A 122,069-nucleotide genomic window follows, 5' to 3' on the forward strand; every position below is an offset into this window, starting at 1 on the left:
CCATCTTGGTCACAGGATCTCTCCCCAGTTGAGAAAGTATGGAGCATTGTGGCCAGGGATCTCCAACCAGCTCGGCATTTTGACGATCTGACGTCCCAATCGGAAAGAATCTGGCACGATGCCCTTCCAAAAACGCTATCAGTCAATGCAAAACCTCATAATTATCTGCATAAGGTCAGAGATGGATCAGTTTGTGAAGAGCTTTCTCTTGAGTAAATTATCCGATTTTTCTGCATTTGATTTCTAATGATCTGCACATATACATCTACCTATTTCCATCTTATTCTGACAATTCCTTCGTGATGCTCTCTCTCTCTCTCTCTCTCTCTCTCTCTCTCTCTCTCTCTCTCTCTCTCTCTCTCTTTTTAGTGTATATTAGAACGCATTTCTTGGAATACACGCAATATCCATCCTTACTTCAGCTGTTGAACTTAGGTTAGATGGATAATGGAAGGCTAGTTAAGAGTAAAAGAAATAAAATTAAGAAATCGAACACAAAAGTTTGTTCAAGACAAGAATAAAAGTTCTCACGACATTCAGTATTTCATAATTATATAACGATAATATGGCACTGAGCCACGAACAGTGATAAGATAACTTACAAAGAATCCACTTCCCTACTTCTCAAGGGAATAAAGCTACTGCGCAGCATTTTTTCGTTAAGTGGCTGTCGTCAGATCCATGAGTGCACCTGTCATCTAATATATCTCTTATTTATTATCACTAGGTACCTTTAAGACTCATTTCCCCACTAATGCAGCTATGTATACTGTTTTAATCACGCTCTTGTTAAAATCGTGTGTAGAAACTGAAGTAGAAGATATGGAAGATTTTTTTTCAGCGCAACATTCTTGCTGTATGAATAAGTGATGAAAAATACAAACATGTGTACAGTACATACGATGCTCCTGCTCCAGCACACATCGTAAATCACAAACACATTGCAACCAAACAGAATAGAACGTAGTCCGACCAAGTGAAGTGATTACCTGTTGATGAGGCAGTACTTTGTTCTTAATAAAATCAGATGGACGTATTCGAATTTACAGATATAACGAAACGTGGAATGCTAAAGCACCTATTCTGCAGATCATAAATGTTGTACAGAATAGTTAAACATTATATTTAATGTCCAGTCTGTGGCCGTCTAACTCGAGTAGTTCCTAAATGTGCCGTCGTACCTCCTCGTATTCCCTTTCATCGGGCTGGAAATGGCCCAGTGGAATGCTACACAGATGTATACAACAATAATATGAACTTGAGTTCTGTTTTTTTTTTTCTTTATTTGTACCAGTGATATAAATCGTTCATGCCTTACAGCGCGAAAAGCTGACTTTACACGTGGCTAACGTAGCTGTCGTCTAGCGGGCACGAAATTTCGATTCATGTCTGGTCTCCATATTGTCTGCACGTAAAAAGTGGAATACTTCATACTTACAGAAGCACTACGGATTTTCTATGTGGTTATATTTTGGATCACATTCTGTACTTCTGTGTTGCGACTGATTTGGACTACAACAAGCAAGTCCGAATTCTAAATTGTGTAATTTCGAAATCGATCATGCGAATTAAATACGATCAATAAAACAGAAGAATGGATTAACCAATAAAAGTACATTAATGAAATGTAACTAAAAGCCACAAAGAGTACAGCCATGAAGATGAATCAAACAAAAACACATGTCGTGTAATTTTGTCTGTCAGCTTTATGAGAGAGTACATTTCGGCTGATTAGAGAGAACGGAAATTATAAAACGAAAATATTACATTTTTAGAGCAAAAGCAGTACTTTTTAAATTATTACTTGATGTATTAAAACACGACCTATTTTACCATCTCATTCCTTCTGCTTACTAAGTTTCCCACACATTTCTTTCCTCTGCTAATTCTGCGGAAACCTCTTCATTCCTTATCTTATCAGTCAAACTAATTTTCAAATTTCTTCTGTAGCATCACATATCAAACGCGTTGATTCTCTTCTTTTCCGGTTTTTCCACAGTCCACGTTTCACTACCATACAATGTTGTGCTGCAAACATACATTTTCAGAAAATTCTTCTTCAAACTAATTCCTATGTTTGACACTAGCATACTTCTTTTCGCCAGGAATACCGCTACCTAAGACGGTCTGCTTTTTATACACTCCTTGCTTCGTCAGTCACGTGTTCAAAAAAATGGTTCAAATGGCTCTGAGCACTATGGGACATAACTGCTGAGGTCATCAGTCCCTTAGAACTTAGAATTACTTAAACCTAACTAACCTAAGGACATCACACACATCCTTGCCCGAGGCAGGATTCGAACCTGCGACCGTAGCGGTCGCGCGGTTCAAGAATGTAGCGCCTAGAACCGCTCGGCCAGGCACATGTTATTTTGTATCCAAAGTAGCAGAATTGCCTGCTTTGTGGTTCACAATTTTGACGTTATCATTAACCTTCTGCTACACTTCATCACTTTCATCACTCTTCGGTTTACTCTCTATTTGTAGTGTGTGCCCACTAGACTATTCATTCCATTCAGCAGGTCCTGCAGTTCTATTTCGCTTTCATTGATGATGGTTACATTATGAGCGAATCTCATCATAGATATTTTTTCACCCTGAATTTGAATCGCACTCCTGAACCTTTCTTTTGTTTCTGCCATCACGTCCTCAACGTGTAATTCAAACAGTGGGAATGAAAGACTACATTCCTGTCTTATGCGTTTTAAATCTGAGCATTTCGTTTTGAGCTTCCATTATTATTACTCCATCTTGGTTTCACTGTCTATTCATCATGGTTCTTTGTGCCTTTTCTCCAACGTCTTGCACAGCTTTACACTCTCGAAAGTCTATTTTAGGTCGACAAACCAAACGTGTTTTGATTTTCCTTAAGCCTCGCTTCCTTATCAACTGCAACGTCAGGACTGCCTCTCTGGCGCTTTTATCTTTCCTAAAACCAAACTGGTCGTCATCTAACAGATACACAGTTTTCTTTATCGTTCTTCTGTATATTATTCTATCAGCAATGTGATCCCCGAACTGTTAGACTCATTGTGTGATAGATCTCAGGATTGTGTAACCGCAGTAATTGACCATAGGTCTTACAAGCTCTGTTAAAATCTGGCTCTAACATTAGATCCCCTGTGTCTTCCAATTCGACACGCATATCTTCCATCATGTCGTACGATCGTCTCCACCCCATCCTCCGTGGAGGTCTTCGTTCTGTTCTTTAGAATTCCTGTTGCACTTTTAAAGTTGACGCGTTTGCCCTTAATTTTATCGGAAGCCGGTTTGACTTTTCTGTACGCTGAATCAGTCCTTCCGACGAGCAGTTCTTTTTCGAGTTCTTCTAATTTATCTGGTGTCATTCCTCCTTGGCGTCCCTGCACTTCTTATTTCTATTCTTTCATGCTGTTCTATGTTACATATACGTGACTCAATAACATCAAACATCTCAGTGCTGCCGTATCCAGCAGTGACAATTTTTCTACTCTATAACACTTTTAGTTCTTAACATATCTTCCTTGATTGTCGTTGTCCCTGAATAGATAAGAAGAGGTAGATATTTCTACAGGAAGAAAGCTAAATATAAAAACAGGGTATGTGGTGCAAGTCTTAAATATTAGTTACGTTATCACTCGGTGGTCAGAGCAAGTAAAACATCGATCATGAGTGACTTCTACAAAGAATTTGAGAGAAAATACAACTTAAATGGTGGATCTTTAAACTTATCGTGCTGCCTGCCTACTGCTGAGAAGGTTTCATTGTGATTCGTTACTAGGCAAGCTGTTAAATGCACCATCAGTTGTTTGGAAAATTCCGTCATAAGAGAGCATCTACAGCGTTTAGCACTTGATGCTTTCAGTGTCGACCCGGCAAGGTTGTAGACAGTGCAGTGCCTGAGGAAGTCTGGATTCCGCGTTCGATTCTCATCCTACGCAGATTTTTGTTCACCACATACACGGTGTCCGCGGCAGAAGTCCCTGATATCAAAACTAAAAATCTCAAGAACTAAGATCAATAGACGAGTATAACAAACGGTAAGTTTATTGCAAAAACTGTAAGAATTTTATACAGAAGTTTCGAAACAGTTTGAAAATTTACTAAGAGATGGCGCCGTAATCACAATACGTAATGCCTACACATAGTGCCCCGCAGCTCAGAGAGATTAGTTTCATCGTTGAAACGTGAAACGAGATTAATGTGCCGAAAGGTAAGGTTGCAAGTTCCATTGAACAACATGTTTTCCTGGTACTCTAACACCACAGGTTAGAATACACTCCTACGATAACAATGCGCAGTTTTCAAACACGATTTAATGTTTCAAATATTCCAGAAGGACGTGATGCGAAAATCATTCGCCAAATTACAACGGATAGGCAGCGTGGCTGATGATCTTGTCCTCAAAATATCGCCACGGTTTCTGGAGTTATTAAACAAAATCCGAGGAAATCCGTCAGATTAATTGCAGCACAAACTGCTTTGAAGCGTTCTAGCACGCAGAAAATACTGAGACAGAGCCTGCAAATGTTTCAGTTCAAAATCCAAAGCCATCAGGTCATGCCTGTACGACAGAGGGCTGACTCTGCGAACCAGATTCTCACAATGTTAGATAATGAGGGATTTGATATTGGCTGTATCTGGTTCACAGATGAAGCACGCTTCTAGGTGACTGTAGTCGTGAATAAACAAAACTGGAGATTTTTGGGTTCCGAAAATCCCCTTTTGTGCGAAACAAAACCACTGTATTCTCCTCAAGTTACTATTTGGGCCGCGGTATGTAGCAGAGGCAGTATTTTTCCTATTTTCATGCTGGTAACGATCACTAGTGAACGTTACTTTGCAACTTCGGAACGATTTGTCGCCACAACGCTGTTGTTGTAGGATCGACCAGGCACCTAATGGTTCATGCAAGATGGTGCCAGACCACATCGCACGGAACAGATGTCTCACTTTCTTGATGAATACTTCGGGAACACAGTCACTGCGTTGGACTATTGCAAATTTACTGGCGCAGAGATGGATTGGCCTCCATATTCGTCCGATCTGACTTCTTGCGACAACTTTTCGTGTAGCACTTTTAAGGACAAGGCGCATGGGAACCACCCCATCACGCAGAACGAGCTTGAATCAGCGATCTGTGTGGTATCTGATTGCATGTCCTTTGAGATGCTACACGATGTGATGACAAATTTCATTTTGCTCATTTGCGCCACCTCCACACGGCGAGTGGTAAACGTTTTGAAAGGATTGTGGCGTTATTGAAAAGACTACTTACAGAGGACAAGTTTAATTATGTACGCTGATACTGTACGATCTGCACAACTTAAAGCGACTCCTGTTAGTAATTTTTCCAACTATTTCGAAACTATTCTTACAGCTTTCACAATGAACATAGCGTTCGCTGCACTCGTATATCGACCTTACAGAGAGCACAGCGTTATGCGTCTTTTTAAATTTAAAACGTTCTTAAAACATTGACATACGCTGCTGGAAAAAAAATAGTACATCCTTTTAGAGTTTTCCAATTCACTCAAGATTTAGTGTTGCAACAGTCATATGGAATACGTGCGGATCAATAGCACAAGAGATTCTGAGATACCAAGTATCGACGCATGCTGAAACACCCTATTGCTTGCTTCACCAACACTTTGGCATCCAGTCGATCGAACAATGGCGAATACTGTCCTGGGATACGTTATTCCACGCCTGCTCGACCTGTTCACGTAATTCTGTTAGAGTAAATCACACGAGTCACTTGTCTTCTCATCACATTCAACACGTGATCGATTGCGAACATGTCTGGAAAACGTGCTGGCCAGGGAAGTTGCTGCACATCTGGCAGAGCACGCTGAGTTTCACGGGCAGTATGTGCGAGAACATTACCCTGTTGGAACAAAACATCACCTACCTGTTTCAAGAACGGGTCCGACAATATTCTGCTCGTGGCGACTACTGGTTAGCACCCCCTCCGGAAACACCAAATGTGAACTTCAGACGTAGCTTGTCGCACCCCAGACCATAGCCGGCCGCGGTGGCCATGCGGTTCTAGGCGCTTCAGTCCGGAACCGCGCTGCTGCTACGATCGCAGTTTCGAATCCGGCCTCGGGCATTGATGTGTGTGATGTCCTTAGGTTAGTTAGGTTTAAGTAGTTCTAAGTTCTAGGGGACTGATGACCTCAGATGTTAAGTCCCATAGTGCTCAGAGCCATTTTTGAACCATTTTTTAACCCAGACCATAAGGCCTTGGGTGCGGCCAGAGTACCTTGAACAAATGGACTCTACGGGACAGCGCTCACCAAGTGTATGTCTTACACACGAACGACCATCCCTTGCATGCAGGCAGAATCTGCTTTCATCGCTGAAAACCACGGCGCGCAGTCCGTTTTTCAAGTGATCCTCTGACGATACCAGTCGAGCTGTGGAATGAGTGGAAGACGGGCTAGAAGTGTGCATACCCGTTGCCCCACTACTAATAACCGTTTTGCAACAGTTCATATTGACACGCCTAGGCTCACAAGCCTTCTTATCTGTGCTCTGGTAGCTGAACGATCTGCCACTGCTGCCCTTACTACGATGCTGGCTGGTGTCTGTGCTGCGTGGACGTCCAGAATTCGTCTACGGGTGTGAGAATGTTTATGTGATACCAGCGTCGTTGGACAAGTTACGCAGCACATCAAACCTGTGTGGCATACGCCGAAAGGACCATCCCGCCCCTCGGAAGACCGCAATGTGACCCCTTTCAAACTTGCTCATTTGACTATAGGAAGCACGAGGCTTGTTTGCCTGCTTGCTTCACACATTTGCACCACACTGAGGATTCCGAGTGTGAGCATTCTCTATTGAAGGGCAGTCACAGACAGCGCTCTGGTAGCAATGACTCTACCTGCTGGACGACGCTGAAACCATTATCAGTACAGGGTCTAGAAAAATTTCACCTAACAGTCACAATAGAAGATTTTTTATTCGTCACACCACCGGTTTCGGGCTTGTGTCCATCCTCAGGTGTTTATACATTCATGTATATGTTTATATTGCTGGAGCTCACTGTATAAATACAGAAAAATTATTTGCTGTTGACTAAATAGATATAAGTGGAACAATTATAGGTGGCAAGGCAGCATTTGTCGAAAATATATCTGTACTTATATAAAGATGAAGCATCATTATTATAATTACGCTTTGGTGACAGTTTCTCCACTTAGTTGCACATTTTTTATCATTTTCACGTCCATATTTCAGTTTTATAAAGTTTAGCTGCATATTACAGTATTACGACGTGCACTCGTGGAATACACTGTGTTTATATACAAACATGTAGGCTATGGTCAAAGAACTTAGACGTAGGAGGTGTAAAGATGTTGCTCATACAGAAAAATGTATGTTGTGGTCAAAGCACTTCGCCAAAGGAAGTGCAAGGATGTTGCATATATAGAAACTTAAAGCTATTATAAGCTGAGAAGTTTTTTTTATTCACATTGTGAAATGTTTGAAAAACATTTTTGTCTGAGAACTTAGATCTAGGAAATACAATGATGTTATATACAGGGTGGTCCATTGATAGTGACCGGGCAAATATCTCACGAAATAAGCATCAAACGAAAAAACTACTAAGATCGAAACTCGTCTAGGTTGAAGAGGGAAACCAGATGGCGCTATGGTTGGCCCGATAGATGGCGCTGCCATAGGTCAAAAGGATATCAACTACGTTTTTTTTTAATAGGAACCCCCATTTTCATTACATATTCGTGTAGTACGTAAAGAAATATGAATTTTATAGTTGGGCCACTTTTTTCGCTTTGTGATAGATGGCGCTGTAATAGTCACAAACGTATAAGTACGTGATATCACGTAACATTCCGCCAGTGCGGACGGTATTTGCTTCGTCATACATTACCCGTGTTAAAATGAACCGTTTACCAATTACGGAAAAGTTCGATATCGTGTCGATGTATGGCTATAGTGATCAAAATGCACAACGGGCGTGTGCTAAGGTATGCTGCTCGGTATCCTGGACGACATCATCCAAATGTCCGGACCGTTCGCCTGATAGTTATGTTATTTATGGAAACAGGAAGTGTTCAGCCACATGTGAAACGTCAACCACGACCGGCAACAAATGATTATGCCCAAGTAGGTGTTTCAGCTGCTGTCGCGGCTAATCCGCACATCAGTAGCAGACAAATTGCGCGAGAATCGGGAATCTCAAAAACGTCGGTGTTGAGAATGGTCCAGCAACATCGATTTCACCCGTGCCATATTTCTATGCACCAGGAATTGCATGGCGACGACTTTTAACGTCGTGTGCAATTCTGCCACTGAGCTCAAGAGAAATTACGGGATGATGACCGATTTTTTTGCACACGTTCTATTTAGCGAGGAACCGCTATTCACTAACAGGGGTAACGTAAACCGGCATAATATGCACTACTGGGCAACGGAAAATCCACGATGACTGTGACAAGTGGAACATCAGCGACCTTGGCGGGTTAATGTATGGTGCGGCATTATGGGAGGAAGGATAATTGGCCCCCATTTTATCGTTGGCAATCTAAATGGTGCAATGTGTGCTGATTTCCTACGTAATTTTCTACCGATGTTACTACAAGATGTTTCACTGCATGACAGAATGGCGATGTACTTCCAACATGATGGATGTCCGGCACATAGCTCGCGTGCGGTTGAAGCGGTATTGAATAGCATATTTCATGACGGGTGGATTGGTCGTCGAAGCACCATACCATAGCCCGCACGTTCATCGGATCTGACGTCCCCGGATTTCTGTCTGTGGGGAAAGTTGAAGGATATTTGCTATCGTGATCCACTGACAACGCCTGACAACATGCGTCAGCGCATTGTCGATGCATGTGCGAACATTACGGAAGGCGAACTACTCGCTGTTGAGAGGAATGTCGTTACACGTACTGCCAAATGCATTGAGGTTGAGGGACATCATTTTGAGCATTTATTGTGTTAATGTGGTATATACAGGTAATCACGATGTAACAGCATCAGTTCTCAGAAATGATAAGTTCACGAAGGTACATGTATCACATAGGAACAACCGAAATAAAATGTTCAAACGTACCTACGTTCTGTATTTTAATTTAAAAAGGCTACCTGTGACAAGCTGTTCGTCTAAAATTTTGAGCCATATGTTTGTGACTATTACAGCGCCATTTATCACAAAGCGAAAAAAGTGGTCCAACTAAAACATTCATATTTCTTTACGTACTACACGAATGTGTAATAAAAAATGGGGGTTCCTATTTTTAAAAAAACGCAGGTGATATTCGTTTGGCCGGCCGCGGTGGCCATGCGGTTCTGGCGCTGCAGTCCGGAACCGCGAGGCTGCTACGGTCGCAGGTTCGAATCCTGCCTCGGGCATGGGTGTGTGTGATGTCCTTAGGTTAGTTAGGTTTAAGTAGTTCTAAGTTCTAGGGGACTTATGACCTAAGATGTTGAGTCCCATAGTGCTCAGAGCCATTTGAACCATTTGATATTCGTTTGACCTATGGCAGCGCCATCTAGCGGGCCAACCATAGCGCCATCTGGTTTCCCCCTTCAAGCTAGATAAGTTTCGTTCTTTGTAGTTTTTTCGTTTGACGCTTATTTCGTGAGATATTTGGCCCGGTCACGATCAATGGATCAATCTGTATACGAAATTACTAAAAGCTATTACAAATTAAAAAACGACAGAACTGTTTTGAGGCACACTGTTGTCCGAGAGCTTAGATCTAGGAAATACAATGATGTTATACACATGAAATTTTGAAAGCCATTAGAAATTACGAAAATGACAGTCAAAGCTTGTGTTTACAATACGACTTTTTCGAATTACGATAATGACACCTTAACCGCTGTGTGATTGCTACATTGGATTTGTTATTATATCAGAGGATAATGAGTTTTTATTTTTGAATATTTCCTGAAATTTGTGGAGATAAGATTGACGCTATGAATGTCGGAATATGAAATTCCCTAACGATTTCCGAAGTGATATGTCCGATACGCCTAGCTCCAACTATCACATCGCGTTTAAAGTCCGTTAATTGCCGTCGTGCCATCAGAATCGCGTCGGAAACCTTTTCGTATGGGGGCCACCTGAGTACAGATGACAGGTCCACCATTGTACTACGTTTTTATACCGTATGTTAGCGATACTACCGCCATCTGTACACGTGCATATCGTTATCCCATCACGTCTGTCACCTCAGTGCATTCCTAATACAGCTAATGTCATGAAATTCACACAGACAATTGTGAAATAAACCACTTAATGAAATCGAGTGGTCCGTCCAGATTCTGTACAATCACATGTATGCTGAAGAAATAGCTCTATTCTTATCAATCGTTTACAACCACTCGGTCGACGAATTATCGGTACCTATAGAATAGGAAGTTGCGCAGATCACTCCAAAACACAATGAAATGAAATATGAATAATATACTGAAAGACTCAAATCATTGTCATCAAATTGTGGTGAGATTCTGGAAAATACACTGATTGTCAACATTACAAAATACCCGAAGAAAGAGATCTATTGACACATAAGCAGCAGGAAATATCGTATTGTGAAACTCAACGGTTTTTTATTTGCGCCACGGAATGCTGTCGACAGGGGATTTCAGGTTGATTCCACATTTATAGATTTCCGGAGGATTTTTTCCACCGTTGCTCACAAAATGCATATAATCTCAAGTTGAGTGCCTATAGATTTTCTAAGTTGTGTGAATGGATTCGTGATTTACTGTCAAGACGCACAGTTTGCAGTAAACGGCTGGAAGACATCTAGTGAAACCGAAATGATATCTGTGGATCTCCAAGGAAGTGTTGTAGGCCGTCTGCATTCTCAAACTATTAGGGTTATACGGAAAGTAAGGAACTATCGATAGCGAAATGGAAACCATAGTGAAAATCCGATGAAGATTTGCACAGGTGTCTTGGGCAGTGTATCTAGTATGCCTGTCGATCGCGTTACGTCGTTCTTTTTAGTTCTGAGCACACGGGGAACACATAAAGATACCTAGAACAAGTACAAGGGCCTGGTGAGAAATTTCACCTAAAGCTATGCAGCCAACATTACATAACTGTAGTGTGCTTTCTTCTTCAAGACAAATCTCAGATGCATTCTGCAGGGGCAATGAAGATGCTCCTACATCGTTTTCAATTGGAAATGTTTGATTACCAACAATACAGCCCGTAGTTGTCTCCCTCTGAGTTTCATTTCTGCTCACATTCAAATGGCTCTAAGTACTATGGGACTGAACATCTGAGGTCATCAGTCCCCTACACTTAGAACTACTTAAACCAATCTAACCTAAGGACATCACACACATCCATGCCCGAGGCAGGATTCGAACCTGCGACCGTAGCAGCAGCGCGGTTCCGGACTGAAGCGCCTAGAACCGCTCTGCCACAGCGGCCGGCTCTGCTCACATGAACCGCTGGCTATGAAGACAACATTTTGGCACAGACAACGAGCTGTAGGCCAGCGTAGAGAATTGCCGGAACGCACTGGCGGCTGCCTTCTGTAACGAGGGTATTGTAAAATTGGTACAACGCTACGACAAACGTCTAACTCGGATAGGCGATTAAGGAGATAAGTAGCTGGAATTTGTGGCTAACTGTTGCAAATAAAACAGTTTTGATTTTCACTGTGGTTTCCATTTCGCGACCTATCGTCCCTTACTTTCCGAGTAGCCCTCGTATATAAATGGTTTATACAGGTAAGACAATGCGAGCAACCCTCTTAGACTGTTTGCAGATGATTCTGCCGTTTACCTTTTAGTAAAGCTATCAGAAGATCAAAACGAATTGTGAAATGATTTAGACAAGATATTAGCTTGAAGTGAAATGTGTTGATTTACCTTGATCAGTAAAAAGTGCGAGGTTATTCGTGTGAGTACTAAAATAATTACGTTAAATCTAAATTACGAGTTCAATCACGCATATCTAAACGTTGTCGATTAAACTAAATATCTAGGGATTACAATTATGAAGACCTTAATTTGGAGCCATGACGTAGAAAATGCTGTGGGAAAGGCGAACCAGAGACTGAATTTTATTGGAAGAACCCTTACAAGATGCAACGAATCTAGTAAAGAGACTGTGTACATTACGCTTGTCCGTCCTCTTCTGGAATACTGCTGCACGGTATGGGATCCTTATCAGATACGGTTGACGGAGAATATCGAAAACGTTCAAAGAAGGGCAACTCGTTCTGTATTATCCAGAAATGTGGAGAACGTACATATATGCAATATCCTTCTTTCCGTGAGTACTAGTCTTGCAACAGTTCTGTGGAGTTTAGAATGTAGCAGAAAGGTAGCTTAATGGTGGGAATAAGCTGTGAGGACGGATCGAGAGTCGTGCTTAGGTAGCCCAGACAGTAGAGCACTTAGCGCAGAAGACAAAGGTCTTATGTTGGAGTCCTCTTCCGACACACTGTTTCAATCTGCCAGCACGTTTCAAATCAGCGTACACCCCAGAGTGAAATCTCGTCCTGACGCCTCCTATCCATCTAATTTTCATGGCCAACTTAGTAAATGTGTCCGCATTTAGGTAGTTATGTAAGATTCAGACCAGCCCCGGCAGCTCAGGTCGCCACCATTCATTGTAAGGCGTTACTCCAACCACAGATAATATCCAGTTTACAGTGGAAGTAGGAAATGGGGACTGTCTTCTGTTTCTAGATATCTTAGTCGGAAAGTGAATGGGTCATTTAGAGATTCCGTTTACCACCTATGTTAGCAGGCGTCTAGCAGCCATCACCCCTCACAAGCTATGAGTATCTTTCGAACACTGATACACGGGGCACATGTGTGATAGGGACAGCCTTGCAAAGAAATAGGAATATCTGCAATCTGTCTTTAAAAATGATGGATATTCTCCACAGATGAAAACAGCATTAAAGACGAAGAAACATGACCACTCAGAAGATTGAGAGGAGAAGGAGCTGTTCAAGACCAAGGTCTTTCTCCCACATGTCGAAATTAGGCAGAGTCGTGGAGAAACATGTTAATCTAATCTTTCAGCCACTTATAAGACCTGCACTCTTGTCTGGAAGGTAAAAGACGATCTGGATTGTGGAACACTGGAGTCTACAGTATACCAAGCCAGTGTGACAAAGCCTGCATTGGTCGCACCACAAGCACAGAACACGAAAAGTGCGTTGATCACGATATCCTTTCGCAGCCGATTAAGTGGGCCATAGCCGAGATTTTTATCTCCAAAGCACAGTAAATGGATTATTCTGTTATGGAAATCTTGGCCCCAATGCGATATCTCTGGATTCAGTTATTAAGAAATTTGTGGGAACACATGTGGCAGGAAATCTTATCAATTGTGATGGCGGCTTTCAGCTGGATAAGGCTTGGAACCCGGTTATTTCTTTAATATCTTCAGGTAGTAAACATTTGATGCCTATTAACACGTCTATCGACAGTTAATGTCACCTGAATTTGAACTCCACAGTCAGCAGTCAGACAAAGGGCACGAATAGATTATCGCCATTTCGCAATCACCTGCACACCTCAGATAGACCACCATTCGAAGAAGATACTAAACTCGTCCGGGGGTGTTCATACAGCAGTAACCTATACGCAAGTGCCTTCACGCTGATATTTGGTGCAAAGTTAGCGGCGTGAGCCAGCATTTTCCAGTGTTAACAGTCACCTGAAGATGGCTGAATGGTTGTCAGTCGAAACGTCGTGGCAAAATGACAAGGTCATCCGGTTGCAATGCCGAAACTTATGGGCATACACAGATAGCTGATTAGTGAGAACGCACTGCATTCCGTTAACAAACTGTGTTAGTTCAAATGTTCAAATGGCTCTGAGCACTAATGGACTGAACATCTGTCATCAGTCCCCTAGAACTTAGAACTACTTAAACCTAACTAACCTAAGGACATCACACACATCCATGCCCGAGGCAGGATACGAACCTGCGACCGTAGCGGTCGCGCAGTTCTAGACTGAAGCGCCTAGAACCGCTCGGCCACACGGGCCGGCACTGTGTTAGTATTCAGCACACTCGGCTGTGGTGTGGAATGGCGGACCCAAGGGGATAACAACAACAGCATCTTTCACAGTTCAAACAAATACAACACAATAACACATTATTACATAAAACATGCAGAAAAATGTGATAAGACATTAAACCACTGCAGCTTAGTGAGTCGGTGAGGCGACAGTGACGAATTATTGCAAGAAAATCTTACTACAACCGTTTGAACTTCTCATAACTGGTAGAAGCTAATACTTGAAATTCAAAATTATTTTCAGCTGTTGAGTTAATTTAACAAGTGCGAAAGCAAAAGAAAATTCAGAATCTTTATAACTTTAGTTTAAATAAGTTGCTAGCTTTATCAGCAAATGAAAAGTTTAATTCTTAAAAAAAACAGCTGAATGTAGTGGCTTAGTAAAGATATTCATGATGAAAGTTAACAACATTAAATAACATACGACGGCAATAGAATGTTTAAAGAAATTGATTAGTTGGTCAATTCTGCGTATGAAACCACAGTGACGTTGCAGTCAGGTAGGACGCCGCCGCAACTTCCCTATTAACAACGGCCGGGTCCGCGCGGCAAGGCAAGTTAACAACCGGCCAGACCAGACAGAGCACAACCGAAATCTGCAGAAAAACTTAAGTTAGACCACAAAATTACAGGCCGATTATCACAAAGCATTATATCGTCGGAAGGAGGCCCGGACAGAGGTGTGGAGTTAAGATAACCAAGCTCAACAGACAAGTCCTAATCCTACAGAAGGCCTTTTAAGATTTGTCAGCAGCCACAAGAAAATTGACTTGAGTATTAACACAAAAAATTTATAACACGCCACACAGTGATGCTTAAATACGTAGCCAAAGTATTTCGTCACTTAGCATCAAAATTATAAGACCTGCCCCTAGTGGCCGTTGGGTAAGGATAAGCAGTAGACCCCTAGAAGTCCAACTTAACACCATGTTCATATTGAGGTCATAGTTTACTGACAACCATGAACCTATGATAACACAAGTGGCCAGAAATGTTAATCAATATGCTTACTTAAAGTTGCTTATACAATTAACAAGGAAAGATGTCTAAGTTTCAAGACTTTTAGATGTAATCCACAATAAGACGGTCATTACGATGTGTATCGCATTACCACAGTACCACAATAGTAACATAACAGTAATTTAAACTCATGAATTGACTCGATAACAGTAGAATTTAGAGTGGGCACTGACTTTGACCCATTCTGGTAGAACACTTTGCTCCCCAACACATAACTGCACACAGTTTAATGACCGCAAGACCATTATACAGAGTCAATGTTTTAATTCACTGAGGCGAGTTTCAGGCAGCACTTCCACAACAAGGCACCAACAGTTAACAGCGTAAACCAGAGTCTCATATCACTAACCAGGCATCTTTTTTTTCTGCAGCAGTAACTGGCCGCCCGCATTTGGCAGTGGATGGCCGCAAATCTACTTGTCCCTCATAAGCTTACTTCCCTAGACAGCTCGGCAGGCACCTTTGCGTTCCTTGTATACAACTCAGCTTAGCCGTCCGAAACACCCGCCAGCCCCAACAGGCTCGCGGCTTCTCCAGCTAACAGCACAGCATTCCGCGGCCACTTCCTCCACGCCGCGACGCCTTACAGCCCGGTGCCCAACCACCCCACTACCGAAGCGTCGCAGTCGCACCGCTCGGGCAAAGGTGCACACATAACGCCTCGACTGACTATCAAGAGATCGAAGCGACCTCACGGCTCAATTAGGAACTTGGCGGTCTACGAAATATTCATCACCAATATCTGATTATCAGAATGAGAGGTGGTAGCGTACCGTGTCCTGATATCCAATGTCTCAGTTCTCAAGGTCAGTTTACAACTCTCTCGCAGTGAGGACATGAGACGCATTTATAAAAATCCATCTGTCGTAATGAGAGAGAATAACTTCAGGACTACTCGTCATAATCACGTGTACGACACAATTAGTGTTTAAAGTCCCGTCGACGACGAGATCATTAGAGACAGCGCACGGACTTGGATTCGGGTAGGACAGGGAAATAAATTGCAATGCCCTTCTAAAGGAAGGCATTCCGGCATTAGCCTTAAGCGGAAAGCGTTAATATGGATGGATGATATGAAATTTGAACTGCTTATTGCCAAATAGGTGTCTAGTCCGCCCTGTTAAATCTTAACACATAACTCACAGGTCTTGCTGGTCATTCTCTGAAAAGTTCCAGTAGGACTTTAGGACCTTTCGACTAGAGCTGTGTGGGAAATGAGTATAATGATCTACTTAGAAGATTCTAACGTGTGGCAACTGATACTAAATATCTTAAGCAGACAAGATAAACAACTTCAGTACGGATTTTTTTATTTCATTTCTGGTGATAACATTACTCCAACAAATCTTCACAGATTGATAGCGCTGGTTATCCAGAGAAAGAAATTAGATTGTTTTTCGTTCTGGCGATAGAAGAGATTATGCGTTTTCCTTGTCGTATCTCACAGAAGCTGGGTTTCACTTACTAAACATAGACGTGCCGCAAGTGAAATTTTTTCAAATCCCTGCATATCCAATGAATTCGTTATCATACAGCAGTTCGTAGATATCGCAGGTACCTCAAGCATTTCTTTTCACCGCATCTGTAATCGTTTTAACACGGAAGTAAGTGCAGCTGGGTGCTTCGGTGTAAGTACAGTAGGTCTAATTTTTCATACTTTCCAAGAAACAGGTGGTGATCAGTTCCTTACAGTGATACACTTAATTTCTCTATACGTAGTTCTGGCCATTTCCCGTGGGTTGAGGAGGCTTAAAGCAAGGGAACCATAACCTCCTAACTGAAAGAATAAAACGCCAAGGCTTTAGGCACACACTTTTTTCTTGTTGTATATCACATGAAATGGGTTTCACTTACAAAACACAGACGGTCCTTACAAAAACCGTTGAGCAGTTATAACATTTCTGTAAAATTATGTAAATTCAGAAGCTTATACCGGCCAAAGAAACCAATTACTTGAGTTTCATGAACGTCGACTAACAATAAAAATTACTACATGAAATTCTTACCAGTTACGTAAGTAACGTAATTTTCCTGTTTACCGTTGTTTTCACTCAGATTGTCGACAATTCAGAAAATTTATTTGAATACTGCGCATTATGTTACGCAATAAAGAGAAATTTCTTTGATACACAGGCAGAGGAAAAAGATCGAGCAACCACTTCTCAAGTGTGCGTGTCCTTGAGCGGTATATGATATGCACATATTTTTTATCATTCAGTTATTGCCATATCAGCCTCGAACATCTTCAGCTGTTTAATCAGTTCGTAATGAGTTTAGTATAAAGTTCAGAACAGACTCTGAGTGGTCGGTGCTGTTTCCTTATTTGTGCGTCCACGTGTGGGGAGCAGAACTATACCTGTCTCGTTTACTTGACTTCTTGCACTGTCAGTGACGTAATAGCAGTATATTAGAAGTACGCCACGTAGCACCACGACCACTTTCATCGTAAACGGTAAAATTCGCAACCGTGTACTGTATACATATATTTTACCTTTGTGTTTTAGAATGTATCTGCGCCTACTTCTCAGCATTAAACATGTTGTTGTCATTTTGTCACTGTAGCCAGGAAATTAGTTTTAAAAGTACTGAACACGTTAAGAAATAAACTGTGACCGCATCTATCGACGGAGAACGGTGTTATGTGCTGACTGATGGAGGCTCGTAACAATAAAAAAAGGCACGATTTCTGATTTTCCCTTTCAGCTTCAGTACGTAGATAAAACTTCCAAATTCTATTTCTCTCACTTTACAATTAGTTGTCGATGATACTAAGCGTTATGAGAACGTTCTTTCCATTGTTTGAGCTAGAAAATAAATAAAGAAAACAAATATAATCCTTTGCAAAAGTGCAGGTCAGAGATAAAATACTAACCGATGTGTTCCTACGTGTATTCTTCCGTTTCAGGACCAGCTTCATTCCTAAACATCTGCCGAAATTTGTATTACCTGCAGAAAAGTGATCATGAAAGAGACTTGCAGCAGTAGAAGTGTTCAGTTCCTTTAAAAAATTTCGTGCTGCTACTTCTTTGAAATAACTATGGTTGCTTTAAATAATCAGCATAATTATATATGAAAATTTGTTATAAAAGAATCACGGAGTTCGAACTTATAATTATTTCTCATCGAAACCAATCTCTACAATAAAATCAATGTTTACATAAGGCATCCGACGGTATTTAAATTAGGACTAGCGCTCGATCAAAAACTAGCTTCAAATCTCTGTCTACTAATCGTTCAGTAGAAAGCGCTTTACGCTATCTGTAAGTTGTTAGCGTCATATGGAAACATTTCTGTAGTAATTTTAAAGCCTTTCAGTCCAGTCGAATATTCCACACAATATCTGCAGCATCACAAAAAGTATATAACGAAATGTCTAAAAGGTTCGTGAGCTACATTTCATTAGTACCTTATAAAAACAACCTAGTACGGAAAGACATATCAACACTTTATTTAAATATTAAGTAGGTAAATGATTTATCTCTCCACAAAGATAAAAAAGTGATAGTCTTGTAACGAACAGCTTTAAAACGTCAGTATCACTACTATTCACAGAGAAGCGCCTATCGCACTGCGTTGTATGCGGATCACTCCTTTCCTTTTGTCGTCAGAAATCTGTAGGCGTGGTCCTCTCACACCACTAAAAAAACTGAGACTTTTCTTATGGTTCTTAGAAATAAATTTAATGAAAATGATATTTCATTCGTTTTTAGAATTTCCTTTTTCCTGCACGTCCTATCTCCCTAGATTAATTTTCTAGTAACTTTCTTCTTTGTTGTTCTCTTTTATCACTGATATTACCACCTTTGTTGTGTGCCATCTTTTTTGTTAGTCAATCGTCTCACTACAACTGAAAGTTTTAATTGTCTCTCTTGTATTCTTTATCGTGACACTATGATTCCTGCACCGAGTTGTAAACACTGTTGGTAAATGAATCTACTGTGGATATCTTAGGGATATGACCAACAATGTGCTCTTCTCTTTCGCAGATTTTTCCACGTTGTATCCTGGATGCCTAAGGCTTTCGTTGGTCCAAATGTCTCATAAACAAATCCTGTGATGCCGATATGCTATTAAAGATTTATTTCACAGCCCTAGATCAATGCCAAAAACAAATATATTTTCTACGATAAACAAACCTTTCTGCGTCTATGATACCTATCACCTTTTCTATATTAGATCATCTGGTCACAAGTACTTCCTGCAAACTTGTAGTTTCTTGAATTCTTTGCAACACATTTCCCATAGACGTAGTAGTATCACGTGCTCTCATATGTAATTCCTCTTACCTTTAAAAGGAGTTTGGCAATTTAATATTCGAGACTAAAGAATAGCGGAGATCTTTGTCTTACTTAACTGTGCTTGTCTGTTGACCCCTTGACGAATAAGTAGACATTCACTTCAGGACAGCAATATCGCCTTTCTACCATCCAAGGCTGGTATGAATTTCAAAAAATGGCTCTGAGCACTATGGGACTTAACATCGGAGGTCATCAGTACCCTAGAACTTAGAACTACTTAAACCTAACTAACCTAAGGACATCACACAGATCCATGCCCGAGGCAGGATTCGAACCTGCGACCGTAGTGTATGAATTTCAGATTTCAGTAACTCGCCGCTGGCATACTTTCCTTTATTAAAAGCTACCGGTTTCGGTAGATTAATCTTCAATTTTCAGGTATTTGACAGTGGGCACTTGGCACATAGTAGATCGAGGTATGTAATCGCAGGTTTGTCAGTTGCCTGAAGATGCAAGATTAATCGTTCGCTAATTTTCATTAAACTCGAGTGTGTTAGAGGCGAAGTTTTATTAATGTCAGTGATAAATGGATCAATATCTTTTAAGTGTGAAAATGATTAGACGACCAGTGTAAACATAAATGCAATCCATTTTCCAGGATCGCCATGTTCAGGTACCTGTGCACCGCTGTGCTGGCAGGTTTGCTGATTGCTGGCACTGTCGCAGACACACCTGCTAACTGCCTCTACAGCGATATCCAAGGAAGCTGGACGTTTTATGAGGGCGAGAGAAATCTCGACAACACAGCGACCTGTGACACAGTCGGTATGTCCTACCACTATATAAATGTGTGTGTTTATGACTGTTCTCACTAATTACTCAACATTTACACTTCATACGCACCTAGGTAGTCTCCTTTGGGAGTACTAGCTGAAACGTGCATTATACACAAAATACAAATAGACCGTGAAGGATTGATCTATTTATTTTCCACCTCGTAATGTAAACAGTAGAGCAGTACACAGTAAAAACCGTACCAAATAATGAAAAAAGACTGAGGTGAACGCGAGAGGCGCAAAGGTCGGGAAGTTACTGAGTCCAATTGCAACTTTGTCAGTCGGATATATCATCGACACCATGAAGATACTTGTAGTTGCCACGTGACGTGGGAGTTCATGCATCGGTACCGCTGCGAGGACCGAGCTACACATCTTAAACCGTCTTTTACACTAGAGACTTTACTGTCTCAATCTGCAATACGTGGTAAGTGAATCTACTGCAGCGCCCCTCGTGTGTGATTCATATACTGCGAGACGCCTGTCAGGAGTGATCTCCTTGTTTACACATTGCGAGAGCTGTCGGCTGTGCTCTTGGACATTCAAATGGTGAACATGCGCTACGTGGCACTGTCCTTTCTTTTTTTTTTAAGCAAAAGATAGCTGAAACGTGAACGTAGAAACGAAATTAAGGAAACAGTAGTGATTACATAAGTTTATGCTTCCGCGAAAACAAAATTCTTCTGATTATGTGACCACATTGTCAATGTGTAAAATTCTCCAACGTTTTTGCCAGTACTGCAAATGGCCTTCCTCACTGTGTTTTTGTTAGCTGCTGAACAGTTTTGGTTCCTGTATAGTAGTGGAAAAGGCTGTTAGCGTAAATTTCCTGGGTATTAAGGATGAGAGGAAGGGATCTTAGACGTCCATTTCTGGAGACAATGGCTATGACATGAAGATGATAGATAAAATTATGGCGACAAAGGATGAAGGCAATAGGGAAGAGCAGAATGAAGCGAAACATTACCCTTCTACTATATATTTAAGAGGTCACTGAAAGTCTGGGCAAAATTCTCGTCCAAGCAGGTATCAAGCCGATTTTTCGAAGCGGTAACAGAATAAAAGATACGTTTGACCAAACGAAAGACAAGCTACATTCTGCTGGAGTTTACGAAATCGGGTGCGAATGTGGGTTAGTGTATGTACATGGGACGGGACGACCGAGCAGCACACCGCTATCTGAAAGTGAAAGATACATCTGACTAAGACAACATTCCAAGTCAGCGGTGGTAGAACACCAGGATGAGTGCGGTAAACTGATCTAATTTCGAGAAGACCGAGTACTGGCGAAACAGCGTGTTACCTTCAGGAGAAAGACTAATGAAGCGACAGGAAACGTCGGAGGACTTTACACACTGGCAATGCGGTCACATAATCAGAAGACTTTTGTTGTCTGTGACAAGAATTTTGTTGACTCTGACAATAGACGCAGAAGCCTAAACTTATGTTATCACTGGTGTTTTCTTAATTCTATTACTACATCTCAGCTTTCTTTCTTTAAAAAACGGACAGTGCCACATAGAGCATGTTCACCATTTGAATGGTACAGACCGCCGGCTGCCAGCAGTGACAGCGCTACGGAACGGCAGCTCGTGCGAAGCAATACACACCGAGGAGCGCGGGAGACCACAGCGGCCTCAGCCGGCACTAGGCAGCAAGTAAGCAGCGCTACGTCAATACTGTCGCCCTTTTCTCAGTCGCCTACTTCCACCAGTGACAAGCAATTAAGTAAACACCAACCAAGAACATCTGTTTCCACCAATCAAAAGAAATAATGCAAACATCAATAAAGGACAGCTAACACCCTTTACCTCATCCTCAACACCCAAGAACATCAAAATAACAGTCTCTTCAGCCAGTATATAAGAACCAAAACTTCTCTTTCTCAGCAGTTAGCAAAAACATCCTGAGGTAGGCCATTTGCAATAGTGGCTGAGACATCGGAGAATTTTGCACATTAACAATGAGGTCACATACACAGATAATATTTATTACTGATAAAATCAAAATTCCTATTGGATATTCTTTACAAAGGCCGTATGGTAAATTCTCCACACTACTGAGAACTGAAAGAATGGGAAAAGTGTCGTCCAACCATTTCGGAACATCAACATTCATTTATTCAAGAAAATATACTGGATGATACAGAACGACGTTTTAAAAATCAGGGAGAATCCAAAGGATGAAATGTGGAACATATTGCAATAACGAACGTATAGGTAGCATACCATACTTTGGAAGACTTTTATTGGCAAAACAATACAGTACAATCAAATACAATGAACGGAGTCTGTCAGTTCACCACTTTAAATATTCAGTGTGACAACCATGAGCTTCGTTATATAATGTACAAAGACGAACCATGTTTTGTGTGATACTCTGTAAGATTCCAGGCTCCCCTCTGATGGTATCAAACGCTGTAAAGGTGCGATCAGTAAGCTCAGGTATTGTTCCTGTTGATGTTGAATACGCAAGGGACTTAACATAATCCGAGCGGAAAGATTCGAGAGTGATGACATCAGGGGAGAGCGCTGGCCATTCCCTTCCAATAATTACTCTCTGCCTGAAGTTGTCTGTTAAGGCGTGTACACACTAGGCCAATGAAGGCCGACAAACGACAGAGACTGGATTCGGCCGAATGTTGGTCGCCAGTGCATTGGCGTTCGGCTTCTCATACGCACCAAACGAAGGGCTTGGGACCAAGGAATTCGACCGTGTGGAATTGCAGTTGGCTGTGATAACTTGCCGAGCCTGCTCTCATTTTGTTATTGCTATAAAGTAGATGTGTGGTCCAGTGAGGTGACCTCCATGAATTCCAGCCCAAATGTTTACTCAGAATCTCACCTGTAACTTCTAGTACGGGCAGTGCGTAGATTTTCAACAACTCGTAGCTGGCTATTGTAGGAGTTCAAAATACCCTCCACCCTCCCTTGTAGGAGTTGACAGACCAGTAACCAGCTCAGTGTCTGGAAAATAGGGGTTAGCTGCAAATTGACAAGGGAACCACTGTGAGAACCGTTGCCGTGGTTCAATACCAGGATGTCCCATAGTTTTTAAGTTGTTGATCATGGAATGAATGTAACTGCACACAGTACAAATCCCGCCAGACACTCACGTGATATCCTTGCAGTGCGTGAGCAGTTGCACTAGTGCTTGTTTTAGGACTGAAAACTACGTGTTCCGTAATGTCTTCTTCCAATTCAGATATTCCTGCCCTCCTCCTTGCACCTGGCTGGTGTATATCAGCTAACATATTTCCTCCTTCCCATAGTCGACAACCAACATTGGTGACTAATGGACCTCTACGTAGTCGTCTGTTTAGTTTCCTTCTTGCATGCAGCCGACGATCTACAGCGAGAGCAATTGAATATCAGGAAGTTTTCCAAATGTGTAATTACTCTCCGTGAAGCCGGAACTATCTTCAGCGTGGTAAGCAGAAAACTGTACACTCAATAATTTTGACTAGTTTTCTGTTTACATCACGGCACCAGTGGACGGCAGGGGCGACAAGCACCAAGCAAACAACTTCCTGCACACAGATCCAGTATACTGCTCAACCTATAGTTCAAACCACCCTTGTAGAAATAACAAAACGATTGGACACTACAGGGCACAGAGACACGTAAGCGGATAGCAACGTCTCACAGTATAAATCCCCTTGGTTTCACTCAGTTGTCCTCAAGAAGCATAACACAAGAATCTGCTATGTTAGCTCTTTTGTGGAAGTACGTCACTCAATTTCACAAATAAAACTATGCCTAAGATAAGCAGCGGGCGTAAACTTCTGTATGGAAATGATGTCTGTCCATATCACAACGTAAACACTTTTACTTGGATGTTAACATTCTCTCCATAGGACCAAGAAACGTACCACTACGAAGATGTCGTGCGCTACAGAATTGCCCCAGATACTCTTTGTAGTTTGACGGGCCAGTGGTAGCTACCGAAAGATGATGGTAATGATATTAATAACGCGACACTATCAAAATATCTACAAGGTTCGTACAATTAACTACCACCAAAGACGATCTCAGATTCAATGGAAAATACTATGCACTGTAGTATACGTTGAATAGAAAATCAAATACTCGACCTCACCACTCACAGCCACAAATTAAATCTTCCAGTGCGTAACTCTGTTACACGACAACACACCTCGCTAAGCAACGGCGTAACAGAAATGTTCAGCTCTTTTATTTTAAAAAAAATGCTAACTGTAATGCTCCATAATGCCGTATAAATATTGTTCCAATGCGAAACCGCAACCAAATTGGGTAGAACCAGCTAATTGCAGTGTGCTTGTCTGGATCAAATAATATTTACTTGTGTCGCACTTTCAGATGTATATTTACTCTCTTGTTTACTTGACGATATTAATCAGAGATAATTTCTGTATATCGCAACCGTGAAGGCATAAAAAGAAGGGAGTTGGTACTACAGACTTACGCTGTACGTTGTTTTGAAGCCAGAGTGGGCGGGGCCTGTTGCCATTTTACGTAGCCCAAAACATTAACAGACTACTGTTCACGAGTGCTTCTTGTTCATTATTTCTGTCGTGTGGGCGCAACAACTGTTTTAAATACTAAAAATTATAGAGCTTACATGAATAAAATAGCGTCAGGAAGGCAATTTAGAACGTTTTTCTGTTCCTGAATGTGTATTTCGGGTAATATGACACAGTCAGAGTGACGTCACCGCGGTGAACTATGGAGGTATGAACGTGGCGAAACTAATGTTGTGGGCTAGTTAAGATAGCGGACATCAGCTTCAAGTTTGTAACGTAATGCCAACTCATTTTTTTTTTTACCTCGATAGTCGCAACCATGCTACAACAATATACTTGCGTAACTTGAATTCCAACATATTAAGTCGTTTTAAAATTCTCACCCTCTCCACAATAATTAAATTATATTTCTTTCAAGAATTAATCATCTTTCCCTTTAAACAACGTTCCCGAGATCATTTCTCCCTCCCTCCCTCTAACTTAAGAAGTATGAAATAATTTCTTAATTTGGAGATCAACAAATCTGAACTAATATTCCTATTTCTTTGGGAACTATATATAAATATATATATTTTGCTTTTTGTAATGATGCAGACTTTTCTTTATCTAATCTTTGACAACCCTTTACCACTTTACAATATTTGCAAATTATTCTTTCGCTCTACAATTAAACTTTACTTTTAAAATATACTTTTACATTAAATGTGGGGCAAATGAGAGTTGGGGCACTATTTTTATTTTTAAAGCAGAAATTGTTCTGTCTTTATTCTCTGTTTTCTTTCATGTACAGATACAAGTCAGCATGGATTTTATGAGTGCTGACGAAGCACGCAAACCCATCCAAGGGGAAAAGTAAAAAGAAATTAAACAAACAGACTGGTCTCACTGTCATTCTCAAACTACTTGAACTTTAAAATAAAGAAAAACTAAACCCACTTCAGGTGTCGACTTTCTGCTGACCCATTACTATCGAAATTTATTAAAACACAGCACTCGCACGATAGGAGAGACAATTAGTGTGCCCTCAGTAACAATGGTTCTCTCTTTGTCATGTAAGGTTTTATTGGAAAAGCTATTAAATTCGAGACCACGCACGCAAATCTCCTACTAACTTAGACTGGTTCTCGCTATATCACAAACAACCACACAACGCCCATTCTCCTAATTACACAGGTAATCCAGTCATTGTATCTATATAGAGATTTACAAACCTAAACAAACATACATCGACGCTCACGCTAAAGTCGCAAAATAATCTCTAACAGAATATCGCAAAGTGACCATTACATTTGCTTTACCCTTCAAATCCACTAATATACCATCGCAGAGACACTATTTTCTTGGTACGTGCTTCCTCGACCCTCAAATTCAAATAAAGGCTTCACATGAAAACGTCATTTGCCTTCCACAAGAAAATGGAAAATCTACAAATCTAACTCAGATACGGATCGCGTACATGCGAGTGGCTTCCAAGCTACACTTCCTTCAGTAACTTTTGGCGCAAAATCACCAACCAAGAGAAACCAATCATATACTACAAAATACAGTAGCCATTGCACGAAATTCTACGTTTCCACACCAATCGATCACTTGACGCTTTTCGCCCCACAGGCTTTCAAATAAGCTGATAACAATCTCACAGAATTCTCCTAAACGACTGTAGCATTTGACTCACACTCCCGAGTTTAACCCTCGTTCGGACTGATTCTAGTCCAATTACCAACCAACAACAACAACTGAATTTCTTGTGGGACAAACAAAGAACCATTTGCGATGAGCAAACAAAGTACGCTAATTCTCCTTTTTAACTATAGATGGTTTTTCTTTGCGGCGGTCATTGAAGTCTTTGCAGTAGCCAGCTGCGTCGTAGATGTTATCTTTGCCGCAAGCCGCAACTCTGCAGTCGTTCGTGAGCAGTAAACTCGCTAACTTTGATCGGATTCTGCTGCTCAGATATTTTCAGGAGACAGTCTACAACATTTTACAAAAAACACATATAAGAACACTTTCCAAACAACTCTTTACACTCTCGTTTTCTTTCGTAACAGCGAGTTTTCATAATATGGTGAGGCAACACCTACTAGTAATGCCGATTTAACGCAAGACAAATTTTGGTGGATTACACCAGGTATACTACTATAGATGTGTTCACAGTGTTCCATCGGCAGCAATGACATAACGTCAATGGGTGGACGGGAGGTAATCAGTTAAAAGGAGGTTGAAACGCTTCCTGCCCTTCCAGCTATAGATTCCACTTTCCGAATTCCTATGATGCGTATAATCAGACTGCAACGACGAATGAATAAATGAATGGAACTTTGGATTGAGGATGGAGGCGTGCTGGGGTAGTCTGTTCAGTTGTGCAAATTAGGATGGTGTAGTGGTTAGCGCATCTGCATAGTAAGCAGGAGACCCACATTCGAATCCTGGCCTTGCCACAAATTCTCGTTCATTCGTCACTTCAGTGTGCGTATACGCATCAGATATGTTGGAGACTTGAGAAGGTCTCTGGAACCATGTTTCACTTGATCAAAGTTTCGAATTTCATACCCTATAATATCCCAAATTTTTAAAACGTCGTTCTGTAACAGCACGGTACACACATCAGAGAACAGAATCAGCAAACAGCGCCGACATAATTTTTCCTTTGTGTCTCGTTTTCTTTGTATCTGATGCGATCGATAACTATACTTCCAGGTTTAATAAATATGAATTTTCATTGCTGAACAATTTTCGTTAAAAATTCTTGTTTCTTCGTGTTTTTATATTCTTATTATTTCTTATTTCTTTGTCCACGTATCGTAAAACCCAAACAAATTTTTATTTCAGATACTTCCTTTCTCTTATGGGTGAACACTAGTAGAAAAAATTTCGAATCCTTGTGTAACCTTAGGAATGTACCGTACCATGTAAACAAAGCAAACAATAAAATTAAGATCAAAAAGGCAGAAAGGCAAAAATTACATTACTATATCACGACTGAGCACGAGAAGAATTGTGATGTTGACAGAGGATGCCATCATTTCCCGTTTCTGCATATGCACGGTATTGCATGCGCAGGATTATATGCTCAACTGATGGACGTACTCACTGATACAATCGTGACGTGGTTGGTGGCTGAGCTACACACATACACACACACACACACACACACACACACACACACACACACACACACACACACACACATGCCTACATACAAAAGTAATCGATTATAACCCAGAAACTCGTTCAGAACTGTTTTTACATATAACTAGGGGCGAAGCGTTCACAGAAACGTACCTTAGCGCTGAGGCATGGTGGACTAGACGATATTCCATAGATAACAGCTATGGTGATACAACCCTCTTGTGTAAAATGACATCGTGAATAGGCACATTTGGCGATGTGACGTATAAAAAGAAATTTATTACCGAAAGAATAATTGCTGCTGTTTATGATGTGTTGAGTCACGAAACGAATTTGTAAAAACGCAACCCAATTTATCGTTACGTGTGAGACCCCTTATTGCATAATGAATGTTATGATGGGGATGGATTTTCTGAATAAATATGGATGGGGCACAATATTGAAGTACAGGATTCTTGAATCATTTTATATAGATGGCAGAAAAAGGGTGAGATTTAAAAGACAATAAAAAAATAAAAAGATAGTGGCACATTTATAGACAGAATGAAGAACTGAGAGTGTAATTGTGATATAATTCATAAAGTATATCTATACACGTCACATTTTTGTAGCACTGTTATTAAAAGATTTCTTTACTTCTTTATTGTTATGTAAATGTCGTTATGTGTCTATATGAGCAGCTGGGATGAAAATAATAACTGAAGTCAACTGATTGAAGGTGAGAAGTAAAAGTTAACTGTTTAAGTCTGTGTAAATCAGAATGTGTACCTATAACTTATATTGTGAGTAGGTATAAGAATATTGGGGGATGTACATTGCATGGGAAGATATATGTGAAGACATATGTGAAATGAAACCTAACTTATGTGATAGTGTGCATATTGTCTTCTGAACGAGGACTGAGGAAAGTTATTGGTGTGTGTGAGGTAATGCACAGATTTAGTTTGCTAGAAATTTTATCTATTCTGAAATGAAAGTAACCTGAAGGTGTTTTTTGTTTATGTGAATCTGGCTCTTGGGGGTAGTATTATTATAAAAGTTAATAATAGAAATTGTGTCAATGAGTAAGGACTCGGAATTAGGTTTATATGTGTATAAGTGCAATAATGAAGCTAAGAAATATTCTAAAATACAGAAGAGACATTGAAAGCATGCAGATATCTGCATTAACACATTTATGTACTCCTTCCTTGTTGACTTAATTAGCCTCAGTTGATGGCAATGCACAGCAGACATGCGATAATCCAACGAAGGGTTCATATAGCCTGCTCACTGGGTGTCATCACATTTCGATGTATTTTATCAGATGACATGTCCTGTGATAGCTAAAGACCACTGCTGACTGCATACACATATATTTGTGGAAGATCTGAATTTAGAGATGGAGATATGGATTTGTTGCAAATATTGAACACTGTCACGCGCAGGTACACAGAAAAGGAACGAGAATTGCTGTTTCGGTAATCATGTCACCTGTTGGAGGAAGAGGTCTTTGTTTGTGGAACTGATGGTAACATTACTGACTACCACTTCTAGCGCTTTGTCGTTGTCCACCGGGTCCACAAACGCTGTTGAATGGAGTAATTATTGTCCTCAAAGCGATTTGATGCGTCTGTCGACGCTGTGAATGTCCTGTACTTGGTTACCGACTTGCAGCGACTTGGTATTCTACCCGATAAAGTGAATACATTGCCAGCTACGGAACTGTGCAGTTCTATGTCCACGTCCTGTTGCCTCGGTTGCTGTAGTCAGCACGTTGCAGTCAAAATCAGAAGTCGAATATGAAGGATCTGAGTCTCTAAGAACTGCTGAAAGGTTTACTCATCCACTGGGCGGAATGAAAGCAAGGACTGTATTCTGTTCCACCAGAGAATTGGCTCGAGCCAACTAGTAGAGAATGTTCCCATGCCCACTTCGGATACTGCTTGGTTTGAACAGGAGAGCGCTTTACTCCACATACTCCTGTTTGTAGTGGTATGCCCAAGCCGTAGCCACTGTGACCCAAGAAACGGATAAACCAGAAAATTACTGGGAGACTGCAGTTTAACGAACCATACAGCAAGTTAACGCCTTCCATACACACAAGCTCCTTCGATAACGGAACAATCACTGTCCTAAAGGGAAAGCGGACCCAAAACTACACTTCTTGACCAAATGCCTGGTAAAAAAGCTAAACACCAACAACACTGACGCAGTTGTGCGGCAGAGGACTGCAAGTGTGTAATCATTTATATAGCCATTAATAATGTCTGCGTGTACAAAGTTACATTGACATCCGACCATGTTTTCCAGTTTCTTCTCCTCTTTTGTCAGACAGTGTGTTTCTGTCGGTAGACACGGTCGTGTAAGCATCTAGGGCTACCAATCTAATCTACGGCGCGTGTGACATTGTCCGACGAGAGCGCCCGAGCGCCATCAGAAGACATGGGCTGCCTGTTGGTTGCCGTAAACAGAGCTTTTGTCAAACACCATGTACAAGTTTCCTCATTGAGATATAATTCTTATTTACTTGTTTCTTCAAGTGCTCTTTAAGTTGAAAATCTTTGTAATGTAAGACTTTTGTCGTGCTTGTACAGATCCTGTGAGGGAAGTGAAGGTCACGCTCTCGTACCCGGACGTCGTCACCGACCAGTACGGCAACGTGGGCACTTGGACGCTCATCTATAACCAGGGGTTCGACGTGACGGTCAACGGCAGGACGTACTTCGCCTTCTCTTATTACACGTCGGTAAGCAACAAATAAGCAAAGGGTTGCGGTTACAAGTGAGCATACAATAAAATACAGTGAAGAGCCAAAGAAACTGGTACATCTGCCTAACACCGGGTAGGGTCTCCGCGAGCACGCAGAAGTGCCGCAACATGACGTGGCATGGGATCGACTAATGTCTCAAAGAGTGCTGGAGGGAATTGACACCACGAATCCTGTATCCACTTGGTCCAAATGCATTTTCATCCAGATACCTTCTTTCTTGAAGTGCTAATAAATGTATGTTGCGTTGACTGAGAGTGTCCGTTAGGTGTTTTAGTTTTCCAACTTTCATAAGTGTGTTGATGTTCAGAGTCTCCAGTGGGTGTTTTTTCTTGGGTCTTATCTTTGAAGAAGTTCTAGGAAGCTCCGACTCTGCCTTAAATGATGTTCTAGGCTCTCCAGAATCCAAAGGCCTAGTTGCACCGCCATAAATAGCGATGGAAGATTGGTTACGTCCTGGAGTAGCTTTCCTTTTGAAATTTACCATCATGTCTTAGGTTAAAGTTTAGTTTGGGGACAGGTAGTTGAACCTTTCCATGATAAAATTTCAAGCATTTATCTACCACCCGGCACAGGTGAACCGAGGTTTTTTAACGAGGTGTTACACCTCCCCCTCCTCCTTTTTCACAGGTCTTGGGACCGGCTTTGGCGGAGTTTTATGTAGTATATGTATACTTGCATACCCTATATATTAAAGATGTGTAGTGTATCTCTGTACGAACATTAATCACAGTATCACGCAAAACTTTGAAGTAAACCGGCCAAGATCTCTAGTTTTCTGCTAAAAATCTTCCCCGTATATATATATATATATATAGGATGTTTCTCAAGTCACGTTGCACACTTCTATATATATATATATATATATATATATATATATAGGATGTTTCTCAAGTCACGTTGCACACTTCTAGATGTTGTAGAGGTGACTCAGTAGATCATCATATCCGGAAATGTCATCCAACGATGCTACATAACGTCAAAGTTATAGACGCCGGCGCTTGTAAATGTGTGTACATACAGGGTGATTCTGTGATGATGTCACAAACTTCTAGAATGATGGAGAAGGATAAAAGTATCCGTTTGACGTAAGGGTTCCTGTACAGGAAACGAACGAGTAGAAAGTTATAAGCGAAAACTTTTCTGATACCTCTTGACAGTGGAATAAATGTACTGTAGTAGCTAAGATCACAGAGTAGGCAACCTTCTTAGGTGGTCGTATGGACCAAAAACAGGAAAAAGTATAGTAAAGATGGACTCTAAAACGAATACCTTAAGAGCTATGTAGTGCTCATAGCTTGTCAGGTAAGCATTTTAAAACCTATGTTTACTGAACGTTTCTTTTTCTTCTTTCAGTCCATACTACCACCTTTAAAAGTTTCGTACACTGCAATCTTAGCAGCAACGGTACGAGTACATGTCTTCCACTGTCGAAAGTATCAGAACGATTTTCACTTATAACTTTCGATAGGTTGGTTTCCAGTACAGGGACACCTACCTCAAATTGATGCTTTCATCCATCATTTTAGAAAGTTTGTATCATCATAACGGAGTCGCCTTGTATGTACATATATTTACAAGTGCCGGCGCCTGTAAGATTGGCGCTCTGTAGCGCTTTGGATGACGTTTCCAATGTAAAACTTGATCTATTAAGATCCCACTACAACTTCTGGAAGCGTGTAGCATGAATTGTGAAATATCCTACATATACAGGGTGTTCCAGCTATCTTGTCCATCCAAAATATCTCTTGAACAATAAAAGCCATTGGAAAACGACTTTCACCGGTATCAATGTAGGGCTGGGGCCCATGAATGTACATATTTGGAGACATTCTAAAACGAAAGCATATGTGTTTTTTAACACAAACTTATGTTTTTTTAAATGGACCTCCTATATTTTTTCTTCAGCAATCCATAGCATGACAAAGTACATACACAATGGCGTTGATTGCATCGCAATATTCCCATTACATCCCGAGGTATTAAGGCGCGAAGTTGACGCTTGAAACACCCGACATGCGCTGCTAGCGCACGTCCTGAGGCTCAGGCGTGAACCCCACGCTGCCCGTAATCGCGATGACCGTATTATTCGTTTCGGACCTCTTGATAAGTATGGAGGTGTGATTACACATGTCAATCACATCGCGATTACGGGCAGCATGGGGTTCACGCCTGAGCCTCAGGACGTGCGCTAGCAGCGCATGTCGGGTGTTTCAAGCGTCAACTTCGCGTCTCAGTATCTCGGGATGTAATGGGAATATTGCGATGCAATCAACGCCATTGTGTATGTACTTTGTCATGCTATGGATTGCTGAAGAAAAAATATAGGAGGTCCATTTAAAAAAAAAAAGTTTGTGTTAAAAACACATATGCTTTCGTTTTAGAATGTCTCCAAATATGTACATTCATGGGCCCCAGTCCTACATTGATACCGGTGAAAGTCGTTTTCCAATAGCTGTTATTGTTCCAGAGATATTTTGGGTGGGCAAGATAGCTGGGACACCCTGTATATTAAACAAATGTGTAGTCTATGTCCGTCCGATGGTTTATTAGAGTAACATGTAAAAATCTGACGTAAATCAGTCAAGAAATTTTCGAGATTTTTGGTAACAAAGTTACACTACAACTTGTCTTTGTATAGTACTAATAGACGACCAGCCTGGAGAACAAAGGTCGTCGTAGGCTAAAGCGAAATACGGTGGGCGGAGAAATATGGTGACATCGTCTGACGATGAATGTGTAAATTCAAAACTGGTAACGGTGCTTTTGGAATAAAGTAAACCGAAACTAAATATAAACATTGTTATCTGACAGCGCTGCTCATCCCTCGCAAGTGCTATCTACCTGAAATCATTTACGTTTCATACCATCTCTGAGTGCCGCAGCACGACGTGGCATGAACTCGACTAATGTCTGAAGTAGTGCTGGACGGAACTGACACCATCAGTCCTGCATGGCTGTCCACAATTCCGTAAGAGTACGAAGTCGTGGAGATACCTTCCGAAGAGCACGTTGCAAGACATCCCAAATATGCTCAATAATGTTCAAGTGTGGGGAGTTTGATGATCAGCGAAATTTTTTAAACTCAGAAGAGTGTTCTGGAGCCACTCTGTAGCAATTTTGGACGTGAGAAGTGTTGCATTGTCCTGTTGGAATAGCCAAGTCCGTCGTAATGCACAATGAACATGAATGGATGCAGGTGATCAGACAGTAACGTACCTGTCACCTGTCAGAGTCGTATCTAGATGTATCAGGGGTCCCATATCACTCAACTGCACAGGCCCCACACCATTACAGATTGGACAGTCTCCTGCTGACACGCAAGGTCCATGAATTTGTGGGTTGTCTCCATACCCGTAGATGTCCACCCGCTTGATACAATTTGAAACGAGACAGTTCCGACCAAGCAACATCTTTCCAGTCATCAAAAGTCCAATGTCGGTGCTGACGAGCCCAGCCGAGGAGTAAACCTTCGTGTCGTGCAGGCATCAAGGGTACACGAATGGGGCTTCGGCACCGAAATCCCATATCGATGATCTTTCGTTGAATGGTTCGCACATTGAAACTTGTTGATAGCCCAGCATTGAAATCTGCAGCAATTTGCGGGAGTGTTGCACTTCCGTCACACTGAACGAATCTCTTCATTCGTCGTCGGTCCCGTACTTGCAGGATCTTCTTCCGGCCGCAACGATGTCGGAGATTTCATGTTTTACCGGATTCCTGATATCCACGGTATACTCGCGAAATGTTCGTACAGGAAAATCCCCACTTCATCGCTACCTTGGAGATACTGTGTCCCACCTCTTGTGCGCCGACTATAACACCACATTCAGACTCACTTACAACTTGATAACTTGCCATTGTAGCAGCAGTATCCGATACAACAACTGCGCCAGACACTTGTCTTATATAGGCGTAGCCGGCCGCAGCACCGTATTCTGCCTGTTTACATATCTCTGTATTTGAATACACATACCGACGCCAGTTTCTTTGGCGCATCAGTGTACAATTTCATTAGTGTCCTACCAGTATATACAAAATGTTGCAGCAGTCGAAGCAAGTCCGTCACACTGACGCAGAGCACGATCTGTTTTGCAGGACAACGGCACGGTGACCAGCTGGTGCGACCGCACCTTCCCTGGCTGGTCGCATGACGTCACCGTCCGTCACTGGGCCTGCTACTACGCCGTCAAGGACACACCTGTCGCCAGGAAAGTCAACATGGATCCATTCTCAGCCACCAGCTACCGCGATTTGGTACGTTTCCTTCTTATCTCACTCATTCTACACTTACTGTTAAACGAAGACACTTCGAAAGGAAGTTCAGAAACCAGTAGGCGACCTAAATGTAGCGACCAGTATCACATAGTAATAAAGTGTCACAAAAGCAAAAACATGTTTAATTGGAACTCAGACGAGTCTAGCTTTACAAGTAAAACAAAATTTCGAGGCACACGTGAACATGACTACAGAAATACCAGTGCTGAGATTTGCTGACTTCATCGTCCTCTTAGTCAAGTGAAAGCTTTAGCAAGCTAAATACATTGCCCCAAAAAAAAGAATTAGTGCACCCTACTAGAAATTTCCGATTCACTCAAGACTTTTTGTTGCAACAGTGCACATGGAGTACGTGACATTATTACATTTATAGATCAATGGCATAAGTGGTAAGGTATCAGGTATCGACCCATGCTGGAACATCCGTATTAATACGTGGTGTAGCCTCCACGGCCAGCAATGTAGGTCCTGATTCTGGCATCCACTCGATCCTACAGATGACGAATACTGTGTTGGTACACATAATACCACGCCTGATCGACCTGTTCACGTAGTTCTGTACGAGTTGGTTGATGAGTCGCACGAGTCACTTCTCGTCCCATCATACCACACACGTGCTCGATTCGAGACGAGTCCGGAGATTGTGCTGGTCAGGGAAGTTGCTGCACATCTTGCGGAGCACCTTGTGTTTCAAGGGCAATATGTGGACGAGCATTATCCTGTTGGAACCACACATCATCTTCGTGTTGCAAAAATGGCAGAAGAACGGTTCTAACAACATTCTGCACATACTGAGTGCTGGTTAGCGAGCCGTCCAGAAACACCGAAGTTGAATGAGAGTTAGCTTATTATGCCCCAGAGCATAACCCTGGGGTGCGATCAGTGTCTTGGACGATTGCACTCTAAGAGACAGCGGTCACCAGGTCTACATCGTGCACGCAAACGAGCGTCACTTGCGTTCAGGAAGGATCTGCTTTCATCGCTGAAAACCACGGCGCGCCATTCCATCTTCCAAGTGATCCTCCGATGGCGCTAGTCGAGCCATGCACGACGATGCTGTTGCGTGAGTGGAAGATGGGCTAGAGGTGTGCATTCCCGTTGTCCCAAGGCTAGCCCGCCTTGTGGCCGAGCGGTTCTAGGCGCTGCAGTCTGGAACCGAGCGACTGCTGCGGTCGCAGGTTCGGATCCTGCTTCGGGCATGTATGTGTGTGATGTCCTTAGGTTAGTTAGGTTTAATTAGTTCTAAGTTCTAGGCTACTGATGACCTCAGATGTTAAGTCGCATAGTGCTCAGAGCCATTGGAACCTTTTTTTTCCCCCAAGGCTAATAACCGGTTCGCAACAGTTCTTGTTGACATATCTGGGCTCTCAAGCCGTCTTATTTGCGCAGAGGTAGTTGTACGATCTGCCACTGCTGATCTTACAATCCGACGATCCTGGCGGGCGTCTGTGTTGCGTGATTGTCCAGAACTTCGCCTATGGTGTGAGAATGTTCGTTTGACAACTGACACCAGCATCGTTGCACTGCTGGCACTCACGCCCAAGTTGTGTGACAATTCTCCGAAAGGAGCGTCCTGCCCCTGGGAAAGCCACAATTCGACTTCACAAACTCGCTCAGTTCGCTGTGAGAAGCACGAGTGCTTCTGGTTCCCAGCTTGCTTCACACGTTTACACCATACTGAGCCTTCTGGCTGTGACAATTCCCTATAAAGGTAGACACAAACGACGCTCTAGTAGCTATGCCATTACACTATCTGTTAGTGGATGTCGTTGACACCATCATCAGTACGTCTTTTATCCACCAGATGACACATACTGTCATCGTATCGAAGTCGGCGTCGTCTTTCCTGCTGTACTATTTTTTTCCGGCTAAGTAGTTCTGTCATTTCGAAATATTTAAATGGAATACTTCCGGTTGTACACGCGCAGAACAGTATTGATGGAAGTAAAGTGTGCAACTCGTGGAAACTAGAGACGGAGAAAGGAATGCATCTGAAATTAGAAAGTACAAAAGGATACTAAAAATTAAATGGGCAGAAAAAGTATGAAACGAGGGAGTACTAGGATGCATGAGAAAGAAAAAAATTCTACGGAAAACACGAGAAGAAGAGAAAATTTGCTTGCATTGTCGCTTTGTTATCTAGGAGTAAGTGGTCTATTGGAACTCCGAGAAGCAACCTAGGAAGATGTATCAGAGTTCAAGATCTCATCAATGATAGTTGGAGACGCAGTACAAGAACGGAGACGACGTAGCTGGGGAAGGGTGCTGGCCGCCTCCTTTTCAGAGGACGCGTCCCAACTTTCACAGTAAAACATTTATAGTAACCACAGAAAACTTAAATCTGGATGAACCCCGCTCAGCCACAATATTAGGCCAGTTCTTCACTGGAATGCCTCCTGGAAGGTTAACTAGAGCGTGAAAAGCGTTGTTTGTCAGAAGTTCATTAGAATATTGGGTGTGGTAGGTAAGCAGATATCAAACTACACACATCAAAAAAAGTTTTGCATTACCTCGGTTCCGAGAGTTCCGGAACCCGTACAGAAAATTGGAATACAGATCAACACAAACATCATTTCTGCCCTTTTTATTGCTCATGAAAACCACACATTGAATGTTGTACCAGCACTCAGCAAGACCTTCAGAGATGGTGGTCCAGATTCCTATGCACACCGGTACCTCTAATACACAATAACACGTCCTCTTGCATTGATGCATGCCAGTATTCGTCGTGACATACTGTCCACAAGTTCATCAAGCAATGTTGGTCCACATTTTCCCACTCCTCAACGGCGATTCGGCGTATATCCCTCAGACTGGTTGGTGGGTCACGTCGTCCATAATCAGCCCTTTTCAATCTATCCCAGGCATGTTTGATAGGGTTCATGTCTGGAGGACACGCTGGCCATTCTAGTCGAGCGATGTCGTTATTCTGAAAGACGTCACTCAAAGATGTGCACGATGGTGGCGCGAATTGTTGTCCATGAAAACGGATGCCTCGAAAATATGCTCCCGATATGGATGCACTATCGGTCGGAGGATGACATTCACGTATTGTACAACCGTTACGGCGCCTTCCATGACCACCAACGGCGTACGTCGGCCCCACACAATGCCACCCCAAAACACAAGGGAACTTCGACTTTGCTGCACTCGCTAAACAGTGTTTCTAAGGCGTTCAGCCTGGCCGGGTTGCCTAAAAGCACGCCTCGGACGGTTGTCTGGTTGAAGGTATATGCGACACTCATCGGTGAAGAGGACGTGATGCCAATCCTGAGCGGTCCATTCGGCATGTTGTTGGGCCTATCTGTACCGCGCTGTATGGTGTCTATAGCGCACAGTTTGAGTCGTAACACGACATCCTGTGGCTTCACGAAAAGCATTATTCAACACAGTGGAGTTGCTGTCAAGAGTTCCTCCGAGTCATAATCAGTAAGTAGCGGGTCATCCACTTCAGTAGTAGCCCTTGGGCGGCCTGAGCGATGCATGTCATCGACATTTCCTATCTCTCTGTATCTCCTCCATGATCAAACAACATCCCTTTGGTTCACTCCGAGACACTTGTACAGTTCCCTTGTTGAGACTACAGACAACACGAGCCGTGTACCTGGTGGAATGACTGGAACTGATCGGCTGTCGGACACCCTCAGTCTAATAGGCGCTGTTCATGCATGGTTGATTACATCTTTGGGCGGGTTAAGTGACATCCCTGAACAGTCAAGGTCTATCATCAGGAGTTGATGTGTGTATTAACGTAAGACAGAGAGACGGCCTCCAATCAGTCGAAAGAGCGGGACTTAAAATCGAATATGAAGAAACAGTCCTACAATGAAATACATGTCTCCAAATGTTGAGGACGTGCCTTTATATCACTCTGTGCTTTCAGGGAGAACATCCTTGGTAAGTGTGTCTTTTAGCGGAATAAAGGGCCTACAGTGAAAGTTCGTACGAAATGGTTTCACTGACAAAAACCAAAAATGCCAGCTGACCAGTCAGATAGATGTACTCATTCACAATAATTTTACAGGACGCTGAGAGAGAGGTTTTCCTATTGTGGGACATTTGATTGCTAGGCCAGATATTGGGCACTTCATAGATTACTGGAAAAAGGGAAGACTTTTCTTGTGTCTACTGGGTGTTACAAAAAGTATTTCAAGTTTTGAGATTTGGTTGTTTGGACCAAAGAAGGACAAATGTTCAGTAAACATGGGCTGTAGAATTCATACTTTAAGAGCTATGAGCATTTGTTCAGATTCGCTAGCGTGAACCACATATGTTCCACTACTTCTATTCTCTTCTTGTCTACACTGTTTATCGTCCACGTTTCACATCCATATATGGCTACACTCCATACAAATACTTACAGAAAGGACTTCCTGACATTTAAATCTACGCTCTATATTAACAAATTTCTCTTCTTCATAAACGCTTTCATTGCCATAGCCAGTCTACATTTTATATCCTCTTTACTTCGACCATACTCAGTTATTCTGCTGCCCAAATACCAAAACCCATCTACTACTTTGTCTCTTTTCCTAATTTAATTCCCTCAGCATCACCTAATTTAATTCAATTTCATCCCATTATCCTCGTTTTTCTTTTCCTGATGTTCATCTTACATCCTCCTTTCAAGACACTTCCATTCCATTCAGCTGATCTTCCAAGTCCTTTGCTGACTCTGACAGAACTACAATGTCATCAGCAGACCCCAAGGTTTATACTTTTTCTCCCTGGATTTTACCTCCTTCTCCAAATTTTTCTTTGGTTTCTTGTACTGCTTGTTCAATGTACAGATTGAATGACATCGGGGACTGGCTACAACCCTGTCTCACTCCTCAACCATTCCTTCCCTTTCTTGCCCCTCGACTCTTAGAACTGCCTTCTGGTTTCTGTACAAATTGATGGCTCTGAGCACTATGGGACTTAACATCAGAGGTCATCAGTCCACTGGAACTTAGAACTACTTAAACCTAATTAACATATGGCCACCACACACATCCACGCCCGAGGCAGGATTCGAACCTGCGACCGTAGCAGTCGCACGGTTCTGAACTGAAGCGTCTGGAACCGCTCGGCTACCGCGGCTGGCCTCTGTACAAATTGTAAGCAGCCTTTCGCTCCCTGTATTTTACGCCTGCCACCTTCAGAGTTTGAAACAGAGTATTCCTGTCAACTTTGTCAAAAGCTTTCTCTAAGTCTACAAATGCTAGAAACGTAGATTTGCCTTTTCTTAACCCATCTCCTAAGATAAGTCGTAGGGTCCGTATTGTCTCGCGTGTTCCTACATTTCTACGGAATCCAAAATGATTTTTCCCGTGGTCGGCTTCTAACAGTTTTTCCATTCGTCGGTAAAGAATTCGTGATAGTATTTTGCAACCGTGACTTATTAACCTGATAGTTCGGAAATTTTCACACCTGTCAGCACCTGCATTTTTTTGGAATTGAAATTATTATATACTTCTTGAATTCTGAGGGTATTTCGTCTGTCTCATACATCTTGCCCACGAGATGGAAGAGCTTGGTCATGGCTGGCTCTCCCAAGGCTATCAGTAGTTCTAACGGAATGTTGTCTACTCCAGGGGTCTTGTTTCTACTTAGGATTTTCAGTGCTGTCAAATTCTTCACGCAGTGTCATATCTCCAATCTCATCTTCATCTATGTCCTCCTCTCTTTCCATAATATTGCCCTCAAGTACATCGCCCTTGTATAAACCCTCTGTATACTCCTTCCACGTTTCTGCTTTCCCTTCTGTTCTTAGAACTGGTTTACCATCTGAGCTCATGATATTCATACAGGTTGTTCTCTTTTCTCGAAAGGTCTCTTTAATTTTCCTGTAGGCAGTATCTATCTTACCTCTAGTGATATATGCCTCTACGTCCTTACATTTGTCCTCTAGTCCTCCCTGCTTAGCCATTTTCCACTTCCTGTCGATCTCATTTTTGAAACGTTTGTATTCCTTATTTCCTGCTTCATTACTGCATTTTTGTACTTTCTCCTTTCATCAATTAAATTCAATATTTCTTCTGTTAGCCAAGTATTTCTATTAGCCCTCGTCTTTTTACCTACTTGATCTTCTGCTACCTATACTATTTCAACTCTCAAAGCTACCCAATCTTCTTCTACTGTATTCCTTTCCCCTGTTGTTGACAATCGTTCCCTAATGCCCTCTCTGAAACTCTCTACAACCTCTGGTTGTTCCAGTTTATCCAGGTCCCGTCTCCTTAATTTCCCCCCTTTCTGCAGTTTCTTCAGTTTTAACCTACAGTTCATAACCAATAAGTTGTGGTCAGTGTCCATATCTCCCTTGGAAATGTCTTACAGTCTAAAACCTGATTCCTAAATCTCTGTCTTACCATTATATAATGCAATTACATTATTATATATTTACATTGAATAAACAGTCACAGGCTCTAAAATATCCGTAATGAGTAAGCTTGAACAGAATAATGTGTTCTCAGTTGTTTACTGCATCCTGTACGTCGTTCATAATAGCAAAGAGCTTCCAGTAGAAGAGAAGTGTTTCACGGTAGCAAACATGAACAAGTGCTCATAGCTCTGAAGGTATGCATTTTAGAACCAATGATTTGTTGTACATTCTGTCTTGTTTTGATCCAGAATACGAACTCTTAAAATATGGAATACTTTGTTTCTTGTTGTTGTTGTGGTCTTCAGTCCTGAGACTGGTTTGATGCAGCTCTCCATGCTACTCTATCCTGTGCAAGCTTCTTCATCTCCCAGTACCCACTGCAACCTACATCCTTCTGAATCTGTTTCGTGTATTCATCTCTTGGTTTCCCTCTACGATTTTTACACTCCACCCTGCCCTCCAACACTAAATTGGTGATCCCTTGATGTCTCAGAATATGTCCTACCAACCGATCCCTTCTTCTAGTCAAGTTGTGCCACAAACTCCTCTTCTCCCCAATTCTATTCAATACCTCCTCATTAGTTACGTGATCTACCCATCTGATCTTCAGCATTCTTCTGTAGCACCACATTTCGAAAACGTCGATTCTCTTCTTGTCCAAACTAGTTATCGTCCATGTTTCACTTCCATACAAGGCTACGCTCCATACAAATACTTTCAGAAACGACTTCCAGACACTTAAATCAATACTCGATGTTAACAAATTTCTCTTCTTCCGAAACGCTTTCCTTCCCATTGCCAGTCTACATTTTATATCCTCTCTACTTCGACCATCCTCAGTTATTTTGCTCCCCAAATAGAAAAACTCCTTTACTACTTTAGGTGCCTCATATCCTAATCTAATTCCCTCAGCATCAACCGACTTAATTTGACCACATTCCATTATCCTCGTTTTGCTTTTGTTGATGTTCATCTTATACTCTCCTTTCATGACACTGTCCATTCCGTTCAACTGCTCTTCCAAGTCCTTTGCTGTCTCTGACAGAATTATAATGTCATCGGCGAACCTCAAAGTTTTTATTTCTTCTCCATGGATTTTAATACCTACTCCGAATTTTTCTTTTGTTTCCTTCACTGCTTGCTCAATATAGAGATTGAATAACATCGGGGATAGGCTACAACCCTGCCTCACTCCCTTCCCAACCACTGCTCCCCTTTCGTGCCCCTCGACTCTTATAACTGCCATCTGGTTTCTGTACAAATTGTAAATAGCCTTTCGCTCCCTGTATTTTACCCCTGCCACCTTCAGAATTTGAAAGAGAGTATTCCAGTTAACGTTGTCAAAAGCTTTCTCTAAGTCTACAAATGCTAGAAACTGTAATATTAGTAATTTTCGCCTCACAAACATTAATATACGCTCAATAGTAAACGCCTATTGGCCTAACGTTATTGAGCAATTGTAAAGTAAAAGAAATGAATCATCGCATAGCAGCGACAGAATCTATTATTCTTTATCTTTGCCGTTCTTGCGCGGTGCCAGTAAATCTATGTACATGTATCGATTAATGGTATAAAAAGGAATTCTGTTGTTTCAAGACAAATGAGGCTTTTGGCGCCTCACCTTTTACTGTTTGTATTCCATGAGAGGCGGACGCGGACTTGCTGCGCTCCACAACTGTATTTTATATTTGGTGTGAAAATATTGAGTGAATATGCTAATTGTTATTTTTTCCAATCAGAAAAGATGTAGTTTCTTGTAACTGATATCGAACAGACAGCATCAAGAGGACATTTTGACTGTTATGTATAAAGTATTTAACCACAATGGTCATCTATTGTAATTTAATATGAAAAGGTACGTAGCATTAAAAAAAAAGTGTGTTAAAGATAAGTGCTTATTTTCGTAAATTAACCTTGATGAGTCCATCTCCTTATTTACTTAACTGTTAATTATTTTGTGTTACTTCATCATCAGAAATTACGATCACGCTGATGGGCCGAACGCAGCATGAGGCAGAAGGAACATTATCGTTTTCCTATTATTTCTGAACCAACTTTTTTTTAATTGTGTAGTGTTGCATTTCTTTTAAAGTCTATAAATCTTCTGGTCCCTTAGTGTTGATCCGGGTATGACTACATCGCGACTATAAAAATGCACAGAAATGATAATGTTTCTTCCGAGCGATCTCAAATATATATATATATATATCAATATGCTGCTCTTATTCAGGTATTTAATGGTGAACAACAACAACAACAACATTTTGCATCCGTGCCTTATTAAACTGATAGTTCGGTAATTATCACATCTGTCAGCACTTACTTTCTTTGGGATCGAAATTATTATATTATTCTTGAAGTCTGAGTCTATTTCGCCTGTCTCATACATCTTGCTCACCAGATGGTAGAGTTTTGTCAGGACTGGCTCTCCCAAGGCCGTCAGTAGTTCTAATGGAATGTTGTCTACTCCCGGGGCCTTGTTTCAACTCAGGTCTTTCAGTGCTCTGTCAAACTCTTCGCGCAGTATCGTATCTCCCATTTCATCTTCATCTACATCCTTTTCCATTTCCATAATATTGTCCTCAATTACATTGCCCTTGTATAGGCCCTCTATATACTCGCTCCACCTTTCTGCTTTCCCTTCTTTGCTTAGAACTGGGATTCCATCTGAGCTCTTGATATTCATACAAGTGGTTCTCCTTTCTCCAAAGGTCTCTTTAATTTTCCTGTAGGCAGTATCTATCTTACACCGAGTGAGATAACCCTCTACATCCTTACATTTGTCCTCTAGCCATCCCTGCTTAGCCATTTTCACTTCCTGTCGATCTCATTTTTGAGACGTTTGTATTCCTTTTTGCCTGCTTCATTTACTGCATTTTTGTATTTTCTCCTTTCATCAATTAAATTCAATATTTCTTCTATTACCCAAGGATTTCTACTATCCCTCGTCTTTTTACCTACTAGGTCCTCTGCTGCCTTCACTACTTCATCCCTCAAAGCTACCCATTCTTCTTCTACTGTATTTCTTTCCTCCATTCCTGTCAATTGTTCCATTATGCTCTCCCTGAAACTCTGTACAACCTCTGGTTCTTTCAGTTTATCCAGGTCCCATCTCCTTAAATTCCCACCTTTTTGCAGTTTCTTCAGTTTTAATCTACAGTTCATAACCAATAGATTGTGGTCAGAGTCCACGTCTGCCCTGGAAATGTCGTACAATTTAAAACCTGGTTCCTAAATCTCTGGTTTACCATTATGTAAACTATCTGATACCTTCTAATATCTCCAGGATTCTTCCATGTATACAACCTTCTTTTATGATTCTGGAACCAAGTGTTAGCTATGATTAAGTTATGCTCTGTGCAAAATTCTACCAGGCTGCTTCCTCTTTCATTTCTTAGCCCCAATCCATATTCACCTACTACGTGTCCTTCTCTCCCTTTTCCTACTACCGAATTCCAGTCACCCATGACTATTAAATTTTCGTCTCCTTTCACTATCTGAATAATTTCTTTTATTTCACAATACATTTATTCAATTTCTTCGTCATCTGCAGAGCTAGTTGGCATATAAACTTGTACTACTGTAGTAGGCGTGGGCTTCGTGTCTATCTTGGCCACAATAATGCGTTCACTATGCTGTTTGTAGTAGCTTACCCGCACTCCTATTTTTTATTCATTATTAAACCTACTCCTGCGTTACCCCTATTTGATTTTGTATTTATGACCTCGTATTCACCTGACCAAAAGTCTTGTTCCTCCTGCCACCGAACTTCACTAATACCTACTATATCCAACTTTAACCTGTCCATTTCCCTTTTAAAATTTCTAACCTACCTGCCCGATTATGGGATCTGACATTCCACGCTCCGATCCGTAGAACGCAGTTTTCTTTCTCCTGATAACGACGTCCTCTTGAGTAGTCCACGCCCGGAGATCCGAATGGGAGACTATTTTACCTCCGGAATAATTTTACCCACGGAGGACGCCATCATCATTTAATCATACAGTACAGCTACATGCCCTCGGGAAAAATTACGGCCGTAGTTTCCCCTTCCTTTCAGCCGTTCGCAGTACCAGCACAGCAAGGCTGTTTTGGTTAGTGTTACAAGGCCAGATCAGTCAATCATCCAGTCTGTTGCCCCTGCAACTACTGAAAAGGCAACTGCCCCTCTTCAGGAACCACACGTTTGTCTGGCCTCTCAACAGATACCCCTCCTTTGTGGTTGCACCTACGGTAGGGCTATCTGTATCGCTGAGGCACGCTAGCCTCCCCACCAACGGCAAGGTCCATGGTTCTTGGAGGGGGGGGGGGGATACTTCGTTTAATATCCTGTATTACCGACGGGTGCCTGTGAGAGTCTTGGTCACCAGCCAGCCACTGCCGCCCTCCCCCCCCCCCCTCCCCCGCCACCACCGATCTAGCCACACCAGCACTCGATAGCCACCACTCTAGCCACCACTCTACCTTTCTCGGAGGTGCAGACTGCAGATCGATCACCACCTGTTACTGATTTCCGTTGAAGCACTGACAGTGTTCTCTTTGACTCAAAAAAATGATTAAAATCTGCAAATATGACCTTCAGTTATCCTGCAATATGAAGGTCGTTCAATACACTATGTCCCAAACTGCCTTTTTTATAGTCGTTTCAGGAGCTGGAAATTTGATGCTATTTCTAAATATGTGCGAAGTTTCAAACAGTTCCTACAAATGGCAGACCCGCAGTGAACAATCGAAGTAGCGCCTATGCAACGTACTGTAACTGAATTCTAGGTTGCGGAAAAAGACACCGTGGTGAACATCCATAAACTATTGTGTGCAGTGTGAGGTAGTGATCCAATTGATTGGAGTACTGCTGGGCGATTGGTAAAGAGGGTTTAAAGCGTTAGGAAGTGCAATAGCTGAGCTCCTTGATGCACCACATGCGGAACGTCATGTCACAGCCACTACTTCCGAAATGATGAATGGCACAAGGCCCATTATTCGTGCAGACCGTCAGATTACGACTCGACAATTGACCCTATAGCCATCGCCGAGCATTGGAAATGCATTTACAATTTAACCGTGAATTTACTTTCAAAATCCTTTCTTAAAGAATTTACTTTATTTACTAGCGATTCAGCAAGAACATCAACACATTTAATCACACTAGGTGAGCGTGGAAGTAGTTGCCAGGGAGCAACTGATGAAAATGAAATTAACTTTAACAAATGGGAATTTTCTTCATAAAAGCCGTTTCAAAAACAGATTTAAAATTTATAAGCAGAAAAGCATCCTCCAAATATCAAGTTACAATTTTATTTAGAGGCGGAAAGAACAATATTGACAGTATGAGCCTTCGGGCTGAGAAGTTTGCCGCTCCCTTTCAACACGGCTGTAGTCACGACCGCTCACAACAACCTCTGAAAGACTACACTGGTGCAAATCTGCAACACACCAGATTACTTTAAACTAAAAATTTTAACAACTCACACAAACACATTAACTATGAACCCCGTAAGGTGGGAGGGGTGTAAATGGTACAAACACTCACACTAAGAAATTATTTGCCACCGAAAGTGCAATTTGTTTTTAAAAGGACTCTTACGGTTGAAGGGTGGCAACTTTATAAGAATGACTATATAAATAAAACCCATGAAATTCAGACTTACATAAAATGTACAACATGCTCTACATTACACATATACCGCCTCGCAAGATGATAGGCAAGATAAAAACATTTTTGGTAAACATTTTTGGAACAGTGATCAATAAAGTATTATATTTGAACTAAAGTTCAGTCTTGATCACAACACCTAACCTATGTTATTAAGACATAAGTGTTGTGATCAAGACTGAACTTTAGTTAAAATAAGATAAAAACATATTTCAGGAATTCGGCCTTTACACCTTAATTCTATAAATTCGTTAACACCGAATCCGGCAAACATGACAGAAGCAGCTATTAACGTATGGCAGATTGACAGGGGGATTACTGAACAAGCCGAACCGCAGACTGCTCTAACCCTCCCCAACTCCACAAGGAACAAACGGATCACCCAATTCACAAATAACCACCTTCCCGCGGGTGGGCAAACGGAGAAGAATGGTGGGACGACCCCAAAACAAAGCGGACGGTGACCTCGCCAAGAAAAGTAGAATTTAACAAGTAAATGAAACAACATACCTCCAATCACTTAACTTCCAATAAACTGCGATTTCTGGCGAAGACCTGGCGCAGCACCCCCAACGCTCTCCCGAACCGTCCGCTGCCAGCCGCTTCAACGGACGCAGGAAGGCGCGCTGATCTCCCGTCTCAGCCGGCCGCGGTGGTCTAGCGGTTCTAGGCGCTCAGTCCGGAGCCGCGCGACTGTTACGGTCGCAGGTTCGAATCCTGCCTCGGGCATGGATGAGTGTGATGTCCTTGGGTTAGTTAGGTTTAAGTAGTTCTAAGTTCTAGGGGACTGATGACCATAGATGTTAAGTCCCATAGTGCTCCGAGCCAGTCTCCCGTCTCACGGCGTCGCAGCCGCCCCGGCCAGCCCGATGTCGTGTTTTCACTCCTGTTGCTCTCGTGTCAACCGCGAAGCCACTACCCCTTTCTATACGGCGCGGCCCACTGGACTCACGTGGGGACATGCGCCGACGCTCAAGGCGGACAAGTCATCTCGTGTCTCAGTGCGCGACTGACCAACCGACCGATCCAACCGCCAATGACCGTTGCCTGAGCAACTCGAGCAGTCTGGCGGCCTAACTTGCAGACTCAGATGCAGGAACTCAGCCCCAACCGGGCGACCACTAGCTGAGTTCTGTTACTGGCGGAGTGGCAAGACCCTCATTTTCTGGCTTAAAGTTTGATCCAAACGTCAGACATAATCGCACTCCGACGACAGACTGATACTACTGCCGCACAAATGCGAACAAGAGACAGACCATCAACTGGTGACGCGAGACTGACCTAGCCTCACCCCGACTGACCAACTGCCGAGTTTTTTTTTTTTTCTTTATTGTATTTCGATTCCCCCAGAAGGGGGCGGGCTGGCAGCAGCTTATTACGCTGCTCTGTACCCCACAGACTTTTTAAAATGTAAGGAGAAGTTAAGAAACAATAAAAATGGTTCAAATGGCTCTGAGCACTATGGGACTTAACTCCTAAGGTCATCAGTCCCCTATAACTTAGAACTACTTAAACCTAACTAACCTAAGGACATCACACACATCCATGCCCGAGGCAGGATTCGAACCTGCGACCGTAGCGGTCGCGCGGTTCCAGACTGTAGCGCCTAGAACCGCTCGGCCACCCCGGCCAGTTAAGAAACAATAAAAGCAGGCGATAAAACGGGGACTTAAATTGTAAAACGGCAGAAAATTGGTGAAAGCGAAAACATAAAGCAAAGGGTTGGCAAAGCGAATAAAAATACACAGGATGCAGACAGGTAACATAGTAGACAGACAATTAAAAAACATGGCTACAGTCTGGTTTCTGTTCGCAAGAGATATAAAATCAAACCTAGCGACAGTATGATGGTCGTTCGCAACTCTTTGGAAAAGACGCATAACACTGAACACTCACTGTAAACACTGCACTAAAATGTCGGCACAAAGAGGACACACCATAGCCTAGGGCAGATGGGGGGGGGGTGGACCTGGACAGATGAGGGGGAAAACAAGGAGGGAGGAGAGGAAAAACGAAAAGAGGGGGGAACGAAAGGAGGGAGAGGACCCATAAGGGGAGGAGGGCAGGGCAGACGCAAGAGGAAATGGGAAAAGGCAGAGGAGGGAAATGCAAAACGACTCAGGGGAGAGAAGAGGGGCAGAGAGAGGGTAGGTGGGGAAAAAAGAGGATGGAAGGGGGGGAGAGGGAGCGCAAGAAAAGGACAGAGGAAAGGAGGGGGGGGTGAGGATCAGAGTTGATAGGAGGGATAAATGGAGGGAGAGAGGGCATCATCCAGGAGGGGGAGTTGATGGAAGCCACCTTGGCAAAGGAGATGAAGGGTGTAGAGATGGAGGGTAGGGGGGACACAACAGTGAAGACGTGGCAGGGGGCGGGGACGGGAGAGGAGAGGAGCAACCAGGGGATGAGGGGGATCAAGGCGGCGGGAGGTGTAGAGTATGCAGATATGTTCGAGGAATAGGAGCAGATGGGGGAAAGGAGTCAGGTCATAGAGGCTCCGCGTGGGGGACGGGAGGGGTACATGGAAGGCGAGGCGGAGTGCATGACGCTCAAGGATCTGGGGGTGGCAACTGCCGCGCTTTTTTACCACGGCTCAGCAATGACTGACACTCTTGTTCATTCAAAGCTGTACTCAAGATGAGTTCGACGAATGCTCGTAACAGAGCACAGGGTTCAAAGAAAGGCCATTTCGTCTGAGCTGTTTGAGCCAGTGAAGGGTTCTTTCGTCACGGTTGCTTTGAAAATATTGCTATGAAAATAGGACAAGAGCTTTGACTTAAAGGGAATACTTGCTCTTACACAAGGCTAATGTAACAGCATATAGCGTCCCAGGGACTATGTTCTCTACTGTTTGCAAAAAGGGAAACACTCAGAAGCAGCGGTCTGCAACACGTCACGGAAAGAGGACGTATGGAACAGCGGAACCACAATAACTGATTTATATGGCTGAGAGGTAGAGTGGACGTAGGCCCAAAAGCGCCATCATTTGTGTGACCTGACAGGTCAGTGTTCCACAACACTCAGTCGGTGCAGCGCCTTCACACGAAGTCGGTACTTGTAACCATGTGCCCTATGTCTGGCCGATACCACAGGGTGGAATATGAGCAAGTGGGTGCGTTCGAACGGGGCAGAATGACTGATCTCCGGGAGGCGGGTCTGTCGTTCCGAGACACTGCGGTTCGTATACAGCACGCTCCTTCAACAGTGAGGTGTATGTAGAACCAGTGAAGAGAATAAGGCCGTATACTACGCCGACAGTATACTGGACGACACAATGTGATCAGAGCGCGAGATGGCCGCCATCTTGCCCGCTTGGTAGTAACGGACGGTGTTGGATCGAAGATGGAGCACTGCAGTGGGTGTGGACACGTCTATGTCGATAGTTTGACGCTGTCTTCTGCTGGCTGGACTGGCGGCACGCATACCTCTGTGTCGGCTTCCGTCGACCAGAACTCGCCAACGCTGCGGACAACAATGGGCATGAGCAATGGGCATGTGAACGCCGACACTGGTGTGCTGAGTGTCAAAATTTAGTGTCTGCAGACGAGTTCCGCTTCAACTTGTCCTACAGTGACGGCCGCACACGTGTTCGGCGTCGCAGTGCTGAATGTAATAGGTAGATTGTATTGTTGAGGGACACAGCTGATAAACCTCATGTGTGATGGTTTGGGACGCTGTTGCCTATAACATGCGATCTCTCCTCCAACGTCTTGAGGGCAGTCTGAACAGCTACCGCTACATGAGGAAGGTTTTACAGCCTGAATCACTGCCCACTGCCTCCCTCCCCGCCCTGCCCCCGAATCCAGCCCCCCCCCCCCCCCACACATGTCATATTTCAGCAGGACAATGCTCAGCCGCATATGGCGAGGAACGTACATGTCTCCTTCGAATAACGACGGACACCACTGCTCCCCTGCCTGCCCGTTCGCCTGACTTGCAGCCCATCGAACGTGCTTGGGATATGGTCGGTCAGCAATTTGTTCGTTCAGGTCTTCCTGTATCCACAGTTACCGGTTTGTGGACGCGCCTACAAACGGCGTGGAAGAGTATTCGCCAGCGGCATGTTCAGGCGCTCTTTGATTCCACGTCACGACGTCTAGCGGCTCTGATTGCAGCACGTGGTGGCGCTACTCTGCACTTAATTTCCACTGTCACAATCCATCTACAGGTCTGTAATGCCAATCATTTGTGTAGTACCATGTCCCTAACCGATGGAATAAATTTCATTGTGATCATATCTCTCGATCTTGGTGTTTCACTTTCTCCAAACAATAGTGTAGAAACATAGTGGATGTAAAAGAAATGTTGACTGATATTATCAAATTGTAGCTCTTAAGAATAAATATTTTCTTAGAAAAAAATTTATTTGCCGCTACTTATTGAACGAACTTTGTGTAAAGAGGTAAAGAGTGTAGTTTTGTTCACCCGCCCCAACCTTTTTTTTTTTTTTTTTTTTTTTTTTTTACTTGTACTGTGTGACGGAAGGATATTAATTCCATCAGAATTAGTTTCGTGAAGGATAACTGTAATCAACCTAGTCACGATCCCAACAGATCTATAATTAACGACAACATGCTTCTTCGCGTGTGGCTAATAAATTCATCGCCACATAAATGCCACCCATCTTGAGACTTCACTAAAACGTATCGCTACAGTGTATTAACACAAATAACCGTTAGTTGTTTCTTCGAATTCCAAGAAATAATTCTCTCCTAGTAATCTTCCATTCAGTTGCAAAAGAGATATGTGTTCATATTAACAGAACCAAAACTAAGACAAAAACTAATGTCATATATAGAGTCGTGTTAGGCAAATCCACTGTTAACACTACAAGTTAGGTTTTTACCTAAGGTACTATAAAACGTACATGCGATACTCAACAAATAAAAGAATAAACTGAAAAACAATAATGACCATATATCTATAGTGTGTACGACAACGTCTACACAAAGACAGACTACCTGTCCCACTACATTATTATTGAGTGATCCCGTGAGACTCTCTCATAACCTGTGATGTGAGATATTCATTTATACAGAAAACAGGGAACTATCTGACTTCACACATTTCTTTGTGTGTATTGTTTATTAAATCAACCTTCCGATATTTGTTTCAGATGCAAATGAAATTCACAAGAGATCGCCAGGAACAGCTCGTCAAGGAGATAAACAGTGCACAGACAATGTGGAAAGCCAAAGTATATGAACAATTTGAGGACAAAACCTTTGAGGAACTAATACAAATGTCTGGAGGGAGGAGGTGTGTACACAAAAAATTATTCGTTCTTTTAATGAATCTTAACGGTTTTCATTGTTTCCTAATTTTACTTAATTCCAGTTCTACATTTCCAACATTTCTTACTCCATGCAACAACTACTATTACACAAAATTAGGCAACTTTTTATAAATCATTTTATTGCCTAGCTTAATTTTACCAACTAAAATTTAAACTTAGGGCTTGTTCTCTTTAGTCACGAGAATCTATGGTTGGGTTCCTGACAAAGCGTTTGGACGTTAGCGATTGCCCGTCTCACCATCTCAATAAAGTCTTTGGTGTATTAAACACAACTGTTGTATCACTAAAGCATTTCTAAGATATATGTAATATATCGAATAAAAAAGTATTAGGATGATATGGTAGCTCAGTTTTACCATTAAATCTGTATACTGATGAAGTAGAGAGGTATTAAGGAAGATCAATCGAAAAAAAATGTAAAGAGAAATAGATAGAACGGATTTCTGCAGTTTTATTTTTACTTGGAATGAGAAAGGACAAATAAACCGGCAGTGTGGTTTCAACATGAACCGAAGACGTCTTACTTAAGTCTAAGAAACTACTTGGAACCAAAAGAGTTTGACAATTTGTAGAAGAAGTCAGTGTATTATTTGGTGACAGATAACTGATAGCCCAGAAATTATCTTTGGTACCACTAAGGAGATTTTTGACGCCTGATGAAATGTAACGCGCACTTCATTACCGATAATTCCTCTTATTCGATCGATACAAGCCTCGTATAAAGGAATCTATTAGTTTCAGGTCAGTGTCGAGCAACTTCACTCTCTGTCACGCACTAATAAGCTAAACATGCACATACACTTACTAGACCTTTGATATCCGTATAGACTAATACTGTCTCCATAAAATTCTCTGGGTCCAAATAAGGTTTTCGAGAAGTTTACACTAGTTGTGAGCCAAATGAGAAAAATGGTATGCCTCTTTCAGGTATCCTCGATCATGGTAAGCGTCCGTATTCGTCAGATCTGTTCTTACAAGACGACGCAGAATCTCATGAACGCGTTACTGTGAGAGACCCAGATTGTCCTTAAGAGAAATCTGTGTTACATTTACGATGATAAATGAGGAAAAGTGCATTCAATATAGTACTTTAAACCTCTTCACTAATCTTGGACGAAAGACTGGCTACATACAGACCTATTGTCCACCTAAAGAGTTCCGAGAGTGATATTATTCCGTCTGTACAAGCGACATCAGCGCAATAACTACGCTAGCAACTTGCACTGATAGCTGTAAACCACAGATGTGAGAAGTATCAAACAATTCTGGTGGATGGCAGAGTGGCAGTCAACCATCAAAGTGACGTCTATGAAAAACACTTGCAAGTAACATTCAGTAGTGGAATTCACGGTTGATGAGACTTGGTACTGTCAATATGAACCTACCACAAAACAAGAAAGTGCAGAATGGGTCTCCGATGTTTCGCCAAGACCGGAGGAGACGCAATGACACATCGGAAGTGAAGACAATGCTAATCGCTGTTATTTTATTATTTTCTTTTTACGCATCTTCTTCGATCTTGGCGAACCATCAGAGACCCAATTTGCACTTTCTCATTATATGGAAGGTTCGTATTGACAACATCAAGCCTCATGACCCATGGATTCAATTACAGCACACTTCTCGTAACGAGTGTTCATTTTGATGGCTCATTACGGCTCTGCCCTCTGCTGGAATTGTTTGAGACATCGCATATCTGATGTTTACAATATTATGATAATTGAAGATGGAAGGAGAAGAAAGGAAAGAAAAGGGAAGGAATTATTGATGTCAGCTGCATCGGGAGTTAGCGAGGAATCAGCGGCGGCGAGTGGAAATGTGTGCTGGACTAGGATCAGAGCCCAGGATCTCCTGCTTATCAGGTGGTTGCGTTTACCACTGCGCCACTGGGACACAGTGTTTATCGCGGTTGTGCGGATTGTCTCGGTTCGCTTGTCGGTCGCCCCACTTTCCCACCCATCGCCAGCTATCCGCAGCCCCCGTCTATGTTCTCCATGCCCGCTACTTTGAGACTGCCGCAGGAGGTCGAACGTCATTGCACATCCGCACTGAGGGTGACGGATTCATTCTGAATGCGAGATGTCTGTTCTTCCGTACATGTCCAGCTACTCAATGAGCTATGAATACAGCACCTTCAGTGTGAATGTGCAATCACGTTCGACCTCCGGAGGGAACCTCAAAGTAGCGATCATTGAGGACACGCACGAGGACTGCGAATAGGTGGCGCTAGGTGGGAATGTGGGTGGGCCCAGAGGCGTCCAAGATAGTCTGCGCAGAAGCAACAAACACTCTCTCTGGGTAGCGCAGTGGTTAACGTAATTGCCTAGCAAGCAGGAGTTCCCCAGTTCGAATCTCGGGCTGGCACACACTTTCACTCGTCGCTTCTGATTCTGCATAGAGCTCCGGAACAGCTGACAACAGTAGTTCTTCTCTTTCCTTTTCCCTCCCCCCCCCCCCCACCACCCCCCACCCCCCAATCACTATCCTTAATTTAGATAATATGTATCGCAGCTGCAGATTCCACAGGTGTCTGTTCTTTCGCACATGTCCGAAAAAACAATCTCCGCGGATTGATATAGTTTACAATATTGTCAGTTCAAGTTCAAAGCTTAATTACCGCGTTGACGTTGCTTATAAACCAGGAATAACATTAGTCTCGGTACTTTTTCGATCGACGGTAAGGCTAGATGAATAGTCGTTTCGGTCTACATCAGTGTTCTAAGAACCACTATGAAGTTCGTGGCAGAGAGTACTTTTTATTCTACTAGATAGTATTAAAAGTTTCTTCCCGTTCCATTCACCTACGGAATGTGGACAAACTGACTGACTGGGCATTTCTGGCCAAGTCGTTATTTCACTAATTTCATCTGCATTACCTGTACGGAATAGAAATATAGGGGACTGAATAATATTGAAAGTTACTTCAGGCCACACCATCGACGTGCACAGATCGACTGGTGCCGTCAAAGGATCGCTCAGAAGACGGAATGGTGCGCCATTGTCTTCAGCGATGACAGAAGATTCTGCCTGCACGCAACTGATGGTCGTTTGCGTGTACCATCTAAACCTGGTGAGCGCTGTCTCGTAGAGTGTAATCGTCCAAGACACTACCCCACTCTAGTGTTATGCTCTGGGATGTAATAAGCTACAACTCTCGTTCACCTTTGGTGTTTCTGCAGGGGGTGCTAACCAGCAGTCGCTATCTGCAGAACGTTGTTAGACTCGTTCCTTTGCCATTCTTGCAACACGAAGATGATGTGTGGTTCGAAAAGGATAATGTTCGTCCACACACTGCCAGTAAAACTCGACGTGCCTCGCAAGGCATGCAGCTACTTCTGTGTCCAGCACGATCTGCGGACCTGTCTCGAATCGAACGCCTGAGTGATATGACGAGACGAGAAGTGACTCGTGCGGCTCATCAACCAACTCTTACTGAACTACGTGAACAGATCGACAAGGCGTGGTATTATGTACACCAAGACAGTATTCGCCATCAGTACGATCGAGTCGATGCCAGAGTCAGGGCTGCATTTCTGCCCGCGAAAGCTATACCACATAATAATACTGGTGTTTCAGCATGGATCGATACCTCGTACCTCAGAACCGCTTGTACCATTGATCTGTAAATGTAATATTTTTATGTACTCCACTTGTACTGTTGCAACAAAAAATCTGGAGTGAATTGGAAACCTCTAGTAGGGCGTACAAATTTTTTTTCCAGCAGTGTATTTCAGCAGCTGAGCAGTATTCAAAATGGTTCAAATGGCTCTGAGCACTATGGGACTTAACATCTGTGGTCATCAGTACCCTAGAACTTAGAACTACTTAAACCTAACTAACCTAAGGACATCACACACATCCATGCGCGAGGCAGGATTCGAACTTGCGACCGTAGCAGTTGCGCGGCTCCGGACTGAGCGCCTAGAAGTATTCAAATACTGGAGCTACATACAAGGTCTTTGGTAGGCAAACCACAATTTCTTATTTTTCTACCAACAGAACGGATAAGTAATGGTACAAAACAGGGTTTAAATCTTTCTGCCCTATTTTGTAATCTATACATTGAAGAAGCAATTATGGAAACAATCGAAAGCCTCTAGAGTTGCATTAAGATTCAGAGTGAAAGTTGATGAATTATAAAAGTCGCTGATGACATTGCTACCATGAGTGAAAGTGACGAAAAATTACAGGACTTGTTGAACGGAATAACAGTCTGATGAGTAAAAAATATGGATTGAAAGTAAACCGAAGGAAGAGGGAAGTAACGAGATTGAGATTAGCAATAAATGAGAAATGAGGTTAGCAATTAACTCAACAATAAAATTGGGGACGACGAAGTAGACGATGGAAGGTCCTCTGCTTCATAGACAGCAAAATAACCCATAACAGACGAAGCAAAGAGGACATAACAAGCTGATTAGCAGAGGTAAAGAAAGGTATTCCTGCCCAAACATAAAACATCGGACTCAATTTGAAGAAGACGTTTCTGAGAACGTAAGTGTACGGAAGTGAATCATGGACAGTACGAAAACAGGAACAGAAGAAAATCGAATCGTTTGAGTTGTGGTGGTGTACAAGGATTTTGAAAATTAGATGGGCTGATAAATAAGAAATTAGGAGGTACTCCGCAGAGTTGGCGAGAAGAGGGATAGGTGGAAAACACAGATAAGGGGAAGGAACAGGATGTTAGGGTATGTGTTAAGACATTAAAAATAAATTGCAATGTACTAGAGAGAGTTGTAGAGAGTAAAAGCCGTAGGGGAAGACAGAGATTGGAAAACATCCAAAAAATAATTGAAGACGCTGGGTGCAATCGCTACTCTGAGATGAAGAGGTTGGCACAGAGAGGAATTCGTGGCTGTCCGTATCAAAACAGTCGGAAGACCGAGGACCGAAAAGAAAATGAGCGGCGAAAAACTGTCTGTTTATGTGCATCTGCACACGACGTAGTCTTTCTCATCTTATTCTCCTGACCACAACACAAGGGAAAAATTGGTGACAGCCAAGTTATCACACCGTCTTCGTAGAGACAGGATCTGTAAATTTACTCCGCACGGTTTCCCAAGTAGAACATTGCCTTTCATCGCAAGATTGCTGTTTAAGTTTCCAAAGCATCTCTGATGCACTTTTGTACGGGCTAAATAGATCTGCAACGATCCTAGGAGCTCGTCTCAATTCGCTCCATATCTGTTGTCGTGCATACTTGTTTAGAAGAGGTCGTTTAAAGTGTTTACAGCTGGTACTGCTAGCTTCTTGCTTAGTATTTCCTTCGTAGACACCCTGCACTTTCCCAGAATGAATAAATCTATGTCTACGTACTATTTGTTTTTTTCTGATATAGACCTTTTTGTGATCGTGTCACTTCATGGTATTACCCATAAATACACTCGAAGACCGAAAAAAAGGAAAAAAACCGACGCAACCGAAGGAATTATCCTAATGGAATAAGATTTACATGTACAGACAAACAAATAGTTACAATTCCAAAAAAACTGAATGATTTATTCAACAGAAAGAGCTTCACAAATTGAGCAAGTCAATAACGCGATGGTCCACCTCTGACCCTTAAGCTAGCAGTTTTTCTGCTTGACATTGATTGATTGAGCTGCTGGATGTCCTCCTGAGGAACATCGTGGCAAATTCAATCCAACTAGTACATTCAATCTTAAAAACCCCGAAATCGTTGGTCGGCCCTGCCTATAATCTTTCAAACGTTCTCAGCTGGGAAGAGCCGTAGAAACTCTCGCGGTGGCACCCCAGAGCATCACCCTTAGCGGGTGACGGTCACGTTGGTAGCCCACCACTGTGCGACGTGCCTCCAGACACATCTTCGGCCTGGAATCTATTGACAGGAGTAAGTTGTTTTCAGTGATGAGTCCCGCTTCGACATGAATACCGACGACCAGCGAAGACTTGTCTGGAGACGCCCCAGACAGCGGTCAAACACAAAACCTATCTGTCGCCCGCCATACGGCCCTACAGTAATGAGTTATGCCCACGGGTGGAATTTGATTTCATGAGGGATCCCTTCGATTGTCGTCTGCGGCGTCCTTACGGTACTGCGATGCGTCGACAATATCTTACGTCCCGTTTTGTTGCCCCTCATGGCAAGCCGTCCTGGGTTTACATTTCATCAAGATAATGCCAGCTCGCACACGGCGAGAGTTTCTACTGCTTCTCTTCGTGCTTGCCAAACTATTCCTTGACCTTCAGTGTCGCTGAATCTCTCACAAATTGAGAACGTTTGGATGATTATAGGCAGGGCCTCCAACCACCTCTAGATTTTGAGGATCGAACTCGTCATTTGGACAGAATTCGTCCCGATATCCCTCACGAGGGCATCCAACAACTCTGTCAACCAATGTCAAGCCGAACAACTGGTTGCTTAAGGGCCAGAGGTGGACCACCGCGTTATTGACTTGCTCAATTTGTGGACCTCTTTCAGTTGAATAGATCATCCAATTTTTATGTAATTTTAATAATTTGTTTGTACATGTACATCACTTCTATCGATATCCGTGCCATTTGAATAATTCCTTCGTCGTGCGTCGGTTTTGTATATTGTGTTAAGAATGTATTTAATCAATGTGACGTACTACAGACATTCACCACTTATTTTGTAACCGTATACTGTTGAGTTTTGTCACGTTGTTATGAGGATTAACATGCATTTTTGCACAGTTAAAGAGAGTTGCCGTTATTACAATTTTGTAATGAAAAAATTTGTCCAAGTTTCTCGATTTCATTACTATCGCTGAGGGAGATTTTTTCCTGTAGAAAACAGCATCCTGACATAACAGTGTTATAATGCTGCTAGTCCTGGATGATAAATCTTTTTTTTTCTTGACTGATTGGTTGAGCTGATGGTTCTTTATTGGAAGCCACGACCAATTTAGAACTTAGTTCTCCCTTCTAATAATATGCATTCATCGCAAAATTGTTTCTGCCATGGTATATTATTACAGGCTTGCACGAATCGTACACTGTCCACCCTTCCCATTCTGCACTGAACAGGAATCAGAAACGATAAGAGAATAGGGAAAAGTAAATACACAGCATATTAACTGAACGTAAAACTTGGTTCTTTTTGACATTGCTATCAGTTCGTTGCCCGTTGCCTTCCCGTCGAGCATCATTGTTCTGTTCTTTGTTTCTCGCTTTCAGGACTTGGGTACCGCAGAGAGCCACGGCCGCACCGGTGACGTCTTCCCAGAAGCAGCGCGCCTCGTACCTGCCTAAGCAGTGGGACTGGAGGAACGTCGATGGCGTCAACTACGTGTCGCCCGTCAGGTGAGACAGAGAACACAAGGCTTTCCTTTCCTCCTTTCTGTTTCCGTTCATCCAATTACGCCTCTTTACTTTTCAGGAGGGCATATCTCCTCAGCAGATGCTTACAATATTTGACCACAGAGTTTGTTACAGTCAAAATCCGTGTAAATACTTCGTTTGCTACACGTTAATCGTCTTTTTCAGTAGCCCTAATAGGAGCAGTAATAAAAAATCTTTAATATAAAACATACAAAGATACTGCGAGGGAACTTCAAAAACTGAGTTGGACATCATTATGGCAGGCCAAGTATCTTTTATTGAATGCTGCAGTTCAAAGTGACACAGACACATGAAACCATCTTCCAAGTCTCTGTAAGCAACGGTCAGAACGTTATACCAGTAGTTCAGTTACTCGACGACACGAATCAGTTCCTTGCTCACGGAGCCATTTGAGTGCCGCGGTTTGAATCTCCTCGTCTTTAGAAAAATCTCTTTCACCTCCCCCCCCCTCCTCCCTCCTCTTCCCCCTCCTTCTTTCAGCTTGCCAAAAAGGTGGAAATGGCGTGGTGCAAGATTTGAACAGTAAGGCGGGTCAGCATTACCCACGCCTTTGCGGTCTTGGTCAGATTGTTGGCAACTTTTAACTACGCAGTACGCGAAATTGCATATACCTCCAGAATTTTAGTTGGACCCGTGTGTAGCTCACACGTTTTTTGTTCACATGAATCGAAATGTCCCGAGTACTTTAACTATGGACTACCGATTCAGAATAACATTGTGATATGTATATCATTTATCCATATCGCAGCAGAACTCTTTCCGTAGGAAGCGAGGAACAAGTACTCTCTTCTGAGAATGTGCCACTCTTGTTGAACGATACTCTGAAACTCGAAGCCGACACGAGTAACTTGCCTTCTGAGGTCGCTACGCACGTTGATAAATAACACAAAATACAGGGCAATCCAAATTAATTATAGCGATTACAAAATACTATAAGTATTTAATGCATAGCGCCACATCTGTATGGATTACAGAGAATGTGAATAAATACGATACTACAGTGCCTGTGTCATTCTGAATTACGATGCAAAGCGAAACACCACAGTTATGTCCTTCATTGGGTTTTGTGTAATTTACCGACGCTGCCAAACAGTTAATTATTATGATTATGTGACCGTGTGCTTAATGGATGAAAGGCCATCGGATTTTCTGCTGTGGTTTCGGGGGTATTTCAACCGAGTGCGGCTGTTCTGGGACGGAATAGTTGATGACTGGAAGTTTTTGTAGTATTATAGGCCACAAAGCTTGCGATATACAAACTAATATGTATTTTCTATTAACACACAAATTCTGAGGCAGTTGCTACCTTCGCCTTACAGGTTTACTTACGGTTATATCTTTTATTGGTTGCTAATTTTAAGTACTTCGTCGCACGCAATGATGATGGTTAACATTCACAACAATCCTCACTGCAGTCCATGGTTGTTGCTGCCCGACGCGGTTGACACGAAGCACACGTAATTCGACACTTGTCACTTTTGGTTTTATATCGCTAGCGAATCGGTATTGATGAGGGTCAACCCCACAACGATCAGGGGACGCCTCATTTGCCACATTCCGGTGAATTTATCATTTACTACTCACTCGGCACATCCGCTATTTACATCGTACTCATCTCGACCACCGTTCTTGCCCGTCTTCTCAGTACTGCTGCTCACTCGACGCTAATCCCACTGCCTCCAGCAGCGCTCGACAATCGACTCCTGTCTGCTATCGACCTGGGTGTCGGATATTAATATTTATGTTCGTGGGATCACGGATCTCTTACAAAAGTAATCGCAATTGCGCATATGGATAACCGTCAGCTGTATAATGGAATGACGACAACGAAAATTTGTACCGAACCGGGACTCGAACGCTGATTTCCCGCTATATATATATATATATATATATATATATATATATATATATATATATATATATATATATATATATATGTGTGTGTGTGTGTGTGTGTGTGTGTGTGTGTGTGTGTGTGTGTGTGTGTACACAATGAAGCGCCAAACAACAGAGATATGTAAATAGGCAGAAAACGGCGCTGAGGTCGGCAACGTCTATATAAGGCTACGAGCGTCTGGTTCAAAATGGTTTAAATGGCTCTGAGCTCTATGGGACTTAACAGCGGAGGTCATCAGTCCCCCAGCACTTAGAACTACTTAAACCTAACTAACCTAAGGACATCACACACATCCATGCCCGAGGCAGGATTCGAACCTGCAACCGTAGCGGTCGCGCTGTTCCAGACTGTAGCGCCTAGAACCGCTCGGCCAGACCGGCCGGCAACAAGAACAAGTGGTTGGCGCAGTTGTTAGATCGGTTACTGCTGCTGCAATGGGAGGTAATCAAGATTTAATTGACTTACAACTAGGTGTTACAGTCGGCGCACGGGCGATGGGACACAGCATCTCCGAGGTAGCAATGAAGTGGGGACTCTACCGTGTACCGTGAATATCAGGAATCCGGTAGAACATCAAATCTCCGACATCGCTGCTGCCGAAAAAAGATCCTGCAAGGACGGGACCAACGACGACTGAAGAAAATCGTTCAACGAGACAGAAGAATAACCCCTCTGCAAATTTCTGCAGCTTTCAATGCTAGGCCATCAACAAGTGTCAGCGTACGAACTATTCAACGAAACATCGTCGATATGGTCTTTCGGAGCAGTGCCTATGTTATTCTCAATACGATGCAAAATTATTTTGAACATGTAATTCAGAATAACACCGGCACTGCAATACTGCATTTATCCGCCTACACTGGGCAGGAGACTTTCAGGTAAAATATCTCATCCGCAATGGAACATACATAACAGGTGTACAAGCACAGGCTGTAGACGAATGATTCATGATATATGGAAGTTTGGGTCAGGCTCCGAGTCGTGCACGGATGGCCAAATGGTAAGGCGACCATTCGCGATAAGTGGGAAATCCGGGTTCGACTCTCGGTCCGGCACAAATTTTCGTTATTGTCATTCCATTCTACAGTCGATGGTTGTCCATTTTCGCAATTGAGATTACGTTTAATGTGAATAAACATCAACATTATTTACTTACTTTATACGTATTCTATTCGATGGCCCTTGGTCGCACTGCCAGCGTCGGTGCAATAATCAGTAGCAGGCCATACATTCTAAAGTCCTATGGACTCAGCAACACAAGTGCACAAGAAATGTACATTTTGAGTTCTGTATTAGTTATCAGCAAAGGAGACACATACTGATGGCCATTCATGTAACCCCATAGAAATAAATCCTTGGGTGTCAAAGCCGAAGTGTAGGTGGTCAACTGTAGAACACAGAATCCTTACGTCCAGTGCGAGCGATCCACCAGTTTGGAAGATGTGCAAACCTGTGTGCTGCGGTGTGGGTGTGCTACGTCTTGATTAAGGATGTAATCTGTGGAAACCCTATGAAGCTATGGCATCAGCTCTTGCTCAAGCTTGTACTGTAAATGTTTGTTTTCGTGCTGTGATCGCAATGAAGATATAAAATTTCAGTTTCTGATTCACTGCGTCTGCGCGAAGATCAAACTCTCGACTTTCTTTTACATTGATCTTATTCCTATCGACGTATCGCTGTGTATTAAATTGCCATAGCTGTTTGTAGTCCCTATGCTCAATTTAACTACATAAAATTTAACAGTGTTTGCGTGTGATGTGCCTTGGTCAAAGGCTTTGTAATATCATGTGCCTCGCTGGGTTCATGACAGCCCACATATTATGACTCTGCTTATGACCAAGACTCGTTTATAATCAAGATCTTGTAAAAGGATTGGAGATTTTATCGAATGAAGATACGAAGCTCATTTCTTGTACACGCTAATGAGGTTTCATTCGTTTCCAAACAACAAAACAATTACAGACAGAAAACGAAATGCTCATTACAGCCGACTAATATATAAAAATTCCAGAGAAAAGAAGTTGCGATTATCTATCAGACTGATGTTCAGGCTCTCTGTGTGTAATTATCTCAAACGTACTACATGTCTGGATTGATAGTAGTAAGACTTATTAGTATGTAAAAAATCTCTAAGCGACATAGATAACGTTGAGACAAGTAATTTAACATAAGACACATGGGGCCGCAAATGCCATGTAATACCCCAAAAGTGGATGAGAAATCTTGAAGGTGTGACGTCACCAGATGACTCATCTCGCCGCATGTGTAGCCGTTGGGCTTGGGCGTGAAAGGATAATCGATCGATGCGATACTTGCATTCGAACCGGTTATGGCACTAAAATAAAATATTTAAAAAGTATTTGTGGCCTTTTGCGTCATTCACCAACTATCATTAACAACTGCAGACTTCACAAGATCAAACATGGATAAAATGACATTATACTCAATTACTGGTGAAACTATGCGCTAGGTTTTTGTTGTAATCTACTTTGCTATAAAGCAGCAAAGACGGAGAGGCTGGTGAATAAAATTATAAATCTTACCTCAATGTGAACACGTAAGTGTCTAACTCAGTGACAACGATAACGCCTGCCAGACGCAAGGCTCGAACCTTAAGCCCCTCTCGCTGAAGTCGTGCACGCGGGCCCAGAGCCACATGTATGTGAATACTTGGCTAGTTTTTGGGTGATCAGGTGTGACAGACCTATAGGCTCAACCGCTGCACGTGCGGCGACGGTCGTTATCTGCGGAAGCCACATGTTCAACATTTGCCATCCAATTTTGGGGTATTTCCCGACATCTGCGGCCCCATGTGTCTTATATTACAGTACTTGTCTCACCGACATCTCCGTAACTAACCGTTACGTGGAAAAATAGACACGGCCAACTTAAAGAAATATGTGACATGCATACTTTAAAAGTTCCGAAAAGATCTCACACAGGAGAGCTCTAAAAAAACCCTCAGGGGAAAAAGAATCGTCTGGACCAGAAACAAGTAAGTTGTATTGAAAAACACGGTTCTGCAATACTGCAAATCGTTTGGTTGATATTAGACAAAAAGCTATAAACCGAATTAAAAACGTCAGTGGTGGAAACCTGGACTTGTGAAAAGTGAACGGAAAAAACTGGCCAGAACAAAATCGCATAGTAGTGAAAAAATACTCTAGTTGCAAGAGAATGTTTGCTGTAAACGTGGAAAAATAGACACGACAAACGGAAAAGTACGACAATGGCTTACAGTCAACAAGTTTCGAGACTCGATTAATAAATAAATATTGAAAAGTTGAGGTGGTGGTTTTAATGTAACTGTCGAAAAACTCTTTCTTTGAATGTTGTTCAACTCGCGTGTCACATTGTCTTCAATGACATTTATGTCGTCAAAGCGTTGGCCTTTGGTGTGAATTTCTGTACTTCATCATTTTGTGGTATGTTGGTATTGATAACGCACGCTCTCGTCACCCTTGAAGGTTTTTCCAAAAAAACAATTGTCCGCGTTTCGCACTTTAGTCAAGTCGAGGCAGACGTCCGTGCGTCGTTTCTGTTTGGGAGTCAAGTTGTGTTGCACACTTTTCCATTCTTCTAAACATCCTGGAGAATTTCCTGAACACTTCATTCAGATATGTTCACTCTGATTCATGTTACAACAACGTTGACACACTATGGCCGCACGTCCACTACTTACCACTACCTGCTCACAACTTTGTTGAATGCACATCTCTTGTTTGCAGTTGTTAGTTCAAGCTGCCATCATAATTACTGCATTAATGTCGCTTGTGTGCCATAGATAAAATCAGTCTCGAAAATCTTTGGACGGATGGTGTAAACCTGTAGAGACAACGAGAAAAGACTAAACTAAAACTGCAGAACCAGTGTAAAAGAATGACAATAGAAAGACTTCAGGTGAAAGTTCAGAAGAAGTTAGAATGCATGATGGTAGACGGCACACCAACAGTTAGAAATAGGTGCCTCTTATTTATTTGTGGACCTGAAATAGCAAATGTAAATATTGCAGCTGAAGCACAGGATCTAATCTAACGAACCGATTCAGTCAGTTACACTAATTAATTCGTTAAAGCGACAAGCGATAGGGTCCCAGTTAATCTGTAAAGACCTGGAGAATGGTAAATGAATATCTATTAGATTACGTAGGTGAGATATGCAACTAGACAGGTACTCCATGTTCGCTGCTGGAAAAAAAATTAGTACACCCTGTGGTGTCACCGCCAGACACCACACTATAGCTAGGTGGTAGCCTTTAAATCGGCCGCGGTACGTTAGTGTACGTCGGACCCGCCTGTCGCCACTATCAGTGATTGCAGACCGAGCGCCGCCACACGGCAGGTCTAGTCTAGAGAGTCTCCCTAGCACTCGCCCCAGTTGAACAGCCTAGTTTGCTAGCGATGGTTCACTGACAAAATACGCTCTCATTTGAAGAGACGACAGTTTAGCATAGCCTTCAGCTACGTCATTTGCTACGACCTAGCAAGGTGCCATATTCAGTTACTATAATTACTATCTTCAAGAATGTATTCTTAACAGATAATATTGTGAATCATTTACCGTCAAGAGCGACGTTCATCATTAATGGATCAAAGTTAAGTATCAAACTAATTACATCCGATTTATGAATTCTCATTCCTTGTCATGTTCCAGACCTCACGTCAGTATAGTTCTTCCCTCCTCACGCCAGCCTGCGTGAGCTACCACGCGTGCATTTCGGCCTCCACTCGTAACACTGTGTTGGCTCTTCTGCTAACACAAAACACCCCTTTAGAGGTATACAATTATTGTTGCAGCAGTGCATGTGGAGTACATGAAAGTTCACATTTAGAGATCAATAGCACAGGCGGCTCTGAGGTACCAGGTGTCGATCATGCTGAAACATCCGCGTTGATGGGTGGCGTAGACTCCACAGGCGCGGTGTCTGTCATCCAGTCGATCGTAAGATACTGAACACTGTCCTAGGATAGCTTATACCACGTCTGCTCGACCTGTTCACGTAGTTCTGTGAGAGTTATTGGTTGATAAGTAATATCCCACACGTGCTCGAATTCAGGCAAATCCAGAGATCGTGCTAGCCAGAGAAGTTGCTGCACGTCTTGAAGAGCACCTTGAGTTTCATGGGCACTGTGTGGGCGAGCGTTATCCTATGGGAAACTTCCTGTTGCAAGAACGGCAAAAGAACGAATCTAACAACATTCTGCGGTGGTTAGAGTCCTCTCCTGAAACTCCAAAGCTGAGTGGGAGTTGTGGGTTATCGCACCCCAGACTATAAGGCCTGGTGTGGGGCAGTATATCTTGGACAAGTGCACTCTACGAGACAGTGCTCACAAGGTCTACGTCGTACGCTGAAGACCACGGCGCGCCATTCCATCTTCCAAGAGATCTTCTGAAGGCACCCACCAAGCCATGCACATCGATGCTGTGGCATGAGCGGAAGATGGGCTAGATGTGTGCGTGCCTGTAGTCTCACTGCTAATAACCGGTTCACAACAGTTCGTGTTGACACGTGTGAGCTCACAAGCCCTCTTATCTATGCTGCAGCAGCTGCACTGTCATCCACTACCGCCCCTGCCATAAGACGGTCCCGGCGGGCATCTGTGTTGCGTGGTCGTCCAGAACCTCAGCTACGGCTGTGAGAATGTTCAGGTCACCTCGTATACCGGCATCGTTGCACAACTGACGCAGCACATCCAAGATGCGTAACAATTCTCGGAAAAGACCATCCAGCCACTCGGAAGGCCACAAGCACTAGTGCGTCTCCGTGGCATGACTGTTCACTTGCTTCACACGTTTGCACCACAGTGAACTTCCTGACTGATCATTCCCTACTAAAGGGACGACCACGGTATCAGTTCAGCGACGACGTTGAAACCATTATCAGCGCATCCACTATCCACCAGGTGGCATATGCCGTTATGGGGTTAATTTTACGTCGACTTTCGACGTGTACCAATTTCCTTTTCCGGCAGTATCTGTTAAAGCCTTAGAATGTGCAGACTAAAATATTAACTACATTATATCACACCACTGACCACACACTCAAATTACATAGCTGAACCCTTGTTAAGGACTGCATTAGGAAGATAGTAGTAAATTTTCGTAATTTAACAGGGAAGGTAATCGTACTGTTACTGTTCGTGACATTTTCGTAGGAACCAGGAGCAATGTGGAAGCTGCTTCGCCTTCTCCGCGCTCGCTGTCCTGGAGTCTCGCATTCGCATCCAGACGAACAACACCCAGCAGCCCGTATTTTCAGTGCAGGATGTCCTCGGTTGCAGCCCCCTCGACCAGGGCTGTTCTGGGGGATTCCCCTACCTCATTGGCGGCAGATATGGAAAGGTAACTGCTCTACTTCAGAATATTTAGTGTAAAATCATATGTGTAACTCTCACTGCTCCATGAGTAGTAGGCATATTAGAAAGTACCTTGATAATTTAAGATATGGTATCCTGAGGCATCAAGGAGTTATCAGTTTGGTAGTTGAAGGAAATATGTGCGTGGGGGGTGGGGGTGGAGGGGGTAAAAAACTATAGAAGGAGACCAAGGCTTCAGTACAGTAAATACATTCAAATGGAGTTTTTTGTAGTTGTTATGCAGAGGTGAAGAAGCTTGCTCAGTACAGACTAGCGTGAAGAGTTGGATTAAACCAGTCTCCGAACTGAAGACAACCGCATATCTGAGGGTACAAGAACTTAAGACGAACTGATAATGCAAATAAACTGTGAAATGTTTTCCGAAACATAAATTCTCAAATCTTCCGTCGGTCGTCATCATCAATGGCAACAGTCGCCAATTGCTAGATAACACCCTCTCCAGAAATCTCCATTTATTAATTTTTTCACTTACATGCATCCATGTCGCAGCTACCTGATTTACCATTCCACTCACTTTCCATTAGATCGTCGTCTGTGTATTCTTAGCTCTTCAGATACAGAAAAGTACATCTGTATCTGTCCATATTCTGCACGGAACCTTATGCTGTCTGATGGATGGTACATCACGTACCAGAACCATTTCCCCTCTTCCCCACGTTCCTTGGGAAGAACGACTGTCGATGAACCTCCTTCCTCTGTCCATCTACCATCCTTTCGCCTGAATGGTCCCAATTCCAGCAATAGCGCAAGTCACACTGGTACATGTTGCGCGATAATTCTCCAGTGCATATTCTGTATCACAGTACACACTTATGAATGCGTATTATATAGGGGGTAGAGTATGACCTTCTTCTTAAGACTGTGACCAGTAGTTACAAAAGTTTAACTTGTCTATTTCTTGCATTTCATTCAATATGCTATACTTAGATTGTTCAGTACTACAAGAATTTTCTGCACTCATTCTTGTCAAAATTCATTGATAATCCATTGACCTTTGTCTGTTGAAATTTTCAAATATTCAGTTTGCTGTCTTGTCGGATATATGACTAATACTACTTCTTATTCCTGTACATTTAACACCTACAAAAAGGGCAAAATTCTGACGATAGAAGTGGATGTTCTGTTAGTATAGCGGAAATGAAAGAGAAACCACAGTAGGATTCAATGGTACATCAGGTCTAATTGCTTCAAATTCCGAGTACCTATAGGTGTGTGATCGATGTGGCACTGGTACACACTGCTTTCTGTCACGGAGATAAGAAAACAATGAATCTTACCATTATTCCTTTATATTTTAACTTTTACGTTAACATATTATGATTATCCAAGTCAAAAAATATAATCAAAGGCAATAATGATGCTGATTTATTGGATCTAGCATGTTACCTACCAAGGTAAATATAGCCACCACAACTGACAGTGCTTTAGGAAATTTATACTGTTTGCTACCTTCAGCCTGAGTTACTTTGGCCCACTACTTGCCTTTCTTTTCACATGTGGCAAGAAAACAAAGTAGATTTTTGTAGTATTGTCGCAAACATGTGCCATCAGTTAGGAAAGATTTTTAAACAAGATACATCACTCGTGCTGCTCTGGTACTATTAAAAAATGGACCAATGTTACCGGAGCTTCGGTCGACTCAGTCATTTCTTCATGTAAAAGTGGCAATCTAATATTTGGATAAAGTAAAATCAATACATATCTCTTGAGTAGACATACAGGAGCACGAGGAACAAATAAAACACTAAATTTTAATGACAAGAAGAGAAAATATTCAACTTTATTCAGAAAATATTTCAGTAAATATGCAAATGCACAATATTTCAGCAATTGACAAACTCATTTTCAGCTTACGTGCTACACTGTGGTAACTATTTGCAGATGTTAAGGACGCTATGCAGTATAGATATAGAACTTATAACGCAAATAGTTGAAGCTCTGCTACTTGAAAATAGTCACCTATTTTGTAGCAGTGGCCTGATAATTCTTCCGAAATCGTGCCAAGGATAAAATAGTTTGTTTCTGGGCTTTGTTCTGGACCTCGTCTTTTGCATACAGTTCATTTTAGCGCCCTCATCACTAACCTGTCATAATTCCAGGATACTTTTCTTTGTATTATAAAACTGCAGTATATTGCCTAACTGTAAATTTATCTATTATCGTTTTGTGATACTGGACTTGTTGTGAACCCTCCAGGATGAAATTACTGGGATGTAACAGTTGTTAAATTATTTACTATCAACTTCAGGTCCAGTGCTGCTAACACAATATTACTTCGTGGAACTAACATCCTTATAGGTCGTTCTTTGCACATTCCAAATGCATATTGCCTTGTTTACTGCACACTAATAACATACCTTTCACAGGAAAAGAACTTAACACATTTCCCGGCCAGTGGGCTAAGATAACGTCAGCTTACGGTACTGAGAATTCTTTTTCACTCTTTTGTTCAATTTGTAAATTTTATTGTACAAGATCTTCTCGAATATTTTTGAAAATATTGATAGAATGAGACATATTGCCAATTCCTTACTACTTTTATCTTCTTTTTTGTGAAGCGATTTGACAACCGCGTATAAAGCTCTGTCTAGGAAAATGCCGCTATGAAGAGATTTATACGTAACTAGTATATCTGAAGTCGACTTGTACAGCACTTGATTACATTATTACTGATTTCATTGTAACAAGGTGATCATTTATTTTCAGAGAGCTAGTAAAAATGAAACCTTTCTTACGAGATGTAGAATGTAGTTTAATTTAGTAAAACTTCTTTTGGAATATTTTACTTAGATACTCTAAGGTATATGCTAAGAAGGCGTTCAAACCTAAATTACCTGCTACTGACAGAAAAAAAGTTATTAGAGTTGTGTACAGTTTAGGGGCTAATAAGATTGGTGAGTTATTTACCTTCATAGAAATTTCTTAGTCACGCTGAAACAGTTTTCCTGGCACACATTTTTTTAATATGTTCGAAATAGTTTTACAATGCATTCCATTTTATTATTTTTTTACTAGAGGAGTACATTTTTTCTTGTAATTTCTGGTAGTAAAAAATATTTCACTGTATGTAACTGATAAGTGAATATAGTCACATGCAAGCATAACATGAAATTATCCTTCCTAAGCCCACTGTTGTACGACACTTCTCTTTACTTGGCAGGACTATGGACTGGTGGAAGAGGCGTGCAACCCATACCAGGGTGTCGACAGTGATTGTTCGACCGACACCTCTTGCGATCGTCATTACACCGCTGAGTACAGCTACGTTGGAGGTAAGTGGATCTTCGAGCAGCGCTACTTCCTTCTCTTTCTCGTTTGCTTGAAAAACTTGAAACAGATAACGACATTTCGGATTCATTTTTCTGTTCATAAGCCCATTTGTGCATGTTTTTAACACGACAACTTACCAATCACTCATATACATCTATATTTCTATCCGTGTGGCGCAAGCCATTCTACGACGTTTGGAGGAGGGTGCATACAGTACTGCGGCAGAAATCAGTTCGCTCCCTTCCTGTCCTGTTAGCGGATGGTGCGTGGGAAGAGGCGCTCAATAAGTCATGCAATTTTTTCTTCTCCAAGCAAGTACCGTTCTACTAGTCGACCTGGGCGCCAAAGTCTTGCTGCATCAGTAAACTGTCTATGAGCAGTCTCGTAAAGCGAAAGCAGTTCCGCACAGATGGTTCTTCGTTGCTCTTTATGGGTCTTCTTTTAGGTAGCGAGGAACACAGCAGGTACACACCTTCCATTATTCCGTTAGGCGTCGAGGAACACAGCATGCACACACCTTTGATTATTCCAACTGGTGGACGAGCGTGTCAGTGCTACCAGCAGAGACGTCCAGTTGCGCAACGATGTATTTAACTGAGATCCGTGGGCCACCTCGAATGGGAACGTCCGTTCGTTCCAACATTGCAGGAGACACATCTGTGAGCGACCAGCAGCACGTCGGGGGTCACACAGGTTTCCGCGACGTTATTGCGATGATGACTGGCTCTTCATGTGACGACTCGTCGTGCTTTTCATCACTGACATGTGTTCGTGGGCATTCTGCCAGCGCCTGTGAATACCTGCGATGCTCTGGTTCTCCGCGATTTGAACCTACGTATATCGCCGCCGCCTATCGGAACTTCATGAAACTACAGAGGCTGAAGCGGGAATATTCCACGAGGTCCCACAACAAATTCCGCAATTTTTCCACCGAAACTGGCCGAGCAAAAAATGTGATGCATTAGTTATTGAACGCCTCTCGTAGTTACTAGCGCTCTGAACTACAGCGTTTTCAACACCACTCTGGCAACCATTATTTTGCAGCACAAAGAATTTCGTTTTTACAGAGGAGTGTTCGCCGATAGAAAACTTCGTGGCAGATAAAAATTGTGTGAGGGACCGGGACTGGAATCTGGTACTTTTACGTTTCGTGGGCGAATGCTTTACGGACTTTTGTATCTGTTTCTTCGTCGGTGGTTCTCTGTGGATAGCGCGTGACATCTTTCACATTCAGTCGATGAGAGCTCCACTTTGTTTTTATTACAGATGGTGGCGAGTCTCGTGACCGAAAACACTGAACTACCGTGCCGACAAACCGCCTGAGCTGTGGAGCACGACTCACGTTCCACCTTCATATTCTTATTTCTGCCAATACGTGTTCTTCGTTCGGGAAACAATCCCGTTTCGACGACTAAGAGTTCAGTCGTCTAAGATGTCATCGTGACATCAAATCAGCCTTGAACCGAACACTTTCGCAAATACTTGGTATGGTTTGGTTGGAGGACGTGCGTTCTTGCATCTCTCCAAGTAGTAGGCATCGTAATGAGAATGGCAAGAAATAACAAGGTACCTCTGAATCGCACCGAAAATAGGTCCTTGACTGGCGCCATGTCGAATCTTGAACCTTTGAGTTTATTAGGGTGAATGATGATGTACTGTATCATCATTTCTATACCTGAGCATTTGGAGCTTACGTAACAGTTCACAATAGGACTAGCGTTAAAATATTGGCTTCAATTAGTTACAGACACTTTTATAAGTGTGGAATTATTCCGTCGTATTTCCACTTCTTCTTTACAGTAAGTAGTTAGTTGTACGTCGTCTGTAAAATTTAGGTACTTAAAGAGAATACATACTTTTTTACTAAAGCATTCATGGATGAAAACGTGACCTTTTAGAATGTTATTTTTCTTTGTCCGCATACTACATCAGAACTTTGTTGCTTCTAATCTTCATAGTAAATGTCGAGTGTCTAACATGCAGTAACGATCCATATGTTTCATGTTACTCCCCGTAATATTTCAGACACCTCTTTTATGGGATCAGTGACTACAAATTTACACTTGTTAACGAATTCCTACTATGCAGGAGAAACAACAGTTTCAGTGCTGTGTTGAATATTATTGTTTCAACGGTCATAATAAATTACGAGAAGTAGGTTCAGGATAATACAGAGGCCAATATCCGCCAATCACTTTTATCTTCACTTATTTTCGAAGTAGTGACTCTCTGAGCACTATGGGACTTAACTCTTAAGGTCATCAGTCCCCTAGAACTTACAACTGCTTAAACCTAACTAACCTAAGGACATCACACACATCCATGCCCGAGGTAGGATTCGAACCTGCGACCGTGTCTGTCGCGCGGTTCCAGAATGTAGCGCCTATAACCACTCGGCCACTCCGGTCGGCTTTTGAAGTAGTGATGGTCCAGGTAATTGAAGTCCGTAACTGCAACATCAGGCTTTACAACTGTATTCGTCAGACCTCCTGGTTGAAAGACATCAAACGAAACTCGTCATTCAACTCGTTTCTACCGATATGCAGTTTCATTACCAAAAAGTGTTCACCAGCCACTCTTCACAACCTCCACAGCCATGCAAATAGAGTTTTAAAACATTTTTCAATTTAGATCATGAAGTGTTATTACATCCACTGGATTGTGAGATGTAAAACTAGACGATCATGCTTTCAACCACCACCAACCACTGCTTTCTATCCCACACCTCATTCTGTTTCAAATTTGAGGGCATCTTGATTCTCTATTCTGTAAACATGTCAAAGGAAGAATGCTTTTTAACGACTTTTCCATATAGTCAATATTTCATAAGCTTCTGGGCAAATCTTGTGTTTGCAACCAACGTGCAACAAGGGACTGAGAGCGCGGTGTTCAATTCCCGTGCAGGCTACTACGGGGCTACGAACGAAGTGACGCTGCAAGAGGCGCTGGTACAGCGAGGACCGGTGGCCGTCGCCTTCATGGTGTACGACGACTTCCGGTCGTACACCAGCGGCATCTACAGACACATCGAGACACGGGTCGACTTCGACCCAAAGGTGGTGAGTAGCGACTGTCAGTATACTAACAATCCTGTAGCCCAGCTCCAACGGCGAAAACAGAAGAAAACTTATTTCAAAACACTGATATGTGTCTGTTCTACCACCCGGAAGTCTATGTGTAAAGGTTAACGAATCTAAGGACGGTAGCAACTGCTGAAAAAACAATCACGTGTATCAGACAATTAAGATTAGCAGATTCGCAAGAGTCATGAAAGGGGTATGATTTAGCAAACAGCGTTTTACAGGGTGACAATTACTGAACTATATGAAATAAAATCGTCGTACCGTCTGAACGGTTTGCGTTAGGAAGTTCAAACTATACGTTTGGCCGCGGGGAACGATGGGAAGTAGTATATTGGTTTAGCGACGAAGGCCACTTTCATTTCTACGGGTTCGTCAGTAAGCAAAATTGCCCCATTTGGGGCACTGAGAATCCGAATTTCACGATCGGGAAGTCTCTTCACCCTCAATGGGTGACTGTATTGTGTGCAATGTCCAGTCACGGAATAATCGGTGCGATAGTCCTTGATGACACAGTGACTACCGAACGATACGTGAAGATTTTGGAAGATGATTTCATTCCCATTATCCGAAGTGACAATGATTTCGACAAGATGTGGTTCTTGCAAGACACAGCTTAACCTCATCGAAGTAGGAGAGTGTTTGAGCTCCTGGAGGAGCACTTTGGGGACCGCATTCTGGCTCTGGGGTACCCTGGCCACTAGCATGGACCTTGTAACGCTGCGCTTGTGTACACGATACTCATTAAAGCCTGTACTATAGTAAGTTGACGGGCTTCACCTTATGAGAAAGGATTTTTGTATAGAAATTGACCGCGTGTACCTGAATGGAGGCAAATCAGACTTACACCCACTCTGTAATAACAATGATACGCCAAGCAAGTCCGAAATGCAACTACACGTCAGGATGGACAAGAAACAACACATAATATGCTACCAATTTGCTAATAATACGGTCGCCAGCTTAATTAGGCATTAACTGAGTTCCTTCCCTGTACAAGTTGATGTACGTTCATGCAAAACCACACGTAATAACACTGCATAATATGGTAAATTTTAGAACCAGAAAATCTACTGAACTGATAATTTCACTTTCTGTACTAATATGGATAAACCATAAATACATAACATTACACTATAATGTTTACTACAAAACTTCGTATTGTCTATTGATCTGATTAAAATCGGGCATAGGTTACCCTAGAAATAGCACATTCGAAACACACACACAATGTCAATTTTGATAACACTGATAAATTTTGTTTTCTATTTTGGCTTTGACTTTGCTGATCAAATCAGTTTAGAACACTTCAGAATTCAAATGAATAAAAAAAAGGGCGGGACCCTGAAACAGTTATGATCACTGTATTAAAACAATTTATTACTGAAATCATTATGCCCTCAAGATTTCCAATATATGATTTACTACTCTTTTTGTCTTATTTCCTGCTCATTTAAATACCATTATATCTGTCTTGAAATAATTAAGCTTCATTACTAAATCAATATCAAAATTATCTCCCAACTTTGTCAGACCTTTGTTATTCGTCTATTGGTTCTTTAACAAAAAAGTTCTTTAAACATCATTCTCACATAGCTAGGTCTGCAGGTAATTATTATTAACATAAACTTTAATTCTTCATTTCGGGACACTCGGATTGCACAACATTTGGAAAGGACCCTGTCTAGGTTAGTTGTGAGGATAATTAAATGATAGGGCAGTTCTGGTAAAATTTAAGTTGTCATTGAACAGTATGGAACAAAAGTAACACTGGTCCACACGAATACAGTACTAAAAGTTTTAACCTGTTCGTATCGATGCGGTGGCTGGTAGGTGGCGAGAGGGCGAGGCGCAGAGCACACATACAATCACAGCTACGGCTCTTGATGTATCGGCACTTTACTTCTTCTTAGCGTCGCAATACATTTCCATTTACTGCCTATGGAATTTTGCCATGCTGTATGGGCGTCCGAACGGCATATCCGAGGCTCAATGAAACTACGTCTTCCAGGAGAGCCTCCTCGATCCAGAACATGTTACTCAGACCAATGCCCAACTCCGACTACTACTGCTGAGGCCGTTATGCCGTGCAGCGCCCGTGTGCATTTTCCCGCGCTCGCCTGCCATCCACCTTTTACCGCTCCCTTACAAGCCGGGTATTCACCTGAGGTTTTGCATTCTACATATCCTAATACATTGCCTACGTATGGACCAGACACACAATTACAACTTTAACATTTTACAACAGTTACAACATTTGTTACATTTCAATTCTACACTCCTGGAAATTGAAATAAGAACACCGTGAATTCATTGTCCCAGGAAGGGGAAACTTTATTGACACATTCCTGGGGTCAGATACATCACATGATCACACTGACAGAACCACAGGCACATAGACACAGGCAACAGAGCATGCACAATGTCGGCACTAGTACAGTGTATATCCACCTTTCGCAGCAATGCAGGCTGCTATTCTCCCATGGAGACGATCGTAGAGATGCTGGATGTAGTCCTGTGGAACGGCTTGCCATGCCATTTCCACCTGGCGCCTCAGTTGGACCAGCGTTCGTGCTGGACGTGCAGACCGCGTGAGACGACGCTTCATCCAGTCCCAAACATGCTCAATGGGGGACAGATCCGGAGATCTTGCTGGCCAGGGTAGTTGACTTACACCTTCTAGAGCACGTTGGGTGGCACGGGATACATGCGGACGTGCATTGTCCTGTTGGAACAGCAAGTTCCCTTGCTGGTCTAGGAATGGTACAACGATGGGTTCGATGACGGTTTGGATGTACCGTGCACTATTCAGTGTCCCCTCGACGATCACCAGTGGTGTACGGCCAGTGTAGGAGATCGCTCCCCACACCATGATGCCCGGTGTTGGCCCTGTGTGCCTCGGTCGTATGCAGTCCTGATTGTGGCGCTCACCTGCACTGCGCCAAACACGCATACGACCATCATTGGCACCAAGGCAGAAGCGACTCTCATCGCTGAAGACGACACGTCTCCATTCGTCCCTCCATTCACGCCTGTCGCGACACCACTGGAGGCGGGCTGCACAATGTTGGGGCGTGAGCGGAAGAAGGCCTAACGGTGTGCAGGACCGTAGCCCAGCTTCATGGAGACGGTTGCGAATGGTCCTCGCCGATACCCCAGGAGCAACAGTGTCCCTAATTTGCTGGGAAGTGGCGGTGCGGTCCCCTTCGGCACTGCGTAGGATCCTACGGTCTTGGCGTGCATCCGTGCGTCGCTGCGGTCCGGTCCCAGGTCGACGGGCACGTGCACCTTCCGCCGACCACTGGCGACAACATCGATGTACTGTGGAGACCTCACGCCCCACGTGTTGAGCAATTCGGCGGTACGTCCACCCGGCCTCCCGCATGCCCACTATACGCCCTCGCTCAAAGTCCGTCAACTGCACATACGGTTCACGTCCACGCTGTCGTGGCATGCTACCAGTGTTAAAGACTGCGATGGAGCTCCGTATGCCACGACAAACTGGCTGACACTGACGGCGGCGGTGCACAAATGCTGCGCAGCTAGCGTCATTCGACGGCCAACACCGCGGTTCCTGGTGTGTCCGCTGTGCCGTGCGTGTGATCATTGCTTGTACAGCCCTCTCGCAGTGTCCGGAGCAAGTATGGTGGGTCTGACACACCGGTGTCAATCTGTTCTTTTTTCCATTTCCAGGAGTGTATTACAATATTCCTTGAAATTTGACGTAAACATTAATATTCACATCGAAAATTGTTTCCAGTTTCTTTTACATAATGGCATGAAAAAAAAAGAAATGAAATCAGAACATCGATTACACTAATTTATCGAAAAATCAGAAAAAAATTATTATATGTACAATAGTACAGCGTTGTTGTTGTTACAACCTCGACTGGCCGCCATATTCTCCGGATTTGAACACATGCGACTTCTTTTTGTGGGACTACATTAAAGACAAGGGGTACAGCAATAACCCTAAAACCATTGCTGAGCTGAAAACAGCCATTCAGGAGGTCATCGACAACATCGGTGCTCCGCCACTTAAAGCGGGTCACGCCGAATTTCCCTATTCGTATGCTTTACATCGTCGCAAATAATGGCAGGCATATCGAACATGTCATAACCTAAATCCGAATATCTGTAGTGACGTTTACATGTTGAATAAAGGGTGTACGTCCCGTAGTTTGTAACTAATTTACGTTTTTTTCGTATATTTCAATAATTGTCACCCTCTACTTCAAGCAGTATGTGTTAACATATGCAGTACCCATAAAGTCACGTTTCACGAAGTAGGATCTGCTTTGTGAAAATGTAGGGTTTCAATGAAGTAATGAAAACACGGCGAATTTTAGTCTTGAAAGATATACCATATGTCTGAAACAATTCGTAACTCAGACGAGTGTAATATTGCATCCAACTGTGAGGACGATACTGAATGTTCAATAAGAGGTGTCATTTATAATCCTTCGAGTGTGTTGGTAACAGGTGAGTCACATTCTGGTACTGTGGTGATAAGCCTCTGGAGAAGTGATGAGCGGAAAAAAATCTTTTATTTATTGTATAATTTTACCTACGTGACCTACATCCTACCCTGTGTAACCTTCTGAGTGACTGGATGAATGACTGAATGAGTGAATCTCCTATAAAAGTTCTGCGGAGAACCAGTGAGTTAACTTCTCTATGCCTGGACCTTACCAACCTAGCAGTACTTTGGTAGTCGGGTATACCAGTGAGATCGTACGGAAATGATCCCTACTTTGAAATTTTGCATACGGGAAGAACACTCTCACACTTTGGACATTTTACACACTTACAAATTTTACACATTTACACCACACCAATAATTTCTCGAATTCCTGATTTTTTATATAACTGGGGTCCATATCAACAGCTAAATTGTAGCCGATGGACTTGTTACGCAAGTGATTAGTGGGGCAAATAAAATCAAGGTAGTTTATGATTTTACATTACAGACGACTTCCATCAACCAGGACTTCAATATGTTGACATTAAATATTTTTCAACAGTTCTTGTAGCACACTTCTTGTGATAAGTTTTGAATAATATATATTTTCAAAACAATGAAACAGTTCTTTGACTATTCCCTGTATTCATAACAATAATTCGAAGTGTCTATTGGATGACGAAAACAAACATTTTTCTTACACCAGGCACATATGATGAAAGAAAAATTAATGCAATCAGGCACTTCACGGTAGATGATAGTTTCATGTAGACAGAAGTGGAAGTTATCAGAAATGGCCATGGTCATTGTTCTGCAAATTGTGCTGAGTACCAGGCATACTTTACCAACTTTGTAAAATGTGGTGAAGCAAACTGACAATGCAGAAACGACTGAAGTTAACGATGCAATTCCGCCGGTAAACCTGAAATGACAAATGGCTGTCGGAAATTATATTGCACAACAATTTTCTGAAACAAAACAATTTGTATCGAAAGGCGGAATCACACTATTAGTTCAAGGTGGAATCTGAATTATTTTAACAATCTTTTCATTGTCTCCCTAAAGACAGAAGTGTCGTTATGCCCAGGACAAGTATCCAACAAAAGCAATGGATTATTTTCTGCAGATGATAAGAAGACGTTTTTCCAAAGTTTGCAAATAAACTCATTTCTTAAATTTTTAGCTCCAATTTGCCTTGAGAATCCTGAAGAAGACAGATATAAAGCTGTGGAAACAGTACCATACAGATATCACTTGTATTGTTAAATTTTTTTTTGCTCGAAATAATGAATTAAATCTGACTGATTAGCTTCACGCACAGCATTTTAGGGAATAACAAGAAGCACTCTTTTTGCACCGCAGTATTACTTGTCAATGACGTCTCCTTTATGCGTACTAGAGGTAAACTTCGAACTTCGTAATTTTGTGAATCCCTGTATCTATTTCGCCAGATCGAAGAAACCTGGAAATATGTTCATCCCACTTGCATTTCAGAGTGCCCAGTGTCTAGATCACCATCAGTAATGGTGCAATGACTCTCACAAGCAGTTCTAAATCTTTCACACAGTTTTTCTTTGACTCTTTTGCAAGTTTCATTTTGGCACATACTTTGTGTATATGGTTCTTCCATTTCTGCAATTCATATTCAGTCTTTACTAAACGAAACCGGTTTTGCACACTGTTTGAGCATAAGCATTTTTTATCTCCATCATTTGATCCAAAAATTTACAGCCTTTTCTTTGTAATGGAAAGCTATTACTAAATCTATTTTCTTTGGATTTCGAAGTCACTCTGTTTTTGTTCTGGACTTCAGTAAGCTCAACAATCACCGAACCACAATTCACGGAATCGTCCGACTTCTTTGCTGTTTCTTCCAATGTTTCCAACATTTCTAACGAAATTCGACATCATTCGAATGAATGTCTAAGAAACTGAGCAATAAATAATACATATGTTGGTCTTCAGGAGAAATAGGTGATGTAGATTGCATACCACGTTCTCACATTACGTCTTTGCAATGTTGAAAACGTTAATTAGATTTCACATTACTGTGACTCTCTGAAACCTGCACAAAGACAGAAGCTGTTAGCAAGCGTATAAGAAGAAATCACAAAGAAAAATAATTCACCTTAAATAAAAGAAGAAGAAGAAGAAATATCGGTAATGTGTCTTAGCAGCTGGAGTTCTGCCATCGGTTTTCTTTCAGTGTATTTTCTATATAAACAGTTTCAGGGGAGATTTCATCGTTCTGGACTGAACTGTTTTCTCGTCACAGCATGCCATAAATTTGGGATAAAGTTACCTAATTTGGTGACAAACCAGTAACTTTGTAAATAATAATCTGATTAGCTATACATTCCTGCAGAAAATGATAATGTGACTTAGATTTGTATGTGTACTATATAATAAAACCAGTTTCATATCATTCGGTTTCGTTTTGTTGGAACTGAAGATGTTTAAATGAAAACATTACAATTGTACGTAACATGGTAATAAGGGCAGCTAATTTTGTGATACCGATTCTTAATTTGGTGATAATTAACGTAAGTTATAAATATGATGTAATTATTTATATATGTTTGAACATTTTTATTACATAATCAAAAGGAACTTATTGTATCAAGAAAGTTATTACTATTACATATTTATAATAAAAAGAACCTTTATAAAAATAAATTCTGTTCAAATACCAAGTAAATTGTTCAGGTTCAAAATTAACGTCAACTGAAGATAAAATCTGAGTACCGTTAACATAACAGCACATTCTGAAAGAGCACTTACTCCTGTCTAAACAATATGACGTCACTCATTGTTAAAACTGCAGAGACCTCACATGTAAATATGTCCTACCGCAGATTCACTTTGGCACAGCTGAATGTAGGAAATGAGACAGAATGAACATTGCACCGATTTATTTTCATGTGCCACATTTCTGCCTTTTGCTTTCATCATGTTCAGTTCCAGACTCTTGGTTCAACAGTACTTGCTCATGTGAGCTCCCTTCGTACATTTCCTGCTGGTGTTCTTAGGATACAGTCAATGGGAGATAACGGGGATGCCGGACTTTTTGGCATTTCAGTAGCATCTGCCTGCGAACTCCCGTTTGATGATCTGCTTGCAACAGGAACTGCTAGGGCTTCCTGTGTATCAGGACGTTCAGTGAGCTCGGATGGAGCCAGCGAGAATGACATTTCGATCCAAGGGTCTCATCCCACAAGACCTGAAGGCATTTTTTATGTTTTCCTCAGAGAAAGCTTCTGCAAAAGGCGTCTTGAAGATGATGAGGAAGTTTCTTTTATTTGCCTTGTCTGTTGTGTTTTTTCCATATACTTGTGAAGTTCATTCCTCCAAGCACTCTTAGGTGCCTTCTAAACGTCGACGTCGACGTCGACGTCGTTGGAGCACGGATGTAGTGTGAGAAGGTAATGTAAGAAAATACATATTATTTTGACAAGCATGCTCAAGCACTTGTGGAGAAATGTCTGCTCAGTGTGAATCCATCGGCAAAAGCGCAGGTCTTGTTTTGTTAGATTCATGAACAACTTGAGACCATTCTAAAAACAGTTCTATAGTAATCAACCCCTCTTCAGATAGACGAACCTGCGTGTTCCATAGACAATCTCTCAGGTAATCATCATTCCACCGAGAACGTTTGAAAATTATAAATGGGGTATCCAGCTGCCATTAGCACAGATACAGTCTACCAACGTCATAGTTTCTCCTCGTTCTGCGTAGGTACGCTTGTATACGAACTTCTTTCCAATTTCAATTACAACCTTATTGGTCTTAACGACAAACATCAAGCCGGTTTCATTAACATTCCGCACATGATCTTCCACCTTGTTTAGAGGAGACAAGCATAGTTTCTTGACATCTGAAAGTTTGTCAAAATGCTCGTCTATTATAACAGAATCAGATATGGAAGCCCAGTATGGAGACAAATTTTCTGGGACTCTCAAAGTCCGACCATATCGACATTTATAACTGAGACACCATTTTTTGCTTGCAGTTTTCTTTTCATTATCAAAAAAAATTTTCATGACGAGTTGCCCCTGTCAGTTCATTTGCAGCCACCCTCATTTTTTACAGAAAGTCCAAATCCCATCTCTTGCACCGTAATAACATACTTCAGTTATTTCTATTATAATTATAACTCTAAGGTGAATGGGAGACTTACGTCTCGATTTTCTGTCAGGAACCTTTCTAAAGAACTCCAGGGGACCCACTTTCTTTTGCAGGCTTGCAAATGCTTATATGATTTTCCTGAACCATATTTGCTGCATCTAACATTGCACTACAGCTGAAGAGACGATAGATTCCATTCTCTTCCTGTGATACCGTATTTTTGTGGCTACTGTTCATCGTTTCCAACTTGAACTAAAAGATAAAATAAACCAGTCATACCCAATTTGATGATAGGCTGTATGAAAATATTTTTATTAAAACATTTTATTTCTGTGTGTGTAATAACATACAAATGCATTGGAAACTATAGATAATAACTTAAATACAAATTATAATTTTTTAATATTTATGCCTGTATGATCACTCTATAAACATGTTTGAGACAGTTTATTTTTTCAAGAAAATGCTAAGCCAATACAAAGTATAACTAAAAATAGAAGAAAAATATACTTCACGTAAGATTCTGTAAGATTTTGAGGATGGAATACATCTGAGCGACTCCCTTTACATCAGTATACAGGGTGGTCCATTGATCATGACCAGGCCAAATACAGGGTGACACACAGGAGACAGACGGTTTTTAATGAAACAATACTCAGCCAACTTTAAAATTAATGCATGTTTATTTACACAAAATCAAAGCTCATTTTAGTTAACAAAGTTATTTGTGAAAAATAACGTCGTCAAGGTGATGTCCATAATTTCAAATGCAAGACTCAAGTCTCTTCTCAAAATCCTCCATCACACAGACTAAAATCTCCGCAGGGATTGAAACGTCCCCTTAGAAAAATTATATGTGACTGTGCTTAAACTGACACACAATATTTTTAGCGCAACGCAATCTGACTTTCAAATATCCCTACAAAAGAATGGCCCTGACTAACATTAACCTATACCTTCCACAAATCACTTACCTCACAAAAATCTTTGTTACTCGAACTACTGCAATACAGCGAGCGCCACTACTGCCAGCTAAATAAAAGATTCAAACTACTGAAGGCACTAACTACTGACAGGCTCAGTTAGCAAATGAAAGATTTTGATAGAGAACAAACAATGTATTTACCTTAATAGTGTTCAAAAGTCATAATATATATATCAGTTCATGATATCCAGTCTTAAAAATTTACTGTCTCTGTCCAAATCATCCGCTATCAAAACTCCGCCATCTCACTCCCCACATCCACCACTGCTGGCGGCTCACCTCCAACTGCGCAACGCTATGCGCTCTTAACAGCCAGCAGCCCAACACTACAATAGCCAACAACAATGCAAACGAGCCACAGACTGCACACAGCACAGCCAGTGATTTTCATACAGAGCACTACGTGGCGTTACCAATATAAAAATCTAAACAGCTTACAGGATGGCAGCAATTTCTTGAATGATTGTATTCTTCAACTCGTCCAAATTTCGTGGTTTGTGGCTATAGACACAGTTCTTAATGTAACCCCACAGAAAAAGTCACATACTGCCAAGTCAGGAGACCTGGGAGGCCAAGGAACATTGCCATAACATGAGATAATCCGGCCAGGAAACATGCGTCTAAGAATTTTCATTGAAGTGTTTGTGGTGTGCGATGTTGCTCCATCCTGCTGGAACCAAATGCGCTTTAAAGGGATTCGTCGTCTTCTTAGTTCTGGTTTCAAGAATGTTTCAAGCATACGAATGTAACGAACCGAATTAACAGTAACTGTGGCCCCGTTCTCTTCAAAATATTAGATCCAATAATGCCAACAGAGCCAAGAGCACACCAGACTGCCACTTTTTCTGACTGTAGAAAGCGTTGGTGGATAAGATGTGGATGCTCTGAAGCCCAGTAACGTAGGTTTTCGTTATTCATGGTCCCATTTAAATGAAAGTGAGCTTCATCGCTCATCAATAAAATTTCATTTTCATTCGATCCCAAAATCATTTGCATTCCGTAAGCGAAGTCTTCTCGCACAGCAAAATCAGTTGTTGGACAATGAGCATTTTGTAGGGATGGAATTTTAATTGTTTATGCAAAATTCATCTAACTGGTTCACGATTGATTCGTAACTCACTAGCATGACGTCATGCTGACCGTCCTGGGCTTCTGACTGCCGCTTGCCTTACCCTTTCAACAATTTCTGGTGTCGTTACTCTGCATCTCGGGCCAGGATGCTTCTTATCCAGTATGTTTCCAGTTGATCTGAAGTTTTCCACCCATCTGAGGATTGTGTTACGGCTCGGAACAGCTGCATGTCGACCGACATTAAACCGCGCACGAAACAATCGCTGCGTAACAATAATAGACTCACCATTTTTCAAGAAACTGTCATAGACAAACACTCGACGTTGCAAGTCCCACTGCTCCATAATGATTGAGCAAATGAAATGGCGTCTTGTGTGGATCAGAACTATCCCCACCACGACCATCTCCCACCAGCGCGCCCTCAGTACTACGCAGTTCAAAACCGTCCGTCCCCCGTGAGTCACCCTGTATCTCACGTAATAAGCGTCAAACGAAAAAACTACAAAGAATGAAACTTGTCTATCTTGAAGGGGCAAAGCAGATGGCGCTATGGTTGGCCCGGTAGATGGTGCTGCCACAGGTCAAACCGATATCAGCTGCATTTTTTTAAAAAATAGGATCCCCCATTTTTATTACATATTCGTGTAGTACGTAAAGAAATATGAATTTTTTAGTTGGACCACTTTTTTCGCTTCGTGATGGAAGGCGATGTAATAGTCACAAACATATGGCTCACGATGTGACTCTTCAGTTTCTCCCGGCGTATTTGTTGCTCGAACAGTCCACGGGTATACTGCCGGTTCATAGTGTCCAACGGGCACAATATTTCGGCGATCAGACATGTCGCCATCGTCTGATCGCCTAAATATTGTGCCTGTTGGACACTATGAACCGGCAGTATACCCGTGGACTGTTCGATCATATGGCTCACAATTTGGTAACAGGTAGGTTTTTTAAATTAAAATACAGAACGTAGGTACGTTTGAACATTTTATTTCGGTTGTTCCAATGTGATACATGTACCTTTGTGAACTTATCATTTCTGATAACGCATGCTGTTACAGAGTGATTACCTGTAAATACCACATTAATTAAATAAATGCTCAAAATGATGTCCGTCAACCTCAAGGCATTTGGCAATACGTGTAACGACATTCCTCTCAACAGCGAGTAGTTCGCCTTCCGTAATGTTCGCACATGCATTGGCAATGCGCTGACGCATGTTGTCAGGCATTGTCGGTGGATCACGATAGCATATATCCTTCAACTTTCCCCACAGAAAGAAATCCGGGGACGTCAGATTCGGTGAACGTGCGGGCCACGGTATGGTGCTTCGACGACCAATCCACCTGTCATGAAATATGTTATTCAATAACGCTTCAACCGCACGCGAGCTATGTGCCGGACATCCATCACGTTGGAAGTAAATCGTCATTCTGTCAAGCAGTGAAACATCTTGTAGTAACATTGGTAGAACATTACGTAGGAAATCAGCATACAACGCACCATTTAGATTGCCATCGATAAAATGGGGGCCAATTATACTTCCTCCCATAATGCCACATCCTACATTAACCCGCCAAGGTTGCTGATGTTCTACTTGTCGCAGCCATCGTGGATTTTCCGTTGCCCGATAGTGCATATTATGCCGGTTTGCGTTACCGCTGTTGGTAAGATATCAAATGGATCTAAACAGAGCCCGCCTCCACGTGGCGGGACACGGGCAACGGTGTGAGTGGGGACGGGAGCCGGTGTGGTGTTACTTTCAGTCACTGCGGACCCCGGACCCAGTCACAGCGGCTAAGTGGCAATATACGACCCACCATAAGAAATTAGACGGTGGGTCATAAAATATAAGCAGCTAGTGAAAGAAAAAAGAAAAAAAAGTGTTGGTGAATGACGCTTCGTCGCTAAATAGAACGCGTGCAAAAAATCTGTCATCGTCCCGTAATTTGTCTTGTGCCCAGTGGCAGAACTGTACAGGACGTTCAAAGTCGTCGCCATGCAGTTCCTGGTGCATAGAAATATGGTACGGGTGCAGTCGATGTTGATGTAGCATTCTCAACACCGACGTTTCTGAGATTCCCGATTCTCGCGCAATTTGTCTGCTACTGATGTGCGGATTAGCCGCGACAGCAGCTAAAACACCTACTTGTTGCTGGTCGTGGTTGACTATCACATGTGGCTGGAAACTTCCTGTTTCCTTAAATAACGTAACTATCCGGCAAACGGTCCGGACACTTGGATGATGTCGTCCAGGATACCGAGCAGCATACATAGCACGCGCCCGTTGGGCATTTTGGTCACAATAGCCATACATCAACATGATATCGAACTTTTCCGCAATTGGTAAACGCTCCATTTTAACACGGGTAATGTATCACGAAGGAAATACCGTCCTCACTGGCGGAATGTTACGTGATACGACGACTATTACAGCGCCATCTATCACAAAACGAAAAAGTGGTCCAACTAAAACATTCATATTTCTTTACGTACTACACGAATACGTAATAAAAATGGGGGTTCCTATTTTTAAAAATAACGCAGTTGATATCCGTTTGACTTACGGCAGCGCCATCTAGCGGGCCAAACATATCGCCATCTGGTTTCCACCTTCAAGCTAGACGAGTTTCGTTCTTTATAGTTTTTTCGTTTGATGCTTATTTCGTACATGTTTGTCCCGGTCACTATCAATGGACCACCCTGTATACTTAATAAATAACATAAAGCATAAATTTACTCACAAACAAAGCTGAAATTACTGCTGCAATACCGCGCGTGTCCTTTCACATTTGCTATAATCGACTAACAATGGTAAAACGGTGGTTCCGCGTGGGCAGTACAACACATTCTACGCCGTCTGTGATCGGTGTCGTTAACTATTTTAATCACAAGATACGAAATGAAAGATATCACAAACTTAAGAATGTACCGCCAAATAAGGTTTCCTCACCCAACCGTTTCCCATTGAGTGCTTCCGAACTATTGTTGGGCCGAGCGGCCAAAATTTCGAATGGTCGGACAACTTCCTTCTGGGATGCATGATGGCAGGTGATGGCTCTTCACAGTTTACTGGTATATTTTGGAGTTAGATAACGGTTTGATTCATTTCAACATGTAGCAGATTTCAATCTCTTTCGGTCATAAGTGTAATTCTATAGAGTATTTCACGATTATATTTTTGGATGCTTTTATTTAAATTTTACGTGTAGAGTGCGGTTTAGTGTGATGGCTTTAGTCCATCAATTAACTCTATCTTCCATTTTGTAATAGGCGAAATTACTGGTACAAAGAGTACCAACAACAGTAAAGAATTCTTTCTTTTTGCATTTGTGGACGTCAGTGTCCTGTAAGAGAGAGTCGAGGTCAGATTATTAAAAAATGTTCAAATGTGTGTGAAATCCTATGGGAGTTAACTGCTAAGGTCGTCAGTCCCTAAGCTTACACACTACTTAACCTAAATTATCCTAAGGACAAACACACACACCCATGCCCGAGGGAGGATTCGAACCTCCGCCGGGACCAGCCGCACGGTCCGTGACTGCAGCGCCCCAGACCGCTCGGATAATTCCGCGCGGCTCAGAAGATTAACCTCACTATAAAGGAGAATAGGTATTGATTAGTGGCAGATGTAACAACTGAGTGCAATGTTGTTGCAGGCACAAGTGTTTCGGAACACCCCGTTCAGCGCTGTTTTTTGAACATGGAGCTCCGCAGCAGACCAGTTCCGTGCGTCTCCATGCCAACCCAAAAACACAGACAATTACGACTGCAGTGGGCACGGGATCATGGTGCTCGGACCTTGGTTCTGTGGAATCGTGTCGCTTTGTCGGATGAATCATGTCATTTCGTTACGCCAGGTTGACGGTCGTGTCTGGTTACGCCTTCATCGAGGCGAACACCTGTTCCAAACCTGCACAACGATACGGACACAGGCCTGTGGGGCCAGTATTGTGCTGTGAGGAAACTTCGCTTGAGACCTGTGGTAATAGTCGAAGGCATTATGGCAGCTGTGGACTATGTGAATATTATTGCGAAACTCCTCCATCATTTTAGCCTTCATATCTTCCCCAGTGACTATGATGTCTTCCAGCAGAATAAATGTCCGCATCAAAAGGCCAGAATCGTGTTGCATTGGTTTGAGGAACATGATGGTGAACTCACATTGATGTCTTGTTCAACAATTCGCCTGATATGAAATCTACTTTGTCGATTCCATGCCACGCAGAAGCGCTGCTGCATTCCAATCCAATCGTGGACCAACGCCTAAGCATATAGTCATAACGCTTTGACTCGTCATTATATAGATAATCTCCTATTTGCGGGACGCTTGTAATGAATGTTGATGCCGCAATGCTGCTGTCCTTGTTGAGTGCAATCCATATTGCTTCCAGCCGTCCAGCCACGCGGTGCTGCTGGTGGGCTACGGCGTGGACGCCGCCTCCGGCGAGAAGTACTGGATCGTGAAGAACAGCTGGGGCGAGGAGTGGGGCGACGCCGGCTACTTCAAGATCCTGCGCGGAGTCAACGAGTGTGGCATCGAGGCCGAAGGAGTCGAGGCTACTCCCATACCTCTGTGAAAACTCCACCCTCCTGCCTGCTTCCACCAGCTGTCTACATAACACCAACTGCTTCTTGTAATAAAACATTACGTAACAAGGCCTTACCTGGCCTTTTGTGAACCAACCGCGAGAAGAAGAGCACATGCCAGAGCATGCACTCAACAATTTTGGTTCCTTTAAGGACTGTGGTCTCTATATTTGGTTTCACAACAATCGTTACAAAGAATTTTAATGATTAATGGGTGATCATAGGATGAATTTTACATTTTTTTAGTTTTAGTAACAAATTTTGTCCATAGGTTCGCCATCTAGTTTCATAAATGCTGTATGCCTAGGTCTGCTACGATAATAACCAACAATGAACTTTCACAATTATTTTTATTGCTCTCTTTAACTTTTGATTTATTGATTTGATTTATTATTTGACATATTATATTCTGCTAGTCTTGCTGGAGTTCAGCAATTATGATGAAATACAGAGCCATTTGCAGCGATATATATATATATATATATATATATATATATATATATATATATATATATATATATACATTTATTTTATTAGTAAAAGGCCGCTTGTACGTTGAAGGTGTTTGATAAAAGATTGTTGTATTTTAAAATAAAAAACTTGACGGTAATATTCATAATAGAAACGAAACTCTTTACATCACTGCACCAAGAAGGGAATTGCCCACAATACCACGAAAATGTGCTTCACAAACTTCTTAAAACGTACGATTAACGATTACGTAACAAACAAGTGACTAACTGAGAATGACTAGAAGAAGGAAAAGTGAATGAAAGTTATTTAGAAAAAGTTTCAACAGATTTCCACAAAAGCGAGGAAGAATTATGTATTCTCACTTTATATTTTGACGTTTTATCACCAATGGATATACATTCGAAGTCGTTAGTGGTATACAAGCACAGACCCCGATAAAAAGCAAACAGGAAGTGTAGTCCCACAACTTCTGATACTGAAGACTGAGGTGTGAATATTGTTGCACAGTAACCTTGTTCCTGGATGCACTAACAAATTTTCGAAGCTACTGCTTGACACACAAAGTAAAAGAACCAACTCCAGATCAGATCAAGTTCACAATCATAATCTCGAGCACACAAATGTGCCAGTTTTAAAAGCAGGACGACGCTCATAACTCATTGCTACACAGCGAGCAGAGCTATAGCAACTGGCAGAAACGGTGCAGTATGGTGGGACCCAGAACCTCGTTATGCAAAGTCTATAACACAGATTAATAACATCCAACATCAGAGCTCCGACGTTCCAAGGCGTTCTAGTACTGACAATAAATGCAGTGGCAGAGAATACCGCCCATACCTGAGACAACGCGGTGCGAACAGGACCGCTGACGCCTCTGGTCAAACGAGGGCAAATGGGCACCTAACCTGACGTTAAATACCCCTGTTTCGGACATTTCGAATTCAGTGTCTGGTCAATGTGTCCTCATCACCGATATCGACGGAATGATAATATCGCTAGTTACAGGTTAACTCTGCTGGCGAAGCGTGATGTGCTGCTCGCTGCCTGTTTGAAGACTTCAACTGGAAAACAGCAACCTGCCGGTTTTTGATCATCGCTCCATACTGCCACTACCCACGGCTCACAGAAGTGACTGACAGAAGAAGCAGACCTACTGCGCCTTCCTCTGGTGAAGAGCCAACCAACTGATTGCAAGCTGCCATCTCCCAGTAGCTGGATGGGCGTCTGAGTGCCTTCCTGGTTGTACACTGCGCGCTGAGGTAGCTTCCGCCTTCAGGATAGCCGCCATCCGGAAGATACTGTCGGTACAAGTCTAAGCACAACGTCCTCTTTCGAGATCGCTAAGGCCCAACGCATGCACAGAAGTGTGTCTGCGGGCAGCCTTGCTGGCCCCCGCTAGGGCAGTGTGCCTGACCTGCCACAAGCTACGTGACCTGCCGGAGTGCGGCGTCAACCATTCCTCGCCGACACCTGAGCGGGCAGCCCGGTCCGTTTCCTGAGCGCCGGAGAAGACAATATTCATTGTAGCAGTCACGTTAATAAAGTGTTATGACAGATGCCACCTTTTACTGTCGCCTTCGGGCGGAAGACTACAACACCCACCAGCCCTCACAGCTCAGCCTCCGACAATTGTAACCTCACCACCCCATCTATCCAAGGTCGACGCCCACTGATCTCCTTACCCAAGAGGTGACTATCACAATTTGTTACAATGTCCACAGTAGTTCCTGAATTGATTTTGTTTTTAAGGTACATGATATTATTGTGTATGTTCGTGTGATGCTAATTTTGTTAAGCAAACTTTTGAAAAAAATCAGAAACCACAATAGCTAAGTTTTCAAATGCTGGCACTGCCGGCTGGTCCCGGCGGAGGTTCGAGTCCTCCCTCGGGCATGGGTGTGTGTGTTTGTCCTTAGGAAAATTTCGGTTAATTAGTGTGTAAGCTTAGGGGCTGATTACCTTAGCAGTTAAGTCCCACAAGATTTCACACACTTTTTTTTTTTTTTTGATGACACTGGTATGTCAATGTCATGACCCGTCTTTCGCCAAGCATATTGTAACATAAGGCTTGTACTTTGGTACAGAGTACAGAGAGTTCATTCTATAGCACAGAGCGAAGTTTTATGATGAAATGACGATCCTGGAACTCTACTTGCGCTTTTTCACATTGTCTTACAAAATCAATGATCCTTCTCACGTAGAGCTTATATTTCCTAAAGAAGTACATATCAAGAGGATGGCAATATTTTGCTATTTTTTGTGGCAATATCTTGAGCGTAACAGCCTTCTTCGCAAAACTTTCGTCCAACACGGTACGATCTGTATGGCCTGACGAGGGATCACATGACAATTCTGATGGCACTAGTGGAAAACATCTGCGTCTTGCATGCGAATGGTTTGTATCATAGTTTTGGGTGTGAGGATTTATATTCTAAGCAAATTTTCATGCGGGTTCTGGGCGTTCGTCTTTTCCCATGTAAGTTGGAGGAACTCGTTCACAGTAGACTTTCTTGATGTCGATGAGGGACAAAAAAGGTGGGGAAGAGAACCCTGATCCAAACCGTTGAAAGGGAAAAGAGGGAATTTTGTAGAAAATTTGCCCTGACATTGAGAAGAAAAAGCTGGAAGTTTGGGTAGACAAACTGTGAACATGTTTTGAGGACATAGCTGCTTACAATTTCTTCTGGATAGGATGTGTAGAGACCGTAAGTATAAACTCAATAGCGTGTCAGGGTATGAGTTTAGGGTGGCTGATGTCAGGTTTGCGGGAAATGAAGGAAATGCGAAGCTGGCCAACGTGGGAGTGGTCAGGCGATAAATTATTAAACTCATGCGAGATTCGCATGGGAAAGAGTAGACGGATAGGAAATACGAGGTGGCTTGTATGGCATTCGAAGATAAGGCAATATTGGTAGAACTCTGGTGCGGCGGAAGTCCAGGCTAAATTTGCATAAGATAGGACACACTGCGTTGGAGTAACGTTATTTAAATGTAGAGTATGATGGAAGCTTGCAACCCCTAATTTTGGAGGTTAATACTCGTAGTTTTAGTCTGGTGTTGGCTGCTCCCTGTATGTTAGCAGGTGAAGTCCCATGTTAGTTCATGGGCTTAGTTCAAAATGTTTTAGTGTCTCTGTTAATTTATAGGACGGTTGTAAATAGAGAGGTAGAAGTCACGGGCGTAGAATCTGCGAGTGATTAGTTTTATAATTGCAGAGTGTTTGTGGGAAACGGTATCAATGCCAAATGGTATTTTTTTCAGGAAATGGAAAAACATCTCAAATGTTATATAATGTTTGCAGTTAATAATGGTTTTTTTGTTTTATAAATACAATTATAACTAGTAATGAAAAGAAAAACTTTCAAAATGACATATAAAAAAAAGAAAAGTTAAGTGTGTTGAAATTTAATTCCAGTTATCTGTTAATTCAGATGCCTCACAGGCAAATATTTCTGAGAAACATGTGGTATTTTGTATTCGTGTGAGAAAGCATAAACAGGAGACCGTTCTTTTTCTCTTGAAGGCTTGAAGACTTGAATAAGCAGTCCACTCCTAAATCGTACTGACGGTTTTCTTGACTAGAATTTTGTTGGAATTTCTCACTTTAATTGAAGAGTGTTTGGTCAGTCTGAGTTTGGATGTATTGATTGAAAGATGTGCACGAGCACCCAGACCAAAAAAGTCTTCACTATTACAGCATTTGCAAGTTTAATTTATAATAACAAAATGACGAAATACAGATCACAAAATGTATTTTGAGGTTGTAAAGACTATAGTACTGGAATTTTTGCTGGTTTATTTACCCCGTCGATGTAGTCTATCGTCTTTCCATGAACTTTTAAGTCTTTTCTAGCAGCCGCTTTCTTCCTAACAGTATTACATTCTGTATTAGGTCAGTCTTAATGAAATAAGCAAATACATAACGAAGTGAAGCACGTAAATGTATATTTTCATAAGTAAAACACGGATACAGAATGTATAGAAGCCTCAATACTAAAAATGTGTATAGATGGCACTTGCATAGGTCTGCAAGGAAAGTGTAATGGAGACACTCCAGGTGCCGTGTTCGGACAAGCCTTTGGTATAAATATGAATGGCCTGGCACTTGTATTGTCTCTTATAGTATTAGCAGCAGTACATCGAATGATTTCAATATAAAATCTGAATGTGAGGTATCCTGGTACTTGTACCATTTCTACAGAGTCCTGAAGTATTGCCTGATGCGTGGCTGTCTGAGGAACCATTGGTTACACCATGAGATAAAGTGGTTGGACTTGAGCAGAAGCATCGTTTGGATTACTGGCGATTGGGTACGGGGCTAGGAAGGCGGTGTCGTCACAATGGACAGGGGGCGGGGGTTCCAGTCGTATTGGCAGTATAGAATATTATACAGTAGTGCAGAAAACGCAGAAGCTTGGAGCAGATCTGAAATGTACCGGGACATATAGCATTTGTCGTTTTTTAAGGTTAGATACGGTTGGGAAGTTGTGTACAAAAGCTACAGTACAGCGAACATTGTTTATTGGATTTTCACATGTCTGGAGTCTCAAAAGAACGCTGAATGCCACACACTGTCATAGCTTTCTTTTTAAAAAGTCAGAAGGACACAAAGATATCATATTAACGGTTATTTAGTTGCCGGACAGAGATTGGGGTAACGTACACAAGCCGGTCGGAGGAGAAGAATTTAGGACGGAAACTACGCTTGATGACACGCCGTCTTCCAGGAGAAAGAACCACGGACGCTTGTCCTGATATTTAGATTAAATATGTAGTCGTAATGTTGTGAACCGACAATAAACTGACTCAGCTGATCTGATCAGCGGTAGCAAACATCGCGTGTCAGTTGTCTCCTTGCTTTAGCACTGCTGGATGCTGCATATTAAAATTATAGCACCAAGATGGACAGCAATAATATGCTTATTGTGTTGAAACCATTCTAATTCTTTTTCTATTTAACGAAGCTTGGTACATAACTGCTATGACTCCAGTGAAAATGCTCTGAAAATATTCCTACTTTCATCTGAAACATTGAACCACGAAAGAGAAGTAACGCGATCTGACTGCTATTTGACTGATGTTTTCGGAGGTAGGGCAGACACTCACAGCACAACGAATAAATTTAGGGGAAGTTTGAACATATATTCAAGTGAATGCAAAATTACAATCAACACACACTAACCCCCTGATACGACCTGCAAGTATATTTTTACCCTTATTTATAGAGAGTATAGATGTAATGATGATGTAAAACTTCACATTGTATGTCAAACACCTCTTCACTATGAATATGAAGTACAATAATCAAGCCAAACATGTTCAGGATCTGTAGTAATGCTCAAAGTTCACAGCAACACGAACCTATCTTATACTTTCTGTAAAACGCTTGCAAAGAATTTGAAATAACTATGCTGATGTCAGTTTGTCTGGAAACTGATTTTGCTGCAGGCAGAACATGTGTCTGAATTTGGCTCGCTTCAACTACCGATTTATTTAGCAGCAGGCTACATGAGCAGTTGAAACATCCCCGTAAAATACGTTCATTTTCAGAAATGACTGTAGGATCAAAATAATTGAAGAGAAAGTTGGAATGACCTATTATTATTATTATTATTATTATTATTATTATTATTCAATAAACAAGGTTACGAGTATCTTCTAACACACCACGTGGAGATGAGTTGCACCAATAATTTGAATTAGTACAAAAAGGAACTCCATATAACAGTAATAAAGAATAAGTGGAATAGCAGCATATGCCACAGGCTGCATTCATGGATGAACAATGAATGTCAAGATTGATCTTTGAACACGGAACAAAACCTCTCGGTTTGAACAATTGATTTAACCTTGATCACAAAGAAAGTACACATACGTAACTAAAAACTCTGTGAATGAAATATTAGCCCAATGCTCGTCCAAGACACGATTTCACTATAACTTCCGTTTACACGAAATAATATACACTGCAGCAGTCACTTGTTATTAATGTTTTATCAGCACGTATCGTATATTTGGTTCACGTGCTGTTCGTCTAGGCGCCCGCTTCCAGATTGGAATATCACTACTATTTCCCTGAATGGTGGCTATCAAATGCACGAATGGTGGCTACTCTCTGCGCGAATGATGGCTACCGTCCGCATGAACGGCGGCTCCCATATGCCTGCACAGTGCCTACCATACACTAAAATGGTGGCTACTAAGTGTGTGAAAGGTGGCTACCCTCTGCCTGAACGCTGCCTAGCATTTGCCTGAATGATGGCTGCCCCCTACCTCGATGCTGGTTACCACCTGCCTGAACAGTGGCTACCGTCTGCCTCAATGGTGGCTGCCTGAACGACTGTTACCCCATATCTGAACGGTGGCTACCGTCTGCCTAAATGGTGGATACTATGTGCCTGAACGATGGCTACCATCTGCCTGAAATCATTATGTGGATTTCGACATATACGTATCCCTTCACAGGCGTATAATTGCCCAACATGTGCTGGGGACTTCTGACGTGGGTCTGACGGCCTGTGTTTGATAACATCTCAGTCACGTGACTTGGTGAACTATTCCGTTCACCGTGGTGACCTGCCCTTCTACAATAACATATGAAACCTTCCCTTAGGATTTCTACCTCTTGCTTAGTAATAAAAAATGAAATCTTCCTTTTGAAATTTATTCTCTTTCTCAATCTTCGCATACAAATTTAATTGCTGCTTATTAAAAGTGATTTTCTGATTATTTCGACGAAACATAGAATGTGTCGTCGTCGTGGCCCTCAGTCGTTATCTGCAATAACCCAAAACTGCTCCTTACCTTTTTTACTGTTACTGGATCGCCATCTGACTGCTACATCGAACTGCGACATGAATATACTTACTCTGTTGTACTATACTTTATTAGCTGCTGGTGGGCTGTCATAATTAGTTGCTGTATTTATTACCTAACCTGACGTTATTCTTTAATAGCAAACCTGGCGTTATTGTTTAATTAATTTGACTGACGTTACGTAATTCATAGTTACACTTTTTCTTGACAACAATAAAATTTTGCAAAGTTTTACTTTGATGGTTTTTGGGATGGATTATAATCGGCAATGCAATATTGCTGGCAAGAATTAATTATATTCTGAATGAAATTATTTTATAAGCCTTCAAATGGGACTTACTTTTTACAATAATCTTACAACAAGCATTGCGCAAACATACCTTCAGTAGTCTTGAGTTTCTCAAAAAAATAATTTAATAATATTAGTTCCTCTTATGATATTAGTTAGCTGATGTCTCTGTACATCCGTTTATAATCTCTTGTAAATCATAGCTGGTGGCTGGCAGGCACACCGCTCCTCTCAACCTCTCGCTTCAGACCTGCTACCGACTCGCTTCACTTCTCGCTTACTACTGACTTCCTACGAACGCTAAAGTGCGGTCTCTCCCGCCAACAATGCTTTCTGGTGCAGACAATCCCTACTACCATTACAAAATGTATCAATGCGCGGTCCTTCCCGCTCTTTTCTTAAAATGTATCCATACGCGGTCCCTCCGGACCTTTTTAAAATTATATCAATGTGCGGTCTCTCCTGCCAACAATACTTTGGTGCAGACATTCCCTGCTACCACAATTATTTCCAACACGACAAATATTAATTATTCCTACTTAATCCTATTAATAAAATATAAACATCTTTCATAAATTGTGGTTTGACAATGGACAATAGAAATATACACGTTTTACAACTGAATTCCTCATGAAGTTACACATGCAGTGAATGATCATTGCAACAATTCAGACAGAAATGAAGCAAAGATTTAGTAAGAATGGATTATGACTGTTTAAGCAAACCGAAAAGTAGGAATATCTACCCAGGGAGCATTCAGATACGCAGAACAGATTTTTTTGTCGGCAAGATACATTGCTTTTCAACTCAAGGACGGCCTGAAGTTTGTCCGTAAGCGCTCTGCAGATTCTGAATATCATAACACAGCTAATAGAGCTCGTTAAAAAGTATTCGCTCATTCTTCGGGAAACGAAAATATTAATCGCACATATTCATTCTCTACGTCATAGGTTGTGATACTACAGTTTCCTATTGTAACTACTTTAAAATAAGCGCGATTGTTTTTAGATATAATGACTCAATGATTGGTCGAATTATGTTTACATGCAACGATATTCCTGGCAGAAAACCCACACACTATCGATTTATCTGATGCTTGTCATGTAATTATATATACTGTCATATAGTCAGGCAGTGGCCGAAGTTGTCTAGCGGATGGGGCACTAGACTCCAGTTTTAGTGTCGGGTAAGGGCAGAGAGTCTCCCTAGTTTCAGTCCCTCGAGTACGGCCTGAGGTCCACCCAGCCAGCCACCAAATGAGTGCCGGAGTTCTTTCCCGAGAATAAAGCGCAGCCAATGCCGTGGGCGATCACCTTTCCCTTCTTAGTGCTGCGGCGTAGAAAGACTGTATTCTAACTAAATCACTACAGTGTCTTGGTAAGAGACTGTGCGTCACAGGCCTTACCTATCTATGCAGTCACATAAATTAGCTCTACGATATTAACTCTAGAATAATTCTCCGTCACTATACTTTTCAAAACATCAAAAGTTTCTTGCTGTGCCGGCCGGTGTGGCCTTGCGGTTCTAGGCGCTTCAGTCTGGAACCGCGTGACCGCTACGGTCGCAGGTTCGAATCCTGCCTCGGGCATGGATGTGTGTGATGTCCTTAGGTTACTTAGGTTTAAGTAGTTCTAAGTTCTAGGGGACTGATGACCACAGATGTTAAGTCCCATAGTGCTCAGAGCCATTTCAACCATTTTTTTTCTTACTGTGTGAGAACTGTTAATTAAACATTTGTGGTTCGTCTCTATGGAAAGTAACTTTTCCTTCTTTGACGTATATCAATCTGCATCCTAATCAGTAAAAATTTTTCACCATTGCTGCTACCAATAAATGTGTAAAATAAGGGCAGAATTCTTCACGGTTGGAACAAACGAAATGAAACTTCACGGATTGAGAGAACATGTGATGTTCTTTCACTGATTACAAAATCGAGTAAAATCTGTAAATAACTTGGCAGTATGTGTCCTCTTACAAGCATGACATTCCACCTCCCATGGTCTGCATTAAGCTACTGATTCGGTTGGGAAGGGTGTCATAAAGCTGTTTTATACTCTCCTGAACCATGGTGGTCCACAACTGTTGTAACATCCGAGATGGTCCCGGAGATGTTCTGTCAGGGACAGACCGGGGGATCTTGCTCACCGCAGGAGCACTTCAGCATGACGCAAGTAGTTCAGAGAGAGACAGGCTTTATATGAACGAGCATCGTCCTGTTGACAAATGACACAACAACACTGTCGCATGAGAGTTAACACCTGAAGATCTAAGAAGTCTGTGACGTACCGCTGCGCTGTCAGAGTTCCCTCAGTCACTACGTGCAGTGGCCGATGGCTCCCCGCAACTTGACCCCAAGAGTAACACCGCTGTGTCTCTCCAAACACATGGGAAAAATGTCATCCCACCCAAGGTCGCCTCCATAGGCGCCAGAGATTGTCATTCAGAGTAGTGCAGAACTTTGGTTCATCGCTAAACACTGTGTGACGCCTTTCATCAGCTCTCCATGCTTCCCGGTTATGGCACCATTGCAACGTTGCAGTGTTAACGGTAGTCGGCGCATGGGGCAGTAATTCCCTAATTCAGCTGCTGCTAATCTCCAGCCAGTGGTGTGTGATGATACAGAATGTCGCAGCGAGTCCATTACTTATTCCCAGATGGCAGACATAAATGTCAAGGGCTTGCAATGTGCTTGGAGCACCATACGTGAAGCTCCCTCGTTGTGGTCAGATGTGGTCGACCAGAACCTTAATGGCGAGTATGACTGCCTGCTCTCACATTTCCATGCAGTCCACTACCAGGCTACTGTCATATCCGACTGTACCACATACGCGGATATAACGCGATTCGACTAGGCGGCCAAACGGAGACACACAATAAAACCTCTTCCAAATTCCGCCAGGTCCAATATTTTGAGAAGGAAAGTTGCTACTCGCCACGTTGAGGAGATGCTGAGTCGCAGATTATATTAGATTAGATTAGATTAGTTATTCATTCCATACACCCATAAAAGAGGGAATCCTCCTGGGTGTGGAACATGTCAGATAAACACATTACAAAAATGTAATTAGAAAACATGAGTTTCATTAATTTTAATGATCCTCAGTCAATAAACAGTAAAATTATGTACATGAATTAAATTTAAACTTCTAATATTTACAGGTTTAATACTTACATCTGGTTTCATTAAATCCAACATTCAGACATGTGCTAGTTTCTTGGCTGTTACAACCAAATATTGTCGAAAATTAAAGTAAAATATACATTTCAGTGATCCTCAGTTAAGAACAGTCAGATTATGCACAAGATTTAAAATTAAACTTCCACTATTTACAGACTTAAGACTTACATCTGCTTTCCATACATCCATCATTTACACAGTAGGTAGTTACTTGCCTGTTACAACCAAGTATTGTCAAAAATTAAAGTATAATAAATTTTAATTAAAATGGTCTACTGCATTTGTTGGAGGATGGCCACCAAAAGTTCTTTTAAATTATGTTTAAATTGTGCCTTGTCTGAAACTAAACTCTTAATGGTTGCTGGTAACTTATTGAAAATATGCGTTGCTGAATACTGGACTCCTTTCTGGACAAGAGTAAGTGATTTTAAATCTTTATGTATGTTGTTCTTATTCCTAGTATTGATACTGTGTACTAAGCAGTTAGTTGGAAAAAGAGATGTATTATTTACAACAAACTTCATTAAGAAATAACTATACTGAGAAGCTGTGGTTAATATGCCCAATTCTTTGAATATGTTTCGACATGATGTTCTTGGATTTACACTACTCATTACTCTTGTTATACGCTTCTGTACTCTAAAAATTTTTTCTCTGTTTATGGAGTTACCCCAAAATATGATACCATATGACATCATCATCATCATCATCAGCCAATTCAATCATTAGATGATGTGGCTTCTTCGAGTCGTGGATTCAGGTAGGCTTTCAGAAGTCTTCTCCAAGTGGGACGGTCTTGGGCAGTTCTCTGCCAGGTGTTACCAGCGATCTTCTTGATGACTTTGTCCCATCTGTCTGGTGGTCTTCCTCTAGGCCTCCGGTGCTCTCTCGGACTCCACTCCAGTACTAGCTTCGTCCATCTGTTGTCTTTTCTTCTTGCGACGTGGCCAGCCCACTGCCATTTCAAGGAACCTACTCTCTCTAAGATGTCATTAACCTTCGTCACAGACCGGATGTCATCTGCCCTTTTCCTGTCCTTTCTTGTATAGCCCAGCATTGATCTCTCCATGGCTCTCTGTGCTGTCCTAATGGAGTGAAAATAAGCACAATATGCCAGTTTTTTTTATATTTATGTATCCTATGTCTGACATCATTCGCATTGCAAACACAGACTTTTTTAGTCGCTTTAGCAGTTCGTTAGTATGTTGCTCCCAACTGAATTTATTATCAAGTTGTAATCCCAAGAATTTTACACTCTCAACTTCTCCTATTTCCATGTCATCATATTTTATACACACGCCGAAATGAAATCTCTTTGAAGTTCTGAACTGCATATAGTGGGTCTCTTCAAAGTTTAATGACAGTGAATTGGCTATGAATCACTTATTAATGTCAGTAAAAATTTTATTAGCTGCCCTTTCTAAATTTATATTTGATTTACTATTTATTGCAAAGTTTATATCATCTGAAAATAAGACAAACTTGGAGTCTGGTAATGTAACAGATGACAGGTCATTAATATACACAAGAAACAGTAGTGGACCTTGTATGCAACCTTGGGGAACACCACAAGTAATTTCTTCCCAGTTAGATGATGTCTGATTGCATACTGCTGAAGTATTAAGTAATGACACCGTTTGTTTTCTATTAGTAAGATATGGCTGAACCACTTTGCAGCACTACCAGTGACGCCATAATATTTTAATTTACTTAAAAGAATGTTGTCATTCACACAGTCAAACGCCTTTGACAGGTCACAGAATATGCCAGTTGCCTCTAATTTGTTGTCCAATGAACTAAGGACATTTTCACTGTCACTGTAAATAGCTTTCTCAATATCAGAACCCTTAAGAAACTCAAACTGTGACTTTGACAGTATGTTATTTTCACTAAGGTGCTGAAGTAGATGCTTGACAATAACATTTTCACAGATTTTTGAAAAAGCTGGCAAAAGTGAGATCGGTCGGTAATTTGACGGCATTTCTTTGTCCCCTTTCTTGTGGAGAGGTATAATTTCAGCATATTTAACCCAGTCCGGGAATGTTCCTGTGACAAGTGCTTGATTACACAAATGACTTAAGATATGACTAAGCTCACATGAACACTCTTTTATTATCTTTGTTGATATGTTATCATAACCACTAGAATGCTTTGATTTCAAGGACTTTATGAAGGCTCCTATTTCTTTGGGTGAAGAAAGTGTCAATTCCATTTTACTGAGATTGCTTGTGTGCATTGGTCTCAGATATTCCATTGCATTATTTACTGAACCTGACAACCCCATGCTATCAGTAACAGAGACAAAATACTTGTTTAAATGGTTTGCAACACAACATGCGAGAGGCACAACATGAAGATTCTCACAATTATGGCTTTCGACCTTATCAACAATAGACACACACACACACAACTCTCACACAAGAGTGCAGTCTCAGGCAACTGAAACCACACCGGAATGACATGTAATTCCACGTCTCAAACGCCGCTGCTATGCGTTTGTCCCTTTCTTTCTAAGTGGGATTCCCCATTAATAACGGTCATTTTATATAGGACTGAGGCGAGCATAGTATAATTTCTGAATCTGTGGTCAGATGTGAATAGTGGGGGGCTATACACCTCTGGAAAGCTATATTGTACGTGTATCACAAGGAATCGATATTTTAAGGAAGTGGTTTTTCATTTTACAGTTTATCGCCATAGTTTATCGTAGAGAAACCTGCAAGGAGGATGTACGTCATGTGCTGGAAATACATTTCTTACTTTGGGATGGTAACAGCGTTGCATTCCATATGACGAATCGGTCGGAAACGACAACAGTCTAACATTATAACGTGTTTTAAGTGCAGAACATTGTAGCCTTAGGAGTGCGTGTGTTTATGTTCTCTCTTACCAATACCTTCTTGGTACTGATCCCAGACAGTAAAACAATACTTTAGAATTGCTAGCGCAGTTGGTTTACGTAAAACGCAGCAAACTCCGTCCGTCAGGAGCTCCATCGTGCATAAAAACCACCCGTTTATTGTTCTTAACCGTCTGTTATATCACCAAAACAGTTTCATATCTACTGTACACCGACACGGGGTGCTAACTTCCTCGACATTCGCGCATCTGGAGAAATCTTGTGCTCTTGAATGGGTGAGGACAGCAGTTACAGCCTTGGTTCCCTCTGTTCTAACATGAAACATGGAATGTAGCGGTCTACTTCTGGTCATCTGCAGGGAGCGTTGATCAAAAACAATGTGAGGAAATCTTTCGGTCTCTAACTTTATCCTAAGAATGCGAGAATGCCCTGTAGATAAAGATCGTAAGTTACGCACTATGATCGCAGTGCTAGAGATATGTAGGTCGCTGTCTCATATACTTTGGTGTATATGTTCGTTCGAGAATTAACAATGAATGAACGTACTGCACAGTCACCTACTTACATTCGCGATGGTACTCACAAATTAGTGGAGGGGATGTTTAGCGATGATGCAGACATTGTTAAGCATACTGCCGCATCATTCGTCAGTGTTAAAACTACGATAAAGTTGCTAAAATTGATCGCACTATCAAATATGAAACTTATTATTACAGTACATCGACAGTGTCTTTTACATCCCAACAGTCCACTGATATGCTGTTGATTACCACAAAAAGTGATTTACACCCTGCGATGTCTAGTTTCCTGGGGTAGTTAATGGACCAAACGTGTTAATGTCAGTTTAGAATCTGACACAGACGTCGAAGTCGTGGCGGAGAAAAAACAAAATGTATGGCAGTGTACAAAGCGTGTTACAGCAGAAAAAGTGGTATATCAAACAATTAAACAGGGATCCTCTCCTGCAACTGATAATGAGTGGTAGAAGGTTCTCGTACAGTACAGGTGATGAAACTTTACACCGGTCTGTGCAAGCGACGTCAATCACTGGCCACCTGCTCCAATGGGTAAATACCTGTTTATTTAATAGGATTGCCGCGTATGCTCAATGCCGGCACGTAAACGGTATTCGTTTTCGATGTATAGGAGGAGAGAGATGTGGTAAAAATCTGTTGGATGAAGTTAGCGGAGCTTTCATAGTTCGTAACTTTTCTCTGTTGGATGGTACAGAATAACGATGATAGAATGTTTGGTTGATAGACGTGAATCGACCCTGAGGAACACAGATCTGCTTCGATGTTGAGTGTTCCTAATGTTTCTCATAAGAAACACCACCTTAACTGCTCGTACTGGTGTCGTGTTGCAGGAGCAGGCTTACTTTGGCGCTGCCCTCACACATCGTACATGGGTGGCGGAGCTACGCCAACATGTTCCCATTTCCACTGAGTGGTCAAAACACGACCCTATAGCGCTAGCTCAGCCCTCTCTGTTTCTACACAGTTTGCAGAATGTGGTAGATATAGCTTCTCCGACTTCTGGATAAAATTGATCTTGCTGTCAACTACGGTGTACATTACAGTACATCACTCCATGTCAATGGCGTCTTTCCCATCCTGACCATCCCCTGGGTACGCTGTTGAGTGCTGCACAATCACTATTGACTGATACCACTTGGTTGAGATGGAGATATCCTTGGTTGAACGCTGGATATCTGCTACTTGTTGCTGTGGAACATGGGATTAAATGTAGAGGTCGTCACATTAATACAGTTGTTTGGAAGCGTTTCTCATTACTACAAACTCGACCCATTTCCATATGCTGCGACGCCCTATGTATGTTTTTATTTTTATTTTTTTCATCAATAAGGTAACAGTACCTCTTTTTATTTGTACTACCTCATGCATGTTGTGAACAGCACCGGACTAGTAATCATGCACATGACTGCAAAATGAAGGAACAATGCTTTTCGAAACAGAACACCGAGACATCTGCTACCCTGTCTATGGGAAGATGGGAATAACTGTACTAGTAATACCCTTTGCATAGCTGTTGTAAGTGCTCTACAATAGCGCAAACTCGTTCAGTTACCATATGTTGCGGTGTCTTTCACATCTTTGTCAATGAGAAACATCACGCCTGGGCTTTATTTCTACCAGCGTGTGTTGTGGTAGCTGTATAGTTCATGCCATGTGAAGTTCAGTTTTCTGTGAGAGCAGGAGGATCGCAACGTGTTAATGTCGGTCTAGCAGTAGCTGACACGAATCTCTTAAGTTATGGTAGAAAAAACAAAGTGAGTGACCGTGTACACTGACTGGGTGTGTTACAACCGAAAAAAAATCAATGTATTAAACAGCTTATGAAGGAACAATACAGGAACCCTCTCGTGTGACTGATATGCTGTTGGATTGGTCGTCCTATAGTACTAGTGACGAAACTTTACATCAGTCTGTGGAAGCAACTTCGATCATGAAACCACCTGTTCCAGTGAACCAATACCTGTATATTTAATAGGATCGCCACAAAATGTTTGGGTGACAGACATGAGTGCACCCTGAGAGACGCAGATCTCCTTCAAACTACCTGTATGTACTTTAGAAATGTCGCAATGCAGTAGCAAAATCTTTGTCCTTCCTCCATGCCATGTATGATGTGTAGTCTTCCTAATTTTCCCTACAAGAAACACTACCGTAACTGTTCGTACTATCTCTTCTACTACCTCATGTTTCAGGGGAAATCTTCGTTTGGCGCTGACCTTACACACTGTACATGGTTGGTGGAGCTATGACACCATGTTCCCATTTCCACCGAGTGGTTAGAACACGCTCCCGTCGCATTAACTCAGCTCATCCTGTTTCCCCACAGGACGCAGAAGGTCTTAGATGCAGCACTCTCCGACTTCCGTACAGGTCAGACTTAAATTGGGACGATCACATAGACTAAGCTGCATGGCAGAGACTTAGGAGCAGTTACAAGATGCAGAGGGACTGTCTAAAAACAGCGCTGGAGTTCTTGGTGTATGGGATCCTTAGCAGATAGGTTCGAAGAAAAAACGTGACTCGTTTCGAGATACGAGACGGACACGAATATGATTCACCAGTGGCTGTAAGAAATAAAAGACGTCTCTACAGGATCCAACGCAAATATGTGGTTCAGTGGATAGACTTGATTCCAAATTGCGGACAGCATTTCGGACAACATTTCTGCCTGAAAGAGTAACACTACCAGTGACCCGTATGTGCCTCTGTAGATTCAAGACCGCTTGTTATGCAGGGTGATAGTAACGCAGGCTTTATGACCGTGTTTTTAATAGCGCGGTCCTTGCATGAAATGTATGTTGTCCGCAGCAGAATCCTTCTGTCGTCAGCTTCAGATGTCAATTCTCAATAGCGTTCCTGAAAAATAACATCCTGTTCCCTCCATGGATTCCCAGTTGTCCTACTCGGCAAGTGTAATCCGACTGCTGAAAAAAAATTATTCGCCATGCATAGTGACTCTCATGATCAATTTCATTAATTAGCCTATCAAATTGATATCAATGACGTGCTGCCTGGCAGGTGGAAGAATGGGTAGGGCACCACAGAATGATTCTTGACAAACGTTTCGTTTTTTTTTTTTTCATTGTGGCAATATCTTTTAACGAAGTTTCAATTTCCCACCTACACAGAGCGAGACAGGCTCTCACATTTGCTTCGTAAATGCTAGTGTGATATAACACCTGTCATAGTGTACAAAACAGCTACGTTCTATTGAATTATAGTTTGTTGTCGAATGTAAAATGATTGTGTTTCTTCCGACATGTGAGCCAATGGCTCGGAAGATTGTATTCTCTAATGTTATTTCACGTGCATGACAGTTTCTTTATAGACACTAAACACAAGAGACGCTCTCAGGTCGTGTAATTTGTTCAACGAGCTGGAAGAAATGGTTTAATATAGATTATTATTATTTTTCTTTGTGGTTTTAATTCTCGCTTTTTCTTTGCTCTGACGACGGTTTCGAAATAACGAGGACATTCTTTGTTGATCGGTAGTTCTCGCACCCAAATGAAGTTTTTTTTCCTGACTTTACCTGCTGATCATCTGTAATCGGCGGTGGTACACTTCACTGGACGTCACAAAATAATGACGTGCGACTGCAGTCGAAAGTAAAAACTATACCGATTTTGCTCATAAAACTAAAAGAAAATGGACTTCGCTTATTTTCGTGGAAAGAGGACATTTATTATCATCGCGAAGGTGTTTTCCGTTTTTAATAGTTGCTTTATTATAGGAGTCGCGTTTACGTTAAACTGTCCGGCGCAGAACGGCGGACGAGCTCCCTAACAGACGCGGCTCTCCCTCGGGTCTCCCTCGGTCGGGATGGCAGTCATTTACACTACCGGCCGTTAAAATTGTTACACCAAGAAGAAATGCAGATGATAAACGCGTATTCATTGGACAAATATATTATACTAAAACTGACATGTGATAACATTTTCACGCAATTTGGGTGCATAGATCCTGAGAAATCAGTACCCAGAACAACCACCACTGGCCGTAATAACGGCCTTGATACGCCTGGGCATTGAGCCAAACAGAGCTTCGATGCCGTGTACAGGTACAGCTGCCCATGCAGCTTCAACACGATACCACAGTTCATCAACAGCAGTGACTGGCGTATTGTGACGAGCCAGTAGCTCGGCCACCATTAACCAGACGTTTTCAGTTGGTGAGAGATCTGGAGAATGTGCTGCCCAGGGCAGCAGTCGAACATTTTCTGAATCCAGAAAGGCCCGTACAGGACATGCAACATACGGTCGTGCATAAGAAATCCTGCTGAAGTGTAGGGTTTCGCAGGGATCGAATGAAGGGTAGAGCCACATCTGAAATGTAACGTCCACTGTTCAAAGTGCCGTCAATGCGAACAAGAGGTGACCGAGACGTGTAACCAATGGCACCCCATACCATAACGCCGTGTGATACGCCAGTAAGGCGGTGACGAATACACGCTTCCAATGTGCGTTCACCGCGATGTCGCCAAACACGGATGCGACCATCATGATGCTGTAAACATCGTTCGTGCACCCAGGTTTGTCGTTGAGTACACCATCGCAGGCGCTCCTGTCTGTGATGCAGCGTCAAGGCTAGCTGCAGCCATGGTCTCCGAGATGATAGTCCATGCTGTTGCAAACGTCGTCGAACTGTTCGTGCAGATGGTTGTTGTCTTGCAAACGTCCCCATCTGTTGACTCAGGGATCGAGACGTGGCTGCACCATCCGTTACAGCTATGCGGATAAGATGCCTGTCATCTCGACTGCTAGTGATACGAGGCCGTTGGGATCCAGCACGGCGTTCCGTATTACCCTCCTGAATCCAGCGATTCCATATTCTGCTAACAGTCATTGGATCTCGACCAACGCGAGCAGCAATGTCGCCATACGATAATCCACAATCGCGATAGGCTGCAATCCGACCTTTATCAAAGTCGGAAACGTGATGGTACGCATTTCTCCTCCTTACAGGAGGCATCACAACAACGTTTCACCAGGCAACGCTGTTTGTATGTGAGAAATCGGTTGGAAACTTTCCTCATGTCAGCACGTTGTAGGTGTCGCCACCGGCGCCAACCTTGTGTGAATGCTCTGAAAAGCTAATCATGTGCATATCACAGCATCTTCTTCCTGTCGGTTAAATTCCGCGTCTGTAGCACGTCATCTTCGTGGCGTAGCAATTTTAATGGCCAGTAGTGTACCATGGCTCTGAGGGAGGGCGGCGTGAGACAGTGCTCGCTTTAGGCGGAAGGGGCTTTCTGTTTCACAAGCAGCCGACTTTTGAAATAGCCATCTGGAGCGTTCTCCGGATGAGCGGGGCTAAGCTACTAAATTTCCCTTTTGTGTTGTCTAGGACCGTCGCCTTAAGAAGGAGCCAAGATGGTGGAAAGCCAAGTGCGGACAGTTGCCTGACCGTGCGGCGAGATGGTAGGCCGAGCCGCCGGCTGTTTCAAGAAGCCTGTGTGCTCCCTGTAGAGGATGGAGGGAGGGAGAGATGGAAGGAGGGGGAGGAGGGCCTCGATCTTTGGCCGTTTTTGGTCGCCTATTCAGGAGAACGAACGTTCAACTTGCATCCCCTTTACAGTCTTTTAGTGCGACGATTTTCGCAGTACATGTGACCTTTTTATTGCGAGTGCTGGCTTTTTCATGACAATTTCGAAGTGTAATTCAATCTGTGACTCATTTTTTCCATCAGTTGTGGTATCGTGTATTGTCTTCGATTATCTGGGATGCAAGGTGATTTTGAGCAGGCATCTCTGACGTTAAACAACTATAAATACTGGCCTCAGCTGTACGCTTATTAAACTCTTCTCTGTCCAACACCAGCATTTCGTCAGTTGAACATATTTCCCGCCAAAAACAATAAAGATAGTACCTTACACCCCTGCCTTTTTCGCGCCAGCTTGTGTGAGAGGGGTAACGTTTGAGTATGTCTATCGCAAGTTTCGAGTGATATTGCGATTTTTTTCCCCAGCAAGATAACACCAGTTGTATGGTGTCCCCAATTTTTGGGTTTATTGCGATTTTATGCCGTCCTTGTGTAGCGCTATGCATATAGTTGTGTAATTAGGCCCGATCTTTGTGATTAATTACGTAATTAGAATCGATCTTTGCGTCAGTTTCCCGATCAAAAGAAATAAAGTACACTAACCTAACCTTCCTATCCCGCATCTGGACAGTTTCCATGTGTTTGGGGGGTGCACTGGGGCTTTTCATCCAGTAGAATCAGGGTTCGAGTCCCGGAAAGGGAACCACCATATTTAATTTCTCGTCAGTTCCAAGCTCCTCTGGAAGTCCAATTGTTGGGGGTGCAATTGGGCTTTCCAGCCAATGAGGACCAGGGTTCGAATCCCGGAAAGGGCACTGCTAATTTTAATTTCCTGTCAATTCACGGGTGTGCGGTGGGTTGGGATGTCAGCACAGCCCTGGGACAAAGAAATTCCCGCCAATTTCGAAATTCCCACCAAAATTCGAAATTACTGCCAAAATTCGAAATTCCCTCGAATAGAGTAGGTTGGGCGAGGTGGGGGGCGGGGGGTAGGCGGAGGTGGGCTGGGGGCGGGGGTGATTAATTGATCAATTTAATTAATTTGCATATCAATTTGATATCAAAAGTGGAGTGACAACCCCACTATACTACTACTACTAATAATAGTCTACAAAAATACATATCGAAATGTGAAGTGAAATACACAGCTAGTTTATGAAGGAAACGAAATTTTATTTCTTGTATTTTCTTCTTTCAACCGCTTTCCTGTTTGTGTGGCGAAAATGAGTAATCAGCCTTCAGTTATCTAGACAGCTGGTTCTGGTTCAAATTGTCAATTGTGGCGCTGGTTCTGGCACCCACTCTGGTAGTACAATACACCGTAGTACAATATACCGTGTACGGATCCGAACCAAGCTTGACTTGACCTCCTTGTTTCACAGGGTAACGCTCTACGCACTGCGCTTCCTCAGCAATCCGTTGAAGGAAGAAATAAAATATGGCTATTTTAATTCGCATTTACAGCTATCCATTTAGACATTTAGTGTTACACCAACCATTTACGTAGCGAGGTTGGTCGCTGGTTAGCACACTGGACTCGTGTTAGGGAAGACGACGGTTAAAGCCCGCGACCGGCCATCCTGATTTAGATTTTCCGTGATTTCCCTAAATACCTTCAGACAAATGCCGGGATGGTTCCTTTGAAAGGGCACGGCCGACTTCCTTCCCTAATCCGATGGGACCGAAGACCTCGCTGTTTGGTCCCCTCCCCCAAATCAACCAACCATCACTGTCATCAAATTCACTGTGTATATTGAGGGTAGATGCATTCAGCACAGCAAAGCTAGCTGTTGCCTATCTCCATTCCTCGTTCTAAGTTAACTAACGGCGTCGAATAACGTAATTATTCAAGTCTGTTGAAGAAATAAGTATCATGCATTCATTCATTCATTCATTAATAATGACAGAGCTAATAGATTAGGTAAATTACTAACTATGGAGAAATATTTACAAATTAAAGCGGACTTAGTGCACAAGCGACAAGTGAAGTATTGATCAGCATAAAATAAATGATAGATCGACCGTTCCAGGAAAATAGCAGTGATACTTTCGATATCTCGTGAGGTATGATTACGAAAAGCGATAGTAACTTATCACATCCATCAATGCTTGTCGTTTTTAATCAGAATTCACTTTGGCCTTGAAAGCTACTTGGCCAGATCTCTTTCGATAACCACCTGGAACCGGTATGATAGTGCGATACTCGCATACTTTTCATGTAATCTAGTCAGATCAACTTAAACTTCAAATAATCTCTCTCTTTCACAATATGTAGAAAAAAAGTCTAAAATTCTATTAAGTAGCTATAAAGTTAAGAGTCTGCTGAATAATTTAATAGAGACAGCGATCAGTACCTGTATGAATTCGGACAGTAGTCAAAATGTTTATGCTCTACATGCATTCATCAGTTTGGCAAAGAATCTAAAATACAGCATATGTCAGTCACGCTGAGGAAACCTCAGAAATGTGCTTAATGGTTGGCCTCTGAACGTAGATAATCACTTCATGTCTATTGTCGGTGTATAAATGTGCGAACATTTCGTGCGAGGAATGGATTGTGTTTTGTCTTCATTTGTTTTACATTACTTCTAGGCTCTCGGCATCCATTGTTTAGCAATACCCGACACTCGAGGTTGAGCTTGCGCGCTCTTCTGTAATGAGGTCCTGTAGACGACGTGTATTCCGTTATAAGCTTCAGCACTATTAGCTCAATCAGTTTACGATACATATATATCCCACTGAAAAGCCTACCACTAATCCGTCTAGCTGAATGCCATGAAGTTCGTCCAATTAGTATCAGTCTATATCTGTCCAACTACACGGATGACTGTTACTTCCTTCACAGCAATAACATCCTCAGGCCTTTCATAATTGCAATAATTAACTAGAATTTTGAAATGCTTCATTTTGGCATAGGTTATGATATAATTACTCGTCTAGTTCTGACTTCCAACTTAAAGTAAAAAACAGCTTGTCTCCAAAGCCTCTGGGACAGTACATTTTACATTAGAAATACCTGATTAGTTATTGATTGGATCATCAGTGTACAGACTAGCATCTAGCAACCAATGACTCTGAAAGTGGAAAGTTGCAGTGTCACATCTTGCCACTTCACTCAACAGCAACGTTTATCGGTAACATTCTGAAACAATCTGAAGTGGGGTGGACAAAGTCCCATACCCTTAAATGTTATCAAGCATTCGACCACTTCTAAATTTATTCGACTCCGACTTTATTCATCGACAGAAACTCGTGAGCATCTTTCTCTTACGAAATATATTTTTTCGTAACTTACAAAGAACCAGACATTTATATTAGCCATCCATAGTTTTGATGACCAGTCTTGCCCTTTTCGAAATATACGCCAATATATTTGTAACTGACGACATATTTTTCTTCCTTAAAACCGCAGTCTTGAATAAAGAAAAGTTGAAGATGCGACATTTCCATGCATAACCAGCAAGCCGGTTCTGGATTCAAAACACTAGATTAGGATTCTGGAAGATCCTTGTCCATCTGAGCAACTTATTTATAACTTATGGTACTCAAAACTCGAGTGACATAGGAAACTTTGTAAGAGGTATGCGCTGTCTGCGATATGAGAACCGCTGACCAGAGAGCAGTCTTGACTGCAGTACGAACTGTGTAACTGTAGCAGTAAGTTGTTGCTAGTCGCTTGTCTGAGGTAGGCTGTGCTTGTCTGCAGTCTGCTCTGGTCGGAAATCTGGAGATGAAGTTTTATTGTATAAGGTAAAGAAGTAGCGTTGCGCATATCTAGTAATGTATCTGAACTGCCATCCAAATGTTTTTAAAAAAATGTCCTAATAATAATTTTGGTAATATAAAGTATTTTTTTTAAAAAAAAGCATTCATTTCAAAAAAATCAGTTGCTTCCTTTCACAAATCACAAATGTATAAGCCAGCATTGCACGGAGCTGTGCCAAAAACAAATTTTAGGTAAGAGCAGATATATTCGCCGTTTTTTTTATTGAGGTAAGAATTTTTGCTTTTTATTCAGAATGATCTTACAGGGCCACGACACAGAACTGCTGTCGTCCAAATTTTACCAGGTTACTGAATTTATGTTTTTATTATGAGATTTAAGAATTATTCTGTTTCGGGCTTACATTAAATGAGAAAAGAATTTTGTGGGTACATTAAATGTGAATGCATTTGTGCACGGAGATTACAAATGGGAACCAATTTTGTTCTGAGGTCAAACAAAAATTAGAATCTTTAACCAAATATTTATTTTCATTTTTAAATTATGTGTGTGGGGAGGTTACACTTGGCGACATCCGGCGAGGGTCGTATTTCTTTGTGAATTTCTGAGAAGTAGTCATATATCTGCTCTTATTTACTTAAATGTGGTTTGCATCTGGCGCAACGCATTTACTAATTTGTCACTTTTTCTTTCACAGATCATCGGCAATTTATTGCTCTTTGTTGTGATTGTGTTTGTTGCATTTTTGCTTTGTCTTTGTTTCATTTGTGCTTAATTTCGATTTGTGGAAAATGCCGCGAAAAACTGTTAACAGTACATCGCGATGTGCAATGAGTGAAATAGCCGACTCGAATAATTTGACCGATAATACTTGCGACACTGAGGGTAATAATGATAATCCTCCATTTACAGACAATCAGTGCGAACCGATCACTAATATTGATTTTGATCCTAATGATGAACAAACAAATGCAATTATGTCCAGAGTAAATTTAACGACAATTGATGACGCGGCACGTTCTGATACAATGAACGCTGCCCAGTTTGACACGCCTAATTTGCGAAATTTATGTAGTGAACAGATAATTGTTTCTAACGAAGGTGAACAATATTCACAAAACACGTCAGATTTATTTGATTCCGGTGTGGTGACCAACAGTGCACATCCGATTGGCAAACCTTTTTGTGAATCGGAGAATGACCTAATGGTTACACAAAGCGTGACAAGTGCACATACACCATCACACAGCACAGAGAATAGAGTCGCTAATTTTGGCTTGGATCAAATTATGGCAGTATTGCTACAACAGAATGAAAGACAAGACAACAATCAAAAACAACTTATTAATGAAATTAATGAAAAACTAGACAACTCCAAACAGTTGAATGAAAAACAAGAGAGATCGATCGAACAAATTAATGAGAACTTTAAACAGATTAATGAACAAATTGCAGCAGTTGCCGCGCAATGTCATGATACTAAAGAACAATTACGTGATGAGATTAAGGCTTGTGCTAGGAACAGTAGTGAAGAAATTAGATCTGTGGCACAAAAATTAAATAATACACATGCAGCTACAACTAAATTACTTAGAGACGAAATTAGTGCAGTCGCTAAACAATGCTCTGAAAACGCAACACAGTTACGCGACGAGTTTAAATTAATGTCAGCAGAACTTTCGCGCACACTGGATGCAAAAGTAGACGCGAAATTTGACCAACAGAATGTTCAGCCAAATTGACGAACGCTTTAATCACCACCTACAAAACAGTGAAACGCGTTACCGTAAATTTATACAGGAACAGAATAAAGTAAAGCGATAAGTCATGGAAACAATTACTGCACAGAGACAGGAAGATAAACGTAAATTGTTTACGAAAGCAAAAACATACGTAGACAACAATATTGCTACAGTATCAGACGAAATTAATACTATCAAACAGTTGAACACCGAATTGTATGACGAAATCTCCGATCTTAAAGCAAAAACAGACACACACACAATAGACTTTCAGACAGTGACCGACAGACGTGAACAATTAGAACTAATTCAGGATCCCGATGCCATCAAAGCAGACGTTAAAAAATTGAACGAAACCACACGTAAAATACAAAAACAATTTAATGCTTGTGATAATAAAAACGATGATCAGGTAAAAGCACTGACCGAAAAATATGATAAAAAAGGCCAGTCGTATTGACGTTATCGAAAATAATAATGACACCAAATAGGACGATACTTCACCAGTTTCGTTTAACCAAAAACCCGAATTCCAAAATTTACAGCAGACGATCAGTGAGATAGGTTCGTCCAATAATACATTACGTAGAAAATTGTCATCTTTACAGCGCGAAGTGACGGAGATGAAAAACATTTCAGTCACTAACACGTCACAGCATACGCCACGTTCCAAACATTTGTCACACTTACACAGCCAGTATAACTTAAGAAATTTACAGAGATCACGCGACTTAGAATCCGAAGAGACACAGACAAACAGATTCTCATGCAATCCTGAGCCTGTTGACACATTCAGAGACGATAACGTTGATTATAAACTATTTTTATCTGTGAGAAAATTTAAAGTATTTGAAAATAATGACAGAACACAAATACATCGTTTGGACTGGATATGACAATTTGCCTTTCTATTTTCAACAGCATTGCCTGTAATGCAGAAACTAGAATTGGCATGGATACAACAACTTGCTTTTGAATTTTCACCGGCGTTGCCTGTAACGCAGAAGCTAAAATTTATTTGCAGCGCGTAATAGACCTCAGGGGATTTATTATGCTTCGATGAATATGTGCGGTAGCATGCACAGGGCCCCGAGCCGTAGTAGTGCTATTTCATCTTTAACTTTCTGCACTGCTGCCTTCTCTTCTACTATCCTTTATATCTGTCAAAATAGCTCTTTAACTATCGATCTATCTAGAATTAAGAATGAGTAAAGAAAACCTGATATGACAAGTTTTACAGAAAGTGACAGTTTTCATTATACACTCGCGAAATAAAAAGAAATACCAGCATAATTTAATAACAGACAAAATTTTAATTATCAGTATCGTCAAAATTATCAGCAACAGGAACCACATTTTGGTAACAACAGAGCTTTTTCCCCGCAACATCAACAAAACCAGTCGGTTAGAATACCTAACCAACAATGTAATGTACAAGGTCAACCAAGCTTTAATGTTTCGCCGCCCACACGTATAGCGTCAGCTCCAACAAATAGTAACGCACAGCAACAAGGGAATCAGTACGTACAGAAAACACACCATTTCAATTCCTATCGCAATGCACCGTATAGAAATGACTATCACGACAGACGTAAAAGTAATAAGCACAATTTTCAGCGTACGTTTAATAACAGTCGGTCTTACCAACAACAAAATCATCCGCCACAACAGATTATCATGAATGAACCAGACAGGAGATATCATCCCGAACGTAATACGTCAGGAAGAAATAACAGAACAGTACAAATAGTTGAAATGCCACAGCATCCTCCCGCAAATAATAGCACGTCAGATAGAATTTGACCAGATACAGTACAGGTTGCATCTTTCGACAACGTAAGCACTACTTTTGACACGCAGAATGTTGTTCACGAAAATGTTATTGCTTTTGACGCCATCCAACACACACTTTTGCATGAAAGACATTATTACAACGTACGTAGACGACATCCTTATCGCAGAAGCTAACTGGTCTGAACACAATCTGATTCTTGAACAACTGTTACGAACTTTTCGTGCACAAGGACTCACAGTTAATCTCAGTAAATCGCACTTTGGCAAAACTTCTATAAAATTTCTTGGACATGTAATTTCAGCAGAAGGCATTGCGCCTGACCCGGAAAAACTTCAAGCTTTACGTTACATTACTGTTCCTACGACGAAGAAACAACTACGCAGCTTTTTGGGTTTAATTAACTTTTTTCGTAAATTTATTCATTACTCCGCTTTAGACACCCCTAGATTATATCAAACACTATTTGGTCCTGGGATAGGCAAGCACGTTCTGAATTTCTGAATCTGAAAGAAGCTTTGTTGAATGCACCACTTTTATCACATCCAGATCTTACTAGAAATTTTTCCATTGCCACCGATAGTTCTAACACCGCTTTAGGCGTACACATTTTTCAGGAAATTAAAGAAGATGGTACTACAGTAATTAAAAACATCGCCTTTGCGAGTCGCATTCTGTCACCTGCTGAACGAAATTATTCTGTTACAGAACTTGAAACATTATGTGTTGTTTGGGCATTTACGAGATTTCGGCACTTTCTTTATGGAAGACACACTACCGTTTACACAGATCATAGAGCTATACAGTTTTTACTTTCCACTAAATTTACACACGACAGATTAAGCAGATGGAAACTTTATTTACAGGAATTTAATTTTACAATTGTTCACATTCCCGGCACACAAAATATTGTAGCAGACGCACTATCACGTTCTCTCAGCAACAATCAGTAAGACATTGCAACCAACTTCTGCAAAGCAAATTTCTGCGTCATGTACATTCAACAAGTTGCATTTGAAAATTTCATTTCGTCGTCATTACAAGACATAGCACAAGAGCAGAGTAAAGACAACGTATGGAAAGAAATTAAACACCTTTGGCAAGATAGGAATAATGTTACCATTAGAAACCATTACATTGTATGGAATAATATTCCGTTTCGCCGCTCTCACCCTGACAGCAACAATTGGTTATTATGTATTCCTGACGAGCTTGTTAACAAATTAATTTGGTATACTCATTTAAGTTACGCACATTACGGAGCCAGAAAATGTTTTCTTATACTGAGACAGAACTGTTGTTTTACCATCATGGAGAAACGTATTCGACGAGTTTTAGCGTCATGTAAAATCTGCCAGAAAGCTAAATCAGATACGACTTCACATATTCCTCCGTTACATCCCATTGTACCTGTTAAATTGAGACACATGGCTGCTGTAGATATTTTTGGTCTGATTCCCAGAACTAATAGAGGTTTTTGCTACATCTTTGTCGCTGTTGAACTCACTTCAAAATTTGTTACCTTCACTCCGTTACGCAAAGCTACTGCTAAATCTGTTTCGAAAGCATTTGTAAAACATTTTCTATTCCATGTAGGGCATGTATTGAAAGTAATTTCCGACAATGGATCACAGTTTCGATCTGCTATATGGACACGAATGTTACGAGCTAGAAACATTTCTCCGATCTACACTCCTGGAAATTGAAATAAGAACACCGTGAATTCATTGTCCCAGGAAGGGGAAACTTTATTGACACATTCCTGGGGTCAGATACATCACATGATCACACTGACAGAACCACAGGCACATAGACACAGGCAACAGAGCATGCACAATGTCGGCACTAGTACAGTGTATATCCACCTTTCGCAGCAATGCAGGCTGCTATTCTCCCATGGAGACGATCGTAGAGATGCTGGATGTAGTCCTGTGGAACGGCTTGCCATGCCATTTCCACCTGGCGCCTCAGTTGGACCAGCGTTCGTGCTGGACGTGCAGACCGCGTGAGACGACGCTTCATCCAGTCCCAAACATGCTCAATGGGGGACAGATCCGGAGATCTTGCTGGCCAGGGTAGTAGACTTACACCTTCTAGAGCACGTTGGGTGGCACGGGATACATGCGGACGTGAATTGTCCTGTTGGAACAGCAAGTTCCCTTGCCGGTCTAGGAATAGTAGAACGATGGGTTCGATGACGGTTTGGATGTACCGTGCACTATTCAGTGTCCCCTCGACGATCACCAGTGGTGTACGGCCAGTGTAGGAGATCGCTCCCCACACCATGATGCCGGGTGTTGGCCCTGTGTGCCTCGGTCGTATGCAGTCCTGATTGTGGCGCTCACCTGCACGGCGCCAAACACGCATACGACCGTCATTGGCACCAAGGCAGAAGCGACTCTCATCGCTGAAGACGACACGTCTCCATTCGTCCCTCCATTCACGCCTGTCGCGACACCACTGGAGGCGGGCTGCACGATGTTGGGGCGTGAGCGGAAGACGGCCTAACGGTGTGCGGGACCGTAGCCCAGCTTCATGGAGACGGTTGCGAATGGTCCTCGCCGATACCCCAGGAGCAACAGTGTCCTTAATTTGCTGGGAAGTGGCGGTGCGGTCCCCTACGGCACTGCGTAGGATCCTACGGTCTTGGCGTGCATCCGTGCGTCGCTGCGGTCCGGTCCCAGGTCGACGGGCACGTGCACCTTCCGCCGACCACTGGCGACAACATCGATGTACTGTGGAGACCTCACGTCCCACGTGTTGAGCAATTCGGCGGTACGTCCACCCGGCCTCCCGCATGCCCACTATACGCCCTCGCTCAAAGTCCGTCAACTGCACATACGGTTCACGTCCACGCTGTCGCGGCATGCTACCAGTGTTAAAGACTGCGATGGAGCTCCGTATGCCACGGCAAACTGGCTGACACTGTCGGCGGCGGTGCACAAATGCTGCGCAGCTAGCGCCATTCGACGACCAACACCGCGGTTCCTGGTGTGTCCGCTGTGCCGTGCGTGTGATCATTGCTTGTACAGCCCTCTCGCAGTGTCCGGAGCAAGTATGGTGGGTCTGACACACCGGTGTCAATGTGTTCTTTTTTCCATTTCCAGGAGTGTATATATCCAGGTACCATGCTTCTTCGAACCCTTGTGAACGACTAATGAAAGAAATTGGTAAACTGTGTAGAATATACTGCCATAAAAAACATATTGATTGGGACACACACACACTCTCATTCCAGGATGTAATTAATTCCATACCAAATGAATCTACTATGCTATCTCCGACTGTTATACATAAAAATGTTGAATCACCTAACAAAATTAAAGAATTAGTAACCTTTCCTACATCTCGTCGACTACGATACCATGAAATAACTGACATTGCGCTCAACGACATCAAACGTGCCGCAGGGCGCCGGAGAAGACAGCAAAATCAGGTTTGTACACGCCGTGACTTTCACATTGGACAGAAGATATTAGTACGCACACGTTATTTATCCAACAGAAGAAAGAATAGGTGTGGTAAATTTGAGCTTCTATACGCAGGTCCATATCGAATTCGCAGCATTCCTCACTCCAATGTAGTACACGTCGAAACTTTGAGAACCAGAAAAAGTAAAGGCAATCACCATGTCTCCAATATTAAACCCTTTATTAAATGAATATACTTTATGATTTCTCACACTGTAATGCCATTTCCTGATTTTTATATGACCAATGATGCAATTATATCTATGTGACTACTTACTGATGATTATCGTATTTTTTTCTTGGCAAGTGCCTGGCAAGGTAAGGTTAGCAGGTCGCTTTTCTTGTCGTTACACATCAGACCGTGCACATTTTTCCAGATAAGCTTACATATTTTATGACCAATTATGCGATTCTATCTAGTGGCATATTAATTTTATCAAATTCTTTGTCCATTAAAGTCTTCAACTCTCGCCTCTATCAACTACACAACATACAAGCTGAAGAAAGAAAGGCATTTCTTGTCGTTACACATTAGACTGTGCGCATTTTCCATTCTTCATGTATGTATGATTGTTTTCCTGTTTTGTTTGTATGCACTATGAAATCTTGAAGATATAACAAACACCAGTTGACTTTGACATTTTGCCCTATGATATCTCAACATCGTGACTATTTTACATTTTTTTTTTTTTTTTTTTTTTTTTTTTTTTTTTTGCTGCTACATTGTGGTACTCTGTGTACATTTTTTGCACCTGCACACTGTCTATGTTTTTGACATATTACGTTTTCTGTCATGCTATGCTGTATGCTCAATTGTATCACTAGAAACCAGTTTTTATTTAATGAGTATATGATTTAAATGCAAGACATTAATCATTGTTCATCATTTTTAGAAAGCAATAACGTGCAAAAGAAATAAATTAAACAAACCACAGTGGATTACTATTAAATGGGAATTTCACCTTCGGAATGAACGAAAGAAGATACAATACCTCGTCACGAAGAGTAAATGGATCAGAATTAACAAGCCTTAACAAGAATATACTATACACATCGTATGATAGCGGTCTTACCTAATTTTTTTTCTTTCACAATACGAGGCGATTGATGCAGGCTGTCAGACAGAACTACACATCTTAGTTTTAGTGATGAAATATTCTAGAGATAAGGAACTCTATACTGTGAATAGTTGTATGAAGTAAATGGTAATATGAATAATGAATAATGAAGTGTCTTTTTACAGATAATAATGAATGGTGATGAATAGTGATGAAGAATATGGTAATATGAATAATGAAGTTTTTCTTTACAGGTGATGATAATAATGAAGTTATGGTAATATGAATAATGAAGTTTTTGTTTACAGGTGATGAAGTTTATATATTTGCTGTTAGTTAAGAAATGCTATGTAGTTATTTAAGTATTTATTGCAGTTAGTTTTGACAGTATGTCTTATGTCGCATGGTATAATGACTGAAGGTTTTGGAAAGGACAGCTAGAGTACATATATATTTAATACACATTTCATTACCTGTTAATTCGAAGTTCACCACTTTTCAGCATAATATGCGTTTCTTCTTTCAGCTTAATAATCCATTTTGTATTTTTTCCAGGAGAAGATATTCATGAAATTAATGTGCTATAAGCAGTTGGTCATTAAACCTGTTCTAGTACTTGCATTTTTTTACCCATTTGTGTGTTATTCATGAATGTGATCACATATACTCTATTTGTTTCATAACCTTGCTACAGCTGACTCATGACGAATGACGTTACCTATCCTCATTTGCAGCAATAAGTCAAGAGTAAATATTGTTATGCCCCAACAATTAATTATCGATCCCAACGCAATGCATTGCTAATATATATATAAAAAAATTATTAACAGTCCCAAATAAGGCTACCAGTTTAAGAGAGTTCTGAGTAATACTGAATGATGTTTTTCTAATCACAGACCTTGAGTAATAGTTACAGTGTGTTACATTTTAAATATGTCATATGTCACTTGAATGATGAGTTCTGAGTAATAGTGAATGATATTTTGTAATAATGCATACATGCTCTACACTCATTAGCTCCCGTTTGTAGGATGACTTCTGATAATTTGTAACTGGCCAATGAGTGCCAATAATTATTTTAAATATGTCGTATGTCACTTGAATGATGTTTTGTAATATTTAATTCTTGCTATATGTTCAGTAACTGGCCAATGAATTCCACTGTTTCTTATATTTGTATTATGTCACTTACCTGCTATATAAATGAATACTAGTAGCTTGATGCTACACTCATTAGCTCCTGTTTTGAAGGATGACTTCTGATGGTTTGTAACTGGCCAGTGATTGCCAATGACTACTATAACTAGCTGAA

At 41.9% G+C, this 122,069-nt stretch overlaps 1 protein-coding gene across 1 annotated transcript; it reads left to right on the forward strand.

Moving 5' to 3' along the window:
- Window positions 1–19,947: 19,947 nt before the first annotated feature.
- On the forward strand, window positions 19,948–89,267 carry LOC124749332 (dipeptidyl peptidase 1-like). The gene is made up of 9 exons (XM_047248968.1): window positions 19,948–20,130; window positions 30,348–30,479; window positions 34,599–34,757; window positions 51,909–52,051; window positions 59,253–59,378; window positions 67,470–67,656; window positions 70,852–70,963; window positions 73,866–74,020; window positions 89,082–89,267. Exons 1-9 carry the CDS (start codon window positions 19,948–19,950, stop codon window positions 89,265–89,267), a joined length of 1,383 nt encoding a protein of 460 aa, XP_047104924.1.
- Window positions 89,268–122,069: the final 32,802 nt, after the last annotated feature.

Source organism: Schistocerca piceifrons, chromosome 1 (assembly GCF_021461385.2).
Source record: "Schistocerca piceifrons isolate TAMUIC-IGC-003096 chromosome 1, iqSchPice1.1, whole genome shotgun sequence".
Classification (NCBI taxonomy): Eukaryota; Metazoa; Arthropoda; class Insecta; order Orthoptera; family Acrididae; genus Schistocerca; species Schistocerca piceifrons.

Coding starts and splice junctions, on each gene's coding strand:
- LOC124749332 (XM_047248968.1), top strand. CDS start 19,948: ATGTTCAGGTACCTGTGCACCGCTGTGCTGGCAGGTTTGCTGATTGCT. Junction 59,379..67,469: donor AACTACGTGTCGCCCGTCAG/GTGAGACAGAGA, acceptor ACATTTTCGTAG/GAACCAGGAGCAATGTGGAA. Junction 70,964..73,865: donor TGAGTACAGCTACGTTGGAG/GTAAGTGGATCT, acceptor ATTCCCGTGCAG/GCTACTACGGGGCTACGAAC.